General features: G+C 40.2%; 12 protein-coding genes across 19 annotated transcripts; 6 read left to right on the top strand and 6 right to left on the bottom strand.

Annotated features, from left to right (window-relative positions):
* Nucleotides 1–4279: 4279 nt before the first annotated feature.
* On the bottom strand, nucleotides 4280–22932 carry klf13 (Kruppel like factor 13). The gene is made up of 2 exons (XM_068723986.1): nucleotides 22104–22932; nucleotides 4280–10972 (listed from the first exon to the last, which is right to left on the bottom strand). Exons 1-2 carry the CDS (start codon nucleotides 22579–22581, stop codon nucleotides 10644–10646), a joined length of 807 nt encoding a protein of 268 aa, XP_068580087.1. The 5' UTR covers nucleotides 22582–22932; the 3' UTR covers nucleotides 4280–10643.
* Nucleotides 22933–47192: 24260 nt separating this feature from the next.
* On the top strand, nucleotides 47193–48800 carry trpm1b (transient receptor potential cation channel, subfamily M, member 1b). Its single transcript, XM_068723454.1, has 5 exons — nucleotides 47193–47272; nucleotides 47370–47583; nucleotides 47889–48013; nucleotides 48114–48285; nucleotides 48622–48800. The coding sequence occupies exons 1-5, from the start codon at nucleotides 47270–47272 to the stop codon at nucleotides 48798–48800; spliced, it is 693 nt and encodes a 230-aa protein (XP_068579555.1). The 5' UTR covers nucleotides 47193–47269.
* Nucleotides 48801–51283: 2483 nt separating this feature from the next.
* LOC137881965 (transient receptor potential cation channel subfamily M member 1-like) lies at nucleotides 51284–57421 on the top strand. Its single transcript, XM_068724197.1, has 16 exons — nucleotides 51284–51448; nucleotides 51552–51686; nucleotides 51815–51865; nucleotides 51990–52130; nucleotides 52224–52253; nucleotides 52350–52642; nucleotides 52904–53132; nucleotides 53289–53420; nucleotides 53517–53648; nucleotides 53750–53878; nucleotides 54011–54262; nucleotides 54386–54560; nucleotides 55243–55387; nucleotides 55482–55687; nucleotides 55835–55967; nucleotides 56065–57421. Exons 1-16 carry the CDS (start codon nucleotides 51284–51286, stop codon nucleotides 57419–57421), a joined length of 3705 nt encoding a protein of 1234 aa, XP_068580298.1.
* A 243-nt stretch (nucleotides 57422–57664) lies between these two features.
* On the bottom strand, nucleotides 57665–61170 carry LOC137881488 (ras-related protein Rab-8B-like). Its single transcript, XM_068723455.1, has 8 exons — nucleotides 60892–61170; nucleotides 60234–60294; nucleotides 60084–60144; nucleotides 59925–60002; nucleotides 59716–59805; nucleotides 59549–59614; nucleotides 59406–59456; nucleotides 57665–58820 (listed from the first exon to the last, which is right to left on the bottom strand). The coding sequence occupies exons 1-8, from the start codon at nucleotides 61013–61015 to the stop codon at nucleotides 58728–58730; spliced, it is 624 nt and encodes a 207-aa protein (XP_068579556.1). The 5' UTR covers nucleotides 61016–61170; the 3' UTR covers nucleotides 57665–58727.
* Nucleotides 61171–61653: 483 nt separating this feature from the next.
* On the top strand, nucleotides 61654–63114 carry rps27l (ribosomal protein S27 like). Its single transcript, XM_068723456.1, has 4 exons — nucleotides 61654–61761; nucleotides 62412–62520; nucleotides 62648–62758; nucleotides 62874–63114. The coding sequence occupies exons 1-4, from the start codon at nucleotides 61756–61758 to the stop codon at nucleotides 62900–62902; spliced, it is 255 nt and encodes an 84-aa protein (XP_068579557.1). The 5' UTR covers nucleotides 61654–61755; the 3' UTR covers nucleotides 62903–63114.
* dnaja (DnaJ heat shock protein family (Hsp40) member A) lies at nucleotides 63101–68409 on the bottom strand. The gene is made up of 8 exons (XM_068723452.1): nucleotides 68270–68409; nucleotides 67741–67881; nucleotides 66528–66702; nucleotides 64672–64776; nucleotides 64347–64574; nucleotides 64016–64246; nucleotides 63820–63920; nucleotides 63101–63736 (listed from the first exon to the last, which is right to left on the bottom strand). The coding sequence occupies exons 2-8, from the start codon at nucleotides 67870–67872 to the stop codon at nucleotides 63521–63523; spliced, it is 1188 nt and encodes a 395-aa protein (XP_068579553.1). The 5' UTR covers nucleotides 67873–67881; nucleotides 68270–68409; the 3' UTR covers nucleotides 63101–63520.
* Nucleotides 68410–71522: 3113 nt separating this feature from the next.
* idh3a (isocitrate dehydrogenase (NAD(+)) 3 catalytic subunit alpha) lies at nucleotides 71523–76758 on the bottom strand. 2 transcript variants are annotated; one of them, XM_068723843.1, is made up of 12 exons: nucleotides 76672–76738; nucleotides 76377–76442; nucleotides 75644–75706; nucleotides 75418–75501; nucleotides 75088–75202; nucleotides 74705–74892; nucleotides 74283–74416; nucleotides 74084–74186; nucleotides 73890–73954; nucleotides 73190–73274; nucleotides 72279–72431; nucleotides 71523–72189 (listed from the first exon to the last, which is right to left on the bottom strand). In XM_068723843.1, exons 1-12 carry the CDS (start codon nucleotides 76696–76698, stop codon nucleotides 72106–72108), a joined length of 1167 nt encoding a protein of 388 aa, XP_068579944.1. In that variant the 5' UTR covers nucleotides 76699–76738; the 3' UTR covers nucleotides 71523–72105. The 2 variants fall into 2 exon arrangements, with proteins under 2 accessions (XP_068579944.1, XP_068579945.1); XM_068723844.1 differs by lacking the exon at nucleotides 76377–76442 and having other exon boundaries at nucleotides 76672–76758.
* Nucleotides 76759–76870: 112 nt separating this feature from the next.
* lrrc61 (leucine rich repeat containing 61) lies at nucleotides 76871–82064 on the bottom strand. 2 transcript variants are annotated; one of them, XM_068723076.1, is made up of 9 exons: nucleotides 81974–82064; nucleotides 80938–81033; nucleotides 80706–80852; nucleotides 80528–80588; nucleotides 80230–80315; nucleotides 80080–80145; nucleotides 79924–79992; nucleotides 79608–79733; nucleotides 76871–77879 (listed from the first exon to the last, which is right to left on the bottom strand). In XM_068723076.1, exons 1-9 carry the CDS (start codon nucleotides 81999–82001, stop codon nucleotides 77773–77775), a joined length of 786 nt encoding a protein of 261 aa, XP_068579177.1. In that variant the 5' UTR covers nucleotides 82002–82064; the 3' UTR covers nucleotides 76871–77772. The 2 variants fall into 2 exon arrangements, with proteins under 2 accessions (XP_068579177.1, XP_068579178.1); XM_068723077.1 differs by lacking the exon at nucleotides 81974–82064 and adding an exon at nucleotides 81762–81844.
* cib2 (calcium and integrin binding family member 2) lies at nucleotides 78759–92150 on the top strand. 2 transcript variants are annotated; one of them, XM_068723078.1, is made up of 7 exons: nucleotides 82214–82323; nucleotides 83017–83426; nucleotides 84765–84799; nucleotides 87189–87300; nucleotides 90619–90766; nucleotides 90874–91069; nucleotides 91406–92150. In XM_068723078.1, exons 2-7 carry the CDS (start codon nucleotides 83376–83378, stop codon nucleotides 91425–91427), a joined length of 564 nt encoding a protein of 187 aa, XP_068579179.1. In that variant the 5' UTR covers nucleotides 82214–82323; nucleotides 83017–83375; the 3' UTR covers nucleotides 91428–92150. The 2 variants fall into 2 exon arrangements, with proteins under 2 accessions (XP_068579180.1, XP_068579179.1); XM_068723079.1 differs by lacking the exons at nucleotides 82214–82323; nucleotides 83017–83426 and adding an exon at nucleotides 78759–78813.
* A 2616-nt stretch (nucleotides 92151–94766) lies between these two features.
* Nucleotides 94767–98532, bottom strand: LOC137881490 (SH2 domain-containing protein 7-like). The gene is given in 8 exon segments (XM_068723457.1): nucleotides 94767–95017; nucleotides 95116–95784; nucleotides 95896–96051; nucleotides 96132–96297; nucleotides 96733–96822; nucleotides 97443–97609; nucleotides 98094–98236; nucleotides 98339–98532. Coding segments are annotated over 8 exon segments (1590 nt in total). The 5' UTR covers nucleotides 98490–98532; the 3' UTR covers nucleotides 94767–94969.
* Nucleotides 98533–101360: 2828 nt separating this feature from the next.
* tbc1d2b (TBC1 domain family, member 2B) lies at nucleotides 101361–115155 on the top strand. The gene is given in 14 exon segments (XM_068723210.1): nucleotides 101361–101424; nucleotides 101427–101773; nucleotides 102576–102726; nucleotides 104954–105128; nucleotides 106194–106348; nucleotides 106500–106753; nucleotides 108597–109019; nucleotides 109163–109273; nucleotides 109490–109686; nucleotides 110253–110747; nucleotides 110838–110955; nucleotides 111209–111394; nucleotides 112664–112785; nucleotides 113117–115155. Coding segments are annotated over 14 exon segments (2985 nt in total). The 5' UTR covers nucleotides 101361–101369; the 3' UTR covers nucleotides 113313–115155.
* A 224-nt stretch (nucleotides 115156–115379) lies between these two features.
* dapk2b (death-associated protein kinase 2b) lies at nucleotides 115380–129786 on the top strand. Of its 5 annotated transcripts, XM_068723120.1 has the most exons (12): nucleotides 115380–115507; nucleotides 116055–116208; nucleotides 121881–122102; nucleotides 122805–122943; nucleotides 124023–124152; nucleotides 124263–124311; nucleotides 124396–124422; nucleotides 124519–124671; nucleotides 125042–125087; nucleotides 127738–127827; nucleotides 127948–128028; nucleotides 128728–129786. In XM_068723120.1, the coding sequence occupies exons 2-12, from the start codon at nucleotides 116132–116134 to the stop codon at nucleotides 128803–128805; spliced, it is 1092 nt and encodes a 363-aa protein (XP_068579221.1). In that variant the 5' UTR covers nucleotides 115380–115507; nucleotides 116055–116131; the 3' UTR covers nucleotides 128806–129786. The 5 variants fall into 5 exon arrangements, 4 of the variants coding, with proteins under 4 accessions (XP_068579221.1, XP_068579218.1, XP_068579219.1 ...); XR_011103853.1 differs by lacking the exons at nucleotides 127948–128028; nucleotides 128728–129786 and adding an exon at nucleotides 125836–127414 and having other exon boundaries at nucleotides 127738–127825; XM_068723117.1 differs by lacking the exons at nucleotides 127738–127827; nucleotides 127948–128028; nucleotides 128728–129786 and adding an exon at nucleotides 125836–127564.
* The last annotated feature ends 323 nt before the right edge of the window (nucleotides 129787–130109 follow it).

The raw sequence follows: 130109 nt of genomic DNA, 5'->3' as shown, positions 1-130109 counted from the left end.
TTAATTAAATCTTCAAATGCCGAGAAAAGCAGCTTGTGAGAATAACAGAGTGAGAAGGGATTCATTGTAGCACATTAAAAACTGTGACCAAAGGGTTCCAGTCAAATTATCATCATTGGATATACACAAGCAGTCATGGTTAAGTAAATATAGAGTGTCTTTAGGGTTGTTTTTAAAATGTCTAACTGGCAGCATGGCTCTAGTGATGTCAGTCAGTTGCTCCACCACTATTGAATATATCGTCATAGAATTTTGTTCAGACATGGTTCCCAGAGGATAAATCCTACTGACTTTAGAAATTCTTTGACTTTTCGTGAAACACTACTAGCTGGTCAAAGAGTTTGCTTATTTGGTGAAGTATTTCAACATCTACCATGGATTGGCACAAAATCTTGTGCAAACATTCATGGTTCCCAGAGGATGTATTCTGTATACTTTGATGATCCTCTGAATTTTTCTCCAGCCAAAGGTTCACATTTGTGGTGTTGATTGACATGTCTACAACAACAATTGGATGGATTGCCATGAAATTGAATACAGACAATACTTTCCCCCTAATAATTAATTTGTAAAAACGTTCCCCTAACTTTACCTCCTCCTAACTCTTTTTGGTTTATGAATGAATGACGACGAGACTAACGACATTCCCATCAGCTGTACTTGTGTTCAGTGCTAATTAGCAAGTGTTAGCATGCTCCTAAATGCTCACCTAAGCTGATGAACAAGGTACACATTTTAAAATGTTAGCATTGAACTCAAAGCAACACTGTGCCAAAGTACAGCCTCAAAGAGCCTCTGGCATGGCTGTATACTGTAAGGTCTTGTTAAACTATTAGGCACCCACAGATTGTAATAAGTGAGGAGATTGTGACCTGTACAGTAAATATAAGTTTAGGCAGAGTAACAAATGTGAATGTAGAAAGAAAGTAGAAAGAAAAGGAAGGACATCTTTTTCAATAAAAAAGTATGAGGTAAAATTTGCCTTTGCTTTTTCAAGAATCCACAGTCTGTATTGTAGCAGCTGGCTGAGTTGGTGGAGTGAGAGTGAGGCAGTAGCCTGTAATGTGTGGGATGAATTACATACTTCTGACTGAGATATAGTCTTGTGACTGGGCTGCTAGAGACAACAATGTGGGTTATACTCAAGACTTCTCCAACTGTTTCCCCGTGCTTCAGGTCACATCTGTGGACTGCGGTTGCTAATAATATGGAATGACTTGTTAAGTTTTGAAGATGACTTACATCTCCACTTGATGTCTAATGTTAGTCACACAATGGCACATGAGGGGTCCTTTCTTCCCAGCAATGTATCCCCAAGCTCTTGAATCCTGCGTCCTCCATAACAAGTGCTAAATGAGACAGAGTGCATTGTCTTCTTTCTTGGATCCCCTTTTCTCAGAATTCCCTTTGAATTTGCATGAGGGACCTCCCTTTGCTTTTCAAAGCAACAAAGGGCTCTATCAGGCATACAGCAGTCGTTTGGCAGGCCTCTCATCCTCTCAACACAGCCTCCATGTTTTGTTAAATTCACTCAACTCATTTAAAACTAAAATACCAGGATATAGTAATTCTGAAAAGCCTATTATTTCACTTTCAGATGCATCTGTCTCCTTCCTCATATAATAAGAACCCATTAGAGGCCTTAATGCAACACAATAGTTCATAAATATAGATTTTTATGATAAGCAGTTGTCCCATTAAGACAGTGAAAATAAAACGTGGTTATATGAATTGAATATTTAGATCCTCTGCACAATTCTGGTTTACTAGACTGTAAGGCTCTACCTGACAGTATTTACATGGCTGTTGTGTTTTAAGCAGGTTGATGCCTTTGATGCCTCCGCTGCAGTGAGTGGTAATGCCAACCCCCCACCCCACCCCACCCCCACTCCCATAGCTAAGCCTTGTTCTCAGCCAGTGCCAGCCTCCAATATCTGAGCTCATCCCACCCGCTCTGCAGGATCTAGCGCCAGCCCCGCCATGCACTGCACTCGAGAGTGGGTGGCATCACATGGCCCCTCAGCCTGCCTTCTGGGGCTTGGCATAGAGGAAGAGGGACATATACACACACACACACACACACACACACACAGGCCTCTGTGCGATTAAGACCACTACTGCTACTGCTGCCACTGCTGACCACATCTCTCTCTCCTTTTCTGTGGATTAATTCTACTGAGTCTCAAAGTCAGCAATGCCCACACACCTCAGTGGAGCATAGACCCTTTCCAGGCCACAAAGCCTCCCACACTCTAGCATTTGAGTGTCTCTAGGTTTGGTGCACCAATCAGCAGCGGGTAACACCAAACACCCACCCCCTCATCCTCATCTTCCATCTCTCTCACACGATGTACTGTGCTTTTTCATAGACAATGCATTTGAAATAACTCGTGGTTGAGGTTCTCACCGCCGTGTAAATCACTGAGTTAATTCTGCGTGCAGAACTTCACCTGGAGACTGGGTATTCGGGAGTCGATAATCCAAAGAAAAGGTGTGACTGAAGAGATAAATCAGTCAAACTGAAACTACCTCCGCCCCCACATCCTGTTTGCAGGGTGATACCAGCCGAGATGTGCTGTCACTGCTCATATAACTGTGTGTACTTTGCTCCGCTTCTGCAGCAATATAACTCACTCACTACAAAGGAGAGAATGTGTCATCCTGAGAATAAACACGTGACTGTAAGACGTGCAACCCAGAGAGTGCCTCACCCACACAACCACCAAAACCTGAGATCTTTCTTGTAATACAACAAGATATGTGTGAATTAGCTCAGTCAGTGGTTTGCTGAAGGTCCAGAGGCTCCACTTTCACACAGAGGAAAGATACAAGATTTGATTAGATTTTGAAACCCTATTTTCCTTGACAACAGCTCCCTGCCAACATTCAATGCTTAAAACAATCAAAATAATGAGTTAAATATAAACACGCAAAAACGAACTACGCAGAAGTCCCTCATGTTGCCACACAAATATGAAAAACAAGCTCTGGGAACATGCCGGCTGTGATGGCACACCAAGTTGTGTGGTGGTGCCAGGGGTGGCAGCTTGTCTGTTCGTGTAGCGTGGTGTGCTGGTAGCTCCAACCTGCCTGGAGACAGGAGGTGTACAGATTGAGCAAGGAGAACACCAGGCTCCTCATCAAGAATTTTAATGGCTTTGTTTTTCTCTTCCTTCCTGTCTCGTTCCACATCGCATGATTCATCATGGAATGGGAGAGGACACACCTGCAGTCTCTGCATGATGTTGGTGGGCCCACTTGGCTTAAGTGAGGGATAAATGCATGTTGGTGGTGATTTTGCAGAGCAGCACATGCAGATGGAGTGAGAAACCGCTTTTTGTGTGTCAGACGGGTTTAAAAGTGTACTTTGCTCAGTGGGAAGCTACAATTGGTAGTGAATCATCCATTTCTCTGTATTTGCAAGTGCACTCGGTATATATACAGGAAACCTCGCACAATATATGAGTCTATCTAGCCTGAAATACAATAGGGAAGGAAAGAGTCCCCAGCATTTGGTGCCCCGCCCATTGTTGATACCCCAGCAGTTACTGTAAATATTTGCATGGGTGAAATGAGGGAACAAGGTGTACTTCCTGTTGCAAGAGAAATACTGAAGCACATAGCACACTTGTGAGGAAACTGTCTAACTAAGTAATATCACTCCACCCATTTATACAGCTCTCTGCTGTAACTTTGCTCTAATGTTTAAAATACTTTCGATCAATACAAGGAAATTCCTTAGGTGGGGTCTGATACAAATCTGACATTGAATAAATACACTCTCTTTCTCTGAAAATTAAAATGTTAAATATATAAGCAACGAAACACACTCTTCACTTCATGCTTCACTTGGTATGACCGTTAGCTTATGGTGGCTAATGTTAGCTTATGCAACAGACACAACTGTGTCAGTTCTCTGACTTAAAGGAATAGTTTGACATTTTGGGATCCACTTTCTTGCTGAGAATTAGATGGGAACATTGATACCACTCTCATATCTGAACAGTAAATAAAACGTTTTTATTTACTGTTTACAGCTGATTAACTTAGCATAAAGACTGGAAACAGGGGGAATCAGCTAGCATGGCCATGTTCAAAGCTAACAAAATCTGCCTACCAGTAACTCTGAAGTTCACCAATTCATATGTTGTATCTCATTTATCTAATTTGTACAAAATGACTATTCTCTTCTTATTTTCCTAGCCTATCATTATCCTAAAAACATCAAGCAAACATCGCATGTCACTTAAACAGAAAAGGAAATGAGTACAAAACAACGTTTTAGCTGCTTATTTTATGAATTTATTTCCAAATGTAAACTTCACTATATCATGCATACAAGTTATGACAACATACATTATTCAACAATCTGTTATTTTTCATATTTGCATAGGACATGGTCACAATATATTGTCTAACATGTAGAAAATAATGCCATAAAAAGGTACAGCAGAGCAGCTAAGACCAGCACATTAAATGTGTGTAGAATCCGAGGAACTGTACAACTGTAATACTTGTATGTAGTGATTTTGGTTTGCTGAGAGAGAAAAAACAAAATGACACCTGAAGGTTAGAGTGAGGTCATAAGAAAATGTACTGGCCGTAGCTGAGTCGAGAGTTATTTACAGATTAGATTATACTGGTGCTGAAAGGGGAAGCAGCACCATGGAGTCACTACAACAGGCAACTGATGGTGATGGGCAGAGGACAAACACACAGAGGTATCGAGAGAGCAACATTACACTGAGGAGGTACACTGAGGACAAACAGGTACAGGAACCAGAACCAAAAGGCTGGTGGGTGGCTCTCTCTTTGTAATTAAAGGGAGGTCATTCACAGCACGGTGTGCTGCATAACCTGGAACAGACTAATCCTGTAAGGGCAAACATATCCAAAGCTTGAGCAAAAGACTTTTTTTGTCAGCATGCATTTCTACGGTAAAGAGCAAATGCCGCACAGTGTCAGTTTGGGCAGTCAAGCAAGACCACATGGTCAGTGAAGGGTACAGACAGATGTGGTCTACTCCTCTGCATGGTCCTACTCACTCAGTCTCTTTTGTTTCTTGTCTTTTTTACTAGTTTGCTTGTAAGATTTAACAGGTTTTGTTCATTCAAGTGATTTTCAAAAAGAAAGAAAAAAAGAAAACAAAGTTGCTTATTTGTGATGTAGAAAAAGGTCCATATCAAGCACAACATCCATTAATCAACACTTACAGCATATAAAGTTGAACCCAAATGTCCAAACTGGGTTGGGTTCAAATTTACTGCCACATTCATCTTTCCCTTCATAACCTTTGGTAACAACTTGTAACTGTGGAGCCTTTGATGAGCTGCGAGAACTCAAAGCCCCTTCTCACTCTGAACAACCACTCTTTCCTATTATGGCTGCCTCTTAAAACATTATGTCCCGAGCTTCAGGGCTTTGTCACAAGGGAGGACATGCATCAGTATGTCCTTGTCTTTTAAATATTACATATTATAATACTTAACTAAAATATTGCATGTATGTTGTTCATTCAAATTGGCTAAGCCTATAGAGCCTGCAGAGTAGAAAGGAGAGACTAAACCACTGGGAAATGTTGAGAATGAGAAACGTACCTTGTGCACAACTCACAATGTGTAAAACCTCACAGTCAAGACAGACTTCGATTCATAACCTACAAAAACGCATCGGGTCCATGAAAGCAGCACATTTATAGCAAATGCAATTTTCAATCCTTTGGAATGGTTGGGCGTTCATCATCATTAAGATTGTTTATGTCAAAAAATACCTGCAATAAGCCATTACACATTGCTAGAATATTGTACAGCCAAAAAAAGAAAGTAAAAATTAAATAACAAGAACCAAATGAAAACAAAGCTACACAATCAAAATGTTTACATAAAGCAGAAAAGAATTATTAACTTAGAGCACTTGCATATCAAATATGCAGAGTTGCTTCTTTAAATCCTGTACATTACATAAAAACATGTCACACTTTATAAAACTGTACAAGTTTGTTAAATGTCTGATAGTAGCTAGATTTTTTTACCCTCAACTTTTGTATCTTTATGAAGTTACCATTATAGTTTTGGCACACAATTGCATCGATCATGCTTGTACACTGAGACCAGTCATGAAGATGAGACAATCTGATCAGTGATATATTCATGTAATTAATATGATTTTTAAAAATAAGATTCATGTTAGTTCTTTACATACTAGGCAGCAACCAATTCACTTTAATATAATTTTATAATTAGCAGAAAAAATATGAACTGGTACACCGTTAGCATCTTGTAGAAACCTTGTATTTCCATTTTGTAGTTGTTTAAAGTCCTTTTTTTCTTTGACAGATGTCGAAAGCTGTAATGTGGGATTACAATCATAATGTTGGATTAAAAAATGCTGAAGTGAAGTTTCAAAGTAAATTACAGCTGACATCATCCCTCATGTAAAAAATGTTTAAACTAAGATAAATACATGAAGCTCAGTAGAGGAGGGGTGTTTTAAATATCTGTTTAACGTAAAACAATAAAAATAAGGTTTTATTATTTCCTGGAAAGATTACGTTTAGAATCTACAAGGATGTGCAAGACCCTGACAACATGGGAAGATTATATAAAATTTAGCCCAGTGTTTTTTTTTTGTTTTGTTTAGTTTTACAGTTTCTTTCTGTCTTCCTTTCTTCATTCAAGTAGAGACAAATAAAACCACCAATTATTTGTGCTACTCATCAAGCAAACGTAAGCTACATGATGGATGTTTTGAAAAGATATGAAGGTACAACAAAAGTCAAATATTTCAAGAGGTATGATTTTTGAAAAATATACAAGCATTTTATATGAGACAAATAAAACAATAATACAAAATCATGACTACATTGCTAACTCACAATGCTGTGGTCTCTATTGTTATGGAAAACTTTCAAAAGAATCTAAATAATAAAGAAAATGAGTCACTATCTGAAATTGTCGAACATAGAGGTCAGGATGTTCAATACCCCAAACCAATTTGTTTTCTGACTTGGAGGAATTTTTGGATAACAGGCTAAATGGAATAACCTGCATCCTGACATCAACAGAGTATTAAGTGTCTCTGATAAAAGGGGTGAACCCCATTTACAGGGATAAATGTATTATGTTTAACAAAATACGGTGCCTTTAAACAGCCCGACAAAAACAGTCAACCTTATGCTGAGATATATACGAAAGAGATGCTGAAATGACCTGAAGACAATGGAAAATCTAGAGAAAAAAACCAAAATAAATCAGACTATACACCTTTCTCCAGAGAGGTTCATAATCATTTGACAACAAAAGCAAGTACAGTAAAAATGGACATGTACAAAACTGTGTTCAATGGCCTTTTGTGTTGAATTATTCAAGTAGATTTGGTACAGTGAGAATAAAAGTTATGAGACACTCATGCCTGTGGAGGCCTATATGTGACTGGTGCAGTCTGGATGGATGGTTAGACTGGGATGTTTACACTGTCACAGTCGGTTTATTTTCAGATGGTAGGAGCTTCCTGCCTACTGTAAGTCCACTGACACTAAAGGGTCAAAGGTGTTTAAAGGGGCGTTTCACTGAAAAGAGCGCCCAGTGCTTACTAAGGCACATAGCAAGACTGTAGGATGTTATGTAGACATTATAGGCAGGAGCTGGGCCCCGCGAGGAGGCGTCCTGTGTTTCCAGTGTGGTCGGACACTGACCAGCAGTGAGCACCAAGCACCCAGGAACACTGGGGGGAGTGCGCTGGCAGAACTTTCTGTGCACAACTGATGTTACAACAAAAATCCACAAACTGTCCCATATATCTGCTTTGCGGATGTCGACCCTGAGGTAAATGTACAAATTATGGATTAAGAAAGGGATTCATGAAACCTGCTTGAGGGTGAGCTACTTTTTTTTTTTGCAAGAGAAAGTTACACTACAAACCAAGTCAAAAATTGACTATAACAAAACAAAAAAAAAAAGAGTCATCGATAGATGCCACACAAAGCTGCTCAACAGCCATTTGAAGAGTTTGTTTTTAAAAATCAAAGTTTTTTTTTTCCAGAAATGGTAAATGTAAAACCCTCTCAGTGCTTCTTTCACAAAGAGCTGCTGATCAGTGGCATTCAAAGTGTCATCTTTCAGCCTGGAATCTATTTTAACATTAAAGAGGGTCGTTGTTGTTGTTTTTTTAAAACATGTGGTGCTTTTAGGAAACTACTGCATTTGATCCAAATAAGGGATGTTTTCTTTCTGGAGGATGTGACCGAGCTGATTCTTCACAACTTTAAAGAGAGATGGCTGCTGTGGAGAACGAGGGACAAGGCCGGCCATTCATGAACTTACACCTGCCAGATCGCCTCAAAAACCCTCTACGCTTCCAAGGCGCAGTTGTTAACATGCATATAGTGTGAAGCACTGGACTGCAGGGTAAGAGTCGTTGGTAGAATGAAGCTAGCACATGCAATTTATGATGACAACAGTCTGGAGGGGTCTGACAGGACCAAATACATGGATGCAACCATTTCCGGCCATAGTGCTGAAGCATTAAAAGAAAATGTAGGCATAACACAGACTGGCTGGGCTGCAGCAGTTTTGATAGTGGTTCCCGCTTCCATGGAAGGTTTACTGTGCCTTTTGCCTGACTTATTGAGGCATGTCTGTCTAGAAACACAAGTCAGCTTTCTCACGGGACATCTGAGCTTCACAGGGAGGACGACGTGAGGCTGGTGAGCACTGCACTTTGCTGATATGTTCGTTTTGGTTCAAATGTTTTTACAACAGTTTAAAAAGCCCCCTTGTTGCGAAAGAGAAGTTTGAAAGCAGCTGTTTTAGAGCTCTGGTTTATCACTATGAATTTGGAGCGACATTTTCCTTGGCATTGTGAAATTTGACTCTCCAGCAGTAGTAGAGGATTTCTCCCTGTGCTTAGGGTGGAGTTTGGTACGTCCCACCTACACTGCTAGCGTTGTCTAGGTAGTACTGTTGTTCATACACTTCTCTCTCTACTCCTATCCTACAGGTTGGACAAACCCGCTAATTACAGCCATTTTTCTGCTCACTGTTTCTACAGTTAGAGGGAAGAAGGAGGAGGAGATAGGGGGTGTCTGCGACTGGGTGTCTCCTCCTCTGTGCTGCTCAGTTTATGATAAAACTTCTCCTCTTTTATCAGCACCTGCCCTCTGTCTATTCCAGATAGCTGCTTTGTGCATTCTGTGCTCCACCATGCCCAGCACAGCAAAGCTCTGCCCAACACTCTGGCCTACATTTGAACCCCCTTATGCAATTTGGCAGAGTTGGAGCTTCGCCACTCTCTGACAGGACAGGTAGAGCCAGATGGGCGAGGGAGCACGCCCCAGGAATGGCATGTTAGCACTCCTGCTGCGGGCTGTGAATAGCTTTTTGTGGGATGCAGCTGTTTCCTCAAGGGAGGCCACAAAAGGCAGAGCCACAAGGAGGGAAGTGAGCAGGCTGTCTGGTTCTACCTGTGATACTGCCAACCACCAGCCACAGGCCTCAATGAAGGGCAGCTTACAAGACTGAATAGAAAGATTTCATTCACTCTTGTCTTTGGTACTTTTTCCTATGTGCTTCAGAGAGGGATAGACATTGTTACAACTAAAGTCCCCTTTGTGTCCATTTTGTGTGAAATACTGGCTGATGATATAGCACTTTAAAAAAAAAAAAAAAAGCACGAACAGCTGCTTTAAAACTTAACTGTCTCTATTTAAAGGCTAAAACGTTTCTTAAACGGAGTAAAACTGTTTACCCAATATAACCTGATCCTCCCACCATGCAGATTTACACAGTATATACTGCACACCGCTGTTTAATGAAATACATATTTAACCCAGTGTAATGGCAACTGAATGTCGACGTTGCAATGGAGGAACAGATGTATTTTGTTTACTGAGGTGAAGGTTTGGGGATCGTCTTGTTAACACACAGCAATTGCATTGCATATGAACCCCCCAGAGCACGAGGACATGAGTTCTGTGTACGATTGACCGTATGACCGAAGGGCTAGTTTTCTTGACAAAAAAAAAACTAAGAGTGCAAAATTGTGTTGAGTGTAAGGCTGCTATATATGTACTGTATGTTTCTCTTCACCGTGTTCATTCTTTCAAGCTAACAAGGCCATCCCTGAGCAGGGCGTAAAATTCAACCCCTGTTGAATTTCAGAGTAAAGTGATGAGTATATTGTGCAGTCAATGTGAGTACTGTGAAGTACTGTGGTATTACAGAAATAGCAACTGTCTTCAATCCTGAGGTGTGTGTATAACCCCTTCTCCTCACCCGTTAAAACAACAAAAAAAAAAATCAAAGAAAACCCCATTTTGATATGACTTGTCAGGGTGTCTGTTTTTTTCTTCTAAACCTTGTTTAGCTGACTGAGAACATACATTGGACAACTAGCCATGATCAGAATCTAAAAAAATACAGACATATGGTACAGAATGTAAATATTGCCATCTGGGAAAGGCATTACCTTCTTTTAGGATCACACAAGTAATTGCACTACTACAATAAGCAGTTATGTACAGTATGGTACACCACAGCAAGCGCAGGAATAGCAAAGGGGGGTTGCTGACAACTGTGCAACACAAGTGTTAGGACAAAAACACAGGCCTCGCAGGTCAGAGGCAGAAAGTGCGACTGGGTTTCAGTTTAAGGCGAGTTGGCTGGGCTGAGGGCGGGGCTGAGGGTGGGGCTGAGGGTGGGGCTGGAGGCATCCGAGCGGCTGTAGTCGCTGAGGGAGCTGGGACGTGTGGTGCTGCCGCTGCTGCCGCCATGGGGCCTCTTCAGCATGCCGGGCTGGAAATCTGAGTGGCGTCGTGCATGCTTCATGAGGTGGTCGCTGCGCATGAAGCGCTTGTCGCAAAGCGGGCAACCGAACTTCTTCTCCCCCGTGTGGGTGCGGTAGTGGCGTGCCAGCTCATCTGACCGGGCAAACTTCTTACTGCAGTCGGGCCAAGTACATGGGAAAGGCCGTTCTCCTGTAACACACAGGTGGAAGGAGAGACTTCAGTGTTGGATCACATAAGAAGATAGCAACATTGCATTCAGAACAACAACACTTTATTTTAGCTAATTTAATTTGATCATGTAGCCTGCTTATTGCACAATCTTACTCCATAGAGTAGGCCTTCTTCAAATACACCACACTTTTGTTGCATACCATGCAGTCAGCATTTTACACTTGTGTTTATTTCTGTAAAACCTGAGGTGAGGTGTCTACTGTGAGGTACTCAGTGAACATGTCTGCTGTTATTTTTGTTATGATTGTTGAGCGGTATTGCAGTGCAGACTTTTCAAATCCATCTACGCTTTGATATGCAACAGTAACATTGTAACATTAACAGAAATACAAATAGACATGATGTGCACTTTAATGAGTTACTTATCTCAAACTAACTCTGAAGTCTCTGAAAGTTGACCATAACACAGTACTGAGATGAATGAGAGCCAATAGCTGATGGAAAGCTGGAATAAAACTGCAAAAAAGAGCAATTGAAAATCAAAAAATCAACTAGTCTTGGGGGAATAGTGGGCAAGAATGTAAAGTATGTGTGATTTGTAGTAGGTGGGCCAAAACCTGTGAAAAACATCCTTAAGCGCCTTAGGTTGTAGGTTACAATGACAGTAACTTACAGTATATACAATAAACCAGGTGTTGATAGTGTCAGTGAGTGTAACATGAAACAAATGAAACTCAGTGATGCACCCTGGTGCTCACCATGATCCAAAATGCTCACCACAGTGCGAGTAGTGGCTCATTATGAAGTGTTTACATGTTAACAAGTCAAGAAGACATGTCTGCTGTGCACAGCTAACAGACATTTTTCAAGCCTGCTGAACAAGACTGTGTTGTTTTCTGTGCATAGTAGACTGAGTCATCAAGGGATAATGATCACAAGGTCATTGCTAGGTCTGATAAAGTCAGTCAAGTGAAAGGAAATCAAAACCACCCAAGAGATCTTCAAAATATAAAAAAATGTGAGATAAAAAAGGCTGTAGTGAGACGCGGGACTCAAGGTAAATCACCTAAAAATTGGAACTGTGCTGGAGGAGCTGAAGCAGTTTAATTATCTAAGCCCCAGATGCTAATCACACTCACAATGGTTACCCAGCCCATTTTCTAACATGCAACTATCTGTGACTCTGCACATGGGAAATTACACCCTTCCCCCCTCAATCAGGCAATAAAAGTGGGCTTTGACACAAATCTACTTAAAGCCAGATGGTACAATATATCTTGTGGTTTCCTTCCATTCTGATGTGGAAACAGTGTGCGTGGAGCTTGAATGCAGTGCTCTGCATCCACTGGCCAACATGAATAATACTGTATTCCATTTAGTTCCATTTCAGTGACTTTCTGCCTGACAATAGCAACATCCAGCATTCTAATTTTACCGGCGTGACCTTGCAGTACTATAGCGAAGGGTGGCGCTTCGCACTCTTTTAATATTATGGCACTTTCCTGAGAATAAGGATAGTCAATCATCATGTGCACGCCCATGCTGGGGATTTGAGGTATGAAAAGGAATAGATGGTGTAATGCATGAATGTTTATGAGAGGCACGACAAGTACATAAGAGCAGGCCTGCCAAACACTTCTTTTGTTCTGTGGTTTCCCTCAGGGCCACAATGGAAACAGTGCTGTTCAGCATCAAACAGTATGCTACCTGATGCCTGTGAGTCTCAAAAACAAGAACTCGGTGCACTACTAGTCTCGGTCCCTCCCCCCCATACTGCATGGTTACAAAACATGCAGACAGACAGAGCAAGTCCAGACAGCTCAGTCTGTGTTCCTGCCTCTGACGCCTCACCTCAGCTCCAGACAAACTCAGTCAGCCCTGCCCACTACAGTTCCTGCTGGCTTAGTGTATGTAAACTCTGTAACTGACATGAAGACATTTGCATATACACACACACTGCACACAGCCTTGTCTCCTTTCCCCAAAAACATCCATACTGTTCTCACTCTGCTGCAAGAGTTAACACACAAAGAGCCAATCCATCTGCCCTGCATTAGTTACAATTCATAAAAACAAGGAGGCGGTGGTTGTTTGACCCTATTTACACATCCTGGACTAAACCCTAAAGAAAAGAAGGCAATTTAACTTCGAAGACACTAATCTTGTTGAAGAGATTCATGGTAGTCCGATTTCATACCTTATTAGCAAGAGAAGCAGCCTGTGCTGCCACCTGGCACTGCAAAATGAGTTATTGGCTAAAAAGTGGAGCTAAGCTCTGCGGGCTGCTTAAGGCTCAATAACCAGTGTAACGGATCCAACTACATTAATATTTAACCAGACACCAGAGAGCTAGGCTGAGATATCCAGTCTAACTGCCCTGATACAGTAATGCAGTCATAGTGAAAGCATCAGGTATCGAACAGCAACTCACAGAGACGCATCAAATTATTTAGAGTTCAGTGACTTCTTAGAAAATTCCAAATTAACAGATACGCTGTCCATTTTCACCACCCACTAAATTGCTTTTGGCATTTAGGTCAACGATATGAATATGTATCAAAAATCCTGCTGCTTTATTGTCAGCCTTGAAAGCTTCACTAACATAAAGAAAAAACATGCAATGCCCCAATTAATTGTGCTCCTTTCATTACGTGAGGATCGGGATTTCCATGAGGGCAGTAAAAACCAATTTTCTGGTAACAATGAGGAGGTTTAGGGAAAAGACGCTTTGAACCTGAGTGGATATGATGATAGGGGTTATTACCCTCAGTGGTAGGAGGATGTCTCTCTCTAAGATATTCTAATACACTGCAGATATTACTCAGCATCTCTGTTGGACCCTGCTCTTATTCCCACCATGAATTGTTGTCACAGCAAGGCACAGTGGCGATTGTGACACCAGGCCCCACCGATTGGTTATCCCATCTCTGGCAGCGTCCACATCCAGGGTTTCTCAGAATGTGTCAGTTGCAGAGGGCGAGGGGTGGGGGGGTAATGAAGGAAGCTTTTCCCTAACGAACACAGTGACCCAGTTACCCGTAAAGTGAGTTACATCATGCACCCAAACTGTATCTCTACTAAGCACTAGTGTCCCCCCTCCAAGGCGATGCGATTATGTCACAGGTACTCTTGTTATATAACTGTTCCCTCCGAGGCCACTGGGTCAGTAAATAAACAGCTCATCTCTGCTCCTCTCTCATTCATATCTAAGAATCTTTTGGCTCCTTGGTTTCTGCAGAAACGGTTAAGAGAAATGGAATCTGATTTTGTCTCCCTGTTGTAAGGGATGCTGTCTGCAAAGGGGAGATCAAATCTCTTTTTGACGTGAGCAGCGGCACAGGAACTCAACTCAGTCACCTGCTCCAACAACAGCTACCAGCATTTCAAACAAGAGCAGATAACATTCCTGGTGTGTCCTCGGGCATGGGCCAAACTCACACAGTGTGCAGCTCAAACCTACATGTGAGCCAGCCATAAGAGCGCTAGAGTAAATAGCTCTGCAGGGTGAAGAGGGGAACAAATACAGTTCCTGTGGATACATAAGAGATCACCTTGAAGTTGACTTTGCTCTGCCTGCACGGTGAGAACCCGAGCAGGAAATATCTTTTACGGAGCTCAGAACAAACACAAGGGCCACACTAAACCTGCGTGGACTTATGCAAGCAAACCGCTTCAGCAGTGAAAGTAAAACTGGAGTCAGACAGTAGATCACAGCTCATTAGAGTTGGAGCTACCTCACTTCAGTGCTAGCTTAGTGGCACAGTCAGCTTGGCAGGATGAAATGAGAGGGACACCACTAACTCCAGAGGTAGGGCTCAGCACAGTCCTGTAATTTGGTTGCGTGTTTACAACAGACTATGACCTGTATCCAACCAGGAGCCAGCAGACAACCATCCGTGGGATTTTGGGTAACCCTAAAATGACTGCGTCGCTCATCAGCATAAACCAGTGAAGCAGACAGGGTTAGCCCAACCGAACCCAGCCAGAACAATGAATATACATTATGGCTTTTGCAGCTCCTCTTTTCATTGCTCATGCAGTGGTATATGCAGGCTTCACTTGTGCAAAAATAACAACAAAGTTTTACAAAGTTCTGTGGACTGTGGAGATGAAAAAAAGACGCTACTTGATTTGAAACATATCTGAGATCAGAACTGTTTACATGGCTGCTTGTCTATGAAAAAATAACTCAAATTGCAAAGAAAATCACTATATCAAAACATGTTTTTTTCAGACGCTCTATTCAGAGTTTGTTGCAAACAAGAATAAGTAGTTACTGCAGGAGAAATAGAGGAGCCTCAGGTGCTCGAGATGAGGACCGTCTCAAGTTTGGAAAGAAGCTCAGAAAACAGAGAGGATTTGATCTATCATAATCTTTTGTCTTTATTGAGAGGGACCTTGCTTGCCGTCAAATAGCATGCCGCCCCTTGTGGGCCTATGGCGATCAGGTTGTGAACAATAGCAGCAGCCTATAGCTCCCAGCAGGAAAGGCACTCCTGTAATGCATTTCAATCAGACAGGCTGTGTGTACTAACCGTAACTCACTCCCCTTGTTCTGAACTGAACATGGCAATTGACATTCACTCGGAGACACACAGCTGGGTCGGGTGTGACCGTCTGATTCCTGCACACACTTAGCCATCCATCACTTCATCTCTTTAACTCTTTAAGGGAAAGGTAGGGGTAACCCGCCTGCATTGACCAGCTCATCACATTTGCCTCAATTAGTTAGAGTGGGCACTCTCTTTCAGTCTTGAATGCATGCTAAAACAACCTGCAGCCTTGATGAGTTACAGGTAGTCCCCTTATCGTTTAAACCTCGGTTAACCAAGGACATGCAAACAGCTGCAGCCATTAATGGGTGTTTACAGTTGGTCTGCAGAAGCAGGTGGGAGTAGGGATGCCCCATCATCCGTGACTCTCACTCATGCAGTACAATGCCAGCTCATTCCACCGATGGAGTCTGACACTATAAGCTCAAACGTGATAGACATCCTTACCAACCAGCATCAAACAAAGAGCCATAGCCCTGCCAGATCGTGAGAGGCCTCTCCACACTGCGATAAGAGGAGATACAGGTTGGAGATAGTGCCAGCTATCCAATGTTATACCTGACACAAGTAGAAGAGAGATGTGTCCATGTCTTACAGAGAAAATGCTTATGCCCTCCTTCCCCCAAGACTCCACAAAATACTCCTCATCTCGTGCAGAGGGCCACACCCTTGTGTCGTAGTCTGCCACAGTCTGATTAATCACGCAGAGAAAGGGGACACACCTTACATACCGTAGGGAACATAACAGCCCAACTGGAGACAAAACACTCCCTCTGACATTAGCTCCACAGCCTTCCCTCTCTTATTCCAGATGAGCTGAACACCACACAGTGGATACAGTCAGAGTCTAGCTCTCAGATGGGACCCTGTGAGTGCCGGGCTGACAGGGGTGTTCTCTGCTGCAGAGGTCACAGCCCTTCCAACGTTAATCAGATTAGCTGCAGATGCAGCTGAATAAATGACCTACATCAATGGAGGGCATTGACAGTGAATATCCCGGTATCTTACCCCACCCCCACCCTGCCGCACTGTATATTCTCCGTCTTTGTACTGCAGATCCCTGCCTTGCATGCAAGATGTGGTTTGTGAATAGGAGAGGTGAAAAAAATGCCTAGTGTTCCACAGGTCTGTATCCCTCTTTTCCTGCCGCTGGTAATCGACACCACGCCACAAGCCGTGGCTGGGGCTCGGCCTCACAACACAAAACGCTTCAGCACCTATTTGGCTTTGCAGGCTGAAGAAGATGGGAGGGGCTGGTGTGGGAATAGACAGAGCAGCTTTTATAGAACTACTCCAGAGCTGACTAAAGAATACATGAGCCCTGTGGGCCACTGAAAGCAACAAAGCCAGGGAACTGCCTGACAGAGGCCTGTCAGTATTAGGAGTATCCACCATGCATGCTTCACTGTTTAATCAGTTATATTAGATTTACATTCCAACATTAGTGAGGAACTATCCTACTGTGAGCTTCATGTGTCCATATAGGATAACATATGGACAGCACGTGCACCACCACAAGCTTCAGAGATGTCTTTCATTGAGCATGAACGCTGCACCAAAGGATTAGAGCAGGCAAGATGGTGGCTCCAGTTTGGTTTATTTACATCCCGAGGATAAAGTAGATTTAACTAATACCTTGTTTCCATTGGAGACATACTGTACTGCTACAAGTTGCCTTCACGGGCCGACCAGATTTCATCCACAAGGAAAGCATCTTATCTTACAGCAGAAGAAAACGCATCACTAAATTCATAACAAGACTACGAGTCTACAGTAGCAGCTCTGTGGGGATGTAATTAGGCTCAATTGTGCATTGAGCTAAATGCTAATGTCAGCATGCTAACATTCTCACAATGACAATGTTAATGTCAGTGTTTAGCAGGTAAAGCTTACCACATTCACCACTTTAGTAGAACGTGTTAGCATGCTATCATTTGCTAACTACCACTAAACAAAAAGTATGATTGAGGTGAACGGGAATGTTTTGGTTTTGCAGATATATGGTCATAACCCAAAGTACTGGACAAATTACAATTTTGACCTCAACCAAAAATGTCAACCTCATAGTGGCATAATAGGAAAATCAGGGGATCACCAACGTTATTAGGATTCATCATTCAGGAACCATATATGTCTGAACCCAGTTTGAGACGATGCACCTATTCGGCGTTGAGACTAGACCAGTGAAAACTGACCTGTTAGTGGGTCAAGAGGAAAAGTCAGGGGATCACCAAAGTCATTGAGGTTCATCCTCTGTGGACCATGAACTACTGTACAAAAAAACATGGCAATCTATCAAATAGTTAAGATATTTCAGTCCAGACCACAGTGGTGGATCGACTGATTAAGTCACCAGAATGGAGACAAATGGAAACTGTGAGCATATCCTGACAGAGGGGTCGTCGTTTTATTACACGTCAGGAGAAATACGGCTCAACTGGGTGGGATGGTGGAAATCCTGCCGTGTGGCAGGTAGACAGACTGACCTCTTGTGCCTCAGTAGAGTTTACACCCATTGCTGTGCCAAGGTCAGGCTCAAGCAAGAGCAGGAAAACCCCATCTCCGCCCTGCTACCTCATCACTGCCACCAGCCACGCAGGAACACTGTGCACTCTGTGTAGCAGTGCAGCCAAATATAAAACCACTAGCAGAGATGCAGTATATATAATCAGAGACTCCTGCTTCTTTTTCCAGGTGGAATTTGGGATAATTTCACGTTTTTAAAAAAGTGTCATTAACCACAGTTATTTGGCTTAAAATAGAAAGCATGCATGAATAACTGGGTCTACATGGCAGTGGAACTGTGCTGCCAGGTGGTGCCACTTATTCTTTAGGACAGACAGAAGAGGGATTTACAGCCATCTCGCAGTATTAGAGTCACCCCCAGCGGAACACAAAAGAAGTCCAGACAAAATGCCAAACCAACTGTAAAATATGTCATTAGGCTCTTTGTCTTTGTGAAATATTGACCCTTTTCGTCCCGGTGACTCAAATAGTTTCGAATAGGTCCTGGACACTGACAAGATGGCCTTTTGTGAGGCCCAGCTGTGGGGGGCACAGAGGGCCCAGGCTGTTCGTTCTGAAGAAGACTTGTAATGAGCTTGTCAGGGGCCATCTCTCCTTTTGAGATGGTCGTTTGCATGACACGACCAGAGCAGAGTAATGAGGCTTCACAGAGAACACCATGTACTTCATGACCACAGGACACCTCTTGGGAAAGTGGGTCTTCGTCGTTAGAGTCGGTTATGCTTCTTAAGACAAAGAGTCGACAAAGAATGAATGAAAAGAATCCAGCTGGTGCTGAGAAAAGTCTTCAGAAAGAATAAGGAGCAGTTTCATGTATATGACCTTCATTTGTTCAATTTAAAACTGAGTAGATCTGCGTTAAATGACGGCATTTTGCATACTGGAAGATAAATGTATGTGTCGGAGAAAAACCCCATCCTCCCACACCAGGAGACCAGACAAAAGCTGTCTGGTAACCTTAGTGCCCTGAACTGTGGAGATTCGTCGCCATCAAACTCAATGCAGTATAATGAGCGATTTAAATTCAGCGTGTTCCCCCATGTCTGCTGCATCCTGATGTCCCTCTTACACTGTGAAGAAACTTTAATGAACCCACTTAAAGAGACTCTAAACCGGGAACTGTTTAATAACTTAAAAAGAGAGTTCCCAGTTGCTCAGGATAATCCACAGGTCTTATTCATTTTTTTATCAAATGAAAATTGTTCACAAGGTCTGTGAGCTATACTGTGTATTAATTCATAAAAAACACATTACTGTTGAGTTTGTTTTTGAAATTATGCTTTGAGCACTTTTATTCACCGCATTATACTAGGGGAAAAAATATCACAAAAGCAAATGAAGCTGAAACTATCTTCATGGCTAAAGTAATTCAGGAGTGTTGACCCTTAACAATGTTTCAGTAGTTCACAAAAGATTATATGCAATATACTGATTCAGAATTTAAACAAACATCTTCCTTAATAGCAAGATCATAAAATAAACTAAAAAATACTTTTTGTATGCATGGCTTGAAATGAAAATATTGAAGTCTTTCATAAGATATTACTAGTGAGTGAAGTTCATTTTGAGCTGTAACTGGATTGATTTTCTTATGTGCTGTAGACATTGCATAATAAATACAATGTAGCTCAGGTTTCAGCTCCTCTTACACTCTGACAAATCACACACACACAAAAGGCTTTGAGCGTTAAAGAAGTTGGGGCGAGGGAGCCTTGTCCCTGGCTCTTTGTTTAGAGTCAATAACAGTGTCTGTCGTCCCCCCCCCCCCCCCCCCCCCCCCTCAATTAGATAGCAGTGTTTGGCCGGGACTGACTGGGCTGGAATCCATTCTCTCCTGACTCTGCTAGTAGGGGCTGAAGGGAAGCTCACTGCTAGAGTCTGGCTTTTTGAAAGCACTGCAAGGTTGGCTGAGGCAGCCCGGGTTACCTCAGATGACCACATTCTGGGACTATCCAATCAAATAAGCAGAAAGATCCATTATTATCAGAATTTCTGGGACCCAAACCAATCGTGAAGCCAGACGCCCGGAGCACATCCAAACAGAGAGGCAGGTGAAAAGAAAGGCTTAATAGGCAAAGAGACAAGGGCTGGGCTTATACAGAGGGGGGGGGGAAACCTGCTCTAAAAACACATGGTCGGGGCTGAGGGAAAGCACAGCGCTGTTGCAAGTTTGGCTGAGACGAGGAAGCTGAACTGAGGTGACTCACGTTCTGTCACTGTCCAATCAAATGAGCAGAAACCTTATCTGAAAATTATAGCACAGAAACCAATCACAACACCAGACACAGGCGTGAATCCCAAAAGAAAGGAAAGACTTAAAGGGGAAAGAGACATGGGCAGGGATGATAGAGAGTAATAAGACTGCACTACAACACAGTGTACGAGACACAGACATGTTATGCCCTCTATATAAGTAATAATACTGGAGAATTATGGACCCCTATTTATCTACATACACAAATCAAATCAGTGTCTCATTCCTGTTGTTGACTAATACTGCTTATGCACCACTGCACCAAGCTGCAGTTGATGAACACAATGTGGTGATACTATCCTTATTAAGAATGAATAAAATTGGACAAATCTACGAGGAAATTCACCATATAACAGGCGTGTCCTATGGTGTGTACTTACAGCTTTATTGTGCATTGGGTTTTTTTGTATCACATATGGCATCCATATGAAATTCTTCCAAAGGATATTACATCTGGTGATATAAGGACACAAAGCCAGGCAGAGGAGGAAATCCTGATACAAAGGCAGGTGAGGAGAGAGGAATAGGTAGTGAGACAAGAATCTAGCCATGTAAGGATGGGTCACTGATTTTTAATATTGAGACAAATAAGGGAGAGAATTGTGCAAAAAAAAAGGGGCTCAATGTCAAGATGGTCCCATCATATCTTTAATGATGTGTTTTACTTGAACACATTTCTGTGGGAAAACATTTTTTATATGACTCAAATATGGGTCAAGTTGTTCGCAAGAGGGTGTTTCTTGTGTGAACCAGAGAGATGTGTTTGGTTTCTGGGCTGTCAGGCTGATGTATGCGTGTGTGTTTGTGTGAGAAGAATGGGGGACAGCGGCGGGAAGAGGGAGTGTGAGCTGCAGTCTACAGAGCAGAGAGAGGGAGAGGCTCCTCAGTCGAGGCTCAGCTAGCTGAGTCTGTTGCTGGCCAGATCAGCTGGCAGTCTGTCTAGCGGGGGTGTGGCACATCACAACAAAGGGCTTTTGGGCAGACAGGCGACTGCACAGCTCTTATCAACCCCCTCAATTTGAGTCGATCCACATCTTTCCCCCCCTCTCAGTAACCTATCCTGCGGAATGCAAAGAGCAAATATGGAGGTATAGTCCTTCAGGAAAGTCAAACGTAGCAGACTGCTGATGTGGAGCGCCTTTGGGAGCCCTTCACTCTGCAGGGTGACGGTACACTCACTGGATCGGTCTTGAAAACTTTTTTTTTTGCATGCCGATGTTTTTGCATAGTTGGCTTTATTCTGTGATGTGCGCATTGTTGTTTTTTCTTTCTCGTGTCGCCAAAGTTGGCTGTAGTGAACGCGCGCTGAAGAAAACTGGAAACCTGATCTGTGTAATTTAGTTCAGCGTTTGCACTGCAGGTTTGGTTTGTACATACTGTCCAACGCAGGGAGGAGGGGGGTTGCAAGAGGAAAGCAGTGACAAAGCTCAGAGACTTGAGTGGGAGTGGCACTATTTTTGACTCCCTCCCTCTCCCGAAATTAAAAAGGGCATTACGCAAAGTTCTTACAACTTAAAAAAAAAATCAAATTATTAAACTATTACGCATCAATTATGGCTTTTATTCTAGGCTACTGTGTTTTACTGCCGATTATTCCAATTTAGGGTGGATCAGTGGGTGTTCAGCCGACACACATGACTATAAGGAAACACAGCAGTCAGTCACCCTCCTCTGTAGCCTACAAATCGGGCTGAATGTAAGAGAAACCACACTTCTTATCAGTATTCTTAGTTTTAATGATCCATTCTCATATAGGCAAGGGAACTACAATAAGTCATGTGCACAGCAACAAACAATTGCATCCAATGAAACTGACCTGTATGTGTCCTTAGATGAGCTTTGAGGTGGGATGATTTGCCATAAACTTTCTCACAACCTGAATAGTGGCATTTGTGCTTTTTCTGAGGTGATTCTTGCTCAATTCGACCTCGCGATCTTTTGCCTCTTTGTTTGAGCGAAGGATCGGAGATGGTGGTAGGTGTGGCAGAGTTTCCATCATCTATGAGGTTCGGCATGCTCTCATCCTTGATTTTTGCCTGCTCGGCAACATTGTTGGGAGTCTGCTGGTTAAAATCCGCCAGAATCCGCGCCACAACAAAAAGAGAGGAGTTGTCTTTCACCAAAGGTTCTTTAATTTCCTCTCCGTTCTTAGAGGAGGACGGGGTTTCTGGTTTAATCTCCCTATTCCCTTTAGGAGCGTGAACAATTGCACGACTGGACATTGAAACAAGGCACTCCGCTGCAAAGTGATCCATTTTGTCTTTGAAACAGCCCCCTCTGCTTCTTAATGACATTCAAAAAATAAAAAACGATGGCGTGAGAAAAATACTTGTTCCGTGGTTCCCTTTGTGTGGTGGTGTGTAGGAGGTCGTTCTCATCAGAGATAACTGACTTTATGATCTTACCCGGCTTTCCAATATTGTCAACATCCTGTGAGAGAAACGCCTCGAACAAAAATGCAGACAAGCTCCCTCAGAGGAAAAAATATTTTTGAGAAACCCGAAGTCTTTGATCAGTGCAACGGAGCTGGTGACAGGACCTCTGCAAACTTGGATGCGTTAACTCCCATCGCGGCTTCAAACACTCTCCAGCATAGTGAACGTGTCTCCTGAGCGCCTGTTCCTGCTGGTTGTATCCATGCTGGGGGCGTGTCGACCGGCAGCGCTCGGCAGCATCGTCAGCCCAGCCGCTCATTCATTGGGTGCTGCGTGTCCCCAAATGCACCGAACAACACGAGTTACTTGGAAGTTTCACCACAGGTTGCCTCCTTGCATTCAGATGATGTATCTCACAGGCGACACGGTGATGCACTGCAGAGACCCATATGAAGAGTACATGCGTTATTTTAGGGGTGGCACGTTCTGCAGCACCCTGTCCTACCCAGCATGCATGTGCACTAAGATACTTTTGTAATAATTGTTGAAATTGTACTGGACACCTCTCGGTAGGAATGCAACTAATATTATGCCCATTAATTGATTAATATATATATATATATATATATATATATATATATATATATATATATATATATATATATATATATATATATATATATATACATTTGAGAAACTGAAACCAAAGAATATGGTATTTTTGCTTAAGACTAATATGAATTAAATTATGAATCAATAGTCAAAATAACTGATCTTCTGTGATCCACTGCTTTTTCAGACCTACTATGAGTAAAAAAAACAAAAAAGATATTAGTTGATGGAAAATCAGTGTTGAAGTATTAAGCATTTTCTCTTTATTCGCTGAATGTGCAACATCTTTGTCATAAACTGCTGTGTTGAGGTGAATCTCAATAAAAGCCATTATGTCACAGTGACTTCCCCTGTTTCATATAATTCAATCACAAATGAGGAAATCATGAAGAAAAGCACACAAATAACATTACTGAGACAAGGGAGTCGTCTTTTCTGCAAAACGGGCAGCAGTTCATCATCAGCAAGCTGTCCCTTATAGTTTGAATGATATTGTGTCACCTTCTTGGAGCCACCAGCACATTCTGAGGCCATTGGCCAACGAGTCGATGCACAAGCAAAGTGCTTGAATGCTTCCAACTGCCAAATTATTGGTTTAGTTTGCTGAGAGTCCTCACAGCCTCTCAAAGACTTTATTTTTTATATTCTAGTCAAAGAGAAGATAGTGGTTAAAACACAACTGTCAATAACTGATGCACTTTTTCAAATTCCTTTCTAGCTTATTTAAAGCTATGCTTTTTACTGTATTGCAGTCTTACCAAAATGCCCTTTTTTATTTTGTAATGCTCAATTATTTTAAATGTATAAATGCATATATGACAGAAGAAATACATAAAATAAGTTTAATAAGTCTTATTTGACAACTCAAAAAAGGCATTCAGGATTTCATATGCTCTTTGATTATGACCCATTTTCAAGATAATTATTCTGCTCAATGTAACATCAAGAGCTTGTACATTTATTTAGAAGATGGCAGCTTCCTTTTAGCAAACTAGCGATTCACCTCAAGACCTTCCTCTGAGCAACTCTGTGGTCTCTGCCAATTGAAACACAGCCAGCCAACACAGGCAATGTCTTCTTCAATTTAACCTCCGGCGAGAGACAAGTGACACCATTGTGGGGAGGAAAGAGTCAAAGCTGTACGATATGGAGGTTTTGTCATTATTAGACAATCATTTATTTCATGCTGCTAGTTTTACAGCTGGTCAGTGTAGACATATTATCAAACAACTGGAATTAAAGCCATAAAAGGCGGCCTCTTCCCTTCAAAATGTTCATTCATTTTATACTTAAAGATTTCTAAACACAGAAGCCAGCCAGGTGTGTATAATAGCATGTCACCAGCTACAAAGTCCTGGCAGAAAACAAACCAGCTGATGCTATTGATTAGTAGCAAAGGACACACATGAATGACGCTGTTAACCCCATGCACCCAAATTAACCCCACTGTTTCCAGGAAATAAACAGGACATGATGGATTCGTCTCAGATTAGGATTATAACAAAATGTGACATTGTACCTAATGTTTCCTGTGATCAGTGCTACATTTCATCTCTTATTCTTTCAGCTTGAAGCCCAATCAACAAAAAATAAGCAAATTTATGAAGTATAAGAATAAATGTGCACTCTGCTGATACAGGATCAGACCTGCTTTCCTGCCGCAGCTGATGCTCTCCTGTGAGAATGAATGCACACTTTCAGCACTGTGCACAAAAGCCCACACTAGAAAGTTCCCAGTGTTCAGTGTGAGCAAGGCGATGTGGCATTCAGAAGGCCATCTGGCTGTATTATTTTACATATTCTTTCACTACAAAAACGTGGTGTTCTTGTGTTTCATGTGGTGCTTTGGCGATCTTTTTTAAAAAGAGCACGACAAGAGGGCATGGTTCCTCTTTCACAGGGTTATTTCCCAGAGTTGTGTAGAAACTGCAAGTGTTTATCAACTCCCACTGGGCGTCAAGCGCAAGAAGGCCAAAAGAGACAGTGAGGAAATCAGCTACAGCTTATAAAACTGAACTTCTCCAAAGGTAATACGCAGCTGTAAAAGCAATTATTTTTTAAAAATAGAATAAAATCTCACTCAGAGGGAAACTGTGAAATGTCTCTCTCTGTGGCTGCAGCAGCAATGTGATGATTCAAGAGACCTTTTGTATGTTCCCAAATCCCAGCACCAACCCCCAGAGCACAGCGTCCAAACAGCACACTGTCTGGCACTGACACAACGTTCTCAGGCAGGAGCAGCGCAGTGATTGGCCTCTTCACTTCTGTTTGTAATGGGAGAGATCCTCTTTAAGCACAGGACAGCCTGACCACTATGACAATCTGGTGGGGCTGTTGTGTCAAGGCCAGGCTCTTAAGGCAGAGAGAGAGAAAAACAAAGAACAATAAAAGCATGAAACACCACAAGTGGATTTAAATTGTTGGCAGAGTTTTCTCCTCCCTGCAGCAGGTGGTGATGTTCAGTGTGGAGGGCACTGACCTCTGGCTTATGACCCGAGTTTGATCCCCACACTTGGCTAAAACATTGAGTCAGACACAGAGTTGTTGTTAACTTTAGCCAAAGCATTTTATCGGTGCTTTTTACTCCGAGGACAACACTTCCTTTTGTACTCAAAACAAAATCTTTGTTCGAGTTTTTCAAAGGTAAAAAAAAGACAGCTGACCGTTTAGTACATAGTTTAACAAGACCACAGCCATACTAGCTACTCCGTGAGGAGTTTACTTAGGCAAAGTGGTGCTTTGAGCAAAATGCTAACATCAGCATGCTAACATCTGCATCGTGCTGGTAGGCAGATTTTGTGTAGCCTACTTTTGGTCATATGACGAAAACATCCTCTACTTTAACAAGACCAACTTTAAAGACATGCTAGCGACCAGTGAGGCTTTACTTCAGCAAAACAGGGCTTTGAGCTAAATCTTAACATATTTACAATGACAATGCCAACTGGCTACAAGTTTAGTTTTACCATGTCCATCAGTTTAGTTTAAAACATTAGCATGCTATCATTAGCATAGCGTAAAACACAAAGTAGGCCTAAGGCTAAGTTAGAAAGGAGTGTCATTAGTTTTTGCATGCCATTACCTATATATTTTGAACAAATTGAACAGATAATGGCTCAAGATTTAAAGTTCAGTGATCACTATTATTGTGGCCACAAAAATGAAATGCAACTGTACTCATTGACCTAGCATTTATTAACTTCCTTCTGGGATTTCTTTAATCTAGTGCTGACATAGCAAGGGCACTCCGACTTGTCAAACGAAAATGAACATACCCTTATCAGAACAGAAGAAGTAATAAACCATTTCAGGGTGTTTTACAGTTGAGCCAGTCTTTACTGGAAATGTCATGTGTCTTAACTGTTATTGAATTAGAGAATAATAAGTATTGAACTTGTGGTTTCATGTAAATCAGAGATATTTATTCACTGATTAGAATAAACTCAAGTAATGTGAGTGATAAGAACTGATACAAAATAAATGGTGCTATAGTGTTATATATAAGTAGTATGTTGTCTCTCTTTCTTTGTTGTTGATCTACATAGCTTACTCATCCTAAGTGACACATCAACAGTTGGGCCCCATGACTAATGATGACAAAGCAGGCTGTAATTTCACCTGTATAGAAAAAAAGAGGATTAGTCATATAGAAGACGTTGTACAGGTGTTGAGAAGCAAACATGTAAGTCAACAGTGAATACCAAACCTAACACTGACTATCTTTACCAATGTGGCTCACATGTGCTGGCGTGTCAATAGGCCGCAGGTTAAATATTGTTCCTTGTTTCTTTGCTTTGACCTAAAAGAATAGCATGTATGAATGCAGTAATCACATGAGGTCAAATGAGTCAGTCAGGCGTAGCTGAGACGGGTAAACAAGTCCAAACTACCTGTTATTGTAACAAAGTTTGACCTGGCTGCTGTCTAGCAGGATATACTTGTTACAGTGTTATTGGATTGTTATCGTCAAGACTCAGGGCAATAGTGAAAGCCAAATTATTTCCTGACACATGTACAGATAAGATCACGTGTCCCTGCCCCTGTTCCATACTATTCTCAGAAATCCTCCAGCTTTATTCAGTCTGGATTCTGAAAAAAACATTTTGTTGCAAAGTTTTCTGTTTGATATTTGGCTTTCGCCCAAAAAGGACAGGATGTTCTTTTTTGGGTGAATAATACTATCTCTCACAGAAAAGATGCACTGTATTTTGCAATGGACATTAACTTTCCCATTGTAGTTTGATACCTACCATCAAAGAAGTGCTGTTTGCTGATCAATTATTTATTGAGGTTTTGATTTTGTTGAGTCCATCAAGGGTATGCTGAGTAGAGTGTGAAAAACACAAAACGTGTTTTTGGTTGTGAGTTAGATAAGAAGATGAATACAATTATTGTATCTGTTTGGTAAATATAAGGCTACAGCCAACAGGCAGTTAGATTAGTTTAGCACAAAGACTGGAAAAAGGGGGAAACTAAATTGCACAACAAAATGACTAGAGCTCACCGATATACACGTTATCTTGTCTGTTTCACCTTTACAAGAAAAGTATGATACATCATAAAAATATAAATGACAAGTGTCATTTTACATGGGTTTATGTGCAGAACTAATTCTTAGCAGCGCAGTGTGATATCCGGGATGCTCCGTTGGCTGCCTGGTAACCTCACCGTGATTACAAGACTCAAAAAATGAATTGCGCCCAGCCAATAAACAGCCTGGCAGCTTATCTCCCCGTAAAACCATGTTGTGTTTACACAGTAAATGTATTAATTAATGAGCGTGGTTTAGGAGGTAGGGCGGCTCGTCCTCTAATCAGAAGATCAGCAGTTTGATCTCCTGCTCCTCCAGTATAAATGCTGAGGTGTCCTTGGACAAGATACTGAACCCCAAATTGCTCCTGAAGGCTGTGCCATCAGTGTGTGAGCGTGTGTGAATGATTAGTTTAGATCCTGATGAGCAGGTGGCACCTTGCAAGGCAGCCTCTGCCATCAGTGTATGAATGCGTGTGTGAATCAGTGAATGTTGACATGTAGTGTAAAGCGCTGTGAGTGGTTGGAGGACAAAAAAGGTGCTATATAAAAGCAAGTCCAAATCAATTTGCTGTATTCAGATAAGTACATACATGTGCAAGCTGTTGATGTGGAGGAATCATACACACTGCTGTTCAAAAGTTTGTAATGAGAAAAAAGCTTGATTGGGTATACAGACATGAGACCATGTTTTTAAATGTGCTTTCATGCTTTAGGTTACAGAAAGTCCTCTTAACAAAATGGATGCTATTTTGGATCAAGGGTTTCCAAAAGCAAAAGTAATGTTTTGTACATGGTGAACAAAATGCTGTACATTGGTTCAATCTGACTGGCAATTGACAGGGCAGAGAGAGACAAATATACCTCGGAGCAACAGTTCAATAGGAATAGAAGATATCACCGGCTATTTGAAAAATAAATTGGAAGCTTAGCAGTTGTATGTGTGCAGATTTAAACAGGATCAAGTTCCTCTTTCAGTGTTAAGTGCATAATAATGCATCTTATGACAGGCAAACTTGACAATAGAAATAGAAGGCAGGTCTGGGGTTAGCACTATTGTAACTGGATCAGGTAATATTAGTTGAACATACCATGGACTGACAAAACAAAGTTTAAACCTATTCAGTTCAGTTGCACCGCTGTTGGTCAATAATGATCGAGGCACAGGGTCACTTACATTTTTCCTGAACTGGAAAACAAATTCAAAATCGAACTGCAATTGGGGGGAAAACAAAAAGGTTACAACAGTATTCTCCCCTGTCATGCAAAACTATGGGGACATCGACTAAATGGAAGTTAAATTGCTTAAATCATTTCAATATCAATATTTTGGGACCAAAACTATTTCAGACTTTAATACTTTAATACTTTTGGAGTCTCGATTATACTGTACTAATAAAAATCTATGTTGATTGGCAGCGTATAAAGAAATATAACAGATTAACCCACGAAAGCAGTCCAGGACAGTTTGTTTAGACGATGTCAGGCAGGGGTCCTTCTTCAGCAACAAAGACTGGAAGGAAGAGGGGGAAACATTGTAAAGTCTGATGGCACAAAAGAACACCCTAAAGGTGCTCTGTGAGGCACCTTGCAGGAAGTAAGTGAAGGCTGAAAGGGGGAAAGGGAGGCTGCATCAGTTCACACAAGGGTGGGAGGTGTTGTTTAAGCTGGAGTTCAATGTGGTCGTCATCCTCCCTCTGCCTATGCCTCCAGGCTGTCCATGTTCAGCCACACAACAGAGGCCGCCTTTTTCACCAGTATGTTAATCCTGCCTGCCTCCTCCGCCTTGGTGCTGCCTCCCCAGCACACCACCACAGAACAGAGTGCTGCCCGACACTCTTTGCTGGAACATGTTGAATTGTTGCATAATTTGAAAGCATTAGAGCCTTCTCAAGACTGCGACTCCATCCTATGACGTGAAAGTGACAACTGTCATGCATGCAGAGTTGAATACATGATCGCAAGCTGAAATCAACGTCACTCACTTGACCCTAGGCTGACGCTGAGCCATGACTATGTGGTGCCATCATTGTTCCTTCACATCACAGCGTGGTGGCTTTGTCCGCTCCACACAATACAGCTCAAAAGAGCAAAGTGAAGCGGACACGGCTTTGTTTTTGCGCCCATTTGCTGGTCAGTCCTGGCCCTATTCAGAATGCATTGATCAGTGCAGTAGCTGGGGAGGGATGTGCCTCGCAGGCAGTGGTGAGGGGACCTGACTCTGAAATACACCATTCAGCTGAGTGGTGAGTCCGCAGGCGCTGCATTAACTTGCCGTGCTGATGCTATAGAGATGAGGGTCTCGTTTCTAAGGCCATTCAACAGAGGCACTTATATGGCGAGTTATCCACGAGGGATGAACCGGCGCCATGCTCTAGTCTATGCAAGACTGCACCAAGCAACATGGAAAATACATTGCCACATATATCAACTTGATGCAAAACATTAGGCTAATTGTTCTGTCAATCAAATATCAGAAAATAGTGAGAAATGCTTATTATGAGCCAAAGCTAATGTCTTCAAATTGCTTATTTAATTATATAAAACAGAGAAAAGCAGCAGATCCTCAAAAAGAAGCTGGAACATGTGAATACTACAATCTTTTGCTTGCAGAAATGACTGAAATTATGAATTGATTATAGTCATCAATTAAACAACTAATTGTTTGGGATCAATAAAACATGCCTTTGGCTATCATATAGATGCAAATCCACTTTTCAGCCTGACCTACTTTGCTAAAAACTATAGCTTGGTCCTCTAGGGAAAAGCTTATGAGTCTGTCTGTACTTTGTGCTAGACTGCTAATTAGACCACTGGGCGACATAAATAAACATATGCACTGTGACTTTTTGTGTCTGATTTGTCCTCAATTAACCTTTCAATAAAAAATGTTTCCCAGACTTGTGCATTGCTTATAGTTATTTTTCTTTTTTCCCCCTTTAACTTAGTAACAATAGATTTTGGTTTTGTTTGCATTAACAAGCGTGCTTAAGACGCGATCGCTCTGTAATTTGGATGGAGTAGACTAGACTCTGCCTCTATGTGGAGCAGAGCGAGTTCAAAAGGAAAACACTGAGGTTGAATTTCAAAACAGACGATTTCCAAAGCGGTTCTGTTGCATCACATGGCTGTTTTTTTTTTTTCACCGCCTCGACTAGAGTGCGCTCGCAAGTCACTGGGTTCACATGTGGGCGCGGCTCCACACAGACTGAAGCGGTGCGCGACCTCAGCTCGGTGCATAAACGAGGCTGACCTCGGGGATGAGCCCGGCGCGAAGGGGGTGGGTGGTTGAATTGAAATGCGAGAAGTTGCAGCGTCCCCCTTAAAACTTCTCGGCGTGCGTCGTTACGTCGCGACGTAACGCCGTTTACAAGGGAGCGTGGTGTTTATCCTCAAATGACCCCAATGCCGAAGCGAGAACATCCCGTTCCTGAGATATTAATAGCTCCCCTTGCGTCACCAAACTGTGGAGCACCGCTTTGCTAGACACGCAACGAAGCCACAAACTGTGGCAGCAACACATTTTCCTCCAAAGCAAACATGGTTATAAAACAGGTAGTCATCATTCTCTGCCAGCTGTCTGCGGCTGTTCCAGCCAATGTGATTACCACTTGTAAGTGTTACACACGTTGTTATTAAGGTGGTGAGAGATGAGTCTGGATGACAATTACTCAGTCAGTGCACACTTGGGGAGTTTAGTGTCAAACTGAAGGGCGATTTATTGCATAAACAGAATGTGGGTCAGTGTATCAGAAAGCTAAAAGGTGCATAGTACAAAAGTCTGCAGTGCAATTTTACAGCCCAACAATCCAACACAGTTTTGTGCCAATAGCAGAGCCAATGTTGTTGATGAGCTGAAAGTATAAGCGCACAATAAGCCATATGTTAACTCAGTCCCTTCCCCCAATCCTAAAGCCAAGTGAGGCTGGAGCTACAGAGCCTGGCCTGCATAGCTCCAGAGGGAGGGAGGGTAGGGAGGTGGGAGGAGAGTTTCTGTTGCTATGTTCTCTGGGAGTATCCTGTCTGGAGGATCTATGGGCTGGCCGATTTTGAGGGCTGACATGGCAGCGTCTTATGTAGGTCAGCAACAGTAAAACAACTAGCCCCAAAAACACACTGAGGGAAAAGTGTTCTCGTGCAATGCCTATACTGTACTGTAAATCTTTACATTTTACTGGTATGCAAAAACCTGACTGGCAGATTGTGTCTCAGCCAGTATGTGCAGTGTTATTTAATCCTTTCCATGCTTTGTGCTAACTCCTCCACAACTGCATCCACAAGCACAAGAGTTGAGGCGTTCACCTCTGGTTGATGGATGTTTTAAAGATGCCAAATAAAACATCCCGTGGAACCATTATAATCACTAAAAATGAAGTCCTAGTGGTACAAAAGATTTGTGTAAAGAAAAAAAAAGGTTGAAATAAACAATTGCAACTCAAGGCCCACTTACTAGCCTTTGCTGGAGCTGTTGACGGTATGACACAGTCCTCATCAGATATATGATTTCCTCAATTGCCATTAAAATACAGATCTTTTAAACTTTTTTTTCCCATGTTGACTTAGAAGTTGAACTTGACAGGTAATTCTCAACCTTGGAAACAAAAAAAACTTAATCGGCTGAAAAAAATCAACCTTGAGCCAGGACTGTTTTGTCATCTGCTGTTTCCAAGGTCAAGAATGAAGTGAGCTTAAATTGTTTGTGTCCAGAGCTTCATTTAACCTAATACTTTGAAAAAGGGAACTGCTTATTTTGAGTGACTATCATACATCTCTTTTATGGTCCCTATTACGAAGTTTTAAGTGCTTCACAATCATCAAGGTGCATGCTGCGCTGCAGGGAGTTTCTGTATTACATCAGCTTTGTCCCAGCCAAATCCTACTTCCTGTGAGTGTGAGGAAATCATTTGTATTTAAGGGAAATTATTTGATTTGAGCAGACAACAAAACCTCAGCAGAAACACAGACAAAAAGGCTCAGGTCAAAGTTATCAGATGAGACGCCTGTACATGCAGCTCAGGAAGATGCTTTTATTCAAAACTCAGAATAACTGGGATCCTGATGAAATTCATGTGCTTGAATGGTGGCTGAGTTTGGTGAAGTTAATGAATACTAACATGACTTCATGTGATTCAAAAGTCATTGATTAACTGGATTTCACATCCTTGAATTTCACACATGCACAGGTATAACTGTAACACAGCTGAAGAGGTTTTCTTGACAATACGTCTCTAGAATGAAGAAGCTACAGTAAATGTGACTGACTAGATTGAATGATTTGAGTGTTTAGCCTTAGTCAGCTCAGGTCTTTAAAGATTTGTCTGTTCCCTCAACCCCAACCGATTACCTTACTGCTGTTTGCTTAGTCTCCCACCACCATCTGTGTTTCAGATCATCCAAGACAGTTCTAATTACAGTCACAGGCAAGAGCCCATAGATAATGACAATGCTACTATGATCAGCAGAATTAGACAGGTGCTTGACGACTTGCTTTGACTCGGGCTTTTATGGTTTCTAACACACCCTGCACAATCGATAAGGATTCGAGAACCTCACTGACTATGTCTCCTGCTCACATACATTAACAAAGCAATTTCATTTTCCATGTCACCATTGCAGAGCTTTGTCTTGTGACAATTTGATTATATTTGGAGATAGTAGTTTTGAAATGTCTGTGATGAATTCACACACAATTGCTAATTTTGTCATTGTTAAGGTTGGCTCTGTAAAAGAGAACAATTTAAAATACGGAAGTGTGTCTCAGCAACTGTTATTTTGTAAAAGAAAAATCTGGCTTAACATTCAAAAAGATAAAAACATGTTGTTGGAAGTTTGTCTTGCACAGACTTAAAGGTAAAAATTCCACCTATAACACTTATTTATCTTGAAACGTCATGTCAGGATTTCCATGAAATTTCCTTTGGACATTCTTGCTCCCCTGAGGATGAAACCTCATTTGTTTGTATTTGACTCTCTTGCCCCACTTCTGGTAGACCCTTCAAACATTGCACTCATTCATAAGAAATATCAAAATAAAAAGGCTAGTTTGCCATTAAATGTATCTGAGCACATTTGTTTTCTCCAGAGGATAAACCCTTTCCATTATGGATTCCTGAATAAACGTAATCCCTTTGGTGTCACCTTTAAAGGTTGAATTATCAACTTTAAATGTACGGAAGATATAGAAAACTAATGTTTATGTAGTTATGGTTGGAATCAAAGAATAAATCCTGAGTCCTAATGTTTTGAATGACTCCGTGACCTATGCTCCTACCACTCGCAGGACAAAAATCTTAATTATTTATTATCATCAACAAGAACTTAACTCATGGTGTGATGTTTGTTTCATCCAACTCTTTTATAGTGTGGGCTGTAATACATATACGACTAGAAGAGAAGAGCTTTAGACTTTGAATTACTTTTCTTATGAGCGTTCAATCAAAACCACATTAATTTGTGGCCATGTGATTGATTGCTATCAACAGCTTTTGGTCAGGACACAACAAAACAGCTTTATTAGCTGCAGGAAATGTTTATTTAATCATTAGGTCAGATGATCCAGATCGAAAAGAATATTGTATTGTATACTATTACATTGATTCAGCACAATAAACCACATCCATGTGATCTTATGATTCTAAATATTTACCTTTAAATGTCTGCACTGCTTCAGATCCTACAGTTTCAGTCAGTTGAGACTGGAACAGAATAGTCAGAGCTCATGGCTTTCTCATGCCAGATAAAACTATGTTTCAGTCATGGCATTAACAGCAGCCTGTGGCTCAGATGAAACACTGAAAATATTGACTGTTTTTGGCTCACAATGCTCAGTTATCCCACTCACAGCAGCTCTTCGGCCGCTGAGGTAATCAAACAAGCATAGCAATGACTATTGATTTAGCTTGTTTACATCCAATTCTGACATTCATTTACATCTATTAAACTGTGGTTGTGGTCTGACACAAAGACAATGGCATCATGTGGCTTCGGTTCGTGGTGCAAAAGGGCTGATCAGCATTTTTGTGCTTTTTGTCTGTCTAGCTGTCTGTTCCTGTCTAGCATCTCCAGAGTGTTACTGCAGAGCACGTCTTCCTTCGATTCAATTTATGTCAGCCCCTTAAAAGATCAGGAAAAGTAGTGGGGAATAAGGCTTTTGAGTGTGAATCACACATGTGGATGTTTAGTTGTTGGACGATGAGTTGATTCTGGAAGTTTATACAGCTGAGCGCGGGACTCCACACCCCCTCCTCCACTGAGAAAGATCTGCTTCACTGCTCCCTGGGAACGGCTTATGTGCTTCCCCATTTGACACCACACACACTGCAATCACAAACATGCAGGTTTATGAAACTCCTCTGATCAAAGGAAGGAGCCACTGTTCACTTCAGTGTGACATATTGTGAAATGGAGTTAGCGGTTGGAGTAACTTCCTGCAGGTCAAGAGAGCTGCTGTTTTACAGCCCCACTGTAGCATATGGATTCCCTGTTAACCTTTGTGTGGGCCCCGGGTCAATGTTGGAAATGACTTACGCCAGCATGTGCTATCTGTGGAGCAGAATAGAGATATGTACGCTGGCTGTTCCATTTAGCTGCAGCACGCAAGAGGTTCATGGAATGCATTTTTCCCAGGGGACGGGTTTCCAAGAACAGTTTTTCTCTAGTGGTGTGCAATGAGCCAGTCCGAGTAGAAGCAGAGAGCTGGGTGTGCACAAGCCTACCCTGGTGTTCACAAGTGAACTTGTTAGCCACAAGTGGACCGATAGTTTGCCACGCCTACTTCCCTAAAATCCAATTTGTGCTGACAGCAGAGTACAGAGCGACCACTCCTATAAACATGTAGACAACATCAGTGTTATCCTCATAAGTCGTAACCTTCAGGAAGACCTTTGGCTCAACACTACTGCCTATTTACCCGTCACCACATTCGGGCCCCTCCTGAGCCCCAGACATTGCAAACATCCTCTTTCTGACATTGGTGGACATACAGAGACTCGTGACCCACAGGGGGCTTCCTCCTTTACTCTTAAAAGACCTCTGTATCATTTACACACACATATATCACTTACATTACCTGCTCATTAAAACAGGTTTGAAGAACAGAATAACCTATGTTGTTTTCTTTACTAGTAGATATTTATTTTTGTAGGTATTTATCCCTTTTTTATTCATTTAATTTGTGCCCAACTCATTTTGTACATCATAAACAGCCCCAGCTAAAAGGAGACTTAACATCAGCAGTTTAGGATTCAAAGTTAGACTGTTTTTGATTGATATCCATGACTGTTCCACACCTCTTTAATATATCCTTTTGTCGGGTTTAAAACATACAAATCAAGTTTTGACTGTGTCATGCCTAATAAGTGGTTATTATGTGGGCAGCACAAGGTGCTATGGAAATGCAGAGAGCAGAGGGAGCATGTGCTAACATGACCCACTCAAAACAAACCACTAACGTCTTGCCCTTAAGTTCAGGCAGTGCGTTTGGTCTGTGGAGAGAGATGAAATGTCAGCGCTCACACATCATCCCCGTGTTGTTATATCCCTCTACACATGCAACATTTTTTAGTACGCATTTGTCCAACTGTGTGCATGTTATTATCAGCTGAATGTGTTTGCCCTCCTCTGCAGCACTGAGGGACCGAACACACCAAGGTCTCAGGTGAGGGTGTTGTCTGTTTCCTTAGCAACCAGGAGAAACACTGACTGCTCACTGAGTCAAAAACACACAACTTTTATTGTTTTGTTACTGTAGGTCATGGCTGATCCCCTTGATAAAACAGTCAGCACACATGCAAACAAAAGAAGACGTAAATTACTTTGTTTGGTGTTATTCACCCGCAGGTTTCAGCTGTACTCTTGTTCCTTGCAGTTAAATGTTTGGGTTTCCTTGCCAGGAGTGGTGCCTGTAAGCACGTCACAGGTTCACGGGAACAAAGAAGGACTTCCACTGAACAGTTGAAGTGCACAAAGTGAAACATGTCCTCTTCCTCGAACGGTGTCTCCTTCCAGAGTATCACATGTGGAAATCGTTTCACCCTAACCTGCTTTCCAGCTGTTGGTTTTTATCCCATCTGGCTTGTGTGATGACATTAGTCACACAAGACATTTACAAATCATCAAGTAAAAGAACAAAAGACCAAAGGTAAATTGAGCTTAATGCAGCAAAGCAGGACCCTGAAATTAAACTTGAAACCAGTGTACTGTTTCTGTTTGTGTTGAGTATGCAGATTTGTGCTCATGGTTCTGGCTGAACTGGTGATGACCTTCGAGACAAACTGATAGTGTTAATACTCAAAGTGTTTCTGACTGACATTCTGTGACCCCCATGGTCAGAGAGATTAATGCATAATGTCCTTGCCCAAACAAGAGATCAGAGCGCCCTCTTGTGGTAGAAATTGAGAATTAATTGCTCTAAGTACTTTTCGCTTTGTTTCTAATAGTCGGCGGTTTGAGGTACAGTGTGTACTGCAAGCTGATGTACTGCTGCTGTTAATCCTTGCAGACATCTATTTTGAATAACATAACCCTCCCCTAACATGCATTTCTAACTGGAATGCAATCACCTCGTCTGCCAAAGATCAGGTTGGATCTACTTTAAATATTATCTGTTAACTGAGATTATCTGTTAAATGAGATAATTGCTTTCTGTAGTTTCCAATATCTCTTGTTACAAATTGCCAAAGTGTGCCAACAATGAGTTTTGCAACATATGTCGGCAGTATAAAACCAATACAATAGACACTACCAACCACATTTTCAGCAATATAATGAACTTAAAAAGTAAGTGTGGCTCCTCGAATCAAGATAAGAAAAGAAGATAAGATTTGTTTGTCTCTTTGGGGAAACTTTTCTTGGCCTCAACATCAAGAATGTTCCTCTCCAGACGTACATAGCAGCATAAATACAATCATTCATATATTGAAATACATAAAGTTGCACATCTGACCACACTTTTCACACCGATTTTAGTTGTTGCTTCTGCTCCATTCAGTGCTCTACCTTCTCCTGGAGACAAATAATCTGCTCAAATGCAAAGCCCTGGCAGATGATAAAGCTCATTTGTGTCTGCTTACTACGAGAAATTAGGCCTTATCCATTCTTAGAGGCAGACAACATCGAGACACATGGCTGGAATGGAGTAAGAAAAAAAGAATTCATTCATGGACAACACTCTGCCAAGTGTGAGATAAAGACAAATGGAAACCTTCCAACTTTCCTCGGTAACTAAAACAGGCAAGGCTTTCATTTTCTCATGTTGAAAACAACAGAGCAGATACTTGATGATTTCATAGTGTGGATTAGTAGAGTGGTTATCTCCGTGCTGCACTCACTCATGCTTTGGCTGTGGTTTAGTTGTGTGTCACAATGTGTTTCTGTGAGCTTCTCTTTTAATACAGGATAATTGTGTTTATCCTCATAAACCCTGCTGTCCCACTGGTGGTTCAGTCATCAAACACTTATGCTGTGCAGACAAACTTCGTACAAGCGGATATCTAAAAGTTTGTAAAGATTCAAAGTGTGCAGCTGTAAATAACTTAGATTTAGGTCTGAAAGTTGTAATCAATGTAAATATCATATACTGTAGCTTCCAGCTACTTTATGGTTTTCCCTGAGCATTCAATATTGCTCTGGGAAATGTTGGTTATAACTATTCCACTTAGTATCCAGTAGGGGGAGCTGCTGCATATATAATCTGTCTGACTATGGACTAAAACTTGAATCTTTTTCCATCTGAAGTTCAGATACTTTTCGTTTGATAAGAAGAAAAAGCCAAATCTACATAAAAACGTACTCTGTTCCCATCTTTTATGCAGCATCCTGTAACAGATCTACCATAAGGTGGAAGATATATAGTTTAGATTCTTAGATTTTTATGTTGATACACTATACAAACATCAAATTTTCTGTTCCACTAAACATTCATAATGTCACAATGACATTGCATTACAGGTTTCAGTTGGTCTGGAAGTGATAACATCAGCCGTTATGTGATACAATTCATTAGTACTAATGTTTTTCATATTTCTAGCTCTGTTAATGAACGTCAAAATGTTTGCTCTTATTCGTCAGCGTAGGCCAAATCATGCAATGTGGTATTAAGCCTTAATAGTTTTATTTTGCATCAACTTTGTTGGTGTTGTATAAGAGGTCAAACTCTTAACAATACTTAACTTCAAGCTGCTCTAAATCTGAGACTACTTTATATGGAACAAAACTACATCAAGTGAGATCTTTCTGAAGAAGTTTAACAACCTGGTAGGTAGAAAGTGTGCAGTTTGAAAGAATTGGTGGGTCTATTCCTGGTGTGGTTCAACCAGAGAACTGACCTCATGCAGATTCAAATTAGAGTGTGTTAATTCTGGCTTTTGCCTCTGCAACCCACTGTATCTGTGCATACCTTTCTGTGTGTACCCTGATGGGACACTCAGACACACTGAGCCACATCAGGTGGGACAACATTTGGCTTTACCCCGGCTAACTTCAGCCTCACAGCTTGCATGGTTTCTCTAAGCCTGTTTTGCGGCTGTGTTGTGCCAAAGTAGATTTACCTTCAATAACCATTTATTAAATCTCTATCCATTAGACCCTGAGGCTTCGTAAGAGCCGGCTGCATTAAGCCTGATTATGGGATGCAGAGGAAAAGGGTCTATGTGTCAAGTGTGTCATCGAGTGATTTATATCCCTGGCTTGGATCTCTGTCTTGTCAGTCGGGAGTGAGCTGCAGAGAGGAGAGTGAAGCGCTGAAACCTTGAATGATGTGAAACTTTGAGCATTTTCTGAGATGTGAATCCTGAGGTTGCTGTCATGCTTTGGTTCTGTAGTGGGTATCTGTGGTTTCTGTCTGGTTCTGGTGTTGATGCTGCCACTGAACCCTGACCTGTTGTCATTCTGAAAGGATCCCTTTCTAAGTCCGTTTGACAGTCTTCAATATGGACACCAAGGGCCAGAGTAGCAACTTTAAACGGGCCTCCCTCAAACGCACCACGTCTGGCTCGCAGAAGGTAAGAAGAAGCCTGTTCTGTCACATTCAACGAGGATTCTGCATACTGAGTTGGATCTGACCTGGAGTGTTTTAATTTGATTTTGAAAAAAAAGTCTCAAATTCTTTTGAAATTTGTGGTATTTATTTAAAAAAATACATTTGCTGTTGTTCCATAAAAGTTATCTACAAATGAAAAAATATATTATTTTTTTTAATTTGTAACTTTTTGTATCCAGAAACCATGACTACTTTGACTGAGAATGACTTGTGTTGAAAGCATGTCACATGAAACTATATGATCTGGCCACATTAGCTCCTAACCAATCGTTTCACAGCTCCTATGGCACAATGACAAGCACCATTCAGGACTAATGGTCATATATTGGTGTGCACATGGTCTGCGCTCCATGCCCTGCAAACTTCCTGTTAAATGGTGTTTAAAACTGAGCAGGCTTCAAGAGCTGCTCACTCCAGTGCTGCAGTTTAATCCTTCATAATGGCCCAGTATGGCCGACCCTGGCCATGACAGATTTAGAACGTTTATATATTTCTAAAGACTGCTTTCATGTGATTAACACACTCCTGTTTATCATGTCCTTGAAAGCAAGAAATATGCAATTTTTATATGCATGCTTCTGCTCTAAATCCAACAAGCAGAGCATGCTGGGATTAGATGCATGCACACTGCAAACTAATACACTAAGTTTGTATTGCTTCTGTGTTTTTATGTTAGCACAGGAAAGTGGAGGAGAAAAAACTACAATTCTTTCTCATTTAAATAGTTTTAAAGAAATTATTGGTAAAAGATAAAGATGGAAAATAAACTAAAATATCAAACATAACATAAAGCATTCAGAGTTAATTCTTTGTAGATTACATATCCATAATCAACTTCATAATGTTTTGAGGAAAATTGTTCACCCTGTGGTTAAATCACCCCGACTCCTGATGTATACATCAACAGTAGGCTATATCTGACACTGACATCATTAAAAGAATTTAGTGTGATGGGTTTCTATAAATTACCGCAGGCATTATTTGGTGAGATTAATACTCTTCTATAATCCACAGCCTTTTTATATGAGGTTTTACTCTGTAAAGCAATCAGCAATGTCATTGCTCTCAGCTGCACTTTTAATGAGATCTGATATGTTGCTAAATATAAACTCATTTGCTGCACAGACCATACTGCTGAGATATATCCATTTTTTTCTGATTATGCATATTTGTCATGTTGTTTGTAGTCTTAAATCATGGATTTTTCTGCTTTAGTCAAATGATAAGTGTATACTTCATCATTTACAGTGGGTCATAGTATGAAGAAGGATTTATTTTTCATCCGTGGTAGAGCACATCAGAAAGAGAGTAAAGTCGATATCTCTTTGAATCTGGTTGGATGACACATGATTAGAAATCAGGGTAAAGGTGAAATACTCTCCAACAAAGAGCATATTCAGTTAAATGTGTTCACATGATATCACCTTGTTGCCATAAATGAACTATCTTTTCTGTCTACAGACTGAACACTGTTCTTTTGCAAATGAGCTGCCTCTACTGACCCTTTACCTCTTTTACAGAGAAATAGTTAGTTGGGAAAGAAATGGCCAGAAAGCATCTGATGGGTTATCACTGGACCCTTAAAGGAAATTTGCCACATCAATAAAAGGCAAAATCAAGCCATATGTGATTAACAAATCCTACAATTTGCAAGAATTTGCAAGATCATATGACTGTGTGATGTAAGCATCAGGCTCAGGTCAGGTGAGGGCAAAGAATCCTCAAAAAGCTTTAAGGCTCAGGGGCTGGACTACAGCAGACCCCAATGTGTGAAGTTCTGAGTTAGAAAAGCTTATGAAAAATAAAAGTTTAACCAGTAAATTCTTTAAATGTTGCTAGTTAAACTAATGACGTTACTTAAGTGGAAGCTTTGCTGGTTGTTGCACCTAAATACTGAATCAAACCCAATAGATCTTTATTAAAGAGTGGTCAAAGCAAAGGGGAAATTGCCTCGAAGATTTAATTCTGCTATGGAGTTGGCAAACTCTTACACCCCATAAAATAACATATCATAACAAGGTTATATATTTGCTACTGGTTGGCCATCTGTTGAGACACTACATTTTATTTATTTCAAAACTGAATTAGAGGAAACACCCGTTAAACGTTAATTTCTTTTTCACAGGGGTTCTCCAGGACAAAACATGGAAATGAATTAACATTTAAGAACATATATTTCATATGGACATTTATGTTGCAGAATGATACAAACACTCAAGATCATATCTGTTAATTAAGTGTTGCAGTGGTAATAATATTTATTTTATATGATATGGCATGTAAGGCTAACATTTACATATAACTGTCAAAACCTTTAAAACTGTGTGTGGCCTGTTGCACTTTATAAAGACAATTAAAGAGGATCTCACTCAGACCTGTTTCCATGCTGAGAAATGCTTATCTTTCACTAAAAAAAATATTTTACTTCTTCTTATTTGTTTTTAGAGAGGTACTGTCTTTATTCTGATTCCCCGATTTCATGTCAAATTTTATTTGCTCTGTTTTTCAGTTAGACCCTCCTTTGGGGCAAACCAGCTACTTTAAAACATGTCTCATGACTCCCTAACTCTTGGCGATAATCAGTGACATGTTGGACTCATGTGATGGCTAACTAGATTTTCAAACAATGAGTGCATTTACAAACAGGGCTGACTGAAAACAGTTTGCTTCACAGTTAATGCAAATTTGCCTATCCAGAGCCTATAACTCAAGTGTGTCGTTTCGTCTAAATATCTTTCCCCCTCGAGTTAAGATATGTGAAAGGCAGCTTTTTATTCGGTCCACGTGGGATCGACCATGAGTCTGAAATATTTTTTTAGACAGTAAAGGAGTCTACATGGGCTTCCTTCCTGTCACACTGCATCAGGCTCTAACCACATTGCCATTCAATACCAAAGCCGAGCAATTAGTTGCTTTATCTTCAACCCTGGTGACATTCCATCAGGACCCCCAAATCCTTTCTGATCCATTTCACTTGTGCTGATGAGGCTTTTGTTGTGTGAAGTCCGTCGTTACTACAATATTCAGAATAAATCACACGTATAGTTTTTACTCACCGACTGTAAACAATTATGTGTTCAAAATGCACTGAAACAGACCAAGAACCTACAGAGATACAGCCATCATTATACCTTTTCTTTATGACGGTTGGTCTGTGTAATTGTAGCAGCACTGGAACAAATTTGCTGTGATCTGGTTGCTCACTAAGCTGAGGGTCAGGAGACCAGAGACCATGTGATCCCAGTGCAAAAAGGCATGAATGTATGGCATACATCTTGACTGACACAAATACTCTGTCTACTGCCAACTGGGAGAAGTACTTATTCTTAGAGAAATTCAGGGTAGAAACATATGTACTGTGTTTATATATTTTATACCTTTTCTGTGACCTCCTCAGCAATCTAGCAATTATTATTTCCATTCCAACACAATTGCCTTTTGTTTTGAACGGTCATTTCTTCAAAAAAAAAGTCCATGTTGGAATGACTGTTGTTTATTGTTCAGAGGCTTGTCGTAAGTCTCGTTAATTTGCCTGGTGTGACACAATCTGATCCTGCAGTATCTAATTCTTTAAGGTTTTTGTTGTTAAGTGCTCAAAGGCAGCTCTTAACGAGGCAGCTGGTTGCCAACTGGATTTTAGTTTTTAATTGCTGTGGTTAATGAGTTTAAGTAAGCTGAAAGAACTGTGACAAACCCTTCTGGAAATGCGCTTTTTTTTCCTCGGCTATAATTAACAGCGGGCCACGTGCGTTTTTAACCAGAGCACGACTAAAAGGGGTTAGTTGGGGAAAATTGTTAGGCTTCTCTCTCTCTGTGTGTCTTTCTGAGTCATCAACCACCAACCTCCCTTGTCTTTTTCACTCTGAGTTACGGTCAGGCTCAAACTGCTCACTTCGACCATAAAAGGAGAGCTTATTAAACCATTTCACATGAGGAAGGTTTTAAATGGTTGTCTACAACTTTGTGCTTGTTAACTCCATCTCAGCTTCTAGCTCACCTAATGCCTTCCTCTAGTTATTTAAGCATGCTCCTAAAAGCTCTTAATGACTTTAAATAGTCTTAATTGAATTACTCCATTAAGTCCAGCATGTACAATAGATATAATTCATTTTAAATCGAAATAGGTCATATTTGACTTTTCCCTGTTTGAGCCCACAGTTTAGCCTGTTGGATATCAGATAGAAGCCAGTAGGTTAAATGTGATTTGTGTAAACAGTAATATCCCTTTTTCAACCTGATGGGAGGCTATTTATCACACAGACATTTAAAATAATGCAAATCCACTTAACATGAGAAAAACTAAAAAGCAAGAGAATATTGAATAGCTGGTCTGCAGAGTCTTCCTTTCCTCCACAAAAACATGGTGGATGAAAATAGAGATTAACTGCAATTAGCATTGACTGACCTTGCCCCCAACTGGAGACCAGTCATGTCTTAACAAGGCGCCTTCCAAAAGAATGCCTGCATCCAATTCTCTCAATTATGCAAATTGGGTTGAAATCAAAGTAGTTGGAGGGGGTGAAAATGTTTCAAATGAAAAGTTGGGGAGCCTCTGAACAAGATTGGAGTGCTTTCAGGTTAGCCAGTCTGCACCGTCTTCTCACACAAGCTAAGATCTTCCACACTGTGAAGTGAACACAAAGAAAGGAGTTTCAACAAATTGGGAGATTAGGGGCCAGTTATCAAAGTAGATTTATTGTGCCTTGTTCAAGCGAAGGATGAAAATACCCTGTGGGCATGGAGAAGGGGTCATGGGACTCCCAAAGGGATTACCTTGAACTGGAGTCATGAGACTTGGGTGAACAAAGACCCTGCTCACATGCTCATCATATTAGCTGGCCCTCATAAAGTGAAGAAGTTTCATGTCTTGTGGGATTCAATGAGAGCACTTGACTGGGAGTGCAGCACCAGGAGAAAGCTCTGCTGGAGGAGCAGCAGACTTTAGACTTCCTCTCGACTCTCTAGGCTTAACCTCCAGCAGCAGATAGGACTCTGCAGCTCGGACAGAAGATTGTGTGTAAGTGTATCTACATTCTGTAACTGCAACTCTTTTTAAATGATTTAGATTGCTTTTATGGGACAATTAGTTAGATATTACAGAGATGTGGAACAAATTACAGATCATGGAATGTGAATTCAGATGTGATGAATGAGAACAGGCAGCAATTTAAGAGTTCTGGGTGTTTAATGATGCATAATAACGGTGAGATGGAAAACTGCTGTAACAAGACCGACAACAACAAAATACAACAAGGTGGTACATTCTTTTTCCAAACTGTTTGAAAAGGAATATGCAATAATGCCATTGCAACTAAATAAATAGGAAAACAGTGTATTTTTAGCAAAATATCACATAGTGATATTATCTACTCAACCAAGTGTTTATCAGATGACTCTTGATTGAGTCTTTTGGGTGAAATCAGGTCATCACAGTAGCAAACATTATAGGGGTTAAGAAAAGAAAAATATTTATTCATATATGTATGAAGGGAAGGAGAAAAAGTGTGAATTAAGGAATAAACAACTGTAGCAGTACTGTTCCAGTTAAACTCATTAAGACTAGCACATAGTATTAGATGGATAAACTAATCATAAATATGTAAAAACAGGTTGTAAAAAATACTATAGACCTGATCAAATATTTATTTTTTCTTTATGCAGAACTTAATGGATAGTTTGTGGTTTTACAGCAGCCCTGCTGACTGAGACTAATTGTGCTGATCAAGAGAGAACAGTAACTGTACTGTTTTATTGGAACTTGTGATTGCTGTTCACAAGACAAGACTCACAAGTCTTTCATACTCATATGACTTCAGACTAACAGGTGACGTTGAAATACTTCTTTTACAATGTTTCAAGCTATCAATGCAGTTAAATATTAAGATGATTTTTTTTGTTTGCCACACTGGACTTCCGAGTGTTTTCTTGGAAAGATTTGCTTCCAATGCTTGAGTTTTAATTGGGGCTCCACCGTCAACAAAGGCCCTCAGAGAAACTTTGCTTTGAACTTGGTTATTTTTGCTCAGCACTGAAAAAAAAATCAGACAGCAATCAGAGCAGGATTTGACAAAGTGCGTGGGCATAGTACTTTGTGTGTGATGCTTTCCACTGGCTGCTTATCAAGCTCGAGCAGACAATGAAAGGTGTTAGTCCGCATCTACTGCATACGATATTACTAGCTGTTAACAGTCACCGTGCAATATAAACTGTATTTCAAAGTCTCTGCAGAAACATTTTCACTTCGATTTATATTTTCCCCGCCCTCACTGGGTTTCTTCGCAGGATGCATATAGTTTTCATCTTTTAGCCGGGATTACTACCAAGAGGATTTTAATAGTGAAATTTAAATACAGGCCTGCAAAGATGATCTCCCTGTGACCATAGTATGACACAATGTGAGCTAACACCTTTTCCTCTCTTATATTTCCTCTTTACAGGCACAAAAAGTTTGGATTGACAGGACCTTTTTAAAAAGAGAATGTATTCACAAATTCCCCACCAAGGACCCGACCAGGTATTTACACTCTTCATACTGCCTTTTAAATGGTTATTACTTGTGGCAAATGTGGCCTGAGCCATGAACAGCAGCTCATTATCATTATCATTTGAACATGACATGAAAACTCAAAAACAATTTAAATTCATCATCAAATTAATTTCAGTTGCTCCTTTTTACTGCTATATGATACAAAAATTATTTTACTCTCTAAAAGTTGAAAGCTTTATTTATAAAAAAAAAAAAGAAAGAAAAAGTAAGCAGGCTGGTGAAAACTAAAGAATTTGTAATGACAGTGTTAAATGTGTAAATTCAGCTTCATTTTTACTATGTGTATTGTTCTAAATAACCTAGAAATCATTTTAATTTACTTAATCAGGACACCTATGACTGCAGATTATCAGACATTTATCAGGATTATATTTCAGAGGGTATTGTAGGACATGGTTACTGTCCTGGGCTCCGGGAGCAGCCAGGCAGTGCAGGCCTTTGTTCGCCGAGGCACAAATTTCCCAGAAATGGGCACACAGTCATTAAAGAGCCTGTGCAATGTGTGTTTCGAGGAAAAGACACGGCCTTCATGAGCAGACTCAACAACACTTGGCTCAGTTGCTTCTAATCATGATTTAGCACTGGATAGGACGCTGCTCAGGGATTTCTATGCGTGATCAACGCACATTTTTAAGTCTACATCCACACAGGGCTCAGGACTGACAGGTTTGTTCTGTGATCTATGTAGATGTTCCTGTGGTCAGCTGACAACGCAGCACGTGGCCATCCCTGCTGGTGCCAACTCGCTAGAGGAAGCGAACCAGCTGGTGCAGATTGACACCCCAAAGGATAAATGGAGTGTGATCAAGCACACCAGGACCTACCCAACCGACGCCTACGGCTTAATAGAGTTCCAGGGTGGTGGATTTGTCAACAAGGCCATGGTGAGTCTAAGCCATTAAAAAATTAATTCACAGTGACTTTGTGGTTTGATTAGAAATAACTCACATTATGGTTCTCTTCCCTTATGTTCTCTACTAGTATATTAGAGTCTCCTATGACACCAAACCTGACAACCTCCTGCATTTGATGGTGAAGGACTGGCAGTTGGAACTGCCCACCCTGCTCATCTCCGTCCACGGAGGTCTCCAGAACTTCGACCTCCAGCCCAAACTCAAGCAAGTGTTTGGAAAAGGCCTGATCAAAGCTGCCGTCACCACCGGAGCTTGGATCTTCACGGGTGGAGTCAACACGGGTAGGACGCTGACAGTTCAGGACAACGCTTTTAATGTTCGCTTCACAAAATAACAATTTATGACATTAGAAGATTACCTTTGCTCAAAATTTTCAATAAATAATACCTATTCTGCAATTTCCTGGGAGGGATTTGACTAACCCATTGTCACAGGTTTAAGCACTGTAATTAGTGAAAATTCATCACAAATGACAAATGTGTGGTGGTGCATGTCAGTAACAGCACTGTACCCCATGATCCTGCCCCATTAGGCAGTTGGAAGAGTCATTATTCATGTTTACTATATTTTGCTGTTTACATCTTAGGAGTGATCCGTCATGTCGGAGATGCCTTAAAGGATCATTCCTCCAAGTCACGAGGGAAGGTGTGCGCTATAGGAATTGCTCCATGGGGGATCCTGGAAAACAAAGAGGATCTCATCGGAAAAGATGTGAGAACCTTTTCTGCTTTTAGTTTCCAGAAAAAAAGACCCTTTCTTACTAATATTTCTTCTTAAAACATTTCAAACTAATTTGTCCTTCTTTTTCCAGGTAAACAAACCCTATCAGACAATGGCAAACCCACTGAGCAAGCTGGCTGTGCTTAATAACAGCCACTCCCACTTCATCCTGACTGACAACGGCACCTGTGGGAAGTACGGCTCGGAGGTCAAACTTCGCCGGCTGCTGGAGAAGCACATCTCCCTGCAGAAGATCAACACGCGTAAGTCAAGCAGCGCTCCGCAGACATCATAAAACATCGTCCATGGTGTGTTTGAGTGTGTGTTAGAGTCTTGTTGGACATGCGGATGGAGAGCTCCTCTGTGACCTGTGGGCTTCCCTTTGTCATCCTATGCCTGGAGCTTGGATAAGGCAGGGACAGCAAAGGGATGCTCAACTGTCACCACTGACTTCACTCCCTCCTCCGGTTTCGTCTGTTCGCGCCCATCAAATCAATGTGTTCTGCTCCAACATTCTCAAAATTCTGTTATCATAAGGTGACACTTTGGTGATAAATGTGTGGATGGGAGGACTCAGTATTTCTGGCTGTGTGTTCCAGGTTTGGGTCAGGGGGTTCCTCTAGTGTGTATGATAGTGGAGGGAGGCCCCAACGTGATCTCCATCGCACTGGAGAGTCTGAGAGACGATCCTCCCATCCCCGTGGTGGTGTGCGACGGCAGCGGCCGAGCTTCCGACATAATTTCCTTCGCACACAAGTTCTCAGAGGAAGGAGGGTGAGCTTTTAGATGATTTCTCTTTTACTGTACTTGGATAGCATTCCTCTGGTAAAAGCTGATTTGTTCTCCTTGAATCTTCTTTTTCCAGGATGGTTCATGATGATGTCAGAGAGCAACTTTTGGTAACTATTCAGAAGACTTTCAATTATAGCAAAAGCCAGTCGCAGCAGATCCTGCTCATGGTTATGGAGTGCATGAAGAAAAGGGAACTGGTGAGTAGGAGAATAAACTGAAAAAGAAGGTGTTGATATCTTCAAGATATTCCACAAGTATTATTTGAAAATAACATGTCTGTGTTAATCAATAAATATCTGAGTTGTGAATTCATCTGGTCTCCATCGTCATTTATACATTCCACTCATCTGTGTATTTCCATTAACATATCGAATAAACATAATCCCCACAGCGTGCTTGTCATCTCTCCTTGTGGTCATGTGCCATATGTTCATGTAATCTGGGGCATTCCCAGCTTCACTACATCATCAACCCTCATGTATAAGCACGCAGCTGTAAAGTGGTTGTGGGTGTCTGATTCTGCAGAGATAAACTGTACTTCAATGGAAACAATGCAGAGAATTGCTGGAGACCGTGGCACATAAATAGCTGCAGCATTTGTGAATCTCCATCAGATTTCCGCAAGTGAAGTGATTAGTAGTTTGTAATACCCAGCATATATTTAATCTACAGACTGCATACATTTGGGTGGGAAAGATCAGCTCACACTACCACCTGCTTAGCAGAGACTTTTACTTCATCCATCCACATTAAGCATGCAGCACACAGATGGAGGAGAGGATCCATCTCCCTAATCCTCAGCCAGGTTCTCTTTCCACTCCCCATGTTTTTTTCAGTCCTCAGAGTGCTATCACTTCACCAGCGACTCTGCATTCTCTATCCCCAATGTATTAGACTGCCTAATGCTCCAACACACTCAGATAAGCAACTTAAACTGCTTTTTCAAAGATCATACCGCTGTGGGCATTTAGTTTTCACTGATACCCAACCCAGACAATCTGACAGAGCCGCCAAGTTGTTTGAGCTCTTTATAAGCAACTAAAAGGCCACACTGCTGCCTGCTCTTAATCTAAAGTGCCATGACTAACCTACAGGTGAATCAGTGTCACCGTCTAGTCCCCAAATAATCCTTTCATCCTAAGTGCATCCCATGTGAACAGCTGGGTTTAACAGATAGAAACACTGATTTAGAAGGCTGAAATTTGCTGTGATGTAACACCAGGCTGCAACATTTAACCGAATTAGGAGTTCACCAATATAATAGTCTCCCTATTTGCAAAAAAACACACAGCGCATCCTGCAACTGTCTGAAAGAACAACACAAGTTTTCAGTCTTCATTATCAACGCATCCCGAGACCAGCCCCGACATCTCTGGCGCCGTGCCACATATTCATCCCAACTTAATCCCATTTACCATGGCTGCACATGTGACAGACCCGTCAGCGTAATTTCATTTGATATAGTCGAGTCCATAACAAAGAAAACACTATCACGCTGTCTGACTAGTAAAATTAGCTTGTTCAATGGTCAGCCTGCAGTGAGAGGTCTAGCTGAAAGAATCTCCCATCAGTTCATCACCACATGTTTACAGCTGCAGTTACAGTGGTTCATTCATTCATCCATTCGTTTAGGTGGTTTGTTATCACCTGATTCAACCATTACAGTATAAGGCTTCAAGTCTGCTGTCGTTTCTTCTCTTTTCGTTTATTTTTCACATGCAGATCACAGTTTTTCGAATGGGTTCTGAGGGACAACAAGATATTGAAATGGCCATTCTTACTGCCCTGTTAAAAGGTATTATCTGGCTACACCACAACAGACAAGTCAACATGTGTGTGTACTATTACTTCACAGCAATATTTTTCTTGCGATGAACTACATGCTTGTTATTCTCTCTCTGTCTGTCCTTCCATTTCTTTTGCATCAGGCACAAATGCAGCAGCAGCTGACCAGCTTAGTTTGGCTCTGGCCTGGAACAGAGTGGACATTGCTCGCAATCACATATTTGTTTACGGACACAATTTACCAGTAAGTGGGGGCTCACATGTGAATAATGTAAATTAATCATTTCATATGAGTGCAGTACAGTTACAAAGCTGGCAAAGATGTATTTAGTACAGAAGGAAATTATTTCATTTTGAAATGGAGTTGCTCAAAGTCCCCCTACACTCAAAATGTGTTTGGCTTATTGTTACTTCATTTTGTGGAAAAAAAAGATATTTATTATTAATATTCAAAGCAGAGCAGTTTTATATGTCTTCAACTATATCGTTAAACAACAAAGTATCCTCGACATATAGCAGAAGCACAGAGAGATCTCCTATAAACTATGTCGTGTTTCTCAGATTATCGCAATTCCAATGATTTAATGTAATCAAGTACAACTAATGGCAGAAAATAAATTAATATTTTTTTGCTTAAGATTTATTTATTCACCTTATTCCCTGCTTGGTAAGCCTGCCGGTGCCATGGTCAACTCTACAACGTCTACATCCCCGGCTCAAGAGAAGCAAAAGAGTCCTGCCAGCGCACCTCGGAACAAAGCCCGGGGAAAGAAGGGGAAGGGGAAGGGAAAGACAAAGCCTGAACCTCCAGAGGAAACAGACCCTAGGAAGTTGGAGTTGATTCGTTGGGTAAGAGTGGGGTTTATGGCAAAAACTCTCACTTCAGTTCAAAATATGAATATATAATGATGGCTGTGATGTGTAAATGATAAGTCATCTATCTTACTCTAAGGTGAACTCTCTGGAGCAGGCTATGATGGATGCTCTGGTGCTTGACAGAGTGGACTTTGTCAAACTGCTCCTTGAGAATGGGGTCAACATTCACCACTTCCTCACCATTCCCAGACTGGAGGAGTTATACAACACGGTGGGCCTGACACACTGCAGCACACGAAAATGAGACTGAACGCCTTTAAAATACAGATCTGACAAATATGAAAAAGGTTGACACTAATTACACAACCTTCTTCTTCCTCCTCTTTGCTCTTCCCTCAGAAACTTGGCCCCGCTAATACACTGAATACTGTGGTCAGGGATATCAAAAAGGTAAAATGATTTTTCCAATTACATATTTTCTTTCTGCATAATGTCTAACATTTAAGACTTTTTTCAGGTCATACATCATCTTGAGATACTTACTCTATTACATATTACACTGGTGGTTTTGCAGGGAAACCTTCCTCCAGATTATCAGATCACTGTGATTGATATTGGTCTGGTGCTGGAGTGCTTCATGGGGGGAGCTTACAGGAGCAATTACACCAGGAAGGCTTTCCGCAACCTCTACAATAATTTGTATGGACTAAAAAGGGTACGCATGGGTGGAAGAAAATAACTAATAATAGCTCGTTCATCATATTAAGTAACATTTTGGTATTAATGATGTATTGCTCTCTTCTTGCAGCCGAAGGCTCTGAAGCTTCTTGGAATGGAGGTGGGGTATCCTTTCCACAACAAAATCTGTCAAGTAACTAAAAACAATACAACCCACACAGAACAATAATCCATCATTATGTTTCCATGTCGTCAGGATGATGAACCAAGGTCAAAGGGCAAGAAAAAGCCAAAAAAGAAGAAAGAAGAAGAGGTGGAAATTGACGTGGATGACCCTGAGGTCTGTCGATTCAAGTTCCCCTTCCATGAGCTGATGCTATGGGCGGTGCTGATGAAGCGCCAGAAGATGGCACTGTTTCTTTGGCAGCGTGGCGAAGAAGCTATGGCAAAAGCCCTGGTGGCCTGTAAACTGTATAGAGCCATGGCCCATGAGTGCTCTGAGAGTGAATTGGTGGATGACATCTCCCAAGACCTGGAGAATAACTCCAAGTCAGTACATTTAACATCTCTCACAAATCTTTCACCTGTAGCTTTCACAAGGTATTTTCTCCCCAAATAAAAACACACAGGTGCATATCACTCTTTACATTGGGTTCCTGTCCTCTAGTGAACAGCAATATCTGTTATGTAATTAACTTCAACTTTTCACTTGCTTCTTTTGCATTCATGTTTTTTTTCCTCCTCTGTGATCTCAAATTCTTTTGAGTGTGCAATAAAGACATTAATATCATAGTTTCCTCTCTTTCATAGAGAATTTGGCCAGCTTGCCTACGAGCTGTTGGACCAGTCCTACAAGCATGACGAACAGGTAGCCATGAAACTCCTAACATATGAGCTGGTCAACTGGAGTAACTCCACCTGTCTGAAGCTGGCTGTGGCTGCTAAGCAACGTGACTTCATTGCCCACACCTGCAGCCAGATGTTGCTCACCGACATGTGGATGGGCTGCTTAAGGATCGGCAAAAATCCCGGCCTCAAGGTTGATATCACAAAATGTTTTCTTTGAGGCATCCATAAAAAAATATTTCACAATAATAATAACATTGCTAGTTGTAATACTTGTAGTATTGCATTTAAGTAAGAGTAAAATAACAACAAACTCACTGTGTCTTATAAAAAATGTTTTCTCACCAAGGTTATTCTGGGAATCGTCTTTCCTCCTCTGATTCTACTGTTGGATTTCCGTCTTGGAGATGATGCATCCTATCATGCACCTGGAGACAAAGAACAGGGAAAAGACAAGGATGACGACACAAAATCCAGCAAGGTAATTATTTAATTTTACACATCCTGTTTAAATACTTTTTCTTGTCAAAGGTGAAAAATCATAAGCTGAAACTGAGAGTTTTCTGTTATGTTGTAGGACCCTAATAATGATGCAACTTCCCGAAAGGGGGATGAAGAGGAGGGTAGTACTAATGTCCGCAAAATCCCCATTGGCAAAAGGCTCTTTGAGTTTTATAATGCGCCATTCACCAAATTCTGGTTCAACACTGTAAGTTTCCTTCATTTAATCAACAATGATTTCTCTTTTTTTTCACTTAGAGTGTAGTGACTTAAATACAATGGCATTTTGGTATTTTCTTCTTCCAACAGATTTGCTATCTGGGATATTTGATGTTGTACAACTATATAATCCTGGTAAAAATGGAGCGATGGCCATCTTTACAAGAGTGGACTGTCATTGCATACATCCTCACACTTGGATCAGAAAAAGTCAGACAGGTACAAGCCATTAAATATGATAAATTGTATCTGATTTGAGTCCTTATAAGTGTAATGCATATACATATATATAGGTATAGATATTATCGATATTGTGTGGCATCTGCATGACCTTTAAACCCTGATGTCTAGATTCTGATGTCAGAGCCGGGGAAGCTGAAACAGAAGATAAGTGTGTGGCTGGAGGAGTACTGGAACATCACAGACCTGGCTGCCATTTGCACCTTCCTTCTAGGTCTAATGCTACGGCTGCAGCATGAACCTTACTTGGGCTATGGCAGAGTCATCTACTGCATAGACATCATCTTCTGGTACATTCGTGTATTGGACATCTTTGGAGTCAACAAATACCTGGGACCCTATGTGATGATGATAGGGAAGATGGTAACAACATTTAGTGTTTCACAAATCATGTGACAATCACATGACAGACATGACATGCAACCCAAACAGAATGAACAGAAGTTTACACTACGCTATAATTTATATTTGCTTCTTGTCTTCCAGATGATAGATATGATGTACTTTGTGGTGATCATGTTGGTGGTGCTTATGAGCTTCGGGGTGGCTCGGCAAGCCATCCTTCACCCTGATGAGGAGCCAACGTGGCGCCTGGCCAGAAACATTTTCTACATGCCCTACTGGATGATCTACGGAGAGGTTTTTGCGGACTCGATAGACCGTAAGACTAGAGTTCATAGTAAGATTCTGTTTCCTGATTCTGGGCAGATGATCAGTGTTACTGTATTTTTCGTGTTTCAAATTCTGTTTATGAATAATATATTACACTGTAAACCCACAATACTTTGTCTCCCTCTGCTGGCATATTTATATTAACCTTCAATACATGGTAATCATTTTGCATTGAGGAAAAGCAGGATATGTATTATTATCTAATTTCCTCAATCATGATCATCTGCCTTTAAGTAGCTTTTCTGTCAGTGTTTCTTCTGTCAGGGTGAAGGCAACAAGCAGCTATCGAAAAAGCCTAAATTAGCAGCGTTATTAAATATTAAAACAGATGTTTTCTGAGGAAGTTGCTGATCCTTCTGTTTGTTTTAATATACTAAAAAATAGGCCAGAGATATAAAATAAAGAAACTATCTTTAGTGTTTGATTAGTGGCAAATTGGAGAAACATTTTGATAACACCAGTCCACTCTTTCATGGACATCGGCTTGACCTTGACAGAAGTGCGATATAAAAAAAATTGTGTTTAATGATTTTAACGCTTTCTCAATGTTTCTCCAAGTCTATGCGATGGAAATCAACCGTGAGTAGTGTTCAAGCCAAGAATACATTTCAAATCAGTTAGTTAAAGAGCTCAGAATCATTTCTATAACTAGAACGTTTCTTTCGCTGCAGCTCCTTGTGGTGAACATTTATATGACGAGGATGGGAAGAAACTGCCTCCATGTATCCCTGGTGCCTGGCTCACACCTGCCATCATGGCCTGTTACCTTCTCGTGGCAAACATTCTTCTGGTTAACTTGCTCATTGCCGTGTTCAAGTAAGTATATGCCCCAATGTCTAACTGCTCTATTACAAGAAACATCTGCTATTACAGTGTGTATACTCAGTGGTCTTGGTTTCCTTTTCCACAGCAACACTTTCTGTGAAATCAAGTCCATTTCCAACCAGGTGTGGAAGTTCCAGAGATATCAGCTGATCATGACGTTTCATGACCGTCCCATCCTGCCGCCACCTCTCATCATCTTCAGCCACCTCTACATCCTCTTCAACAGGCTGTTTCGCCGGTGTGCCAGAAAGAGACAAGATGGAGAGTTGGATGAGAAGGACCGTGGACTCAGTAAGTCACCTCTAATGATACCAAAAAAATACACACAAATGAATCACAAAAAAAAAAACATGTTGCAGCCCATATATAATTACAGGTCAGTATTGGTTCTGACTGAAACTCACTGACTGATTTCACAATATGGTTTGTTTCTACCAGAGCTCAGGCTGAATCCAGAGGAGCTAAAAAGTCTGTATGAGTTTGAAGAACAGTGTGTGGAGGAATATTTCCGTGAGAAAGAGGACGAGCAGCAGTCCTCCAGTGACGAACGCATCAAGGTTACCTCAGAAAGGTGAACACCCTTTTTCATGCATGGCTCAGACATTTCTAAGCATGTTGATTACAGTTTATGCTCACATAAACTATTGTTTCTCTGGTGTTCTTGGCAGAGTTGAGAATATGTCCATGCGTCTGGAGGAGGTAAATGAGAGGGAGAACACTATGAAGGCCTCCCTGCAGACAGTGGATCTGCGCTTGGCACAGCTGGAAGAGATCCACGGACGCATGGCGGTTGCCCTGGAAAAGCTTGCAGGGGTGGACAGACTGGAACTGACCAGAACCTATTCTCGAAACTCCTCTGTCTGTGACCCCTCCTCCCTACTGCGCCAGGGCAGTATTAACAGTGCTGATGGTTACAGTCTTTATCGCTTTCACATGGACATGGAGGAGTTTGCATCGAAGCAGAAGGACACAGATGAGACAACTAAAACTGGCGTAGAAAGACAGAGGAGTCTGCGGCAAGCCTCCAGTATTTGTACTCTCAACACAAAGGAAGGTGGTCAGACCTTAGAGGTTGGTGGTTTGGAGAGATCACGACCAAGTTCATGTGTGGACATTCTCATATCTCCATGTGAACAAAAGCCTGCCTCTGCAGCATTGAGTCAAGAGAACATATCCAACCTAAAACAAGGCAGCACAATGCTGCTAGATAGACTACAGCCTTGTTCTCCACCAAAAAGAACTAAATCCTTGAGATACTATCCAGTTGAAGACCAACCCACTTCTCCTTTGACAAAGAGGAGGGCCATGAGCACCATCATTGTCAGCCCGCCTGATGAACCCGAGGAAGCAGATGAGCCCACAAAGAAGGCCCAACTGCCGCCTGGAACCTCCTCTTCCCCAAAGAGGACTAAATCTTTGAGATATGTCCCTACTGAAATCCAAAGCCAGACTTCCCCTATCATGAAAAAGAGAGCTATGAGCAGCATCATCTACAACCCAGCGGAGGCAGGTGACGATGTGGAAACTGCAGACTACAAGTCAGTAGTGGAACAGATCACTAAAACACCAAAACAGTGGCCGGCAAACTTGGAGTACGAGGTGCACCCGAGCACTATTGGACACATGCCTAAAGTGTCAACAGTCAGAACTCTCTCCCAGCAGTTCCAAGCTAGCGCTGCACCTTCAGAGCCTAAAAAAGATGAGAGTCAGACGGATCATATTCCTTTAGAAAGCAAGGGAGCTCATCCAGCAGAGGAACCCGCAGAACACCAAACAAAGATGAAGGCCAAGCGAAATCTCTCAGACACTACCGAGTATCTGACTGTAGCTGATGAAAGGCATTTTCCGTCTCACAGATCGCAGAGCTTTAATGCCAACGAGAGGAAAGCAAAGGTGGTTAGCAAGGAGCCCAGAGCCTCAAGCAGCGAGAGAGACCTGGTTGAAGCCTGCAGGGAAGCAGGGGACGATGAGGGGAAGAAGATGGAGGCAGAGCAGAAAGAAGATCATCCACAGGAAAAGAATTAAGAGCCACAAAGGGAGGAGGGATGCAACAGAATGAGGAAAAATATACAGAGGAGGAATTGAAAGCCACCAGCAATGCAGAGAACTAGCCTGCCTTTCTAATGGAGGTTATCGAGTTCATGATTTCACATTAATGATAAAAAATAGAATGACAGTAATGAAAAATCATTACCAAACTGACATTTTCCGTCATGAATGTAATGTTAGTTGGCAGTAGGGGAAAATCAACATAACTCTCTCTTTTAAAGATCCACTTTCTTTACTGTCTTTCATTGGTTTAACATACAGTAACTCAAAATCATTCACATTACAGCTTTCCTCAGTCATTGTGTTTTCATGTTGGATGTCTACATTTTAGGGTGAAAATAAAGTATACACACATCAGTTAGTTGTGCCAAAATCATGACACTACGTGAACATCAAAAACATTAATTCAAATATGATTGACACTTTCAAATACTGTCTGTAAACATATTCTTTTCAGATACTGTAAAATGTGCTTAATAATGTTCCACTCAGAGGTAACCCTATAGCTTTCATGCAAATACTGACAATCGCATAACAATATGTAGTTCGGTACAGCCCCTAAGAAACAAACTACCTCTCACAGTTTCATTTTGACACAGAAACCTGTTTAAATGAAGGTTTCCTGAAAAAGACAGTAGGTTATATTTATACATATTTTTGTCTTTCCTATCACAATACTGTGACTCCTTCGAGGTACGCATGAATAAATAGAAATGGTGCCAGTGCAACCAGACCATAGGCATATTAGTACATGAACTTACACAGACAAGTACAATCAATGCTGAGACGTGATATGTTCATCTCACAGCATCATCATGGTAAATATGGTAATAGATAGTGTTTATAAAACAATGCTACAATTTATGAAAGAATCTGCATTTTCCATTTTTTTCCCACATTTATAAGACAACTATGTGGAACTTTATCATATTAAATAAAGTCTATTTTCAGGACATCCAACAGAGGTATTATAAATGCCAACAGAATCACTGCCTCCTGTGAGCAGACTCTGCAGGGCCAGCTACAAACCAATTCTGAGGATCACGCACAGGTCTTTTGCATGACAGGATATATAGTATCAGGCCTCATTCCTTATTGATCCTCTTCTGGTCAGCAGCAGATCAGGATGGCATCCCAACCACTCGTGAACCTGTGAGCTTCAGCTGGCAGTAAGGAACTCTGAATATTACCACTGCTGTCGCTGCTGGGAGGACGCCCGGAAGGTTGGAGCCAGAAACAGCAAAGTCACGCTAGAGAGCCGTGAACACTAGAGGCAAGCAGCCTAGAGGAGGGAACACTTGAATAATTTTATCCTCTTCGACTTTTTCTCTGTGATCTTGACTGGTTTGCCTGATCCTCCAGCATTGTTGTCAGTCTATCAAGAAAAGATGTGATAGTGGAGAAATGTTATAAAGTAGGGCTTCACAGTAAGAGTAGCACCTGTCAAGGTTGTAGGTTTAGTTCCTGCAGTATATTCATATCAATAGTGCAAAGAAACATTATTATGAAACTGGTTATCAGGCCTTCAAAAATATAGAAATGTTATGTTTATTGCAGTATATTAATAAACTAATGGTGACTCAAACATTTGGTTCTCATTAATAGAGAGCTCACACTTTTACAAACATGTTGTATAAGCTGCTTTACAACAAAGAGCACAGTCCAGGTACAAACATCCACCTATCAGTGGCCTCTTTGTAGCCTGAGAGGTGAAATACAAGCACTCGCTACTGCTTACAAAGCGTATCTGCTGAGTGAAGGATCATTGAAAGCAACCTAGATGAGCATATCATCATTTTTATCAGCTCCTCTTATCTGAAAAATGGCGGTTGAACAGTAAGAAGACTGTTTCAAGAGATTCTAGTGAATGAATATGAAACTGTAAAATCACATTTTGAAAAGCGACATGTCCCCACCATACCCAGTAGAATCTATTATAAAAAATATCTTAATCACTTACTGTCTTTGAGCTCAGGTTATGTAATATGTCTCTTCCCATGTTATAAAAAGCCTGGAATGACAAATAAAAACAAAATATATTAAATGTACATATTTATTATCCATGTTAGATGGTTCTTTAGGGGTAAAAAAACATCAGCTTACCTCTTCTACATTTAGGCTAGACTTTGCACTTGTTTCCAAGAACTTAACTCCATAATCAATAGCCAGCTAAGTGAGATAAAATCCAAAGTTAGCATGTCACTCAGCCTGCACAGCATTTCAATTTGTTTGGGACTGCTTCTTAGTAATGACTGGCTGCAGAAACTCACTTTTTCACCTCTGTCTTTGGACACCTGTCTCCTGTCAGTCATGTCACATTTGTTACCCAGTACCATCTTCTCCACATCAGACGAGGCATGCTGGGAGTTAAAAAGACTCATTATGCAAAGTTGTGCTTATGTTGGCACAATATCAAAGTAATTTTATGTAAAAAAAATATTAGTTCAACTACTAACACTAGTTTCAATTCAGCGCTCACCTCTTCAATATTTCTAATCCAGTTTTTTATGTTTTCGAAAGACTTCTCATTGCAGATGTCATAGACCAACATAATGCCCTGTGAAGAAAAACAGTCCTCCTCATAAACAATAATTCCTTTGATGTGTAAGATGTAGGGCAGGGTGAAGTGCCAACATACCATTGCTCCTCTATAGTAAGCAGTGGTAATGGTGCGAAACCTCTCCTGCCCTGCAGTGTCCCTAAAAACATCAAATTCAATGTGAAAATTGGTGTCACACTCAGATTTTTTAAAAAAGGGAAAAAAAAAGAATTCTCAAATAACACTTACCAAATTTGAAGTTTGACTCTCTTTCCATCCAGCTCGATTGTTCTGATTTTGAAGTCTATTCCTGCATTTGAATAAACAGGCACAGACAGAGGCTGATGCTTACTGCATTGATTAATTACATGTGATTATAGAACATTTTTTGTTCATCATGCCTAAGATGCAACACAAACCAGGCACTTCTGCAATACACATGTTCCTTTTGTGAACAATAACCTTTGAATGGACTGTTAATCACATGTCAAGTCGTAGGATGACATCATTCAATGTCACAGGACAACTAGCTGCTGCAGTGTACTGTAGAGCTTAATGGAGGATATAACAATATTTTAACAATTCTGAATGGAACAAAGAAGGCCCCGTCTTTTAATAAGGTGTCCAAAGGTCAAACATCATGACTATAGTTTTTGATTTCATTCCATATTTAATATCTGGTGCCTATAAGCCATCAAGGACAGGTGATCATTATAATGAGTCTCTCCCATTGTCTTGCTTTTATGCAGTTACTGTCGCTTTAACGAATATGGGTCGGTGCAATAGAAGAAAATATGAATAGTCCAATATATTGACCACCACGTGTGCAATGCTGTAAAGCATCGGGTTGATACGGGCATGCATTATGTCAGATTTATCTTTAGGGGCGGCAGCAGGGTATACTCACCTATTGTGGATATGAAGGTGGTGTTGAAGGAGTCCTCGCTGAATCTGAACAGCAGACATGTCTTGCCGACTCCGCTGTCTCCGATGAGCAACAGCTTGAATAAATAATCGTACGTTTTCGCCATTTAAACACACCGTAGACTCCGACGTTTCGCTAATAATAGGCCGTATTGAGCCGGGGTCCCCCGTCTGGAAATCCTCAGCTGTCTGTGGTAGACTGGCAGCCGACCGGTGCCGAGGAGGGTGTCGTCACGTTCTACTTTGCATCATGGTCTATGTAGTTTAAGGGATACGGGCCGAGGACTAACTTTACATGCTTTCTTTTTTCTTTGTAACAATCACTGTCTTATATGTAATGGGCGAAATACAAACACCGCGGTTGGTCAAATACGTCTATGAATTTTTCAGCTTTTTGATCACTTTATATAAATATAATTTCTTTCTAGTTTCTTAGTGGTCCAACGTGCGTTATCTATAGATACCTCCAGTTCTAGATATGACGATTTAAATAAAGTCTCACATAAACACATCTGCTGTTTTATCAACTGCAACAAACAACTATAAACACAGGATGCAGGTTTCCACATTTGTTTTCATTTTAGTAACTAGATGATGAGAAAATGCCAAATATGTTCAAAATGCAATATTGCAATCGGGTCCTCACCAAACCATTTCTATTTCCTAAGAATTATTTTGTTTTAACAAAATTGCATTGAAGGACATGCTCGTGTATTTTAATATATCCTGTTAACAACATCCAGGGATATCGCAGGTCTGGCAACAACAGTTCCAGGAACTGCTCAGCTCTTCTTTCTATTCCACCAGCCTAACGTATGCGTAGGACAGCGAGCCTAGCACGGTGAACATGCCTGTAAGTTACACTGTTTTTCCGTGGTAATTTATTTTGTTTGAGTTAATATACTGTGATGTCAACTGTCAATGCTTGTTATTGTCGACTTTCCACCGTCATGCGGTGCAGTTGTGTTCGCGGTATGAACCCTCGGAAGTTGTGTCGATATGTAGCAGCAGCAGCACGTGTAGTTAAAGTTAGCTAACGTTAGCCCTGTGTGGCACGGGCGGCGTCTACTTGCTGGAACGCAACCGTATCAGACGTGTGAAACGCTCTGCGATAGAGCCTGTTGTGGAGTAATGTCGGGCCAAGAAACAATGACGTGTATTTTGTTTTATACAAGGTGGTCAGTCTCACTGAATGCGGTATATAAATGCATAGACAAATTAACTAATTTATTTGAAAAACTTTAGCATTCGTTTTCGTTACTGCCAACGTCAGCTAGCTAACATCTGGATGTATTTGCCATGTTTGTCATACTAGACTAGATTAAAACACACTTAAACACGTGACATTACATTGTGTAACTCAGGAGTAGCGTTTTTATAAACACGTTCATAAGCAATGGAAAGATAACGCTCTTTAATTAGCTGTTTTACTTATTTGACTTAGGTCAATTTACTAAAATCTGTCAATTTAAATGTCTTCTGTGGAATGTATTTTCTCTGTAGCTTGCCAGAGACCTCCTCCATCCTTCAATTGAACTTGAGAGAAGACAACATAAAAAGAAAAGACTCGTCCAGAGTCCTAACTCCTACTTTATGGACGTGAAGTGCCCAGGTACAGTAGATTTAAGTCCTCCTGGACGTGTGATACAAAGAACAATACATGCTGTTATTGTGTGTAGTCACACATTGACTCATTACTCCAGTCATGTGTTTTGCAATGATTAATGTTTCTTTTGCAGGCTGCTATAAGATCACCACAGTGTTCAGCCATGCTCAAACAGTGGTACTCTGTGTTGGATGCGCAACAGTGTTGTGCCAGTCAAGCGGAGGAAAGGCCAGACTGACTGAGGGTAAAACATCCTTAGAAGTTTAATCATTATTGGATAAATAACCTTTTATATATGTAGATATCTTGTCAATTTTAAGTAGAAGGCTGCCTCACTCATTTTGATTTTTGCTTTGCAGGTTGCTCTTTCAGGAGGAAGCAACACTAAAAAGGGATTGCACACTTACATGTCTGTAATTAAGCCATGCTGTTAATAAATCCCTTGTTTTTACATCGATTACAATGCAGGTTCTGTGACTGTACAGATGTCCAACTTTTATGGTGAATTTATAATCTAGCATAGCAAACATTTTTAAAATGCAAGATGATTAAAAATAAAATCGCATTAAGGCAATAAAGAAATCTGTTCTAAAAGTTGAAGCATTCTGGGACTTTTATTGAGAAATGAAACAAGTTTGTCAAGATTGAGATTACCTTCACAGAAAGCATAGAAGTAGTCCGTTGGGCTTCTGAAAATATATGTGCCATTGATTTCTTAGGAAACAGATATAAAAGACATGGATCGTAAATACCGAACATACGTGACGGTGAGCAAGTACAGTTTTAATAACTTGGGGAGCACAAATGAAACGTACAATGAGTACTCCACTTGCATATAGACCAGGAGAGTTGCTCAAAAAACAGCTTTGGCAGCTGTTTTAACCTAATGTTACTTATTTGCATTATATTACTCTGTGAAAAACAGAACTTTAAAAGCATGTTCACAAAAAAAAAAAGAAAGAATCCAAAACAACAGAAAACCCACATGCTCTACAACATGTTTTTTTTACTGCGTCTGACATTGCACTCCACTTCTGGGACCCTCCTCGTCTTCCTCATAAGCTTCCCCACTGGCGCTTCTCTGTTGTGTCCGCACATCCACCTCACACAGTTGCACCTCCTCCATGTCCTCGGTAATCATCACTTCCTCCCTGGGAGGAAGCAGTCTTTCCAGCTGGAACATGAGATGCTCTGGAAGCCAGCCTGTCTCTGGGAAATCCACCTGCAGGATGAATTACAATTAGCTTAAATTAAAGTGCTCTACAACCTAAGAATGCCATTTGTTTTGTGCTCAGTGTACCGTACCTGGAAATGAATGAAAAGCTGCCCCTTCTCAAAAGGTTCCTTGTAAATTGGCATGCCCTCATTCTGAACACATTTGACGTCACTGTGCTTGATTACTTCACCTGTTGATAAAAGAAATAAAACAGTTGACGACATTTTAATTACACAGTCTACTAGACAAGGCAGCACTGGAGACCAGCGAATCTCCATCAATTACCTGGCTGTGAGGTAATGATGAGCATTCGATCATCTAATGTTTGAATGGTCTTCTTGAAACCACACAGAGCCTCAGCAAGTTTGATGTTCATCTTCATTGTCAGATCATTGACTTTTCTCTGGAACACAGGGTGCTCCTTCTGATCTAGAACAATGATCACGTCTCCAGGCTCCAATCCAGGTTCCTGGTCGCCTTCTCCAGTGAATGTAATCTTCTGACCGTCTCTCATACCTGCACAGAATATTCATCTTCAGTTTAGTTTGCCCTGCTGACATTTTTACACTAAGATATATAAAATATGAGTATCTCAGATAGGGGGAAAATAACATACCTTTATCAATGTGAACTTCAAGAATTTTCTTCTTGCGTTCTACTTTGCGTCCATTGCAGGTCTTGCAGCGGTCTTTAGTGTTAAATTTCTCGCCCTGTCCCTGGCAGTCTGCACACATGCTTTGGATCTGCTGGATCATGCCCGGCCCAATCTGTTGCACCTTCACTTGTACTCCTCTTCCTTTGCAAGTTGAGCACTTCTCCAAGGCACCTTTCTTACCACCATAACCTGTATCAAAACAGAATGCCATTTATTGAACAAAAAACAATTACATTGAATATGCGATTGAAAATGTAAAAAAAAAAAAAAAAAAACCACTACTTACCTTCACATTTTTCACAAATTACACTCTTTTGAAGTCCAAGCTTCCTGGAGTTGCCTTTGTACATCTCCTCCAGTGTAACACTAAGCTGATGGACAACATTCTTCCCTACAGGAAAGGCACATACAGTTGTGGTCAAAAGTTTACATACACTTGTAAAGAACATAATGTCATGGCTCTCTTGAGTTTCCAGTTATTTCTACAACTCTGATTTTTCCCCGATAGAGTGATTGGAACAGATACTTCTTTGTCACAAAAAACATTTATGAAGTTTGTTTTTTTCATGACTTTATTATGGGTTAACAGAAAAAGTGACAAAATCTGCTGGGTCAAAAATATACATACAGCAACATGAATTAGCAATTTTGGTGACTTAGAAAGTTGTGTCAATGAAATGAGCTTCATAGCATGGCCTCTTAACTTCTTGTGAGTGATTATGAGTGACTACAGCTGGTGACTTCTCTGAGGCCATTTAAATAGGGCTCATTGGATACAAACGCCCACAAACGCTACAATGGGAAAGTCAAAGGAGCTCAGCATGGATCTGAAAAAGCAAATCATTGACTTGAACAAGTCAGGAAAGTCACTTGGAGCCATTTCAAAGCAGCTGCAGGTCCCAAGAGCAACAGTGCAAACAATTGTTTGTAAGTATAAAGTGCATGGCACTGTTTTGTCACTGCCACGATCAGGTAGAAAACGCAAGCTATCACCTGCTGCTGAGAGAAAATTGGTCAGGAGGGTGAAGAGTCAACCGAGAACCACCAAAAAGCAGATCTGCCAAGAATTAGAAGCTGCTGGAACACAGGTGTCAGTGTCCACAGTCGAGCGTGTTTTGCATCTCCATGGACTGAGAGGCTGCCGTGCAAGAAGGAAGCCCTTGCTCCAAAAGCGGCACCTTAAGGCTCGACTGAAGTTTGCTGCTGATCACATGGACAAAGATAAGACCTTCTGGAGGAAAGTTCTGTGGTCAGACGAAACAAAAATTGAGCTGTTTGGCCACAATGCCCAGCAATATGTTTGGAGGAGAAAAGGTGAGGCCTTTAACCCCAAAGAACACCATGCCTACCGTCAAGCACGGTGGTGGTAGTATTATGCTGTGGGGCTGTTTTGCTGCCAATGGAACTGGTGCTTTACAGAGAGTAAATGGGATAATGAAGAAGGAGGATTACCTTCAAATTCTTCAGGATAACCTAAAATCATCAGCCCGAAGGTTGGGTCTTGGGCGCAGTTGGGTGTTCCAACAGGACAATGACCCCAAACGCACATCAAAAGTGGTAATGGAATGGCTAAATCAGGCTAGAATTAGGGTTTTAGAATGGCCTTCCCAAAGTCCTGACTTAAATCCCATTGAGAACATGTGGACAATGCTGAAGAAACAAGTCCATGTCAGAAAGCCATCAAATTTAACTGAACTGCACCAATTCTGTCAAGAGGAGTGGTCAAAGATTCAACGAGAAGCTTGCCAGAAGCTTGTGGATGGCTACCAAAAGCGCCTAATTGAAGTGAAAATGGCCAAGGGACATGTAACCAAATATTAGCACTGCTGTATGTATATTTTTGACCCAGCAGATTTGATCACTTTTTCTGTTAACCCATAATAAAGTCATGAAAGAACCAAACTTCATGAATGTTTTTTGTGACAAAGAAGTATCTGTTCCAATCACTCTCAGAGAAAAATCTGAGTTGTAGAAATAACGGGGAAACTCAAGAGAGCCATGACATTATGTTCTTTACAAGTGTATGTAAACTTTTGACCACAACTGTGTGTATATATATATATATATGCAAGGTAAACAGTTGTGCAAGCCGTGGGTATTTGAATATGCAAGCGTTCTGCTGCTAGATTACTTAAATCCTACCTCTTCTTTCTCTCTGCATCCTTCCTCCACCTCCAAAGAACATGTTGAACATGTCCATTGGGGAAGTTCCTCCACTCATGCCTCCCTCTTTGATCGCTTGTTCTCCTCCTTGGTCATACAGGTCTCTTTTCTCTGGATTTGACAGCACCTCATATGCTTGAGATATAAGCTTGAACTGTGGTGATAAAAATAAAGAACTTTTTGATAACAAGACTGCATCTTAAGTTTTCAGAAATAATGATCTCTTCACTATTCTTTTTGCTATTGATTGATATTTAGTGGTGCAATGGATTAAAAACTCGCGGTTTAGGTCGTATCACAGATCAGAGTCATGAATTAGATCAGCACAAAAAAGGGAGCAAATAAAACTTTTGCAGATCCCTGATCATGTTTTTTTGCCACCGATACTAATTGTCGATCCATATTGTTGTTTGATCACAGCAGCTGGTCTGGAAGGTTCCAAACTTTTTTTGCCACCGTCCCAAAAATAATTTCAACCACTCATAAGTCTCTATACCCTTAACAATTACAAATGTTATCCTTTTACTTTTAACTCATCTCAAATATTTATTTTATATTGCTGTGAAAACGTCTCCTTCATACAACTGGATTTACTCAAGTTTCTTACAAATACTACAATTTACGAGATTACACATGAACACATCACGATAACGTTATAATGTACCCTCGCCAAATACTAATTTTCACTGAGCAGAGCCTGAACGCATCATAATGGAACCGAACGGAACCTTCGAACGTTTAAACACGGATTGGTTACATTGTAACATTATCAGAGATCTGCGACTAGAAAACGTTTAACGCTAAACGGTGTAATTAATCCGAACCGATCACTGATATTAGTTTCATGTTTCCTAAACTAGAGATTCTTCAAGTATTTCTGGTGTACATTATCAGATTATGCGTCAAGTTCTTCTCAAATATATCAGCCTCATGAGCCCTGGAGTGTTAACATATTGTCTACAATGACAGTTTAATGTCACAACGTCTTGTCTGATGCACTTCACCCAGTGTCAGGGGAGCGTTCTTCCTAAACCGAGGAGCTGCGAGACCATTCCAGAGAGTTCCGGGGGGGGGGGGGGGGGGGGTAATTCAACAAGGCGAGCAGTTTAAAATTAGCAAGGGCGTTTCTAACATCCATAGACGGCTTCAGGGACACCCTCACGTTAGTTTTATGTAACTAGCGCTAACTTACCTTCTCTCCCTCATCGGGGTTCTTGTCGGGGTGATATTTCAATGCGAGTTTCCTGTACGCTTTTTTAAGGTCATCTTGTGAGGCTTTGGGATTGATACCCAACAGATCGTAGTAGCCGGTTTCGTGCACCATAGTGACAACCTAAAACCAAAAGATATTCATTAGCATATATATCCAATGCTACCGTCTACGTAACAGTTAGCTACATGTAGTAGAACCTAAAATCAACGTTAGCTAACAACGTTGATACACATCAACAAAGTCCACAGTAGCCAGGACGTGCGTTAAAATGGTAACAAATAATAATGGTAACTGATGGACAGAACACAGTTGCGTAACGTTACGCTTACAGATAACGTGAGGAAACGGTATAGCCACTGGCAGCAGCACGTGTGGTTTAACGTAAATTCCTTGCAACCATATACCGTTAATTAAGAGCCTACGTTATGTTCAAGCTTGAACGAAACTGTTAGCATTCATTAGCCGTATGGCTAAATAGCGGTTTCCAATCATAGCGCCGTGTACTTACTTGCCCGTTGATATGAATATCCTATAGCTTTCGCTCGAGTTTCGCTGAGACTGGTGACGGAAGATGGCTGGTTCTTATAAAGGCTCTACCGCGCAGAACTTTCTGGAGCGCTGTGAGAAGAGTGGCCACCGGAAGTGTCGTTGGACCTGAGAGGGAGAGAGAGAAAGAGAGAGATAGAAAGAGAGAGATAGAAAGAGAGAGAGAGAGCCAAAGGCTACTCAGATCCTCAAATCCATGTTGTTAAATATATGATGTTTTAATAATGTACCTGCAATATAACTAAAAGCTAAAGCGATCAAATAAGACCAAACAAGTATGCTACAATATTTCACTCTGAAATGTAGTGAGAGAATAAAGTAGCATACAAATGTGAATACTCATGTAAAGTACAAATACCACAAAATTGTACTTAAATACAGTAGGCTACTTGAGTAAATGTAGTCTGTTTTAATTCCACCATAGGGTCAAATGCCTGTAAAGAATTTCACATGAAACAGTGAGATACTTAACAGACTTTATCAAAAGTCTGTTATGATTGTACATTTGTACAAGTAGTATAAACATGCTTTATATCAAAGATGGACTTTCTGTTTGGTAGGAATCAGAAGAATAAGGCAGCTTTGGAAAACTAAACTCAAATATTGGGCTATTTTAATTTCCATCAGATACAAACTGTAGCTCATGCGCTACTTGGTCAAAGTTGATAGATTGTTATGATTAAGGTTTGCCTTTTCTGTGTGCGATTTCAAATTATAATCACACTGTTTACATATGAAAACACTAAACTATTTAAAGGTGCAACTGTCCAACAAGAAAATATTTTCTGTTTCACACATGTTGGATTTTGATAATTACTCCCTTGAGCAAAGCAAGAGGCTTAATAGCAGGCCACCTCAAGGTGTCACTCAGAGAGAACCTGGACATTCTGATCTAGCATTTCAAAATTAAAGCCCTTCAAAATCTCATTCACGAGCCAACTTCAAATCACATTCATGAGACAATTTGTCTAATTTCAGATTTGATTGTAGAGGAAACGGCGCGTAGTCACAACCTAATTTCACTTCAGGTTAATCCCACACCACCAGGAGATCTGATGAGGAGATGATCAATTTAAGAGCAGGGAAGTAACCTTAAAATGAACTTTGTTTTGTATCTAGGATGAGGAGATGCGACAGTCTCATCAGACGACACTAATGCTGTTGAGCAGAAGTTCCGTTCAGCAGTGGGATAGGTTGTAATATTTTTCAGTTAAGGCTGAATGAACCAGATTCAACAGTTAGTTGCAAGTTCACTACAATGCAACATTACAAGTGTGATGACAGGTGGACCAGAATTTGTCACTGAACACTTTTGTTTGCCTGTATTCGAAAGAGTATCAACACTTTTGCCAAAGTTGTTGATTTGATGTTCCTGTCCACTTTATTATAATGGCCCTCTGATATAGATAAGGAACAGAAGCTAAAAGTTAATTTAGTCTCATTTCAAGACTTATATTGTGATTTAGACTGTTTGCAACCTTTATGTCCAACTATGACTTGGGTAACTCAGACAAAATGTATTTCATAATATTTTGATTGAGTGAGAGTGAACTGTCTTTCAGCTTTCATTTAACATATTCTGTCAAACAAAGCAAGGGGGCCGTAGCTCTGCCAAAAGCCTGACATTGTGGCGGGGAAACAACATAGCTGAAAATTGGACCCATAAATTCTGCGGGAGAGCATGCAGCCAAGAGCTGTATGTTGTACAAAGAGAGAGCATATTGACTGTAATACATAATGACAACTATTGAGTATTGTCAATGGATATTTACAAATAGGAAAAGACAAAAAAAAGTTTGTTAATGTGTGCAGCTTGGTTTAGAGTGATCCCATCGAGTGACAATACAAGGATTCAACTCGGCAGAATGGTTCTTCTCTGCAGTAGGTGCCATCATGGCAGGGTGAGAGAGACACATACAGCCCTGACCTGAAGGAGCCTATATCTGTATCCAAATATAGAACTTTGTTCTTTCTCACGTGTCTATAATGACCTGTTTTCTTACAGGAGGACAATGAGAGGGATTTAAACAAATGATTTTCACTTAAAAGTAAAAAAGTATTATGGTAAAGCTATACTGGGTACAATTACTATCAGTGAGTGTGGATATGTGAAAAAGAAACTGGTGACATGGGCGATGTCAGTCGAATGGTCAAGGAGACAGGCGAAATTTGCTTTTGGGGAAGTAACATTTTCATGGGTTTCCTCAATATGGAGGACAAAATAAGAGAAGCTTTGGATGAAGACGGATGGCTGCATTCTGGAGATCTGGGGAAGCAAGACGAATAGGGTTTTTTGTCCATCACAGGGAGAAGAAAAGGTAGAATAATATGAGCAAATGAAGCTATTGTAAGAAAATTGCTCATCTTAGGCCACTAGCTCACATTCTGTGCATTACCCACACTTGAGTCCATGTTGTTCTGGACAGAACATACGGATCTATTATCCTTGTTAGGAGTCATGTAATGTCAGGGTGCCCTGTCTCTCCCTTCAGTCAGAGCTGATTATCACAGCTGTTCCCATGGAGGAAGCAGTGAAAAAGGAGCCATCATCAGCAATGTCATGCTCATTGGAGACAAGAGGAAGTTCTTGTCAATGCTTTTAGCACTGAAGGTGATGCCTTATTATCCAGATAATGAAAAATTATATCTCATGTGAAGTCATGTGATATAACTGTATCTTTGTGAATAAACCATTTACGGGGTGGGTAAATTTGACAAAACATGGATCAATAGACAACGTTGTGTACTAAATACATTATTCTTTATGTATTCAAAGCGATGCAATTTTAAGGATTGCAGAAAACTGTTGCTCATTATATTGTCTGGTTTCAGGTCCCACAGTGAAGCTCCGTCTCCCTGTTGTGTTTGAGATGTACCACAAGGTCATAGTGCCTCTATCTAGAGTCGCGTCATGTTCCTCAGAAATTAGTATGAAAATCACGTCGCATATCTCATAAATCTTGTGGGCATGCATGGAATTTAATTATCTCTGTGGCTTATATTAAAAATGCATAAATAATACAGGAACCTTATTTAATTTCTTCTCTTCGGCAGAAATATTTCTTATTAATTCCTATTAGTTTCTGGTAAACAATACATTTGTACTGCTTTGAAATCATACCAGTTACTTGTATGACAGGATCTTACTCGGTAGTTTTTGTAAATCTGTGGTATTCAGTATATCCACCAGGAATCTAATCACACAGGAGTCATCATCATCATAGCAGCTGAGATGGTTTATGATACCCACAAGTCATTTCCATAACACTGAATAAAAAGTCTATCATTTCTGATGTCATTGTAATATTATTTTTTCTGTATACATTCATTATAGTTGCAGCAAGAAAAACTGTTTTACATGAAGTTTCATAATAGAGATTACTATAACCGTTAACTGATAATTTACTATGTTTAAATCATTAAATCTTTAATTTCATAAATTAATGTGAAATATATCCACAAACATATTTTATGGGTTTGACTTGTTGAGTGTTTCTCAAGTGGTCATGGAGATTACAGATTGCATCTTTTATGTCAAAATATCAGGGTTAATTACATAAGACAATAGTTGAAATGTAGCCAATAAATAGCCAATATCTACCACAGATTATACAGTTCAGGAATAAAATGCATATCACATATACAGTAACTGTTGCTCAAGAGATAGCGCAACACGATTTGGAATTTCTAATCCCAGAGTGTTTTTTTTAAATACATATCATGGTTTAAAATGTGCAGTATGTGCAGATACAACTTGACATGAAATAAAGTGACCCTAACAAATAACTTGTGGTCTTATTAAGCCAGATCCCGAACTCGTTGACATATTGCTTCTGTGAATTCTGAGCACTTGGAGTTTCCTCCCAGGTCTTTGGTTAGAACCTTGAAGACAGATGATAAAAATCATAATGAATCAAAATAAAAACTTACAACCAAAATGACATTACTTTCTTTCGTGAAAAGTAGATTACCTTTTTATCTCGAATGACGTCAAAGCAGGCGGTCTCAATCTTCTTGGCGTGGCCATGCAGGCCCATGTGCCGCAGCATCATGACTGCACTGAGCAGCAAGGCGGTAGGGTTGGCCATGTCTTTTCCTGCTATGTCTGGGGCAGTTCCATGAACCTGACAGGAGAAATGAATCACAATTTATCATCATGGTTGAGATTTATGAAAAGACAAGAAACACAAAGAAGCCAAACTTTGATGTGCCTTACTCTGGGGCACAAAAGGAGGTCTGCACACTCCAAATGGGTTTATTTCTCTTGTAAGGCAACATTTCAATCTGTATCATCCTCCGCAGGTAAATGTGAAAGAGAAAACAGGCCTCTCTTGTCAAAGTAGCAATCAACCCAGATCACTATCACCTCAAACAACAGGGAAAATATACCACAAGGTGGCGATACAGTACTCATAAACATAGAAAAAACAGGAAAACTCCCCAAAAATATGTGTAGAGAATACAATGTTAAATATAACAAAACCTGAAAAACACATGGTGGTCATTTGATAAGAAGATAGTTAAATATTAAAAGTAGATTTTCTTCCCCTGCCGTTTCCTGACCAGCAGGTGATAGCGATGTGGGTTGATTGCGACCTCTGCAAGGGAGCCCTGTTTTCCCTTTCACATTTGCTTGATGAAGATCTTTGCAGATCATAACAAGAGAAAGAGAAATTTACCCTTTGGAGCCGTTTGGAACTGTGTGCAGACCTCCTTTGTGCCCTACAGTTACGTTATTTTGTCTCGCACACGAGTATATTTGCCAGGATTTGCACACACTTGGTCTCTCTCCTTAACTAACTCATCCCACACCATGAACTTCTACTGTGCAACATGTACTTTGGTCATCACTGTCTGACAAATCGAAATAAGAAGAACATACCGACTCGAATATGGCAACACCATTAGTGCCAATGTTTCCACTAGGAGTCACTCCAAGACCTCCAATTAGTCCAGCACAAAGATCACTGTAATGGTACACACACACACACACACACACACACACACACACACACACACACACACAGTTGCCTTTTAGATGTCTTCTTGTGCATAAACATTGACCTTGCTAATTAGATTTCATGTACATACAAAGCACATCGTTTGCAACTGATGCAGATCTTGTCAGTGCAATTTTTTAATACTTAGCATCGCTATAAATCCATCTTGTCTACAAAAGGTTTGTAGACGGTACAGTATTTAGTTCAGATTTCAACTGATTTGTCCTTATTGATACATTAAATCCCTGAAATGAAATATTTCAGGTAAGCCTAAAGTTACTTTGTCTAAGATTTTTGTAATTGTTGGAATATTTCTGGTTGAATCCACACAGTCTGTACTACTTTCTTGGTTCCAACATATTTCTAAATGTATATTAAAACAAGATGACATTATTTACAATAGTGTGTAAATGCATGTTCGTGAATAGAGAATTTGCTGCATGTTTACTGTATCTGCTTTCTGAGCAATTAAATTAGTTTGTAAATACGTGCTTTGTGGTTTGATTTCATTGAGGAACAAAATTATTGGAGAAAATATTACTTATTAGTACAACTAGTGCAATATGTAAGTGGTTTACTTACCTCAAGATGTCTCCATACAAATTCGGCATCACTAAAACATCAAACTTTGTGGGATCCTGTACCATCTATAAGAACATGTATAAACCATGCAACTATTAATTAATTAGCAAAACCTCCAACAAAATATTTCTTTATATCCACCTAAAACATTATACACACAAAACCAATTCATAACAAAAGAAATTGAGACTTACATTAAGGCAAACAGTATCCAAGTACATCTCATTGAATTTCACATCTTTGTGCTTTTCAGCAGCCTCTCTGCATTTTCGCAGGAAAAGGCCATCAGACATGCGCCTATAAGAAACGTCAATAGAGGACAACCATTTAATTTTAGCAAACAGCTTTAAAATGACAAATTACTAGAAGTAATTTGTACTGAATACAACTTACATAATATTGGCCTTATGAACAGCAGTAACACTGGCCCTCTGATTATTTTTGGCATATTCAAAAGCATACTCTGCGATGCGTTGGCTGGCTTGCTCTGTAATGAGCTTAATACTCTGTACAACCCCATCAACAATCTGAAAAAATACAAATCCAAGAGACATTCAGGTAAAATATGTAAAGTATAACTAGTGTTTGAGCTATTTCAAAAACAAAATGCTAACGGTTCAATTCCTTCATATCAAAAGGTGTCTTCCCTGGGGAAGCAAAAGAAGATGATGAGATACAACGTTTTGATCTAGTAAATTACATAAGCCTCTATGAGTGAGGAAATAATCAAAATGTCAAAAGAACAATGTAATGTATGAAAAAAACTGTAAACAATCTAACAACTAAACAAGTTATGTGCTATTAAAGGGTCTCACCACATGTTCAATCCCACTGTATTCTCCCTCCGTGTTCTCCCTGATGGTGACCAGGTTCACATCCGTGTAGGGGGTCTTGTAGCCCTCAATGGACACACAGGGGCGCACATTGGCATAGAGGTCAAAGGTTTTCCTCAGCAGGAGGTTCATAGAGGGATGGCCAGCAGCTATTGGCGTCTTCAAAGGACCTGTTGTTAAGCAATTCAATATTATGTACCAGAACAAAAATAAAACTCCTTTTTGGAGGGATAAGATCTAAACCAATTTGTCATGTTTGTAATGAACAGTAAAGTATCAGTCACGTATTCTTAAACCTCTTTCCAACACAAAGGATAAAGTTATTTTATTGCTCGAAGTAATTATAAGCCTACTAAACAGGTTACCTTTTAGGCCAATTTTGTTCCTGTCCATCGATTCTTTGGCATCAGGAGGGATCATCCACTTGCCACCAGGCCCTTGGATGGCTGTAACATTTCTCTCCTCCCACTGAATAGGTGCCTAGATAAAAAATAAATAAAGCGTATGTACAACAAAATCACTAGATTAGTTTACATTATGGAGCTTTTTCAAGACTTTAAGTATTTATCTGATTTGTCTCTTCAGGATTAGTGCTGGAGTAATGCAAATACAGTGTTATCTATCGCAACCGAAAAACAATCCTTTTGATGTTTATTGTTCCTGGTGAACAATGATGTCTGGCACCCAGTACTAACTTCAGCTACTTCAAATATCTTCATGACAGCAGTGGAGATCTCCGGACCAATTCCATCCCCAGGGATTAAAGTAACAGTTTGAATCTGTGAGGCAGAACAAAGACACATAACATTCAATGATATAAGAATAATTACCCACGTCAGAGTCACAGTTTAATACAAACAAAAAGTTACATCAAAGATCTTCCAAGATTTTTTTGTGTAGCATTAGAGGAAAGATACATACTCCACGCGTGAACGTCCTGGGTAGTGGAGTCTCTGTCTTCAAAGCTCCAACCACTCGTGACACCTAACAAATCAAAAATGGCCAAGGTTTGTAAAGGCAAAATTAAACACTACCCCCAAACCCCCCCTCCCCAACAAAGAACAGAAGTACCCAAGAATTGTACACAAATGTTACAAGACTACTTGATTTGGATAACTATTCCTCTGTACTGCACTCTCTTTGACCAAAAAGATACATAATCACTGTTGTGCACACATTTCTGAACATGACAAGCAGTACAATTACATGAAACACGAGCCATTAATGTCTGGATGGATAAGCATGACTTGGGAGTAATTTGCAAAGGACGTCCTGGAAGAGGAGAGTCGATCCCATTCACAGCAGGAGTTGTTAGTTCTTTGATCAGCATGTTCATTGTGTCGAAAAGGCAATTTTCTGTTGTCTTGTTCAGTATAAGTGACTTAATATGCAATTAACCTTTGCTGTTGATAAACACCATCACCTCAAAAGAGGGCAATGAAGATCACTAATAGACAATACTTTAGCTTTGAAACACAGCTGACAGTTTACAGTAAATTATCTTAACACATGTTCTCGTAGCTTAACGCTATAGTTGAATTGCAGAAATTGTAGACATGCAGTAGCAAAGGCGCTGGGAGCTTTTTCCAAACGCAGGAAGGATAGTCCACGTTTGAATACGTAACGTTATGCTGAACCATAGTGCTTAACTTACTTCCTGAGCCTTGATTTTATCCTTGCCATTGAGCGACAAACCCCACTGTTTTAGTAGGTTAAGAATCTGTAGATGAGGGACATTTCATTGACATCTGTTGAGCAATCAGCTACAAACTAACTTTTACAACAATGCATGGTAAAACAAGACATGTAACAGCTAGCTAGTTGCATGGGTAGGTTACGTTAGTATCTAGTAGACCTGCAGGTTTAGCGTCACTGGATTAATCTAAACACAATGTCATGAGTTTGTTGCAATACCTAAAATACTATTTACATATTTCCCCCGTACATACCGCTGACCTCCACGCCGTCCCTGCCATCTTCAACCAGCCAAGGTCGATGCAGCAGAGTCAGCAGCAGCTTGTCAAGCTCACCGCAACACAAAGCGGATGTCCGTTCGGGACTATTTCCTCCCAAAAATCAACCCTTATTAAATCAATATCAGCATTAGTTAACGTCATAATGCATGAAAATTATTTTATGAATGCAACATACAGTTATACACTCTTTTAATGTATTCTATAATACTGGCTCATTTTACAACTTTAAAGACAGGATTACCTCATGCTGTTATTATGGATATCTTCCCGGATTAACAATGACATTTAGGGAAATGACTTTATGTGCAGTCTCAAGTGATACTTGAGTTTATGAGAGGAAAAAGCGTACTTGTGATCATAAACGGGCTAACGACTGATTGTTGGTCCGCATAGACTTCTTTGCACCATCAAGTGGCGCCACCGGACCGCTTTTCAGAGTCCACGTACGTGTTTTCTTTGGCAGTGGATGTTCAAACAGTGTCTACTATGTACGCACAGTAGCTACCAGTTGTAGGTAGTTGTAAAAATCAGAGTTGTTAAGCAATTGTATTTTCCACAAGGTGGTTCCACACACACTAAACTTTATGATATAAAACAGGTAGAAACAGCTGAAACAATCATCCACTTTTGCAAAAAGTTCACCTCACAAAGAAAGCATACAGCAAGGGAGACATGTACTCCCAAAATTATCCAGCAATGCAAAATGGAAAAAAGCTCTTAATTACGTAAAACCTATAGAAAATCTTAAGCAGCAAATCTCAGCATAAATGCAGGCTACAACATGGTACAAAATGCACACTGTGCAAGTAAAGACATCTTTTGAACCAAACTGAGGCGTGTCAGTATGGATAAAGGTTTTCAAACCACTTACATGTATCCTTCGATACATAATGCATAGGATGAGATAGAATTTCAACAAATGCCTCACACTGCAACACAAAGCATGTGTCTGGCAATGATACTTATCAAGCATTTGGATACAGCTTAGTAATTTGAAAAACCTACAGTACATTAGCCATGGAATATCATAATACAACTAAAACTTGCACACAAATGTGTCTAAAATAGCCCAACTCAGATAGCATACTGCTTTGGCTGCTTCTTCAGGCTCATAGATCTTTCAGTTTGCGAAATGACATGAGTGGCTCTGTTGTTGAGGAGTCTGCATTCATGAAGTACATCTGGAGAGAAAAATTAATGCAGGGAGAGGATTATACAGGTGAAACTCGAAAAATTTAAATATCGTGCAAAAGTTAATTTATTTCAATAACTCAACTTTAAAGGTGAAACTAATATATTACATAGACAAATTACATGCAAAGCAAGATATTTCAAGCCTTTGTTTGTTATAATTTTGATGATTATGGCTTACAGCTTATGAAAACCTCAAATTCAAAATCTCAGAAAATTAGAATATTACATGAAATCAATCAAAAAAGGATTTTAAATACAGAAATGTCAGCCCTCTGAAAAGTATAATCATGCATATGTACTCAGTACTTGGTTTGGGCCCCTTTTGCACAAATTACTGCCTCAATGCGGCGTGGCATGGATGCGATCAGCCTGTGGCACTGCTGAGGTGTTATGGAAGACCAGGATGCTTCAATAGCAGCCTTCAGCTCTTCTGCATTGTTCGGTCTCATGTCTCTCATCTTTCTCTTGGCGATGCCCCATAGATTCTCTATGGGGTTCAGGTCAGGTGAGTTTGCTGGCCAATCAAGCACAGTAATCCCATGGTCATTGAACCAGGTTTTGGTACTTTTGGCAGTGTGGGCAGGTGCTAAGTCCTGCTGGAAAATAAAGTCAGCGTCTCCATAAAGCTTGTCTGCTGAAGGAACCATGAAGTGCTCTAAAATTTCCTGGTAGACGGTTGCGTTGACCCTGGACTTAATAAAGCACAGTGGACCAACACCAGCAGATGACATGGCTCCCCAAATCAACACTGACTGTGGAAACTTCACACTGGACTTTAAGCATCTTGGATTGTGTGCCTCTCCATTCTTCCTCCAGACTCTGGGACCTTGGTTTCCAAATGAGATGCAAAATTTGCTCTCATCAGAGAAGAGGACTTTGGACCACTGAGCAACAGACCAGTTCTTTTTTTCTTTAGCCCAGGTAAGACGCTTCTGGCATTGTTTGTTATTCAGGAGCGGCTTCACAAGAGGAATACGACATGTGAAGCCCATGTCCAGGATCCGTCTGTGTGTGGTGGCTCTTGATGCAGCAACTCCAGCCCCAGTCCACTCCTTGTGAAGCTCTCCCACACTTTCGAATGGCCTTTTCCTGACAATCCTCTCCAGGATGCGGTCATCCCTGCTGCTTGTGCACCTTTTTCTTCCACACTTTTTCCTTCCACTTAACTTTCTATTAATGTGCTTTGATATAGCACTTTGAGAACATCCAACTTCTCTTGCAATTACCTTTTGAGGCTTTCCCTCCTTGTGGAGGGTGTCGATGATGGTTTTCTGCACAACAGTCAGGTCAGCAGTCTTCCCCATGATTGTGAATTCTACTGAACCATACTGAGAGACAATTTAAAGGCTCAGGAACCCTTTGCAGGTGTTTTGGATTAATTAGCTGATTAGAGTGTGACACTTTGAGCCTACAATATTGAACCTTTCCACAATATTCTAATTTTTTGAGATTTTGAATTTGGGGTTTTCATAAGCTTTAAGCCATAATCATCAAAAATATAAGAAATAAAGGCTTGGAATATCTCACTTTGCATGTAATGAGTCTATATGATATATTAGTTTCACCTTTTTAGTTGAATTACTGAAATAAATGAACTTTTGCATGATATTCTAATTTTTCGAGTTTCACCTGTATATAGTTGAGTTGACTGGTTACTGTAGATCAAATGCAACACTTTTCTTTTTTAAAGAATTGCTCTGCAAAGAACTTCTTACCATTAAACTGTTTGTAGGCTTCTTCAATAATGGCATTATTTGATCTTTTTATCTCCCAGTAATTATCCTCCACCCATGGTTTGCAATCTGGATGTTCAACAAGCTGTCCATTCTTGTATAAACCGGCTGGATATTCATAGAAAGAAAAACAATTCAGTAATATTTTACTTGGAATATTAAAACTTTTACAATTGCAACTGCATCACAGACATTGCAAGATAAATACTTTGTTCAACAACTGAACTTAGACTGATGAATGGAGTGTGACAATAAGTTACCAGTCATGACACAGTCACAAACTAATTAACAAACATACCTTTGATGGTATCATCAATGTCCTTGCATAATTGGTACAAGTCACTCCCACGTCCGACCACTCTTTCACCTACAGTTTAGAAACAGATTGTAAAAATGTAACAGAGTCTCGGAGTTAACGTTATGCAAGAGACTAAAAGAAAAGAAAAAGTCTTACCATCCAGCACTTTGATGTTGGGGAACATCTCAAGAACTATATTTCTATATGATGAGTTCCTGCACACTGTGCACAGAGAAAGCCATTGTGAGTATCAAGATATTCCATTCACGTGAGTTGTTTTTCAAATAAAGTCACAAAAAAAATTACCTGGATTAGTATAATTGTAGGTGTTGTCTTTAAGACGTATATTTTCGAGCTTCCTCAAAGGCTGAAGGCAGTGTAGGCTCTCGATGCTGTTGAAGCAAACAGAACCGATGAGAGATGATTTTTACACAATCAATTCAGGATGTTGTACTTCAAAATATAATTACTGGTAGCAAAATATTACTATGTTTAACAGCAATGATACATTACATTGTTTGTATACATTGTAATTAATATTGTAATTAGTGACATATTCACAATGTTATTCATTGAGGGTAAGCATTTGGTCATATTGCGATACCTGGATATGATATTACCAGCCAAGTTTAAGTGCTGTAAACTTTCACAACTGCGCAGGGGCTCTGAAAGCACAAAAACAATAGGATTGCAATAAAATATATTATATTCATGACAGAGATTTCCATGATAAGGGAACACACAGCATGGAACTAAAGAATATTCTGCTCCTGAAATCTTACCTAAATTGGAAATCCTATTGGCAGACAAGCCGAGTACAGAAAGAAGCCGAAGAGATGCTAGAGGAGCTAAACTTGAGATGTTATTTCCAGAGAGGTCCAGTTTCTCTAAATTCATACACTCCCCAATGCATCCAAGATCATGGATTCCTGTAAGACATGCAATTTATCATTATAAACAATAATAATGCATTTTTTAAAGGCTTTAACAGTAGATACATTAATTAAATCTTACCAAGACCTCTCAATTTGAGGAACAGTATTGACTCCAAATCAAATTCTCCCGTACGTGACTTGAGCAGCACAGCAGTTATCTTCTCACAGTCTGCATCTGAAATGAGAAATAAGACTGCAGCGTAACAAACCACATTCACGTTTCTATTCTTATATATGCAACATAATCCCAGGGTCCTTAGATGTGAGTCAGCGCTGCAAAAAGCAGAATGCTGGAAGCATTGTGTCTGCTCTGTTTAAGGTGGAACAATCAAACAACAGGCCATGCAATCCTTCTCTAAAAAGCAAATACCAATTCAAGCAGACCATGAATTTCATTATCTGGCAGCACGCTGAGCTTTTCCTCGGCCAGCTCTGGAGAGACGGGACACAAACAGGCAGATGTGCTGTTTGTGTGTGTTGTGATGGTATTAGCTCGACATTCGCATGCATGAATAACCACTGAGGAAGTTATATTTGGTTTAATTTCCTCAGGCAGAATCAGTCCCTAACTCTATAACTACACATGACTCTTTCATGAGCCTGAACAAACGAAACACTGACTCCCTGACAGGTTGACCATAAATAATAATGATGTTGGGGTGAATTTTATTCACATCTCATCCTGTTATATTTTCAGATTTACATCAGGTTTATGAATTTATTTAATATTCAAATGACAGGACTGTCAGACAGGGTACTGAAAAAGGAGGAAACAGTGTTGTGTTGGAGCAGGGCCATCAAACATATGTTGAAACTCATCAACACACGCAGAAATAAATAAAGGGGACGGTGTTTAGCTTAGCTCGACACCAGTAACTGTTGTTAGCTCGTGTTAGTAGCTACCTGTATCTTGGCGATCGGCTTAGTGATTCCATGAGGATGAAAGTGGGTGGGTTAGTTAATGAAATGGTAACTGTTCATGTTTCCTCTGATGATGACACACGTACAATGTTATGCGACGAACGATGCGTTTGTTAGCTACGTGTTTAGCTGAAGCCGCAGCTAGCTAGTGGCTAGCATAGCGACGTAGCAACAAGCTATCCGTCACAACTTACCTTGGTCTTTATCTCGCTTAGAGTCCATCGCGGGCAACTTTGCTACTTTGAAAGCTACTTGTCGCAGTAAAAAGCGACGGTTTTAATCAATGCAATGGAAAGACAAGGCTGTGGTTGTTGTTTGGGGGGAATGTGAAACTGGCATCTGTCCTGGGGTGCAGTCAGGACACGCTCACTGTACTGCTGTGTGCTGCAATATAGCACGCAGGTGGATTGAACGGACCTCAAGTCTTTGCAGTCCAGCACAGCAGAATGAAACGGAGGCGATACGCTGTGTGTTAGAGGGAGGACGAGGACGTGGCTGGGGAACATTGTTGCAGTATTTGTTTGATGTTGTGTCTGAGCAACAGGTTCGTGGCAATTCAAAGTTGTTCTTTGTAGCAATGAGAAATCATTACTGAGTGGATTTCTGTTGTGGCTATAAGGGAATGTTATAGTCAAGTCTATACTTAATTTAATCAAAAGGATAGAAAATACATGAGCATGCAAAGTCTAATCCAATGACATAATCCATATACATATGCATTTCTACTATGAGTTAATTTGTTTTGAAAAAAAAGAGCTGACAAATATGGAAAAGGAGTGAATGGAAAGTGTCTGGCCAGACATCATTTTAGGTTTGTGTTAGTGCCCATACACATTACCAGTGATGGGAGGTAACTTGTATTCCCTCAGTTTGAGTATTTTTATTCAACCAGCACTACATTTTAGATTACATTTTTATATGCCACTATTATTTAGGCTCATGTGACATATAACGTTACATTTAGCCTACTTTGCAGATTAAGAGCTTATAAACAACATATAATAATAGTGATACTATTGCTAATAATAATAATGTAGGCAGAATACATTTTCCACCACTGCACATTATCCACTCACCCAAAATAATGACGTTGTTGACAACTGCATACACATAAAAGCTGCAGCATTACATTTCATATTTGGATTTATCAACATGAAGCAACACCCAATCTATAGACATCTTCATTACCAGCACGTTCTAGATTATTTATTTATTTGTTTATTTATTTATTTACCAGAGGTCCTATTGGTTTGCTTAGCTCTGGTGGACAGCAGCTGCCTGCCTGCCGCACATCCGTCTGCAGCTCCTGGTCTCCGCAGACAACCTCCACTGGCTCCGATACTGGACACTGGTCTTCTACTTATCTCTTTTTTTTCTCCATGTTTTTCACGCATCCCCTGCGTTTTAAAGGCATGGCGGATATCTCCTGTAAGGACAACAGCAACAACAACCTGTCTTAAGAGTTTGCATCGTTGTCAACCCATCCCGTGCGGAGACTTGGTCTTTGCTACGGACCCCCTAAATGCCTTTCATTGAGGAAAGGCTTCGGACGTTCAGTGTTGTGAATGTGTACGAGCAACAAATTACCTGATTAAGATGGGTAACAAGCAAACGATATTTACCGACGAGCAACTTGATGCCTACCAGGTAAGTGTACCAGCAGATTGTTGGAAGAGCGTTGTCCAACTCCTGAATCAGAAAAACACATGTTAAAGCATAAAATAAGTACATAAGTAAACTGTAAGTAAATCATTATGCGTATACAGCTTTGTAATGCTCGTACTCATTAGGTGCCAGTGTTTAATTAAAGACTTAATTGCATGCTTTTTCTATTACTTTTTATTACTATTCCATGACTTTATTGTCATACATCACTATTGATCTTTTCCCCAGATATTACCCATGTCTTGATTTTACTGGGTAAAGCAAAAATGTACAGACCATTTTGCGAGATAGAGAAAAAGGCATATGGATAAGTGCAATATTGATCATTAGTACCAGATGGCTCAATTAATTGAAGGCAATAATCAATTTCCCACTAAAGCGTGGTCAGTTATGACTCTACTGTTTAAATATTTACATAGTCTTAATAAGGTGTGAATAGCAGAAGGTTTTGATTTCACTGCAAACTGGTGGATTTTGTTTCACTATCTGAAAACATCTGGCCCTTTGTTCCCTGTAACAACGATCCAGGTTGTCCTGGTAAGAAACACATCTTCATGTGCACAGGTTTATCATGTGATAAGGTGTGGACTTAATAATTGATGCCAAGCCGGTTGGACATGCTGTGAAACTGTACTCTCAGGAGACAGTTTGGTTTTCAAGAGCCTCTCTGGTTACTCCTGGTGCTCTTTAAAAAACGTATTAACACACTGTTATTTTCTGGTTACATTAGTTTGTCTTTGGTATCAATACATCTTATTTTCTAAGATCAGATATTTAAGGTGTAACACCCTGATATCAACTGAGTGAACTTGTTTCTTTCGTTGTTCACCACTCACCAATTATCATTAACCCAAATATCTTCAGTAGGACTGTTTTGAGTGGATAGATATGTCTCTAGTGCTCAGCTGGCTTCGCTCTGCTTCTCACACTCATGAGCACAGCTCAGACAGAGTGGATACATGGGAAAATAAATGTAAAGTGAAGTGCCTCCTGTAGGGCTGTTGGATGATGTGCATGCCAAGACATGCATGTAAGACACCAGCAGATAATGTTCTCCTTGCCACATTGTTCCTGTGGCTCACTTACGCTCACTTACGTCATCATTTAAGTGACACCAGACACGTCGACTAGTGTTCACAATAGGAGACGTTCACGTGACTTCAGAGAAACCGTAATGTTGTTTTATGTGACTCACAGATGTGTCATTGAGAGTGTTTTATAAAAGGTGTAAATATCTTTTGTATCATAAATAATTTGCCATACAGTCTTTTATCAAACATCCCTAATTCCCATATTTGTGTTATTTTTCTCTTGTTGCAGGACTGTACGTTTTTCACCCGCAAAGAAATTCTGCGGTAAGATTTTTTATCAACTGTACCTCCCGATTCTGATGCGTTGCTCACAGATGTACTGTTATTTTATTTAACTAGACTATAGCTAAGTTATAAGCCACTTGCTCTAATTATAAGATTAGCCTATACACATAATGATATTACATAAATTGCCTGTTTTTATTTCCCCATGTGCCCTCCTTGCTCTGTTGTTAAGATGTGCTTTAAATGGACACTGGGCATGACATGTAATACTGTATTTTAAATCACAAACCATGCTGCTTTCATTACAAGGGAATGTAAAGACAAGATTACTCCCTCTGCATTTGGCTCCTGTTGGAGTAATTCAAAATGATGCAAAACAAAATTAAGAAACACGGTATTTAACATATAATTTGTATATTTCCATTTACAGTTTAGTGGCTACTAAATTTCCTTGTGCGGACTGACATACTAAATGATCTTCTTATACAATCTATTAATTATAGCTCCCCATCAACTTAACATCTCAGCAAATACAAACAGTCTGCAGCATAACAGGCAATCCAGACACATGTAATTGTATCTAGGAATGTCACAGAACGTGCATTCATTGTTCATGGAGATTGCTTAAAATCTTCAGGTGTTTGTCAATGAAGATCTAGAAGGTTCTGTCCTGTAACATCAGTATGTTACATAAACCTTTGAAAGTCATGTTGACCTTTTGACTGTGGTGTTGTTTTCAGTGTCACATTTCTACCTCTTTCGACATGCGCAACCTCAACACTTACAAAAATGAAATAAATATCAATCTACTCTTAGTGATTGGGTGAAGGTATCATGACTCATAGGGTCGCATCATTTCTCTCTAACTGTCACTCACCCCCTTGATGACAGGCATAAATTAAACAAATCGCTTGCTTTTCTTTTTAATGGAATTCACCACTGATGCTTGTGTTTCAGGATCTTTTATCAGTGGTTCTAGATGTTGGAAGATACATAGCTACTTAAAGAGATTAAAAGCCGATACTCAAGAATGTTGCAGCGTAACATTAGAAAAGGATGAGGGTTGGTACAGGAATTTGGGTTCTGATTTGTGCAGTAAAGGTTGTTTTTAAATGATATCTCTAAAAAATAAGACATTAAAGTCATGTGTGTCCTGAGGTGCATTGGTTACTGTCTTCTAAAATTACACAAACTATCAAGAAATAAAAATTCATGTTACAAAACAGATTACAACAGAAGCATGCTTGTTTGATCCTATATTTATTTTTATCTGTAAACCAGAGGTGATGAAATCAGTACCCTACATTAAAACCACAGCAAAAACCAAATTTTTTCAGCAGGACTCATTGCCATGAGACTTCTGATTTTTTCCCTTATAACATTTAACTGCATCTATGCTGTTCTTTTTCTTTCTAACAAAACATTTGTCCTTTTGTTCTCCCTTTTCCGTTATTAACTAATAGTATGCATGTACTTGTTCCTCGTCAGTGAAATTGGCCTGCCTTTGATTCCAAGGCCATCATTGAACTGGAACCAAAATTGACAATCAGCAGAGGACGTAATTGGGTCCTACACTTTATGACCTTCATAAAACACGTCTCATTTCTGTCTCCAGCTGCAACGGTTACAGCACAGTTATGTGACATAAAAGAAACATGTTATCTCTGATGTCGTAAGGAGTTGAACCCCTCAGTCTTGATGTCATATCCCTAGATTAAAACATTTCAGTGATTCTGTATCTTGTGTAATAGTTTTGGAAATAAAACCTAATGTTAATAGGCCAACTTTGCAGAAACTGTACGATCCAAACATTTTCCACGGTCGTGTTACGTGGTACTGCAGGTTTACCCGTTAATTTCTTGCAGTGTACCAATGAAACTCCATCATTTTGACAGCTTATCTAAATTAATTGTAGTGAGTTTGTCCTCTAAGACCGGTGTTCCTGCTGATAGATGGCTCTGCTCTGACAACGTAGGTACGCCATGACAGGATTAGTCAAAGGACAGAGTGAAGGGGGCTGTAGATAAGCACACACTCTCCCGACGTTGTGTCTTTTATCATTCACACAGCCTCTGATATTATTTTCAATAATGAATGACATAAAATTCAAGGTTTTCACAGCACAAGAAGAGAGGGGCAGCAGAGAGATCTTACATCATCATCTTACCAAATTAGTTGTGCTCTAAAATTCTCTCGGTACAACAATTTCCCCCGGAATAATAGTTTTATCTGATCTTTTTTTAATTGTTGTTTTAAATGTTTTCCACTGTGTAAAATGTATTACACATCAAAATATGAAAGTATATCTTATCTGATGTTAAAGAAGTTAAATTAAAGTTAGTTTTTTAAAATCTGTATATTGTTATGTTTCTAAACGTCAGTAAACCAGAAGCAAAATTGTTTAAAATGTTTTTATTTTTCATTCTAGGTTGCACGGCAGATACCATGAGTTGGCTCCACATCTTGTTCCGATGGACTACACCAATGATCCTGATTGTAAAGTGCCTTTAGCCTTAATAATCAACATGCCAGAATTAAAGGTAAACAAATCCTTCTTTACCATATACCTCAGTAAGTCCTTTTTAATGGATCAGCCGCAATTTGCTTTTCACCAAGTTTTCTTATTTTGGATTGTGCTATAAGGACACTAAAACAAATGCGGCACACACTACTCATGTGAGCCGACACCCAATCAATACACACTCTCTTTCAGCAGACAGAATTGATTTCTAACCATCATCATCACTGATCTGATTGCATGACACCACACTCTAGGAGCTCATGAAAGTTAATGTGCCGTGAAACGCTCAGCCTTTCTACTCTGACTGACACACCCCCTCCTATTTATAAGCACCTGCCATTTGAAAAGAACATCCAGGAATCTTAGATTTTGCATGTTGCGAAACATATTGCTGCCACATTTACCTCCACTTTTGTCCTGCACACCAGACACAAATACCACAAAATTTCACATGGAGTCCTTATCCACCTAGGGTTCAGCACAGAGACGTACAATGTGGTCCTAGCTAGTAAAACCGTCACGTGATTGCATGGCCTGTAAGCATGGTGGCGAGGAAGATGGAGACCATGCAACGCAGGGTTGATGAGACCCAGACGATACGCGATCACCCAAAGTGCTCTACAGCTTCATAACCATAAATAAATTCATATCTGGCTGAGTTTTAATGAGCCGTGCTGAGTTGACTGGATGATACAGGCACTGACACGTCTCAGGATATGCAGTTAAAAATGCCATTGCCCTAGGAGGCTGATGGCTGTTTATACAAATGGCTTATTTTGCTGATCTTGTATTAAGCTCAAACATGCTCATCATCCTCTGGATAAAGGCTGTCTGTATATTAGATAAAGGTACAGAGATAGTGACATTCCAAGTCTCTTCAGTGTAAATGTATTGCAAGCTGCGTGAAATAAGTTAATTACCTGGGATATAAAATATTTAGCAGCAACATATTGTAGTCCTGGTGTAAAAGTTAGGTATTAAAACAAGTTAGTTCCTAATAAAGTTGGATGACAAATTCCTTGTAGGTGCAAACTTCCTTGGCAATAAACGGTTCTGAAATAACTCAGTAAGGCAATTAAACTGAAAGTAATTTAGCTTAATAAAATAAAAGTGGTTTACTGAGAGATTAAGTCCAGTTAATTTAGTCCAAAATAACCTAGGATGTAAATAGGTGAATACGTAGTTGAAATAAACAGCTCTAAACAATATTGCAGTGGGTTAAACACAAAAAAAACACTGATTGTGCCTTTAGTTTGAGCTGTGGTTGTTTGATTGGGTAAGTTAAAAAAGAAAACTGCAGCTGTGCACAGTACTGCAAATGTATTGCTTAATCTCAGTTGAGTTTGGTGCAAGTGTGTCTGTGTAAAGTTAAAGTTGTTGAGTCGCTGGACCAGAGGACGCCATTGCTGACCCGGAAAGGACTGTTGGTGTGTTTCTGACGAGGACTTCACCTCCGTCACCGCCACCTCCACTGTCGACTTGTTTCATCTTTTGCACCACAAACTGTTTCTGCAAGTGTGACGCTGAACTGTGAGTTAGACTTTGTGTGTGTTTTGCTCAGCTGAGGATCAGGACTCAGGAGGCAGCACCGCACCCGAGCTACAACCGGCCTGCAATCTTTCTTAGTGTGTGTGTGTGTGTGTGTGTGTGTGTGTGTGTGTGTGTGTGTGTGTGTGTGTTTAGAGTCAATTTAAGTCTGCTGTAGTGAAAAAGTGGAGAAAAAAAATTGTTTTGTATATATTCCCAAGAAATTCGTTAACTTGTTAACTTTTGCTTTCATATTATTCTTGAAAGTACTATTTCTTATGTTAAAGGTTTATAATTTGTGACATTGGTGTTTTGTTTCTTGTGCCCCGAAAGTGTCAATATTATTTACTGCGGTCAAGTCAGCAGACACTCCGATCTCTGTGGTCAACTCAGCAGACACTTAACTTTTAGTGCGCCTATATGCTGAAATTCACGGTAAACGCATTCAAACTGCACAGGACTTTACAAAGTTAGCGGAAAGATTAACCTGAGACAACTTCCGGTTTTCTACAGATGAACATCCGGATTTCAAAATAAGATGCCAACAATGTATACATATTGCATAATAGAAATAAGATTAAATTAATTATATTCACATTCAGTAGAAAAAATGTTACCTGCATCTTGTGAGTTAAAGGGAAAATACACCTAAATTGTGCGTGAAGTGTCTTTGTTCTTTGAATTGCTGGTTGCTGGAAAGATATTAAAATACCTGACTGACAGTCAATTAAGATATTTTACTACGCAAAAACTCTGAACTGAATTTGTATCTTCAAATGGCAAATTTCTGAAATTGTTAAGGTGCTATAATGTTTTATGTTCCACCCATACAGACAATCGGACATTTTTACTGTATGAATTAAGAGATATTTCAAAGTAAATGTCATACATTTCTACCGAGAAAACGTCTAATAACTGAATATTTGAAGTGTTATAAAAAGTATTTCCTCGATAATTCCAAACAATGAGTGATGTATATGTGTTGAGGACATCTCTGACTCCACCCATGCAGAAAATTAAACAATTTTACTGTACCAATTAAGAGATATTTCATAGTAAGTCATACATTTGAACCGAAATAACTGAATATTTGAGGTGCTATAAAAATGTTTCTCAATAATTCCATACAATGACTGATTTATGTGTTCAAGACATCTTTGACAACAACCATGCTGAAAATCAGACATTTTTATTGTACCAATTAGGAAATATTTCAAAGTAAAAGTCATACATTTCTACCGACAAAATATCTAAAAACGGAATATTTGAAGTGTTCTAAAAACTATTTTCTCAATAATTCCAGACAATGAGTGATATATATGTGTTCAAGACATCGTTGACTCCACCCATACTGAAAATCAGACAATTTTACTGTAAAGGATAATATAAAAAATATTTATTTGTATATATATATATATATATATATATATATATATAATTTCACCCAAAACAGGTAAACATCTAGGTAGCTACCTTAGGATACTAAACCCAAACACCCCATCATTCCAGTTTAAAGGGTAACTTAGGTCATTATGGTTGAGCAATGGAGGTGAAAATAATTGCTTCGCCATACTAACAAAGAGCAGAGTCAGCCCTTTTCAGTTAAAGCCTGTGATCAGCAGAAAACACTTACCCGTTTATACCTTTGCAGATCATATGTGAAGCATGTCATCCATTGTTCCTTTAGGGTATTTTTAAGATATTTGTTTTTCTTATCCACAGAACTTGGTGTTTACATTGCAGTGAGTCTTACATTAATGTGTGGCACCCTTTTCACTGATCCATGTATTGTCATCCCCTTCATCTGTAGGAAAACCCCTTCTGCAGCAGGATTGTAGAGTCTTTCTCTGAGGATGGGATGGGGAATCTCAGCTTCAATGAATTTGTGGACATGTTCTCCGTCCTCAGTGAAATGGCTCCTAGAGAGCTCAAGGCGATTTATGCCTTTAAAATTTACGGTAATGATGGATTTCTAAAACAGTTCATTATCATTTGTATTTTATTTTAGAATTGATCAAATGAAAATGTGTTGTTTTTTTCTGTCATACATCTCTGTTGCCCACAGATTTCAATGTGGATAATTATCTGTGCAAAGAGGACCTCGAAAAGACTCTGAATAGGCTGACGAAGGAGGAGTTGACTCCTGAGGAGGTGCAGCTCGTGTGTGAGAAAGCCATCGAGGAGGCGGATTTAGACGGAGACAACAAGCTCTCTTTTGCTGACTTTGAAAATATGATTACGAGGGCTCCTGACTTTTTAAGGTGATTCAATTTGTCAACACGTTGTATAAATGTACATATGTGACAAGCAGTGGCCCTTTAAAATCAGGTTGTTCTTGCATTATCCCGCATGCTGCAGCGCTGTGAGCTGTGTACCTGGTTACTCAGTCTCCAGATGGCTGGTGTTCATTTTCATCATTTAACTGTCAGCCTAACAATCAATTTAATCCTGAGCCACCACGATGCACGTTTACGTATTTGAATGGCCTGAACACATCAATCCCGAGTTTCCTGTGTGTTTATTCCCACCTTTACAATAAGTCAGCGTCTTGACATGACTAATACAGGTCTCTCATATTGTCTTTTTTGTCACTTCAGTACCTTCCATATACGAATCTGAGAGGGCTCCGTCGAAGGTTTCCACGGTCGACAGCGTGGTGAACCTCGGGACTCTACCTGTCAATGGCCACAGCACAGTGCCTGTCTCCCACTCCCATCGTCAAAAAACATCTGACCTCCCCAAACAAAATACTGGATAAAGCTGAATTCCATGAACTTGTTATTTCTTTACTAGATATTCATGTATTTTCCTTTTACCACCTATAAAAGGGCTTGACCTGGATTGGCCTCCTGTTGGGAGAAAGACTATTCGTTCCACATTTTAAGGTTGAATCATGGTCTGTGAAATAAGTGTGAAAAGAGCAAGACTCATCTACCTACAGTATATTGCACATGAGATACCCACAGTGACGTCTTCCTACACACTAGATATTTAGTATTCGTAAGACTAAGGAAAAAGCTAGAAGTCAATGAAAGCACAGCATTGGCATTAAGGGCATACAGCTATTTTATATGAGCTATGCAATATTTAGAAATGCAGTGTATTGCTTTTAACATTTCGGGTTTGTTTTTTTTTGTTTGTGGAAGTGATGATGACGACAATCATATCTTACTGTTCTCCAGTTACATGAAGGGCTCTGTTGTCTGAACACATGTTGGTAGCTTTCTTCTGCCTCAGCCATTATCATGACATGTTAAATACAGCCATCTTTTGGATAAACATGTTACAGTATTTTATGTGACTTCAGGTATTTGTCTTAGAATAAATGTTTTTCTCTCTTGATTTTTTTTTTTTTTTTTTGTGAATGGGTTCCTAATAATTATCGATGAAAAAGCATGAAATAATCCTTAAATACAGGAGTGCTTGTTGTTAACCAAAAATTAATCATTTTAACTGAATGACCTGACCTGCAACTTTAATGACTTCAGTAATGTCTCGTCCATATAACCAGTTTACCTCAACCCAGCCATCGATGATGATAAGGAGCGTGCACCGTAGAGATCAGGAAATGAGTGGGCCTCTGCATAGCCCATCATATGAGCAGTAATAACTTGTTAAGCAGGATGTGATCATTAGGAGTGAGCTGCCTCAGCACTCGCAAGCATGATTACATCCTACACACACAGTTCATCTCAATGGGAAAGCTGCAGGAAATGGCTCTGGTCATGTTTGATTAATCCTGGTTTCTTGGCTGTAGGGTACATATTTGCATCAGGTACATATGGAGTACAGTATGGAATACAATTATATGTTTTTGTACGGCATGTTTTTCAGCTTAGGTTGCACTCGTGAGTCATACTGTGGATTTTGGTCTGCTATACATGCAGAATATTTTGTTCCTCTGCTAAGAGTCACACCCGAGGCATCTTTACGTCTTTGCTGCCAAGTGCAATGGCACATGCACATGACCTGGTTAATTAGGGCTGAGTCTGACAAATACAGAACAGATACAAAATTAAAATTGGGACACTGGCTGCAACACAACTTAAATAACCCAGCATAGACCTATATCATTTCATTATTTCAAGTGTGTTGTGAGGCAATAGTCTTTCTTGTGTTCGCTATATTGGTAATAACTACAACATATTTGACTGTGTTGCTGTAACTGTGATGGCATTTCAAGCTGGATCTTTTGTGTGACAGCAGACAAAAAATATACCCATGCATGCAGATCAACATCAACATAACAACATGAGTGTACAAAACAGCCGCGGTGGTATGATTCTTCTCACGCACACTGCCAGCTATGACATATTTGGAAAAGCTGATATTGAGTGTCTTAATTTGCCTGAAAGGGTAGGATGTTGAAGTCACTTAAACAGTGTGCAGTCATCAGAGCAGCCAGTTAATTCTTCCTTTATCTCCAAGCCCCTTTATGAGGGCAGCACCAAATATTCAGGGCAATGCAGTGCTGATTGTGTGGCTTCATTAATTACTGGTCTCACAGAGAACATCTGTTTAATTATGATTCCAGCAGAGAAGCTTCTGGTGCACTGTGATACTGGAGCTGTAAAGCAGCCATTACTGTAAGCAAGTTTCTGTAAGTTTCTGTGGTTGAGCGAGGCCAAACAGTGTGTGAAACTCATACTGATCTCACTCAGCAGGACCTCGTCTGTTTTAATTTGATGGGATTTAAGATGGTGTCTAATACTTTCACAACGTGGCCACAGTGGAGATCTGACAAACTGCTCAATGGCAGATAAAGACATTTTTGCTGGGTATCAAAATACCCTATTATTTCTTCTTTTTCTTAACATTTGTAAACCCTATTTAGCAGTATTTAAAGAATTGATTAACAATTGATTCATAACGTATAGAGATTAGTACAGACATTAGATGTAAAATGTCTAATGCCTTATGCAATACTATAACTTTTCCTGTGAAGCCTCGGTAGCTGGTGTATAAACTGATAATAAATGACTGACAATACAATATAACACAGTTGTTATCAAATATTTGTTTACCATTCCAGATGAATATTAAGCATTTATTTTGCTATGATTATTAATTATATATATGTTTTATTTTAGCAATGAGGTATTTTTTCATACAGTTTGTGAACTAACCAAACTCCATCCACTGCAATCCATATATAAAAAGTGGTTATAGGGGTTAAAGTTACGTTTTTTTAAACAATTATTCTATGTTTGAAATATTTTGGGTTATTGTAATTCTCTATCCACATCACAGTACCACAAAACTGTGTTATATTAAAATTAGGATATGTTTTCTCTTCTTTTGCATACTGAAGCTAGTGCATTGTGTTATTCACAGGTACAGAAACCCACTGATACACAATCAGGCATTTATTACATCTTGTTTCTCTGTTTGAAGAAGTGAAACACATTTCCTTTTCCAGTGACACTATCATCATTATCTATGTTGTGAAATAGATTATGACTGAAATTTCAAAATATTGTTGATCCTACGAGCTGAATGATTTTATATTTGAGTGAGTTATTATATCATGGTTTGTTTTCAGTGGAAACATCTTATTTCCATACACCTGCCACCCAAGTTCTACATAAAACAGTCCTGCATCTGTTCCTGTATGTAATGACTTCTAAAGATAACTATGACCATGGAAAGCATTCAAGTACTAAGAAAGGTTATACTGTCGTTTTAGTGCATACCACTAAATCTATAATTAGAGAGTAAAAGAGCAGCAGATGATGGAAGATAATGAATTCCATTTCAACATATTTGACACACTTCCTCATTGCAGTTGTAAGCAGCCGTTTGAAATCTGTAAGCAAATTAAGTTTCCTGTGAATGAAGTGCAGCATTGATGGTAGCAGCCAGTGGGCAAAATGTATTTCAAGACCAGTTGTAGATACAGTACACCCTTTTTTTCTGAGGAAAAGAATTATGAATTTTCCTTTTTGAATCTGTCATTTATTTAAATATGGAAAAGAAAATCTAAATATAGCATAAATAAATACATTAAAAAGCAAAAATACAGAAAATGTAATTTGAATAGCTATGCAAATGTAATCCCATGTTGAAAAGAAGCTTTCACAGAGTGTATATTAGGCAGGACCACTGTAGTGTTAGAGAAAAACAAGTGAACAGTTTTATTAGTAGCTGGTAAGATAGCATCTTCACCATTTCCTCTTGGCTTCAGGGAACAGCCATTTCCATTTATCATTCTGCAGGAGGTAAAAAAAAGAGTTAATCAATAAATAAAATAGGATGCACAAACAACCTTTCAAGTGTTCAAATGAAAGCTTTTGACAACACTACTAACCTTTAACCCAAAGGATGGGTGTTTATGTTTGGGTCTGATGTCCTCCAGAGGCTCATAGGTGTTGCTGTTGGGTTCAGGTGTTGTGTCCTCGTGGCCAGGAATCAGCTCATAAGTGTTGTCACGAGGGAAGCGGCCAACAACGGCTTCATTGGGGACCTCAGCGTATCTGCTCCCAGAGGATGAAGTGTGTGGACTACCAGGCCTGCCAGCCAGGTGATAGACAGCATTGTCACTTATGTGTTCCAAGCTGTGGCTGCTGCTTGCTCTGCTGCTCGAGTCTGTCCTTTCTGGCAGCGGGGCAAAGCTAGTGGTTTGTCTGACGGGTTTGGGGGAAAGTCTCGGAGGAGTGTGGGGGGGTGCACTCAGCCTGTAGGACTGCTCTCCATCAGAGATGTTGTCCAGAAGCGGTAGAGACCTGCTCTTGCTGTCCAGCAGGCCGAGCTCAGAGTAAACAGACTCTGCTCCAGATGGAGGACTACACCTGCTCTGATCCTGGATTGTGGATCTCTCAGCTCTCCAAACATTATCTCCTGGGAGATAGTCTTGGCAGATGTGTTGAAATGTCGGGATCTCCCTGGGTGATTGCTTCATGAGCTGAGCATACAAAACCCCGTCCGGGTCATTCAGGGGCACAAGGTGCCTGCTTCTCCGAGGCAAAGGTGGTACTTCCTGTTTTAAAAAACAAGCCAGATTGTTAAAATCAGCTTGGAGGTACAGCAACAATTTATTTGTAATATATACAGCAGAATAATCTTCCTCTATATAAAGGACTATACTCGCCTCCAGGGTCCTGTTGCTCTTTGGTGGCCGTGCAGGCGGCTGCTCTGACTCCGAGTTAATCTGTGGTTTTCTCATGTTCTTCACAGCTCCGACAGTTGCCACATGCTTTTCTTTAGGGCTAACCTGGATGGTATCATACAGCTCTTTATCCAGTGCCTGCAAAAACAAAACACCAGTTAGACCTCCATTCTCGATCAACGTTACTTAAAGAAAATGATTCAGGGGTTTTGTCTCACCTCAAAACACGAAGATGTCAGGTACTCTCCAAATGGCTGAATGGGTCTTGCCTTGTAGTATTCTATGAGATCAGAGACTGAGTTCTGTCCCTCAGTGTCTCCACACACTACAAACTGCCCTGATTCACTTTGGTTAATCACAAAATGTCGACACCGATCCCTGCCTCTGCAACAGGAAATTAAAATGAATTAGATTAAAAAAAACACACAAAAAATGGGTTTCTTCTGCTGAAAAAACGATTTTAAATGGGAGTTTGATTAAAATCACTGAAATAAGATCTGTGGTTAAGACAAAAAAATTAAAAGAAAGTATCATGTTTCATTCTGAGCTCTTTAAAATACTCATTACATACTGTACTTTAAAATGTGTATAGCAGTATTAATTTGTGAAGATATACATGCAATAATACATGAATATTATAAGCAAGCATATAAATACTAATAAATGTGATGCATTGAATACAGAGGGAATGTTTGGCACAAAGTCAAAATTGCATTCAAAAACATTATTATAGAGCGGTTCATTTTGAAAAAGGTTCCTTTTGAAATAAGCTGACTAAAAAACACAATCAGAGGTTGTTCAGAGCAAACCAATACTCACTTATAAGACAGAATGTATCCGATGGCCTTATCACTGAGACGGATCAGGAAACAGCCCAGCTCCTTTTCTCTGAGTATTTCTTCAGCCTCCCTGTAGATAGACCACCAACAACTTTAAAACACAAACTGAAAAGTGTTTTACCAGAAGCCCAATACGGCTTGAGCTTACAGGAACAGTGAGGCTGATTTTGAGCGGAGTAAGGCGGATCACGTAATTCACCTTGGAAATTACATTGCATCAGAGGAAAATCCATTTGGTTTCAGGTCTTTTTCATAAACCTACCAATACACAGGTTCTGTAGGTGTTTACTGTATGTCTGCCAGAGGATAGGTCTTAAATGTCTGCTATGCTAAAATGTCACTGCACCTGATGTACACTCTGACTTAAGATAATACAGTGATAACCCATACACAATTATTTTCTTCACAAATAAAATCCACCTTCTATATAAAAAATGCAGCAGGTCATTCATTACAAATCTGTAATAGAGTTTTATAGTAGTTATGTATTAGTAAATTATAGTAGTTATTTATAATTCTACATAGAAAAATACATAAAAGCACTTCGGAGAATAGAATTTCTAATATTGAGCGTTAAAGTTCATTCTTAACCTGCAAAACAGTAGTGACAGTAACAACACTTGACTCATCATAGCCCACTTGAGATTTATTTTGACCATTTAATGAAATATTTCCTCAATGAATACTTACTTTCTTGTGATGAAGCCCAGGAACCACGTGGGGAAGAAGCCGTTGTGGACGATGAGTGGCACTTGAGTCTCTATGAACCACTTTGAAGCCAGTTCCCTGAGTCTTCCATCAGTCCCTTCAACATGAGAGTCAACTGCTGGTTCCCTTTGCTCCATCCTTGCCCGGTCCTTATCAAAGCCACACAGACAGCCGATGAAGACAACCAGCATTCATTTTGAAAACATAGACAGTGAGAGTGCATTTCAACCGACTAATTTGCTTATTTTCCAGGAGGCGTCAACCTAAAGCAGCTCAACACTCTCATTGTTGCAGGAAATAACATGTTCATTCATGTGTGTACTTAATCTTAACTTTTAACATATACTGTATATTATTTATTTGCTGTTAAGTAACAATATTTAATCATTTAATTTAACATATTCAAAACTATTGAAAATTCACGATGTCCAAAGTCCTTTCTCCCTCTATAACAAATAAGGCCTTTTACTCCACTAAGACTTCTGTTTACATTGACCTTCTCTGCTGTAATATCACACCGATGTTACGCAAACTTCTACTTTGCATGGAGATTATGTGATGAATGAGTTAGTCATTAAAGCAGGAGGGGACCAGTTCTGGTGAGTGCGGCGGGGATCTAGTAACAGTACTTACCTTGAAGCAAAACGTCAGACAGGTCCTGAGGCAGGGGGATTTTGTATGTCTCTGGTCCTTTGTCCTAGACCCTGAAAAGTGGCAGATCCTCTCAGATCTGGGTTTCTGTTGTCTGTACAGCACACAGCAATTTCTTTCAATCCCTAAAAAAAGATGGACAATTATGAATTTATTCTAAGCTGAAAATAAATGTCAAAAACTGTTATTATGTAAGCTCTTTTTTTTAGTTGAGATGGAGTACGTACCTTTCCTTGAGAGTGTGTGGTTTGAACCTGGTGTCATTTCAGCAAACGTTCAAATGCTTCTCTCAACTTCTGAACAGTCTGTAACCTCCAACCGAGGTTGTTCTGAGGGAGTATGACCCTTCAGTGCATGGGAGATATAGACAGATGACATTTACTATTACACATATTTTTCCGCTGGCTTGGAAAGCAGTGCTGCTCGGCAACGGCACAGCAGAGTTCATACAGCTCATTTGCATGACAGAGACGTCTGAACAAAGCTGGAGCTTCCTGAAGAGAAACGGAAAGTAAGCTGTGGTTTGTGTGCACATGAGTGCGTTGGTTTTTGCAAGGGGAGATGTTTTACCACAGACTGTTTGATTACTGTAGTAATGGGAGATAAGTTGCGTCAGCAGTGGATCTTCTGTGTTTCCTGACCTGGGTTTGCAATGAATTTGGATAATGGCTGAAAAGGCCTTACCAAATGCGTGAACAAATGGAAATGTTTGGGAAGATCTACAGATACTTTAAAGGGCATAAACAAAACCATAATAAGATGAGATATTTCCCAGTCTTGATTTTAAGGTTGTCATAAAACAAAAAAATATAGCTAACTCATTCCCCCCCATGGCCAAGACAGTTGTTGTGAATCATCTTTCTGTTGGTTTCTGCTCAGTGGTGAGCAATGAGAAATCCCTCTGGGGGAGAGACCATAATCAGAGAGAGTCTGTGTCATACTGAGCGGGGTTCCACTGAGATCTCAGCATTCCCCAATGATAACATTGCTCCTACCTTGAACTCAGAAAACACACTGCTACTTTTCCCTATAAGCAGCTGAGCAAACCTGTCTCTGAAAGTTTGATCAGTGTGATTCTGAATGTCTACAAAGTGTGCTTTTTCTCCAATTTTCATATAATAGAAATGAAAAGCCTATTATCGATCGACCCAGCCACTGTTTACACAATAATTGTACTGTTATGTTCCATGTATGACTAAGTAGTGCTACATGACCATGCCCTAGTATTTCAACATCATCTCAACAGTACTATCTGTCAGTTTCAAACTTCTTTGTGAGTCATTATGTGCTCCTCTGGGGGTGTTGAGTGGTTTAGGGTCAAATGTTATCACTGTTTCCGTGTTCGCAAAGATCCAATGTTACAGGCACAGTACAGTATCATCATAGTACCATTATCAATGTGTGAACAACATCAAAAATATTTGATCTACTGCAGCTGTGAGGCAAACAGATAAACAGAAAAGGAGGCAGAGTTATCAGACAGGTACCAGACAAAAGGCTCCTAAGATCAATCTTCAGTCTTCTGGCGACATACCTACTGTATGAGGGGGATGTGGGTCTTTTAAATGTCACAAGTCAGTTGAGGTTTGTAAAATGTCATTCCACCAAAACTTCAGCACATCACCTTTAAATGTGAGGGTTGAACAAGCATCCTGACAAACAACCTAAGCAAGCCAAAGTTCAATCTGACCAACAAAATAAAAACACAAGTTGCACAGCTCGATTGTTGTTGGCTTTCACTGTTGTTTCAATGGGGAAAATAATTGGCGTATATCCAAGCATGAGTCGAGTCAGACATGTCTAGGAAGCACATACATCATGTCTTAGCATGTTCACCTCTACAACCATCAATCAACCTGAAGCACGCTGAACAGCTTTGGGCAGCTCCAGAATGAACTCTGAGCCCAGTAGGAAATATTCCAACAGGCTAATGTGTGTTCTGTTCTAGACCTCCGTCTTACTGTATGAGTCACACTGTGAATAACATAGTTAAGTGAATGTCAACATCACAGATTATACGTTGGTGATAAAACTACTGTGAACTAGATTGATTTATTGATCAATATACTGTAACTAATTTCATTTTACTTACTGTAATAAAATGTTGTAGGTGCTGTTCTTGTATTTCAGTGCATCCCTTTTTAATTTACTTGATAATTTGGATGGAAATGTTTTTTTATGGTTTTTGTTTTCGCCTTTATTGATAGTATAGGTAAATACAGGTAACATGGGGAGAGAAAGAAGGCAATGGTATGCAAAAAAGGTCTCAAGCCAAAATCTAACCAGGAAATTGATCAATGGTTGTCAAGTTACTTTGCTTATTAGCTATTAATTTGGTTTGTATTGTGGTCACATGGTGCACATTTATAATATTGTTGTTTTTCATCAAATTATCACACTAAGTAATAGACAATGAGAAACCTTGGGTCAACTTGCATTATGCCAGCGAAGAAATACCGCTTGGCAGTGCATTTAATCAAGTACTACTCTTAGGTACAATTTTGAAGTACTTAACTTGAATTATTTCACTACATACTTCGATTCCACTCTATTATAGAGACAAATGTACATTTTACTGCTATAGTTACAGTACTAGTTACTGCTATAGTTACAGTACTAGTTACGTATCACTATTTACATACAAAACATACGATGACTTTATTAAATATGACACGTTCTTAAAAATTAAACCACCCCAAAAGTATTTGGAGCATTTAAAAACAATATTAAAGTAAAATATATATATTAACACATCAATAACAATAGAATATTAAAATAATATAACACTGACATGACCCATTCTGCCTAACATGTACTTTTACTACAGATACTGTAGTTTAGTATTTTTACATATCATTTTGAAAAGAAGACATTTATTTTTAGTTGAGTACTCTACTGAAGCTAACATACAGGCATATGTGTAACAGGGGCCCCAACAGCAACGTTCTACCCTCGGGTTCATCCAGCCATGTTCACTTGACAATTTTAGGTATTTGTATTTTATATTTCCAATTTTGAGGAATTTCAATATTTTATAATGACCAGATATGGCGAATATGTCTGTAAATCAACAACAAAACAGGAGTTATTCTTTTTCTGTTTACCATTTGTAGCTGCTGGAGTATCTCGGGTTGCACATCTGGTTTAACACCACCACCCAGCGGTGCTGCCGCCTCATACACTTTGCACACGCACACGCGTCACCTTTGAAATAAACTACATCTCCCATGCTACCCTCTCAAAAAAAGGCAGGCAGTCATGCGGATGGAAACAGTAGTGGGCATCCGCTGCGCTGCACGAAGGAGATACTTCGAGGAAAGATGCACGAAGAGGAGGATGGCAGCGGAGCAAGCCCCTGCACGGTCTCGCGGATTGTGGCCACCAGGTCCGTGGATGTGGCCGAGGTCGAGGGAGCGAAGGAGCAGGCCTCCAAGCTGTGCGGGTACTTGAACAAACTGTCCGGCAAGGGGCCTCTGAGAGGGTACAAGCCGAGGTGGTTCGTGTACGATCCGAGGAAATGTTACTTGTATTACTTCAAGACTCCTCAAGATGCCTTGCCGCTCGGGCACATCGAAATAGGCGATGCGTGCTTCAGCTACGACGTGGAGGGGGAAGAGGGTCAGTTTGAGATCCGCACGACCGGGAAGGAGTTTCTCGTGAAGGTATAAACTTTTCTGCATGTGTTTCACTGCTTTGCTGTCATTTGTCACTTCCTTTCTTCAGTGTGGAAAACGCAGACACACCCATTCTGACTTGTTTTATTCTCAGCTCTGATTTTAGTCGGACGTGCAAAGACTTCTGCTGACACGGTCGTGATTTGACAACTTTTAAGAAAAGCTGGCTTTAAAAAAAAGAAAAAAAAAAAAGAAGAAGAAAAATCGGGCTACACGTGTTTACCAGACAAGAGCTTTGTCAGCACGAGTCAGCTGAATGCCCCACACACACTGTCAGTCCACTGTTTACATGTAGAGATAATTTTAGGCTCAGTCTTACATGAGCTCATCTGCCCTCATGACACCCCTGCTTTGCGATCAATCATCTCACGTGATCTTCTCTGCTGTCACATGACTGTGACTGGTTTCAGTGCCAACAGACAGGTGTCTCTGGTCTCACTCAGCCTGGCTGCCCACTCAAGTCTGGAGCATTTTCAGCAGATGGTACGAATGGTTAATACCAAACAGCTTGCATGGCCCGAGGCTGGAACTGAGACTGAAACCGGCGTCTGTGCTCGTTCACATGACCGATTCCTAAATGACCTGCTATCTAAAGCGCTCTGGGGCTGCTTCATATGCTTTAGTTATTTCCACAGCTGTTATTATTTTCCTAGCCAAGGTGTCATTCCGTTTATATTGATGTTTGAGTTGCCTTTTAACCTTAGATCTCCAATATGTATTTGACTTTAATTGTGTTACCTTTGCGTGAACTTGTGTGTGTGTGTGTGTGTGTGTGTGTGTCTGTCTCTAGGCTCCCAGCAGACAGGTGATGCATTACTGGCTCCAGCAGTTACAGCAGAAACGTTGGGAGTACAGCAACACACGAGGCTCTGGTCAGAGAGACAGCTGGAGCTCCCCGACCCTGGCCTACCCTCCCACGGGCCTCGTAGGGAAAGATAATGGTAGGCAGGTACACACACACACACACACACACACACACACACACACACACACACATACACATATACATATACGGTGTGCATGGACACCCGTTTCCACTGCTCAGTCTCTTCACATCCCGGCACCAGCTGAAAGTAAACACCTGTATCTGATGGATTAATATTTACACAAGTTGCCAGGTTCCCGAGTTCATACAGAACGAGCACGAAGGAGTGGGTTTGTCAAGCATTGATTAAATGAGGAATTAACAAACGGGAAAAGAGTTCACATCAACTTTATCTCAGTGTTTTATTTGAGTGCATTTAAAGAAAAAAAACTTGCTGTTTTCAAGTTTCCCCTCAAGTATCTGCCACTGTAACATGTCTAAAGGAACACATGCAGCTCAACAACATTTACAATATAAACGAGGATACATTTATACAGTATAATATATTATTAAGCATACAGTGTTATGGCGATCCAAGCAAGCAAGTGTGTGTGTGTGTGTGTGTGTGTGTGTGTGTGTGTGTGTGTGTGTGTGTGTGTGTGTGTGTGTGTGTGTGTGTGTGTGTGTGTGTACCAAAGTTTAGTTTTATCCCATAAAGAGGCTGTAAACAGTTCACTGAGTATTTGCTATTGTTTGGTTACGATTCCTTTTGTAGACTATTCACATTGTAGGTGTGACCCTTGGCCCTCATGAAGTCAGACAGGTTAGTCACAACGTATGACTGAAAGAAAAGTTCAGTACACATTTTATATAGAAGTTTGTTGTTGCAGTTGATCCATTTTTGGCTTATTATTCTTATTGGCTGTTCTTTCTGAACCCATTTTGTAACATAATTTTTTGGGGCAAACCTATATTTATATGACCCATCATAATTCTTAAATGCAGCTATTCACAGCAAATGTTTCTTTTATTTTTTCAAACAGCCCTGGTTATCTTGAAAAATAAAATGTTCTAATACATCCATGTTTGAAGCTAGTCAGAGACTTTGCGATTAAGATAAACACAAAAACTAAGTTTTTGACGTGGAACTAAAAGGGTTAGTATTATGATCTCAGACAAGATTTTGTCTTTGAGAGTTCAGTGATTATTCTATAGAAACATAGTTTTAGTTTTTCTGGTCTTCAAGGTTGCTTTCGGTTAAGTAACACTAATTCTTCAACTTGTTCTTGATATTCTAGCTGAGTGACATTAACTGTGAACGCCTCTTCCTTTTCCTGTCATAACATTCACATCACTAATATTTAGCTTTTTAAAAAGATGTCCTTTTTGTACATCTGTTTTAAAAGAGCACAACTACCCATGTTATCACTGTTTATAATAAATACAGGTAGTCCAACATATTGTAATACTTGATTTTGTCAACATTGCTCAGCCCCATGTAAATATATAGAATACAACTGTGCTTAAAAGTAATCAGATGTTTTATTTTTTTTTTCCACGCAATGTGTTGTTTTTGTCTGAGAAGTCTTTGACCTTTTGTCAGCAAACTGTGATGAAATGTGAAGGAGCAGGAAATGCATGTGAAATCATTAATGTCTCTTTAACTGGAATTCTCCCTCTAGCTGCGTAGGGGACATTCAATGTTTCATGTCCTTTTTGCATGGCTAGTGAAAGAGATTAACATGCCAAAGCTTCTCTTCACAGTATAACCAAGATGCAAGATTACATGGTAGTAATTACTGAGTTTAAAAGTTTAGATACAACAAACCCAAACAAACCATGCTGTGAAACTTATTTGCCGTATTAATTAAAGCTGGCACAGTTTTGGGTTTAGGCGCAGAGAAGATGACAGGGATTGTTTTTCTTTATCAAAGATTGTATCAGAGCAGAAGGAGTCTGATCATAGTCATACTTAGATTGCAGTGTAACAACTATGTGGTTACAACTGGCTTTCCTCTTGGGTGTGACAGCATAACGTGGAGCTGTTTGACCTTTTACAGAATGTTCCCACACTTTCCAAGGAAATTCCATACAAAGAGGAAACTTTATATTTACCCCTCTTTGCTCAAAATGGCTACATACTGTATTATTTGGCTGCTCTTGAACCCACTCTGCTGTAAATATCATTCTGGGTGACTCAAGATATGCTTTACTTTACTCGCGAAAGCACTAAGGCCCACGATAATCTAATTACCCAAAGAAATAATTGAAATATAGCTGCAGTCCTGCCAAATAGCAGTAATGAGTAATGCCATGTTATTATGTAGCTGATCTAATTGACTCTAATATATGTTTTATTTCAGATGCACCTGTCTTTGATAAGCTAAGTGACAGCATGGAGAAGGTCCGCAGCGACTTCGCCATGGAGACGGATACCGATGGCGGGGGACTGGTGGGTATCCAGTCAGCCAGAGGGCCTTCTGCTGCGTCCACGAACCCCCTCAACTTCTCCCTCAAAAACTTCGGTACAGAACTCAGGTAAGGCTGGACAAATGCTTTCTGCAGGCTAGATGATATTGTACCCACAGTTTTTTATTTCCTGCCAAACCGGCACAACTAGTTTGTCTGCTGTATGCCCCAATAGAGCTGTATTGAGCAAAAGAAGAGACCTCTTCAGTTCTTGAGGTTGGCTCAATGAGAGGAAATGGTTTGATCCATAGTTTACTGGTTGCTCTAGTATGCAGCCATCAACAGTTCCCCTTTAGGGCCAAACAACACATCTATTCAAATGATGCAACACACTGAAATGCTAAAAATGTGAAATGTTTGGGAATTTGTGATGGAAAGAGAGGTGAGCAGGAATCTTGGAGCATTTGAGCTGCTTAAAGCATGTGTCCTCACCAGTTTGTTTTGCCTTTTTAAGACGTAGCTTCTCATATTTTGAAATGCATAGAGTTTTATAAGAGTTTCTGCAGTTGTTACTCATGAGTTCAGCAGAAATGTGATGTTGAGAAATGTTTCAGGTCTCAGCTATGCTCATAAAGCGAGAGTGAGTCCGTTGTGGGGCTGCTGTTGACAAATGCATTGATACAAATTGAAGTGTTTTTTCCATCAAATGGACGTGAGGCTAATGACGAAAACACGTGGCTGAAACACGTCGGGTGTATACGTGGTGTGAGGAAGGCAAGAACTGCATTCAGCTGCACACAAATAGTCATGTGGTTGCAGTGATCTCACATTTAGAAGTGTGAACAACACAAGTCTGTATGGCTCTCATATGATGGACATGACCGCTGTTCATTTTATATTCAAGAATGCCTTCCATTTATGTTATCTTTTATTTTAATTTATATAGTCACTTTATTTGTAAGTTATGCTCTCCCATTAAGTGTAACCTGGACACATCAATCTGTTTTGTGTGAGTTCTGTTAGCCGCTGTGTGTAAACTATAAAGACCTCAACAAAGGCTCATGTTACCATTAACAAAGTAGCGAGGCATCAGGCTTCCCTGCAGTTTGCCCTTGATCCCTGACGATTGGAAAAGCATTCACACTGAAGCTCCATGGTTTTACTCCTACTCTCATCTGTTTTCTGTTTTGTCAGGAACTCCATGTCTTATCTGCGGCCGGGCAGAGGAGGGGAGAGCAGACGCAGTGTGTTTTATACCAACAGCAACAGCAGCGCAGAGGAGTGGGAGCTGGTGGATGCTCCAACCAAGGACTTCCCTGAGCAGAAACATCATCCAGACACACACAGACGTACGTAATACTCATAGTCATTACATTCTCCTGAGAAGAATTGTCTGTTATTGCGCCACTCATATGCTCAATACTATGACAAATGGACTAACGATGGACGGCTCCATCCTCCTGATTCACTTTTATTACTTCTTTATCTCTCCTCTCTCAGATTCCTTTGGGTCGGCGTTTACTTTCGACTTTGTGCGCAACTCATCGCGGCCTAAGAAGCCTTTGCTTCGAGACATGATGGGCTCAGGGAGGTTTGGGCGCAACGTTGAGACGCGCAGTGCGGAGAGCTCTCCAGTGGAGTGTAACGGCAGCAAACCTTTGGAGATGCAGCTTCGCCTCCAGAGCCAACAGGAAGAACTGAGCCGCATGCACCACGAGCAGGCCAAACTCAGAGAAGAGCTGGCCAGTCAGAAGGTACCGTTCTCTCACGCTCATTATTTCACCCAATTTAATTGCATTTAAAGAAAGAATGTCATTCACGTATATATGGATGACATGAAAACATGACATTCAGGGGTAGAGTTGTCTCCAGAAAGAGTATGGGGAAGTGGTTACAATTATTTAGAAATTGTACAAAATGTTGTCATCACCTGGTTCCTGAAAACTCTCTTGTCCATTCACTCTGTTGTTCATCTTAGCAATGGTGTTTCCTTTTAATAGTAATTGTGATATCTCAAAGAGTTGATGGGTTTCACATGAACCATTAAATCTCCAGGATTAAATCTCCCACATTAGGGGTAATACCATGCTGCTTTTACTTTCATCTTTGAATTCGGCCCAAGGCTTTGGTTGTGGTGTCTGACTTAGCGGTTTGGTGTAATCCTGATGCTCCCACTAATACAGGAAGACAGCAAATGATTAGTCATGCTTAAGCGAGAAACGAGGAAACAGCAGTTCTCCTAACAACAATCGCAGCTGCGACGTTCCTTCCCATTACTCTGTTCTGTTCTTGTTTTAGTGTTTTGAGACCAGCCGGTTGATCACAATAGCTGCAACGCTCGCCAGATGAATATATAATGTATGTGTGTACGCTTCCCCTGTAAAGTGGTTTACTGCCAGTTCAAACGTTAACAAGAATTAACCCAGTAACAGAGTATCTGACTCAACTGGCTGGAACTGCATAAGTGTTGTTGGAAATATTCAGTCACAGCTGACATTGTTCTGCTCAATGGGACGGACCAAAGGTGGCATTTTATTGTTACTACTGTTGATTTATGGCCTCCAGGTAATGCTTGGCCTCGACTGAATTTTGCAACGTTGCAAAGTCCCCACGTACTCTCGCTTGTTTATGGTGCTCATGGTGTTTAAACACAATAAAGAAACGATGTCGGCTGTGCAAAAATTTAGTCTTCACACCTCTCTGTGGATGGTTTGTTCACAAAATAGTTTCCAATGAAAACTGTAAGTTTTGCATCAGTGTGACCACTTACATAAGGGCAAATGTGGGAGACTATTCAATTTATTTTTGTATAGCCCAAAATCACAAATCACAAATTTGCCTCAGAGGGCTTTGTTATTTGCACATTAGTCACAGTATTTACTTAATGATATAGATGGTAATCTTGTGTTACTGAATTAAATGCTCTGTCATTACATGAAATAAGTTATCTTGACATTGTGATGCTGTGTTACATGTTGCTGCTTACGGCAGTAAACAGTGTGAAACAGCAGGTTTTCTCACCGGATGCATCCTCATGCAATTTAGCTCGTTCATAACACCCTAAACATCAACCATAGAATGGCTTTGTGGTGTGAAATGGTATATAAGTATAATGTGATTATTTCCTTAAAGTTTTCTCATTGTTTGTGATGTTTGGTGGTCTTCGTTTTAGCTGAACGATCAGAGGTGTTTGTGAGAAGGGAGAAAATAATAGAATTGTTTTACATTTTTTTTCCCTTTTTTTGTTTTTTACATTAAATAAACTAATTTATTGTTGTTGTTGTTGTTAGTTGTAGAAAAAAAAATCATGTTATATGATATAATATACATGTTGGTGTAAAAACTGATGAAATGTAATTCAAATTCAGACCTTAAATATGGCCCTTAAATAAGTAAAATCTCAGCATACAGAATATGCATCTGTCCTTAAAGAGAGCATTTCTTAGATTTTTTTTTTATTACATGTTTGTGAATTTGCCCCACAAAGACAAACAGTGAACATTGAATTCAACATATTGATTTTTACTGTGAACCAGGCGACCACGTTTTAAGGCATAATCCTAGAAAACAAAACAAAAATCCTCTTTACTCAATCAGGAGTTGGTGAGACTTTTACAGCAGACTCTGAGAACCTCCCAGTGCGATAGGCAGCCAGTGCACCGTCCAACCCCGGCTCCAGATTCATCCGCAGCTTCAGACCAGACTCAAGGTTCGGCAGTGACCCAGCATGAGACCGGCCAGTTGGAGGCTCTGCTTCAGGAAAGAGATGGACAGATCCTGGACTTGTGTGGCCACATGGAGCGCCTCGCCTTGGAGAAGGAGAGTCTGCAACAAGAGCTGAAGGGCCTGAAGATAAAGGTGGGGGAGATAAACGACCAGCTGGGGATGCTGATGGAGACCATCCAGGCCAAGGATGAAGTCATCATCAAGCTGTCACAGGAGAGTTCAGAGCAGAGCGGCACTCCAAACGACGGCTCACCGTCCCCCAACAAAGATCAGGAGGAGATGGACATCCTGAAGGTACAGAGGGAAACACGATATATAGTTGATAGAAATTATACAGATTTTGAGGACTTTGAGTGTATAAATGCATAGAGAACAGATTATTATTTCTTTAGCTTCTTGTCGTCTGATTAACTGTGCATGTGTTTCTTCAATTTCAGGACAGTCTTCAAGGCTACAAATCCCAGAACAAGTTCCTGAACAAAGAGATCCTGGAGCTGACAGTGTTACGCAGAAACGCTGAGAGTAGAGAAAAGACTTTAGAAGCAAAGGTACTATCCTGTGTTGGTCGGTTAATGTTGCATTATTCTGATAATAGAAACAGGAAGTCTGAGTAGCTTGTAGGGGAAGTCCAGTATTGACCTTAGCTGGTGCCCCCTAAACCTAAAAATGCCAAGTATGAACAATGAATAACAAACTATAATCTTGCTGCTGTCGGTTATTAGAGCAAAAACACTGATTAAATTTCTCTGTTGTCTTTGCTGCAGTATTTGGCCCTGGAGGCAAAGCTTTGTCAGGTGGAGAGTAAGTTTTTGGTGCTGCTTCAAGAAGTGAAGACCCCCGTATGTTCGTCTTCAGAGCAGAGCCCAGCCCGAGAAGTCATCTCCCGATTATTAGAGGATGCGCTGCAGGCAGAGAGCTCCGACCAGCAAGAGCACCCCATCTTTAAACCAAATATTGTCAGGTACAGACTATGCCAAAAAGCCTTCATTGAATTCTGCTTTTATGTTTTGTTCATATTGAAAGTTACGTTATATTTCTAACTAATTTATTTAAGTTTTGTTGTTGTTGTTGTTGTAAAGCAAATGAAAACTATTTTCCAGCACTTTAACATTTATACATGTTTTGCGAAGATAAACAGCTAAATGTAGATGACATCACAATGTAGTCTCAGTATAATTTGAACAAAATCTAACAACAAATCACAGACAAATCCATTGCAGGAGAGAAATAATCGCTCGTGTTGCCTCAGTAGCCTTAATAGGCCCAAATGTAATGCAGTCCTCATATCTGTTTTAATTTTTCTTGACTGGAAATACTAGCTCTGCTAATTCGTACTTTGTTCGCTATTGATGTTGCTCTGACTTCTTTGCAAGCTCAGGCATGTCCTTTGAGGCTCGTTAAAATGTATTGTTAGAAATTCAGGCAATCCCTGAGTGATGTAGGAGATTAACCAAATGTGGGTCCCGCTAAAAGTGTTGTTGAACATCATTTTTCTGCATTTTCTCTCTTCCTTGATTTTGATATCAGTGAGTATGACACATTTGGCTTCAAGACTGTCCCCGAGGAGGAGGAAGAGGAGGAGAGGCTGGTTGCGAAGGTGAGAGCTCTGGAGCTGAAGTCTCTATCCATGACGGATCAGGAGGTGTCCATCGGGGTGAAGTGGGAGAACTATCTGGCCAGCACTATGAACAGAGACCTGGTGCGCTCCCCTGAGCTCAAGGCCCTGTTTCGCTACGGCGTGCCCCATGAGCACCGGTCCCAGGTGTGGCGCTGGTGTGTCTCCTTCCACGTCAAGAAGTTTCGCGACAACTTGCCGCCTGACTACTATGAGACCTTACTAAATGTTGCAAGGGACAAGCCCAACCCGGCCTCAAAGCAGATCGAGCTGGATTTGATGCGTACTTTGCCCAACAACAAGCACTATTCCTCACCAAGTGCAGGCGGCATCCAGAAACTCAGGAATGTCCTGATGGCTTTCTCCTGGAGGAATCCAGATATCGGCTACTGTCAGGGGCTAAACAGGTACAGGAGGGGTTCTGGTTTTTCTCCTTCTATCCTTCTGTCCGTCTATGCCTTGTAACTATTCCTTTTTATTGCATTTTATTTCTTCAGGTTGGCAGCTATCGCCTTGCTCTATCTGGACCAAGAGGACGCCTTCTGGAGCCTTATAGCCATTGTGGAGGTCTTCATGCCAAGAGACTATTACACCAAGACTCTGCTGGGCTCACAGGTGAATAAGGTTATATTCTAGCATTGGAGGACAAAGGGAAAAGTTGCAGCTTCCTGACTAGAGTTTACACGTTTCTCTGGTGTCAGGGATGTCATATTCATGTGACTGTGCGGCTCATTATCATACAAAGGATGTAGCACAGTAATCAGCACTGTTTGCTTTCTTTCTCTCTGCTGGATCTGACCCCATGCGTTCTTCTGCTGTGCTTTATTGTCAGCAATAAAGGACGTAAGTGTGTGTTGTCTTTTTGCAGGTTGACCAGCGTGTGTTCAAGGACCTGATGAGTGAGAAGCTCCCTCGTCTTCATGCCCACTTTGAGCAGTACAAGGTGGACTTCTCCCTCATCACTTTCAACTGGTTCCTGGTGGTGTTTGTGGACAGTGTGGTGAGCGACATCCTCTTCAAGATGTGGGACTCCTTTCTATATGAAGGTCCTAAGGTGAGAACCAGAAGAGAAAGTAAAACATCAGATCAGATTTCTGTCTTGACATGAGATAAGGAGAAATGTGTTGTCTTTCATTTTGCCTTCATCTACAGATGGTATGTTGGATTAGTTTTTTGTTTACGTATACAAGAGTTTACCCAGTTTATTTGTTCTACTTTATCCAATCAACATTTGTGTTTGGATTTTTCCAGACCTCTTATACCCTGCCAACGGCCATGGGTATACAAAGTTAAAGCCCCACTATTTATGTTTTACTAATAATGCATCAAATTCCTATTTTTAATGGGGAAAAATCCCTATATAACATTATCACCCACCTCTGCGTTTCTTCTTCATGTCTACAAGAAGTGAGGTTTGTGATGTAAGTGTATTTATGTATGTATGTGTGTGAAAGCATGCGTATAGAATGCTATTCTTAACATGTACTCAATGTTACCAACAGCTGCTCTTGAGTATCCAAATAAACAACATCAACTTTTAACCGAAAATATATCAGCACTATGTGTTTTTCAGCATGTAGTAGAAAAATATAAATGAATCCAGCATTAAAGCTGCAATAACAGATTTTTGCCCACTTAGGGGCAGCGGAGACGAGCTGTGGACACCAAACTGACGATCTGTATTATCGATCAGCTTTTAAAAGTATCATTGTGAACTTGTTTGTAATTTACATATCCAGCAGACACCTAGCATTAGAATTAATTTGGAGTCGTGTTTGTGATGAAGTCCAATATTCACTTTAATTTTTGATGTTCACCATCACCTGAGACAAACATCTAGCTTTGTAGCTTCTAAGTTCTCCGTATATGTTCACCAGCTAGTCACGTAAACGTTGTCTGTCTGCCGTTATATTTAGAGTTAGAGTTTTTGGAACGTTTTCATGAGAAATAGCTGCCTGCTGTAGCTGAAAACGACACAGTCAGAGTTGTGAAAGCCATAAATCTCTGTGGAGCTGAGTGGAACTGCAGAGTTGGGTGATAATTCCCTGTGGGTTCATCACCATGAGTACAAACAGTTAGTCATGTGATCCATTGTGGATATGAAACTATTGACTATAGACACTTTATTAATATAGACCCTGTAGTCTGTGGTGGGAATCATAGTGTTTCAGCTGTTCACTTCTTAAATAGCTTTTGCCTCATAGCAAGACAGTAAAGACTGTACTGTCCTGCATGTTCAGACATTCCTCTTAAAGAGATAAATACGGTCACGCATGAAAAGTTGTGAGGTGGATATCACAGCTTTGTTTATTTTTTTCCACAGATCATATTTCGCTTTGCCCTCGCTCTCTTCAAGTACAAAGAGGAAGAGTTTTTGAAGCTGCAGGACTCCACAGCCATCTTTAAATATCTTAGATACTTTACACGCACCATCCTGGATTCAAGGTATAGCAACTGGAATTTGTTTTCATATTTCTGGGGACATTGTGTCTGCAGTAATAAGGAGCAAGATAATTAACCTTGGAATAGCTTATCATATCTTCTTGCTGCATGGACAAAACACTGGTTGCCCACGGTCTGTGAGTTTTGCATTAAAAATACAGAATAGTCATAATAGTTGTTCAAAAATTTCTCTGGGAGATATTGTTAAGAAATACACATAATAACCTACAACAAATATATAAAACTGGGACAACAGGATGTCAAATCTGCACAGCACAGAGCATGCAGAACAATAATCATCCATCCCATACTGACAAGACTGTCTTTTTTCCAGGAAGCTGATGAACATCGCCTTCGGGGACATGAACCCTTTCCCCATGCGACAAATTCAGAACCGCCGCTCCTTCCATCTGGAGAAAGTCCGTCTTGAGCTGACCGAGCTGGAGGCGATCAGACAGACCTTCCTCAGGGAGAGAGAGACGAGTCAGGACAGACGGAGCTTCGTCAGCGACGATGAGGAGGATAACTGACATTAAGGTTGTCGCTGAAGTATGATGACAAAAAGATCATCTTTATACGCCGGTCATGTGTTCCAGTTGTAAAGGGATTTTTTTGAAAAGATAGTTGGATTTGGTATCAGAGCCGGACCAATCAACTTTCTATACATTTTTCGTCGAAAGAACAAAACTTTACAGGCCAAATGGGCTTTCCATCAGTATTCCTGCCATTTAAATGCTTTATATGTTGTATGCTTGTGTGTATATGCCGTATGCACAGCTCTTCAACTTTCAATGCCAAGCTACACTCTTGCAGTCCCAATCAGTATTTTATAAACATGGCTGTGATCTTTTAATAGTTAGCGATTTTATGTCTGTTGAAGGAATGATTGTTTTTTTTTTACTCTTGTTTTAATTTTTGCTTTCTCTGCCCCCAGTCCCTTTCATATGTCTTAAAGTTGTTTACCTAAATCTTTTGCTGAAATTCCAATTTTGCTGAAACTTAAAATTTGAATCTTTGAGCCTTCTGATCACCAAGTTGTTCCAAAATTGTACATATCATTCCAGCCCCTAAAGGTTACACAAAGATTTCCTATCAAACCAAGGATCAGAAACGTAATCTTCCCACTTATTATCACTCGCATTAACAGCACGTGGAACATTTTGGGAAAAACTGTGTTTGAATTTTGCAAGATATGCAGTATATGCATAATGCTGGAATTACCTTTCAGATGTATTTGCATTCATTGTCCTCAGTGTGGCAGTATAACATTTGTCTGCCCAGTGTTTACACTAGTTCACATGTACCCTCAACACAGAATGATTTAGAGTTTGATGTACTGTACAAAATGGCTTTGAAGTCACTCTGTCAACATGATTGAAAATAGAAATATGGTTTTTAATCTGAGGGAAGTGTTTCAGGAGTGTGGCAACATTTTTCCATCTTCCACATCTAGGTACTTACAGAAGACAGTTTACTCTTTAGCACTGTGACCATATTCTCTATTACACTTGTTTTACAATTTTTGCTGTTAAACAGACAAAAACTAACAAAACCACGTTTATATTTGGTTTAACAACAGTGTACAACTGTTGTTTGAATGGTAATCTACAAGAGAGGAAGCAGGTTTTCTCTCTTTGCCCCTTCTCTTGTGTGCTGATATATTGTTTACAGTTTGTAATAACTTTTAATTTCCTTTATTTTTATGTTACTTGACTCTACTTGCTGTTGACAGATGTTTTTTGCTGTTAGTTACATAATTGACTACCTTTATTGTACTGTCAGCCTAAGCACCACGCCTAACTTTTTTGACGGACCACCTGAACTTGTGAACAAATGACAGAATTGTGGTTGTTTTAATGATGGAAATGTGAATGGAAAAAAAAACTTGTAGAAGAAGAGATTCAATTTGTTTGTCTTCATGAGAGCAGGTCTTTCATGAGACTCAACTTAGATCAGTTTAAGATGGAAAGATGTCTGGGGTCCAGTCATTTTGTCAAAGGGCTCATACAGTAGGTTTGCTCATATTTTTAATACATATCTGTTCTAAGCATGGTTTGCATGCTTTTCTTTGTTTTCTGTCGGTTTCATATTGATGATATAAGCTATGTTTAATGTTATCACCTATTCTTTCATTTCTTTCTCTCTTTTGCTTTTCCCAGCAATGTATTGCACACGTGTAAGGACAAGATGACTTCAGAATATTATAGGGCACTTCACTTTTTTGTATGTAAATCTCTATGGTATCTTGTTCATTGTTAATCTGTATCATTTAATGAAAAGCTTTTATGTTACAGAATTAAATACGCCATTGTATGTTTTTTTGTTAAACCAGTTAAAAGACAAATTCAATAAACAGCAGCTGACTGACTGTGATCTGACTCATCTGGAGGTGTTCATAAGAAGGAAAAAAAAAAGAAAACAGCTTGCTGTAGTAATCCTCAGTTCCTTAAATGCTTGTTCAGAATATACACCAGACATGTCATCTTTATTGATAGCCGGTCTCCCTCATGCATGCAGTTTCATAATAGAGCCATCAGGGGGAGGGACTTCTGCCGACACAAAAGCCTGATGGTTCTGCCATAAGTGACAGAGAACAACAGAGACGCTAAAGGAGCAGTTTTGTGTCTGAACGACAGCCATGGTGAGAACAGACCGGCTGTAGGAGACGTGGGAACCGATGCAAGTTTATCGTCAGCTCTGCGTCTTACAGAAGGTTCGACATAAGGTCAGTTTGTGGAGCCATGAAACTTATCAGATAGCAAGTCTGTGGTATATCAGTTTTTTGTATTCACATTTTTACATGTACATAAATGATCACTCTCTTAGTGTACAATTACTCAACATAAACATTTTAAATTAAAATAGCAGTGAACAAATGTTATGCTTAATAGCAAATAACAAAGCATATTTTGCTGCCAACCTTGTTGCCAAACAAAATGTTTCACAACAATAGCAAATTTCACATATCCTGTCCTAATTAGCCCAAATGCTCTTTTCTTTTAATTGGTTACAATCACAGGAACTAGCCACTGTTACACTGCCCAGCTTGGCACAGTTGAGTTGTGCCTGTTGTATTTCTTAAGCCAATAATCAGACTTTAGACAAGGGAAAGACAGACTCTTTTGCTGGTGAACTTATAGTGTTTGGGCTTTTCTTAACAAGAAGGTGAAAGTCTGTACAACTCTGAGATGGAATGCTATACAAGCTGGAACATGTAAACATTTTCATCACTCCAGTCATAAATCAACAGGTACACCTCTTTGTATCAGCAGGGTTGGACTTGGGGAGAAAGGGAACCAGCTGGATAGACGGGCTTCAGTGGTGCACATCAAGGAGATAAACTACATCAATGAAGACACCTGGCATGGCGGTATTCAAGCAGCAGCATGTGGATGATTTCTATGAAATTGGAGAAGAACTAGGAAGGTGAGTAGTTTTCTGTACAGCTGTACAGTAGAGCCATTTAACATGCGGAGATGTTTGTCTCCACCGTATAGAAAATTGTCCTCCTCACTCTGTGTGACTCAGAGTGTGATTCAGCTCTCCCCTGCATGTCTCTTGACACAGCGGTCCTCGTGTGTACGTAGGTATGCAAACAGCTGGCCTGTTTAAGCTTGAATTGGGGAGTGTCGCTGCGTTGAAGTAGGTTGAAGTTTACAGTGAGAGATACAGTTTCAAACACCCTCTAAGAAAACAAGCTCTGTTTTGGTCATATGTCCAAACTATGAAAGAGAATACAATTTGATTTGCTGCTTTTGCAAGAGCTGATTCTGGGTGGTGGATCAAAATGTTGAGGAGGAGTGTTAATCGAACCACACATCGAGGAAACTGTGTCCGTGGGGAAATAAATAAAAGGAAGTCTGCAGGGTGCAGTGTGGATTGGGGAAGCTACGGATCAACTCTGCACGGAAAGACGGCTTTGGGTTGTGCACCACTTGCTAACAGATAGAGAGGGTGTGAAAAGCAATTGTCTGACTTCTAACCTTTCACTACTAGTCAAAATATACACTATTTCCTGGTGTTAACTGGTCTTTTACTGCACAGCTTCGTTGACACACCCTGAATGAATAAACCAAGACCTGCTGTTGAAATTGGTGCTCCAGCTGCATTCATACGCCTATAAAGGAAGAGTTTTGTGTCCAGCATTGACACCTTCATTGTATTTTACATTGAGCTTCCTCATATTAGCCTCATGAAATACTCAAATGCATCTGTGTATGAAAAGATTTAACATTAAAAGATTAAACCTGTGAATTCACTTAAATGATAATGGTTGCCATTTGTATGTAAGGCACCCTTTAATAGTTGCAACTAATGCTTTATTAAGGGTTCATAAATCATGTATGCTTTATGGATCAGTTATAAGTCATAAGAACAACTTTCTTCCTTTGTGGGAAAGAGCTGCAGAACGTATGAACTTAAATGCACTTGTTTTGAATGTATTATAAGTTGATGTAATGTTTCCTTTGTCTTGAAATCTTGAGTTATCACAATTTATAATTATAAATTATTTTTCAACATTAAAGGTGCTCTCCTGATTATTTAAAGAGCTTAACAGACAAAGCAAGTGTTACACTGGCCAGAACCTGTTAAATCAAAAGATGTTCTTATTAATGGATTTGAACTAATCTATGAAAGATTACTGAATAATTTCATTACATCGTACAAACGCTTAAAAAGAAAAGTGTATTCAAATTCCTTTCTAAAGTGTTTATGAGGGGTTGAGAGAGAGTTTCTTGGGGAGAGTAATACCAGTAAATGAAAGGTGGGGAAATGTGTTTTTTAAAAACTGACAATATCACTGAGTTGTGGTTGAGCTGGAAACATGTTGCTTGATAAGACGACTGCTGTGAGCTGAGCTTCGTTCAGCTCTTCTGTCATGGGAAATAGAAAGCTGATGTGGTTAAAAGCCGCAGATGCCTGCAACTGAAAATAAGAACGGCTTTTTCGAAAGATTTTGATCACCGATTCAGCAGCTGGATTTTTTTTTGCTTGCAGTTCTGCTGTGTTGTTGTGACAACTGTGTTGTGAGTTTTTAGAGGATTGCAGCCCACCCCGCCCACAGTTTGATAGAGCCTCGTGGGTTAAGACCTCTCCACAGTACACCCCAATGGAACTGTTACGTAATCGGTCTCTTGAGAGGGTGGGGAGATTTGATGAGGGGGTCCAAAAGCTGATCTGTGTGGAGTATTTAAGATTTTCTGTGCTCTATGGAACTGTTGAGCCATTCGCTACAGGAAAGTCAATTCATCATACTGTCCACCTACTGACAGATTTTAATGTCACAGGGCCCCACGCAGTTGTACTCAGTGTTTCTTTCCACTACTGCCATGAGCTTTTGGTAAACCTATCTGTAAAACAACCCTTTGCTTGAGAAGTGAGGCATTTACTGACCCGTCTTACCATCCGAGTGATGACACTGATGATGACATACAGTAGGAAGTGTCACAGTCGGAGCCCACAGCTGCCACCGGCCCTCCCACGGGACTGGGGAGACTGTGGTGAGCTGTTATACAAGCGACCGTCAAGGCAGATTGTGGAATATGTGAACTCTACCTGTCAACAACAAGTACATTATTGTCCATATTTGGTCATAGCACTTGCCACTGTCTTTGCATGCCTGAATAAAAATGAAAGGCTTATAAACTTCCTCCTGATTCTGAAATCTAGAAATACTTCAGTTACATCCTCTACAGGTTTCACATTGGTTAGAACAGAAAGTCGTGTGTCTGTGGTGTTTTCAGCCTTGTTAGCAGCATGGCTTCAAAGGTGGAATTGTTGGTCTGAAATGTGACGACTATTGGATGGATTGCTGTGAAATTTGTCCAAAATGTCCACCTTTTCAGCTAGTGCCGCCATCAGTTGGTCAAAATGTTAATATTTTTATATTTTAATTTAAAACCAAATACCTTCAAAACATTCCCCTATAGCACCAACATTACTTTTTTCAAATTAGCAAATGGCAACATAATAAAATACTGAACAAAAAAGTGAACATGGTACATTACAGTCTTTTTTTTTTGTTAGCAGCAGACGCTTTTTTTTTTTTTTGCTTACATGGTACATCATCATGTAAGCATTGTCATTATGTGCATGTTAGCATTTACCTGAAAGCACCTCTAACCCTAAGTACAGCCTCGCAGAGCTTATACAGTCTCTTGTTATTATACTAATGTCTAGTTCCAACTGAATGCAGGAACACTGAAAAGGTCACATCACACTTGATGTGTGAAGTGTTTCCCAATTTGCCTCCTCTTTAGCCACATTCTTGAAGAAGGAAATGAATTAGAGAAATGTTTTCAGTTTGCAGAAATTTGTTGTCTTCGGAGAGGATGCAGGAAGGGCAACAGTGCACACTTAAGGCTGTAGCCTTCACAGACTAGATGTGTTGAAGTGGAAAGAGCTGACAGTCGCGAGGCAGACAGGTGCTGCTGATGAACGCAGTAAAGTGATAGAATTTCTCCAAAGGGATTTACTGTACATGATGTATCTATAGCACGGAGGAGTAGGCATGCATGTACAAGGAGCGGGACAAGAATGCATGTAATCAGCTCTGGAGAACAGTCACTCCTGCTGTTGAGTGGATGACAAATGTATTTATTCAGTGCAGCGACGGAGGGAACTCCACTCACCCCGTTACTGTCAGCAGACACTCATACTGCTACTCCACAGATGCATTGTTGACATTGGACCACTTCAAACAAGTGGGAATCTAGAGTATTCTGAACACTTCACGTGCATTAATGTTGAGATATTTCATGATAATAGCAAAAAAACGGGTTTCAAGCAATGATGAGTCATACTTTAGAAGTTTGAGCTGCTTTTCAGGGGTGGATGGGGACAGGGCTTGGTTAATTATGAATCTGACCGTCTTGGTCACGCTGCCCCAGAGGTTCAGTTGAGAAATGTGTTTAAATATTGGGCCGGTGCCACTTGTCCGAGCATTCCTCCAACCTTGGCTGTTGATAATGAACTTCAGCTGTTGGACGTGGAAACTCTGCAGGGAGATGGTACTTTCAGCCCCACTGGCCGGCTTAGAGCTAAGACAGCCGGCACGCCTGGCCCGTTGTGGGAATACCACTCCCAGCATCATCGCTCTTACTGCTGTTACTCTGCACCTCGTAACACTAAAGTAAAGCCCTGGTACTGACAGTCGGGCTACAACACACAGCACGAGGGGTCATTCTGTTCAGTCTTGTCTAACAGGCAAATCAAGGACATTGTTGATGCTGCTGCCACGTAACAGTTCCTCCCCTCTGGTTGCTTGATGTTTGTTTTTGCTAGTGGAATTCATTCAGCGAGTTCTACTCCTCCTCAGTTCACACATTACTATAGTCATCTCGAACAGGGTCAGCTCTTCAGGGATGTCTCAGGGTTGGAAATGTCCTGTGAATAGAACAGATAGAGTGACTATTTAAGATTCCACGCTGCTGCTCTGCTTCAGCACCCCACCTAGCCTGCTTTTGTTTTTCTCTTTGTGGCGTGTGTGTGACTCTTTGAAGACCATTGTTACGATGTACACCCCCACCTCTCTCTTTTCTCCTCTCCTGCTTTCTCTGTTGGGTCATATTCACACCGACATCTGACCTTTAAGTGTTTTTGTTGCCCTGATATGAAGTACCCGAGGTTATTCATTCCAAACAACATTATGTCCCCCCAGTGTAATAGTTATTGAATGTGTGTGGTGAAAGTACACCTCAGTAACTGCTGTTTTTGAGCAAGGCAACTTAAAAAAAAAGAAAAAAGTCTTCAGTGGAGCAACTCCCAGATGTGATTGTAGAACTGTACAGAACAGGGTGTGCCTCAAAAAGAGCAAACAGTCTCAACCGTCCACACTAATGCGCTTAATGAAAGGTTACTTTGTATTTAATCCATGTATTAGTTTTATGATGAGCTAGAGCTTTTTCTGTGTGTAAACGTATTTGTGAAATGAGAGTGGCAGGAGCACAGTTTTTGGACAACCTCTTTACAGCAGCTCCAGCTCAGCAAGCTTTTTCCTTCTCCCCAGTAGCAGCAGGGATGTAGCAGGTGGAGAACGAGCGTTTGGACCGGTCTATTCTTAGCTCTCTAAAGACAACATGATGATAGTGGACGCAGACTGGACAGCCTCTCACAGCCACCCTGGAATCTCTGTGTGGACAGTTATGTCCAAAACATATGCCTGCCAGTCATTATCTGTGTCCTCTCTCTGTGTGTTCTTTAACAATGTCTAAAAATATAACATGTCTATGTTTCATGAAATCATTTGCAAATATACAACAAATGATTATGTCCACAATATGTTTTATCCCATCGCTAGCCACTACTATTTGTTCGTCTTCTGTCTTCTGCCAGCTCTGCTGCCCTCATGTCTTTCTGTGACCTATTACCGAGGGATCAGTGACTGAGAGGCTTGTTTTTCTGAATGTATAGAGTGGGCAGGTCAGCCCACAGCAGCAGGAGTGACAGCAGACTGAGACTACAAGAGCTGGTCTGATGATGAAGCCATGGAGACTCACCACATATATTTAACTGGGGCGACAGTGCTGGAAGATGTTTTCACACTTCTTGTTCGGTCTGTCAGTTGGTCAATTATGAAGGAAATGACTTGTTATGTTAGGGGGACAGTTACAATAGAGATTACCAAATTTACTGGTGGAGTCACCTGTCTTTAAGCTGAAATGACGGGTATAGGTTAGTATAGCTCAGTGAAACAATAATCCACTGAGAGAGGGTCTCTAAGCCACAAATCTATTGTGAAATATTCAGTCTCTGTTTTTTTTCAGTGGACTGATCTCTCTAGGATGGCTAGAAATTTGGCAGGAAGGTTGCTGCAGTGGGAGGACAGCAGCTCTGTCCACACTGCCTGCCTGTCTGATTGTTCTCTGTCTGGCAGGGAAACAGGAAGGGATGGAGTATACCTCAATATTTCAGCTGGTTTTGACACACGGCTTCCTCTATAAAGTCCGTCTTCACACGTAGTTATATCCTGTTGCTAATTCTTAAGAATGTCATTAGAGATTGTCCAACTCTAAAAATGATGGTTAACACACATGAGAGAGACAACAGAACTGTAATTAAATAATGTCTGTGTCTATTTTCTTATTTTGTGTCTGCAGTGGGCAGTTTGCAATTGTCAAACGTTGTATAGAGAGGAGTACAGGCGTTGAATATGCAGCCAAGTTCATCAAGAAGCGCCAGAGTCGGGCCAGCAGACGTGGCGTAAGAAGAGATGAGATTGAGAGGGAAGTGGACATCCTGCAGCAGCTCCAGCACAACAACATTGTAGCGCTACATGATGTGTACGAGAACCGCACAGATGTGGTGCTTATCCTCGAACTGTGAGTCACCGCATGATTCAACAATGCAACACAATATCACTACAGTACTACACCTTAAGACATCCAAACATCTTCACAGAATATTTTTAGTCCATGTTCTGATCTCTGAGTTTATTTTTGTGTAAAAAGAATCTTGTCAAATCTGTGTTTACTAAAAAACTACTTGCCAGGATCATGTGTGCCAGAAAGAACCAAATGTTTTTCACAGAGTCAAATAGAGGTTGTGTTGAAAAGAGGCCTCAAAGGGACGCGTTTGGGTCCAGTGACTAACTGGCAACATGTAGGGCACAATTAGGACAAAAAGAAAGCTCAGTCCAATCAAAGCAGGGGTGAACTGACTGACAGAACAGTTACTGTTAGATGCACACTGTGTGTCATTCAGTCTACTATGTTTTCTTTGTATGAATATCAAAGAACATCATGTTTATCGGCTGGCAGCTGGTCAAAGGACTCTTTATATTACTTTTCCACAGTTTTTCAAGTATTTTATTATGAAAAGGTTGAGAGCTACAGTGATTTATAAGTAGGGCAAATTGTTACCACAAACAAACATATCTAAGGCATCCTGAACCAGTGCATCCAAATCCTGAGAACTCACTTTAGATAACGTTCAAGAGAGTCCTTGCTCTAGATTATCTGAGCCTACAGGATGTGTCTCTGAGTGTGTCTGTGTGTGTGTGTGTGTGTGTGTGTGTGTTACAGGGTGTCTGGAGGAGAGCTGTTTGATTTCTTAGCTCAGAAGGAGTCCCTCAGTGAAGAGGAGGCTACTCGGTTTATCAAACAGATCCTAGATGGAGTCGAGTACCTCCACTCCAAGAGGATCGTACATTTTGATCTGAAGGTACAACATGCTCCATCTGTGCATCATATATACATTCTATATTTGTCTCGTGAGGAAGATGATACTCTTTACAGCCGCTGCTACTAAACTGTACGTACATGCAAGGTCAAGCCGGGCTAAATTCCAAATATATATAGCAGGTGTTTAATGTCTCGCTCTTCTGAATCACACATCCTTCCTGTTTTCTGTGGCTGAAGTCCAGACACTCGGGTATAGACACCACAAGGTTATCTCTTCACTTTCAGAGAGCAGACTCGCCCACGCTGCTGATAGTCACTGTCCTGTTTTTCTGCAGCTGCAGCTCAACCTCACTCTTAATGCATTTAATTTGGCCATTAACGAAAAAGAACACTCAGTGAAGGGCTTGATTCAAACCTGCCTGAGTTTGTGACCTGCACTTCACAATGACAGATCTGTGCACTCATTTTCAGAGGGTTAATAGTCAGTTGAGGAAAATTTGTCCATCCAGTCAGCGCGGATGTGACCTTTATGTTGATTTATAGGAATCCAGAGCAACACAGTTGCTACTCTAAGCTCCTTAATTAAGTGTGAAAGTGGCAAATTTTACAAAGAGTTATGTGCTGAACTATTTCCCACTACAAGACGTTACAGGTCCCCCAAGAAATAGTCATAAATAACACCCATCGATGTATATTTTGTCTATTTTACACTATTGCTTTTGTGAGGATGTAATAAATGAGACACAAGGTGATAATTACTTTAGAGGTGCCAAAGGTTTTGTTCATTTTGGACAGAGGCAAGCAAGTTGTGTCATAATGTTTACAGTCTTTTTGCTAAGCTACAGTAAATAAGCTGCTATCAGAAGTGTCATGGTAGTCTTCTCATCCAACTCTTGGCAAGAAAGCAAATAAGCACATTTTCCAAGGTGTTCAATATTTTAATATTTCACACTGACGAGTATGACTGTAACTGTTACAATGTTTTTCTTTAATGCTTACACAAAAGGCGACTTTAACCAGGTAACTTATTTTATTCAGTGTTGTTTATGAATGGTCCAATATTGGTCAAAATCTGCTTACAAATAAGTCTGTTTTTTTGTTGTTCTTTTTCAACTTCAGCCTGAAAACATAATGCTGCTGGACAGGAATGTTCCTCTACCCCGCATCAAACTCATAGACTTTGGACTGGCACACAAACTAGAAGCTGGGGCAGATTTTAAAAACATTTTTGGAACCCCTGAGTTTGTTGGTAAGTGTTTTTATATGAAATGTGTTTGCAATAAAGAACATTTTAAGAAGAGGCTTGGTGTTTAGCCTGGCGCTGTTTGTGATGCAGGAGTGTTTGCTGTCTATTTTCAGCTCCAGAGATAGTCAACTATGAGCCACTGGGATTGGAGGCAGACATGTGGTAAGAGCTTTTAATTACCTCTGAATCGGCTACAACAGGCTTCATTACATAATTTTGGATTAACCTTGTGCTTTTCTTTCACAGGAGTATTGGAGTCATCACATATATACTGTAAGTTGGGATGATTTGTGATTATGACTGAGAATCTTAATGTACCTAAAGAGATTATCGAGGACATTCAAAGTGTGTGTGGGAATGTTGTTTTAGTTTGAGCGGCGCATCACCTTTCCTTGGCGACACGAAGCAAGAAACGCTGGGAAACATTTCTGCGATGGACTACGAGTTTGACGAAGAGCTCTTCAGCAATACAAGCGAGCTGGCCAAGAGCTTCATCAGACAGCTCCTGGAGAAGGACACGAGGTAAAAAAAACTGACAAAACAGCTGTAGGCCAAAGGTCAATTCTAATCTATTGCAAATATTTAGCCACATTTGTTTTTGGTACAAAATGTGATATAATGTGTGTGAATAAAACTAACAAGCTAATGACAAGCAAAGAAGTGTGTGTCTTACTTTGTAACATGCGATCTTGTTCTTGTTGCTTAACATGTGTTTCCATTTAAATGCACCTCCAGGAATACAGGAATATTTTCCTGTGAAAGTTATCCCTGTGTGAACGTATTCCTGAGAGATTCACATCCTAAAGTGTGATTGCTCACCAAGCTCTGTGTGTGACGTTGAGTTGTCTGGGTGTATTTGTTCAGCTGCATTTCCTTTCTCTAATCATTTTAGAAAACGGATGACCATACAAGAGGCCCTCAACCATCACTGGATTAAGGTATGAGCTTGATTTATGTGTATTGTAGCATGTTTTTATCCTCTCAATAAATACTGACTACTACTTCCTGCCACACGTGAAAACAAGATTTAACCGTTGATGTCAAATGTAACATGAGGGTTTGTTTGTTATTAGAGAGGAATATTCATCTTTAAAACTGCCAAAAGATTTTAACTTCATGCTGAAAAAGTTCACACCTGCTATCTTTATACATATATATATAAATGCTCTGGTTTGTTGAAGATATACTGTATCACAGTTACTGTATATTATTTCCATCACTGCACAACATCTCTCTGAGGATATGTTTTCACCAACACACCTAGCTCTACACATCTTGTTCAGCTTGTCTTTTGTAGTCAGAAATTTTATCTAGAATTTCAAGTCATCGAACTGAAGCAAGATGTCACTAATTGTGTTTTTAATGGCATGGACATTTAACAACCTGTAATGTTGGAGAAGTCTACTCCAACATTGGGCTCTGAGATGCATGTGAACGGTGTTTTGCTGTGGAGTCTTCGTTCTGTTTGGACACAAGCATGAAGCCAGGAAACATAACACCCATAACGGGATTGTCTGTTGTTTTTGTGGCGCTCTTACCTGCCATGGCTTTTGCTGTAGGGTCACACACTAATCCTCCGGTGCCACGGCTGCTGGGATGTTCACCGCTGTGTGTGTTTTCAAGATGCAACAATGAGACAGCCTCTCATTCAGTGTCCCCTCCTCCCCTCCACCCTTCTGTCTGAAGTCCTGTGGCCACATGGAAGAGGAAAGTGCTGCCCCTGACGCTGAGAAGAAAGAGGAGCAGCTCAAGACGAAGCGTCTTAAAGAGTACACCATTCAGTCCCAATCCAGCATGCCCCAGAACAACACGTATGCCAACTTTGAGCGTTTTGCCCATGTGGTGGAGGACGTGAGTCTGATGGAGAGGGGTCTGTCAGAGGTGGCAGTAGCCCACCACACTCTGCAGGGTGACATAGAAACACTGCTCTCCATCTACAATGACAAGGAGAGCTGGTACAAGGAGGAGAGTGAGACTGCGAGGAAGCATCTGTCCCAGGTCCGCTACGAGTTTTGTAAAGTGGAGGTCACGAGGAGGCTGCTGCAGGAGGACTTGAAGTCTATAGATGCCAGTCTGGAGAGCATCAGTGGGAAGTACAGCCATAGGCAGAGTCAGCTGGACGCTCTGAGGCAGGAGCTGAACTCTGAGCTACAGTGGCTGCGGGAGGTGATGGGCTCTCTGCATCCGGAAGAAGCCAACAGCAGCAGTACGAATACAGATGTGACGCATGCGATGAAGGAGCTGCTGCATCAGTCCTGCAGAAGGGAACTGAGCCCTGAGGCCAAACAGCCACTCACAGAGTCTGGCTAACATACACAAATCAAGATACACTTTAATTGACCTTGAAAATCGCTACATGTTTTTGAAAATGAGGCTGTTTGAATTCTACATGTTTTATTTTTTTTTCAGCAGCACAAAATGAATGTGTAGTCTGTGTAGTCTTTAAATTTGCTTAGTCTTTAAATCTTTATTTCTTGTGTGAACTCTGTAGAACACTGACGCTTTTCAGTTAAAGTAATAGTAGGAATAAGAATTTTAGGAAATAAGCTTATCTGCATTCTTGCTGAGAGTTGGTTGATAAGATGGATCCACTTTCACATCTATACGGTTAATATGAAGCTACAGTCAGGAGTAGGTTACCTTTGGATAGAGGCAGGCTAGCTGTTTCTCCCAGCCTTCATTGCTAAACTAAGCTAAACTGACCACTTTCTAGCTGCAGTTTCATATTTAACAGATAGATATGAGAGTGTCATCAAACTCTCAGCAATAAAGTAAATAAGCATCTTTCACAAAATACTTAACTATTCATTTTAGATAGCATGATTTTAGCACAGTAGCAGGAATTATTCTAAAATGTAAGTGATATTAACAGACAATTACGCTCTCGTTTGATTAAGCAGATTTCTTAGCTTTTTAATTTGAAGAATTGATAATGTAGATGAATATCATTTACGGATGTTTTTAATGTATGTATCATAATTTCACATTATTTTTTCATTCCATCATTTTTTATTTTATTGACTGTATATATTTATATGTTTTTTGTCTCAAAGGTTGTCCATTTGTAAAATCATAAATGTGTTTTTTTTTCAGATTATCTATGATCCATTTTTCATAGATTCAAATGTGCACTTTTACTAAAGGTTACATTTATTTAAGTAAAGGTATTTAACTAATTATTTAACTATTTTCTTTCTTTCTTGGAGATGTTTTATGTGACATCAGGAACAACACCATCTATGATAAGACCACATGTGTTTCAAAAGTATGTCACCTCCTTGTCAGTGTTTTTAGCATCACAACAGATATTCCTGTACACGGCTCACACTTTGGGCCTTTGATGTGCACACTGACATTATCCACTGTTGTCTTAACACTGAAATAAATGTTCATCATTTATTATGTACCTCGTGAACAGATTCTTCTGATTTGTGATTTTTTTATATATTTCCTTATAGCGCTTATAGCTTTTAGCGTCACAATTAGACCAGTACCATAATGTTATGTTTTTGAATTTACTTGAACATTTGACATTAATATTAAAGATATACTTTCCCTGCTATTTCATCCCTCATTGTGTCTCTGCAGCCTCTGAATCCTAGACAGGCCATGGTGAAGAGGTTGTCAGTGGTCAACTTGGAGAACTTCAGGAGACAATATGCCAGACGCAGGTGGAAGGTAAAGTTTCAGTATTTGTTGCACAGTTTAATTATTTCCTTACAGTGATCAGGGTTCTATAAAAATGTTGCTCTTGATTGCTTTCAGGCCTCATTCTCTTTGCTTTTATCTATTCAACAGCTGTCATTCAGAATTGTGGCTCTGTGCAATCACTTAACACGGATAATGAAGAAGGGGCCCAAGCTGCCTGAGCAGGATGTGGTAAGAGATTACCTTTGAAAAGCTAACAGCAATGGATCAGTCTAAACAGTGTGGGAATTTTGTACATTCGCTTTCTTGGCAAAAGTTATTTGAGAAGATTGATACCAATCTCTACCATCTGTATGGTAAATATGAAGCTACAGAGACTGGAAAAAGCTAGCTGGCTCTGTCCAAGATTTCCAGGAGCAGTGACTTCCTGGTGTCTTGTTGTCACTGTGAGGTTGCAATGTAACTAATGGAGACTTCAGGAAATCTCTCTTCACGGCCAAGAAATAGTGCAGCACATACCACCTGGTAAAACCACAAATTTAGGTTTTTACACTTAAGTTTTTGTACAAATGAAAAAAACAAAATATAAGGTGTCAATTTGTGAGAGTTGGAGGTGCTGGTAGGGGGATTTTGTTACTGCCAGACAAAGCCAGGTAAGCTGTTTCTTCCTGTTTCCTTTTGGGCTAAGCTAAGCTAATCGGCTGCCGGCTGTAGCTTAATATTTACTTGACTGTACAAACATGAGAGTGGTATCAATCCCAACTAACGCTCAGCAAGAAAACGAATATGCGTATTTTGTAAAATGCCCAAAAGTTGCTTTAATGCTTTAAGAGTAACTGTTGTGTTAATAATGAAGCAGTTACGATCTGAACTGTCATCACCACACAATTTCACAGCTGTTTCTCAGCTCAAACATTTTGATTATTTCAGAGGGATTGTGAAAGTGACCAAGAAGAAGAAATCCTGAAGAGGAGGCCGAGGAGCAGAAAGAGAAGCAGCACTTCCTGAGAGCAAGTGTGCCGGTCGACGATGTTCCGGTTGCAAAACAGTGACTTGGTACCTTTTTGACGCACACTTTGCAGCTTTTGCATGTCTTGAAGAGTCATCTTACAGTATCTGCTTGGCTGACTGCTATAAATGCAGCATTTTCATAGGGCAAATTTGCTTGTCTTGATGACCCACAAAACCAACAGATCATCTGTCGTATGTTAAATTGTGTTCTGCCATTTCTAAATTCAAGCTACCCATTTCAAACATAAGAAGATATAACTGGATTATTGTTGACAGGAACTGAGCGGCCAATGATAGCACGTCCACAAGAATGTAGGCAGCTTCCTCTTATGACTGCAGTCTTAAAAATCCCTCAGCTGTTGTTTAACATCTGAGTATTGACAGAGTTAGATTCTTTTCTTTTTATTGTGCAGGCTGCATGTGTGGATTTACGAGAGGTGTATTGTTCAAAGCACCGACAGATAAATAAAATGGTAGCAGATCTTTATAGCCAGATGTTTACATTTTGTTCTGCTTAACAAACAGCAATGGCTGTGTAAACACACCGTTTACCATTAACCTCTTCTTTTGCTACATCAGAATAATTAGCTTGAAGTTTGAACGCTGAGCTATCTTCTGTATTTTACATAGGATCATTTCAATTACTGTCAATTACTCGTGTCCAATGTAACAATAATTGCATTTCATCTTGTACACATAAAGGCAGTATATAATAAAATAAATTTCACAGTTGAATTTTTAAAACAATTGTTAGATGTATTTATGGTGTAAATATAATATCAGCCAAATGTCTTAATTTTACTGTTACTTATATCTTAAAATTATCATACACTGTTTTAAAGACACATGTTTTTTTTTGTTCAGTTGTATGTATTGTAAATTGAAATTGTGTATATTAAATTACTGAACATGATGTTTTCTTTGGAAGTTTCTATAAAATAAACAAACAAAAATGACTCCTTCACAATTTAAAAATCAGATTATCTCATGATTCTTGGATTAAGTCTGCACTATTAAACCTTTTTTGTTTAAGGGCAATCACATTATAATATGGTCTCTTTAATTGTGATCTCAATGCTCAGTTGTGATTATGACCATATGTTGGGCTTGACATTTGAAAAGAGTATCAGCATACAGATGACGCCCAACAACATCTTTTAGCACATCCCACAAGACAAACAGGCTTTTTTTCAATGTGATGCCTCAAGCCAATGTTCCTGTCAAACCACAATAAAACTATAAAAGGTATCCAAATGCCAGTGGCCCTGGACAATAAATATATTATTAATTCTCTGAACATC

This window comes from Cebidichthys violaceus, unplaced genomic scaffold (genome assembly GCF_023349555.1).
Source record: "Cebidichthys violaceus isolate CVI_PGR_0920_01 unplaced genomic scaffold, fCebVio1.0.p SCAF_3, whole genome shotgun sequence".
NCBI classification, from domain to species: Eukaryota; Metazoa; Chordata; class Actinopteri; order Perciformes; family Stichaeidae; genus Cebidichthys; species Cebidichthys violaceus.
Note: the sequence above shows the minus strand (reverse complement) of the source record. Positions and strands in the feature narration are given on the sequence as shown.

Excerpts from the sequence above, each read along its gene's own strand:
- klf13 (XM_068723986.1), bottom strand. The coding sequence starts at position 22,581 with ATGTCATTAAGAAGCAGAGGGGGCTGTTTCAAAGACAAAATGGATCAC. Across the intron at positions 10,973-22,103 it reads TCATCTAAGGACACATACAG|GAGAACGGCCTTTCCCATGT; the intron begins GTCAGTTTCATT and ends TGTGTGTTACAG.
- idh3a (XM_068723843.1), bottom strand. The coding sequence starts at position 76,698 with ATGGCAGGGACGGCGTGGAGGTCAGCG. Across the intron at positions 75,203-75,417 it reads AGATATTTGAAGTAGCTGAA|GCACCTATTCAGTGGGAGGA; the intron begins GTTAGTACTGGG and ends TTTTTTATCTAG. Across the intron at positions 72,432-73,189 it reads GTGTTGCCATATTCGAGTCG|GTTCATGGAACTGCCCCAGA; the intron begins GTATGTTCTTCT and ends TTCTCCTGTCAG.
- dnaja (XM_068723452.1), bottom strand. The coding sequence starts at position 67,872 with ATGGTGCACGAAACCGGCTACTACGATCTGTTGGGTATCAATCCCAAA. Across the intron at positions 66,703-67,740 it reads ACCCCGATGAGGGAGAGAAG|TTCAAGCTTATATCTCAAGC; the intron begins GTAAGTTAGCGC and ends TTATCACCACAG. Across the intron at positions 64,247-64,346 it reads TGAAGTTCACATTGATAAAG|GTATGAGAGACGGTCAGAAG; the intron begins GTATGTTATTTT and ends TATTCTGTGCAG.
- lrrc61 (XM_068723076.1), bottom strand. The coding sequence starts at position 82,001 with ATGGACTCTAAGCGAGATAAAGACCAAG. Across the intron at positions 80,589-80,705 it reads CAATAGGATTTCCAATTTAG|AGCCCCTGCGCAGTTGTGAA; the intron begins GTAAGATTTCAG and ends TTGTGCTTTCAG. Across the intron at positions 77,880-79,607 it reads AGCCTACAAACAGTTTAATG|ATGTACTTCATGAATGCAGA; the intron begins GTAAGAAGTTCT and ends TTTTCTCTCCAG.
- rps27l (XM_068723456.1), top strand. Across the intron at positions 62,521-62,647 it reads TATGGACGTGAAGTGCCCAG|GCTGCTATAAGATCACCACA; the intron begins GTACAGTAGATT and ends TTTCTTTTGCAG. Across the intron at positions 62,759-62,873 it reads AAAGGCCAGACTGACTGAGG|GTTGCTCTTTCAGGAGGAAG; the intron begins GTAAAACATCCT and ends TTTGCTTTGCAG.
- LOC137881488 (XM_068723455.1), bottom strand. The coding sequence starts at position 61,015 with ATGGCGAAAACGTACGATTATTTATTCAAGCTGTTGCTCATCGGAGAC. Across the intron at positions 60,295-60,891 it reads CACCTTCATATCCACAATAG|GAATAGACTTCAAAATCAGA; the intron begins GTGAGTATACCC and ends ATTCAAATGCAG. Across the intron at positions 60,003-60,083 it reads CTTACTATAGAGGAGCAATG|GGCATTATGTTGGTCTATGA; the intron begins GTATGTTGGCAC and ends TTTTCTTCACAG.
- trpm1b (XM_068723454.1), top strand. Across the intron at positions 47,584-47,888 it reads CACGGGTGGAGTCAACACGG|GAGTGATCCGTCATGTCGGA; the intron begins GTAGGACGCTGA and ends TTTACATCTTAG. Across the intron at positions 48,286-48,621 it reads CCTGCAGAAGATCAACACGC|GTTTGGGTCAGGGGGTTCCT; the intron begins GTAAGTCAAGCA and ends TGTGTGTTCCAG.
- dapk2b (XM_068723117.1), top strand. The coding sequence starts at position 116,132 with ATGAAGACACCTGGCATGGCGGTATTCAAGCAGCAGCATGTGGATGAT. Across the intron at positions 116,209-121,880 it reads ATTGGAGAAGAACTAGGAAG|TGGGCAGTTTGCAATTGTCA; the intron begins GTGAGTAGTTTT and ends TTGTGTCTGCAG. Across the intron at positions 122,103-122,804 it reads GTGGTGCTTATCCTCGAACT|GGTGTCTGGAGGAGAGCTGT; the intron begins GTGAGTCACCGC and ends TGTGTGTTACAG.
- LOC137881965 (XM_068724197.1), top strand. The coding sequence starts at position 51,284 with ATGGTCAACTCTACAACGTCTACATCCCCGGCTCAAGAGAAGCAAAAG. Across the intron at positions 53,421-53,516 it reads ACGACACAAAATCCAGCAAG|GACCCTAATAATGATGCAAC; the intron begins GTAATTATTTAA and ends GTTATGTTGTAG. Across the intron at positions 54,263-54,385 it reads TGATGATGATAGGGAAGATG|ATGATAGATATGATGTACTT; the intron begins GTAACAACATTT and ends CTTGTCTTCCAG.
- cib2 (XM_068723078.1), top strand. The coding sequence starts at position 83,376 with ATGGGTAACAAGCAAACGATATTTACCGACGAGCAACTTGATGCCTAC. Across the intron at positions 84,800-87,188 it reads ACCCGCAAAGAAATTCTGCG|GTTGCACGGCAGATACCATG; the intron begins GTAAGATTTTTT and ends TTTTCATTCTAG. Across the intron at positions 90,767-90,873 it reads TTATGCCTTTAAAATTTACG|ATTTCAATGTGGATAATTAT; the intron begins GTAATGATGGAT and ends TGTTGCCCACAG.